At 53.9% G+C, this 140,459-nt stretch overlaps 1 protein-coding gene across 3 annotated transcripts; it reads left to right on the top strand.

Moving 5' to 3' along the window:
- The first annotated feature begins 29,430 nt into the window (after window positions 1–29,430).
- Window positions 29,431–133,303, top strand: GRM4 (glutamate metabotropic receptor 4). Of its 3 annotated transcripts, XM_031434907.2 has the most exons (12): window positions 29,431–29,538; window positions 40,070–40,962; window positions 79,463–79,679; window positions 101,156–101,291; window positions 104,278–104,432; window positions 106,442–106,582; window positions 116,388–116,588; window positions 116,793–116,929; window positions 119,878–120,813; window positions 126,014–126,046; window positions 126,125–126,260; window positions 132,390–133,303. In XM_031434907.2, exons 2-12 carry the CDS (start codon window positions 40,444–40,446, stop codon window positions 132,437–132,439), a joined length of 2,661 nt encoding a protein of 886 aa, XP_031290767.1. In that variant the 5' UTR covers window positions 29,431–29,538; window positions 40,070–40,443; the 3' UTR covers window positions 132,440–133,303. The 3 variants fall into 3 exon arrangements, with proteins under 3 accessions (XP_031290767.1, XP_031290769.1, XP_031290766.1); XM_031434909.2 differs by lacking the exon at window positions 126,014–126,046; XM_031434906.2 differs by having other exon boundaries at window positions 126,014–126,260.
- Window positions 133,304–140,459: the final 7,156 nt, after the last annotated feature.

The following is a 140,459-nucleotide window of genomic DNA, read 5'->3' as shown; positions in this document are numbered from 1 at the left end:
AGATTGGAGAGGGACTGAGGCTCAGGGTCACTTCTGGCACAGCCACTCACTCCCTGTTACTCCTCTCTGGGCCTTGGCTTTCTATGCTATATTATTTTTATAATGAAAAACAAATAAAAGTAATAATAAAACCCTGTTAACTAGGCAGCAGCGTGGAGAGTGTTGCAAAGACTTCTGGTTATCCCACATGCCTGATCTCTCCTTCTTCCTGAGGACTAGGAACTTCTATATTTTTAGTAGAGTATGTGATGACCCTCAAAATAGACTGTTTCCTTGCCGCTCTTGCTAGATGTGGTCAATGGAAAATAAGCAAAAGGTTTTTAAAGGGAAGGGATGTTTTCTTTTTCTCTACTTTCTAATGGCTAGACTGTGGACATGATGGCTGGAGCACAAGCAGCTATTTTAGACCATGAGGAAAACTTGGAGAATGAAAGCCACACACTGCAGAGCAACCAAACAGAAAGAGACAGGGTTCCTGACACAGTGGTCTGCCATGCTAACTCTCGACTACCTGCCTCTGGACTTCTTAAATGTGAGAGAGAAATACACTTCTGGCTAGTATAACCCATTGGTATCTTTTTAAATTGAATTATAATTGATATACAATATTAGTTTCTGGTGTACAACATAGTGATTTGATATTTTTGTATATTACAAAATGGTCACCACGAGAAGTCTAGTTACCATCTGTCATCATACAGTGTTGTTACAATATTATTGACTATACTCCCTATGCTGTACATTACATCTCAGTGATTTATTTATTTTATAGCTGGAAATTTGTACCTTTTAATCCCCTTCACCTATTTCACCTGTCCCATTGGTAGTTTGGAATTTTGTTATATGCAGCCTTATACAGGACAGGAGAATCAGTGAGGAGACTGTTTTAGTAACTGAAGGGAGAGATGACGAAGGCCTGAACCATGGTGGGAAGTGATGTAAGAGACATTTGTCTAGGACATGCCGAGTTCCCATGCCTGAGGGAGGGACCATTTAAAGGGGGCTACTGATTGCATTGATCAGGAGTTGAGCAGAAGGTCTGAGCAGGAGAAAACATATGGTTAGCAAGGTAAAAATGCCCACAGTCACATGGCTAGGAGGGCCTGGCCCCTGAATGGAGTCTGCATGAGTTATCTATTGATGAGTAAAAAGTCACTCCAAAACTTATCAAGAAGGAGTTAGGGGTCTGAGAGCTGCCTAGGTGGGTTGTTCTAGCTTGCGGTTTGTCATGAGACTGCAGTTAAGATGCTGATCAGGGCTGGGGTCGCCTGAAGGCTTGATGGAGCAGAAGGAGCCATTTCCAAAGTGGCTCGCTCACAGGGCTGTTGACCCATGCTCGGGGCGGGGGCTGCCCTGTGCCTGCCTGGTGTTGAAAGCTTTACCTGAGTAAAGATTGACTCCACTTCTCAGGGTGAAGGGGGAAGAGAGTGTAGCATAGTGGTGGCCTCTAATAAGTTCCAGGAAGGGCGGTTGGGATGATTAAGAGATGTGCCATCTACACATGGCCTCAGCAGGTGCTCGCTAAATGTTAACTCCTGGCGGGTCCAGCGCTAGAAGAGACGGAGATTGAAGTCCCAGCTTTGCCACGTAGTTGTGGCTACTCAGTGTCCTCTGCCATTAAATGGGATGCTAATATCCATCTTATAGCATTGTTGTGAGGATTGAAAAAGGAAATACGTGTAAAACACTGAACCTAGTCCCTGGCACATTGTGATTGTTCAAATCAAGATTTGTGAGAATTAATCTCTCTGCTCAGAATTCTCCAGGGGCTTCCCCCTGCTGCAGCACTGAAGCCATTCAAAGCCTCCTCCATCTAGCCTGGCCAGCTGAATTTTAGCCCAGCCCCCAGGGCCTGGTCTCTGTCTCCTTGCACCCTTGTTCCCTCCACCTGACATGCCACCTCCCAGCCCCTTCCTTCTGTTCCTCTTTTCCCCAAGCCTTTCCTGGTGGGAGCTCCCACACCGGCCTCGCCCTCCTCAGTGCTTTTCAGGACACACCCCCTGCTCTGTTCCTTCTGCCTGGCATCGTGCTGGGCACAGCCTGGGTAGTGGGGGGAGATCCACACAGGAACTGTTTCGATGGTGGGGTGGCTAACTCCACTGAGACAGAGGGACTCTGGGGGCTGGCTGACAGGGAGCAGAAGGGTGCAAGGGATGGCAGGGTGGGGAGGGGGTGCTGTGGAAAGGCTGATGCAGGGAGTGAGCCTGAGCCAAGAGGACAGTTGTGTCCCCTGCCCCCTCCAGGATGTCAAGCAAGTGGTGGGTAGCAGTTGTAGCTTTTTCATCCACACACTCTAGGTGCGCAGTAGTTACTTTAAAATTGAATTGGAAGAAGGGTCATTTGAGGATTTGAAGGGTAATACGATCCCTGCCTTTCCCCCAAATACCCTCCACCAGCTTGTTCAAGGTACCTGAAATTTCCCCGTTAGAATCATATTTGGCTTGAAAACCAGTGTCTTCAGAAAGCTCCCGTTCGGATCTGCACCGGCATTTTCCGTGGGCGGGTAACAGAGCAGCCCATTAGTCCTGATGAACTGATCTGACAAACCATCTGTCACCCACAGCCCTGAGCTACACTGTGAAACCACTGAGTGTGTCACCTGGCTTTGCTCCTCCTCAGGATCCCTCCCAGCCCCCAAGCCACCCTAGGTGGTCCAGATTCACTCCCCTCTGAGTAACCCTTCCCCCCAAGGTTGTACAGCCTCCCTTTGTCAGAACTTCTCCTGAGGGCTGTCCTCAGGGCCCTGCTGGGGCTTCCCTGGGTGAGGAGTGTGAGGCAGAATAAGCTCCCATGGGCATTTTGAGGAGAAATGGCTCCTGCCTCCAGCGCTCTCCCCCATGTACCTCCCCAGCAGAAATACAGGGGTCCCTCCCTCATGCCTACTCCCATGGAATGTAGTAGCAGCTGTGCTGTGGGGGGTGAGATGGCATCACACAGCCATAGAGCTCAGAGCTGGAAGGGACCCCACTAAGCTAACTGGTCCAGTCCTCTGCTGTTAGGGAGGCAAGGGACTCTTCTCCATGCTTTTAGATAAGGCAACTCCTAACTGAGCTGTATCACCCCATCCCCTGGATCAGGTCAGCTCTGTCTCTCGCACTTGGGCTTTTGCACTGGATGGTTTCACAACACTTCTAAGAGGGAGAGAGGTGTGCTGCACTGCAGCAAGATTCAAGATACCTCAACCTGACATCTTATTCAAATGGCTTCAGCAAGGAGGAAATTTCTGTTTTCTTGTAACAAGGTGACCAGAGGTGAAGTGGTTCCAGTGCTGGTTTTTGAATGGTTCAACAGCATTATCAATGACTGAGATTGTTTTTAACCTTCATCTCTCTGCCATTGTCAGGGGGTCAATCATGTTTTTCCTCATGGTCACAAGATGGCTGCCTGTCACCAAGCATCACATCTAGATATAACAAACATACAATGAAAGAAGAGAACTTTCTGGGAAGCCACGAACAATTCATCTTCATGTCTCAGTGGCCATAATTACACCGTTACTCATTCAAAATCCAATATTAGTGCAATGTTGGGAGACAGTTCTCCATGGGCCTCTTGTGTTTCTCCATGTCTCTCAAGGAGGTTTGTGTAGTGAACAACCTTAAGAAATAGTGTTTTCCTTCAGATAAAAGGGCGGGTTTGTTTAGTTCCTATTTTAAAGGATTCCTAAGCTCAGGGTTCTCCTGTAACACAACTCATGCAGTCAATGACCATACCTCACTGCAAAGGAGGCTGGGAAGTGTAGTCTTTAGCCAGACAGTCGTGTGCTCAGCTGAAATTTCCATTTCTACAGAGAAGGGAGAATGGATATTGGGGCAATTGGCAACCTCTGCCATAGTTACTCCAGTAAAACCGGGCTTCTGTTAGGGAGTCAGGAGGAAAGGTGCTGGAGAAGCAACAATGGTGCCTACACAGTAGGGTTGGTGCCTTGGCCCCATTTTACAGATGAGGAATTGAGTTCCAGAGAGGGAATGTCAAGGCCAGGTCTAGACCCCAGGTCTCCTGGACTCCTGACTTCAGGTTTTCCCATCATTTTCCTGCCTCTGCATCAGTACAGGTCAGGTTTGGCCAGAAGGCTTCTTTCTTCTCACTTAGTCCCCGTGACTTCCTTGAATCCTCTCCCTCTTATTGTTCATTTGATCCCTGGTCTCTCTTTCTGTCTCCTTCTCTGCCTTCTCTTCCCAGCCTATCACTGCCAGAGTCCCAGGCCGAGCCTTCTCACTTGTACATGTGTGTGTCCATCTGGCCCATGGCGTCAAATAGCATCTCCTTACCATGAACCCCTCACTCCTGTCTGCCTTTGGGACCACTCTTTGTGCTTTGGACTTGTATATCCATCTGCCTGCCAACACCCCCATTTGGGTGTCTTACAGGCACTTCCAACATCATGAGTTCAAAATTGAATTCATGATGTCACCCACGAACTTGCTTCTCTTGCATTCTGGCCAATCTCAGTAACTGTCCCACCTGCCGGCTAGTGGTCTTGACCTCTTTGGTACCTTCCTCTACTTTATTCACATTTACTCCACCTCTGTAACCCCATACTTGAATCATTGCTGGAGCCTCCTCCTCCTCAGGCCACCTCAGCTTGCCCCAGCCATTCCTTACCATCTTAAAGTGGAGGTATGATCACATCATTCTTGTTCTTAAAACCTTCAATGGCTTGCCATTATTTTTAGGATACAGACCAAATTCTTGTCTAGTGTGGCAGAGGCTCTAGCCCCTCACCCACTATTATTTTCTTCTTTAGAAAGACAACCCCTATTTGTACCTGGGCACAAGAGCATTTAAATAAAGACTGCGTATCCCAGCCTCCCTTCTAGCTAGTTGGGGCCGTGAGATTAAATCCGGCCAATTGGATGCAAGCAGGTGTTCTGTTCTTACTCGTGGCTGGGTGGGGCTTCCTTCCTCTTTCCTCTTGATATGAATGCAGACATGATGGCTGACATTCAGGCAGCCATCTTGGGCCATGAGGAGAAAGCCACTGCTGAGGCTGGTAGAGCAACAAGACAGAATGAGTCTGGTCCCTGACACTTATGCACACACCTGCCTACGTTTGGGCCTTTCTTATGGGAAACAGAAATAAACTCTGATCAAGTGTTAGTCACTACTGGGTTTTCTCACAGTTGAACGAAATCCCACCCCAATCACATTGCTCCTGCTGCCTTCTGGAGTCTCAGCTTGTGGCCCTTCCCCTTTCCCACCCCACTCTAGCCATAATGCTGCTGTTGAGTTTCTCATGCTCTGCCCTGACTCAGGGCCTTTGCATGTGCTCTCCTCTCTGCCTGGATAACAGTTTCCTGGCCATCTCCATCTCATCCTTCAAATCTCAGCTGGGATGTCACTCATGGAAGCCTTCCCTGACTGCAGTGGCATAACTAGGTATTCAATTCCCAGATCAGATAGTTGTTGTTTTTTAAAAATATAATCATCATGGTAAAAAATAAAATAAAACAAATAGTACCAAAAAAAAGTAATAGATTAATACTTTTTAATTACATTAATACATATTTTTGACAAAAGAGAAAATTGTATACCTACATTCATTGCAGTAATGAGTAATACTATTTTGTTTTGCAGACTTTTGTAAATTTGTCAATGACTTTGTCAAAATTATCTTTGCATATTTGTGTTCAAGAAATAGCTTAGGCATATTTGTCAATTTATCTTCGATCATAATTGACCAAGGAATATTTTTTACTAATTTTTATTTGGGAATTTTTTTTTCTCACATGAAGCAATAGATAAACAGATAGTTAGGGAAAGACTTACATATAAGGATAAGTTTGGCAAAACTTCAGAAAAAATCCTTCACAATAAGTTCCAGAAACTGCAGTTTCTTCGGGATTGATTCTAGCAGCTTTCAAATACCTTTTTCTCAGTTGAAAAATTTTAAATAAATAAAAACTCCAAATGATCACATAGAACTCTGCTACCAATGTTTATTTCAAACTTACTGTTTAAATGAAGGACAGTGCAACAGGGATTCCAAACACAACTTTCCCCTGAAGTGAACATGAACAATTCTGCATCCACATGACCATGGGTAGCTGGGTTCCTGAGCATCGGGTGTGGCTAAATGACTGGGAATTCTCCCAAGTAACTTCCAAACAGAATACAATGCTCCTTAAAGGATAAGTAATAAAAATGTGCTAATTTGAAACTTACATATATATTATTAAAAGTCAACAGTAACTGAAACAACGGTTGAGATTTTAAACCATTTTGCGGGGAGGACTTTGTTTAGAATTGCTGGTACGTAGTGATAATAAAAAGCAGACTGACTTTTAGTGGTTTCTTATTGTTTTAGTTTGTTACTGACAACACCCCCTCTTGCCTGCATCAGGGCGCATGCTCCCACCACCACCCTCAGAACACGCCCCCTGCTCTGTACATGTCCCTCTGAGACTTGTGCCTCAATTATGAGTGTATCTGTGTCATGACTTTTTGTCATCTGTGCCCCACTAGACTGTCACTGCCTTGCCCAGCTCGTGGCGGAGTACCTGGCACCCACTACGGAGGCCCGCAGTTGAATAAATACAGGTGAAGAACCTGGCACACAGTGTGTACTGAATAAAGGGTGGGTGTAATCCCTATTATCTGTAGCGCATCTATACTCTGAAATATGTAAACACTTGAATGCCTCCACATTTAACATCAGCAAAATGCTGCCTGAATTTTGAAGCATGGATTTTATTTTTATTTTTTTAACATTTTTTTAATTGATTTTATAATCATTTTACAATGTTGTGTCAAATTCCAGTGTAGAGCACAATTTTTCAGTTACACATGAACATATATATGTTCATTGTCACTTTTTTTTCTCTGTGAGCTATCATAAGATCTTGTATATATTTCCCTGTGCTATACAGTATAATATTGTTTATCTATGAAGCATGAATTTTATTTACCCCAGTCAGCAGTCACATCTCGTTCATCTCTGGGGTCCCTTGAGCCCCAGCAGAGGACCTGGCACAAAACGGGGGTCAGTAAATATTCAATAACCAGAGTTTATTGATCATCCACTTACTACCCACCAGGAATTTTCTTTCAAGTATATGGTTTCTCCAGGGTAGGAGTGAACACGCTCATTTTACAGATGAGGAAAGTGAGACCCAGAAATGTTGGATGACTTGCCCAAGATCACAGAGCCAGTAAGTGCAGAAGCAGTTTTAATCTAGGTTTGCAGGGGTTCCAAAGCCCCAGATCGATCCAGAACAGGGGGTATGGCGTAGGAGGGGAAGTGGCTCCAGTTCACAGGCAGGGTTGGGTGAGGGTGGGGAGCTTGTCCTTAGGACCCAGCTTGCTCAGGCACGTCCCAGGTGCCTGGGTTGACTCCTAATCAAGCTCTGCACCTGTGCCCTTCCGTGGGTGTTGAGGTGCCCAGGTGTGGACAGGGAGGCCTGGGAGGGTGGGGGTGGCAGACATGAGTTCCAATGACAGCAAGCTCCCACCACCCTCCTACCACCATGAGCTGTGAAGCTTGGGCAAGGCACGGAACAGGACCATCCCCATATGGGTTAGAAATACTGACTAAGGCTGGCCTAGGGCTGGACACAGGCAGAGCTGGGCACGGGAGGTGCTCTGCCAGAGGCAATATCTTCTATTTCTCCTCCATGTTCTCTTCCCGGCCCCTCCCTTTTACAGTTTAGGGGAGCAAGGTTGACCCCAGTGGGCCTTGAAGGGAGGGAGCGCCTCATACCTGATGGGGGTCACCGCCAGGACCCCCGATAATGCTGGTCCCGCCTCCTGGTTGCCCTGGATCGAAGCTGTCCCGAGGCTCCTTCCACGAGGATGTCCTGGCGGCCGCACAGCTTTCCCCACTCCTTTCTGGCCAGCTGCCCACCAGCCCACTCCCTTATGAACTAGGGCTCTGGGGCGGGAGGGGGACTGAATGGGGATTGGCTTGCTGCATAGGCGACTCGGAGAGAGAAAGAAAAATGTAGCCCGCACGGGTCTCGGTTTGGGCGTCTCGGGCTGTTTCCTAGCGCCACCTCGTGGTTGTGTTCGGTGTTGCCACGCCTTCCTGAAAAGGGATGCCGGGGCGGCTGCGGCGGCGGCGGTGGCGGCTGGCACCTCGGCTGGGGTTGGGCCAGTTTGGGCTCTTGCGCTGTGACACTGTGATGAGTCCCCAAGCCTTGTTCCTGTCTTTTGAGGGAAAACCAAGTCTCTGAGGGCCCCTGAGGCCTGTGGCAAGCAGGAAAGGTGGGAAAGGAAGCACCGAGGGGTAAACTGGTCTAGGGAGGCCGGGGTGCAAGCTCAGGAGAAAAAAACACTCCACTATCCACATTATGGCTCAGTTTACCACGGTTGAATCCCACAACTTTTCCAGTTGTTCATCTGTGGCCCGGTGAGGTAATCTCGCGTGGCAATGGCATTGTCCACTCTCTCCTGATTACTGAGGACAGATAGAGCTGGGGCCACAGCCCAGACTCTGTCACATGTCCAGGACTGGGAACCCCGAGTGTGATGGTGGAACAGAGACAAGCTTCCTTGGCCAGCCCTGGTCACCCGTGGACCCTCTGGCTTTAAGGTAGCTTAGGCGTCAGCAATGTAGTGGCTGGTCATTGCCCTGAGACACCTCCAGGCCAGGCAGCCAAGGGCAGCGGGACAGCAGTTGCCTTGGGGCTCTCACCAGCAATGTCCAGGGTTGCTCTGGTCCCCACTGGAGGGTCTGGGAATGAACTTCAGGAGAGGGTGTGGGCATCTATTGGTTTGCTGGCTAAAGTCCCAGCCCTCAGCCTGCTCTTCAGGCTCCCATGGTCCAGGGGCCTCTAGCCCACCTCGCTGGAGTGACTTCTTGCAACTTCTTGCCTTCTTTCCACTTTAGTAGCATTCACCTGTATTCACTGCACACTGGCTTCTGTGACTTCATAGCTTTTGGGCACACTCTTCTCTCCACTCTATTTTCTCCTCAACCCAAAGAAAAACTTAAAAAATTTTATCAGGCTGGATTTGCATATAAATGAATGAAAAAAGGTGGTCTAAGAGCAAACTGAGTGGAAGCCCAAGCTCAGCTGTGAAGGAGAGCAGATGAAGGCCCCAGGAGGGTCAAACGAGCAGAGCGTCTGGCCACAGTCGTCCTGCAGCTTTCCTGAGAGGACAAGAGCCCCTTCTGAAGGTTGGTGAGTAAGGTCATGAATGAGTCCTGAAAACTTGGGGCTCCCTGCAGGTCCATGGGGAGGCCTGCATCTGGGTGTCCAGCAGGAATGGGGAGGGCAGCAGGCTTCCCTGAATCTCTGACTTGCAGGAGGTCAAAGCATAAGGGTCCCAGATGACCCGGGTAGCTGGGCTCAAGGGCCGAGAGGAACCTCACCAGCAGGTGATGGAGAGCAGGCGGGAGTTGTGCCAGGCTGCCTTTTTGAGCACAGCATCTCTTCTACATAGAATCAGCATTTGTTCTCTTATCTAGGAACATATAGACTCTATTTTATTTATTTTAAAAGACAGCAGAGGCATCTCACTGTGGTCTGGCTGTCCTTTGCCCAGCGCCCCACTGTGACCCTGGACTCTCTTTACTCCACCTTTCCCGGAGTCCCTTCCCCTCTGCTTGGGGGACCCTCTTTACTGTACCCCAGGTCGTCCTACTGATGGAACACATCCCCCGCTTTCTGAGAAGGGCTGTGATGGGGGAAACCTTTCAAGACAAGGCAGGGCCGCAGAAGCCTGGATCCTCACACTTGCTTGCTAGTTTGGCTCGCTATGGAATTCTGGGCTGGGAATCACTTTCTTTCAGAATGCTGAAGCCGGGATGCACTGTCTTCTTGCTTTCAATGTTGCTGTTGAGCGGCTGGAAGCCATTCTAGTTTCTGACCCTTTTTAGGAAAAAATGTGGCCTATTTTTTCTTCTTTGGAAGCTGGTAGAATATCTGTGTCTGAAATTTCATGATGTTGGGCTCTGGTGAGGGTTTATTTTTATCTGTTGTATTGGCACCTGTTGGGCCCTTATAGCTTGGAAACGCACATTCTTCAGATCAGAGAGATGTTCTTAATGCTTGTTTAAAAAAAAAAAACAAACAGCTTTATTGAAATACACAATTCACCCACTTAAAGCGTATAATTCGATGACTTTTAGATATTCACAGAGTTGTGCAACAATCACCACAATCAATTTTAGAACATTTTCATTACTCTGAAAAAGAAGCCCTACACCTTTTACCCCTCCTTTATCTCTCCATTTCCCTCACCCCTAGGCAATCACTAATCTACTTTCTGTATTTCTATGGATTTGCTTATTCTGGACATTTCAAGTAAATGGGACCATATGATATGTGATCTTTGTGTCTGGACTCTTTCACATAGTATAATGTTTTCAAGGTTGTGGTATTGTGATTTATACTAAGAAACATATATTTGGTCTCCCATCTGTGGCACAGATCTCTGAAAACTCTTGGAAGTTCCTAAGTGGTGAGAGCGATAAAGGTGTCTTTTGCTGTTAATGAGGTGACTTTTGGACCCCACCTAAGAATGGGGGCTGGTTGTAAGGAGAACCACCATGTGATTGGAGGGTTAGAACATTCAGTCCTCCTTCCCCACCTTGGGGAGGAGAGAGGGGCTGGAGATTGAGTTCAGTCACCAATGGCCAATGATTTAGGGACTCATGCCTCTGTAATAAAGTCTTAAAAACCCTAAAGGACAGGGTTCGAAGAGCTTCCAGGTTGGAGAACGTGTGGAGATTTGGGGAGAGGGGTGAGGACATGAGGGCTTCGCTTCTCTTCCCAAGTCCCCTGCTCTATGTATTTCCTCATCTGCCTGTGGATTCGTATCCTTTAATATCCTTTGCAATAAACTGGTAATCTAGTGAGTAAATGGGTTTCCTGAATTTTTTGAACTGCTCTAGAAAATTTTTTTGGGTGAGGGGAGGTAATTAGGTTTATTTATTTATTTTAATGGTGGTAGTACTGGGGACTGAACGCAGGACCTCATGCATGCTAGGCATGCACTCTACTACTCCCTCCCTGTTCTAGCAAATTAATCAAACCCAAGGAGAGGGTTGTGGGAACCTCTGATTTACAGCGGGTGGGTCTGAAGCTGGGAGTGGGGGAAATTTTGAGGATGAGCCCTCGACCTGGTGAATCTGATGCTGTCTCCAGGTACATGATGTCAGAATTGAGTTATAATAGGACACCCAGCTGCTGTTGGAGAAATGTCCTTGATGATTTGGGGGACTTCCCACCCAACACATTGGAAATTATACTCAGAACCCTTTTAAAGATTCACTCATATTGTAGAGTGTATCAATATTTCATTTCGTCTTATGGCTGAATAATATTCCATTATATGGATATACCATACTTTATTTGTCCCTTTATCAGTTGATGGACATATGAATTGTTTCCACTTTTTGGCTACTGTGATTGAATAATTTCCATCCTCCTGTTTTCTGGTTTCTTCTGCTCTGTCCTTTACACTTCCTATAATTTGGATGTTGACTTTCCTGATTAATTTGTGTAGGAAGAGAAAAAGTTGAAGGACAGCAAGTAGAGAGAAGAGGCAGCCTGCCCTCCGCCATTTGGCAAAGATGTGTGTTTACCTAAAGTGGACACAGGGCCCCCCAGAGCCCTCCACAGGCAAAGGGACCCTGGCAGCACGAGGACCTGGCGTTGGAAGGAGTCATACAGGAAGGCATTCCTTCTGTCAGGTGCCTGGCAGGGGGGAGACCCACCCCTAAGGAAAGCTCACACATGCCCCAGGACAGAGTCACGTCCCCTGGGACATCACAGTCTTGGTGCAACAAAATAGCACCCCTTAGGGGAAAAGACTTGTCCCATTTCCTTCATTCTTCCTCCCCTGATGCACACCTGAAACTCATGCTGCTTGCCGTGCTTTGAGCAATAAAGTCCTTTGTCTCTGACTCAGGGTCCCTACTAACACCATCTGCAGCGGCCCTTTGCCATGCCTTGTGGCTGCTCCAGTGTTTAAAATTTTTTTAAATTGTGGTAAAAAAAAATCCATATAACATAAAAATTATCATCTGAACCATTTCCAGCATCTTTTGACACACCCCCTAAGTTTGGAGAGGGCTGTCTGTCCAAGGAAGAAGGCAGACCCGTGCTTCCCTAGTCTCCTAACTAGAGCACGGGCTGTGACGGGGCTCTGCAGGTCAGACACTAGTGCAGGGAGACAGTGGGCGTGGGGAAGGTGTGCTCGGGCAGACCCGTCCTGGTGAGCGCAGTGGTGAGCCTGGCAGTGGTGAGCCCGGCACTGGCGAGCCCGGCACTGGCTCTCAGGGCTGTGGATGTAAGGGGCTGAGGTTCTGATGCTCAAGCCCCGGGCCAGTGGAGTGATCATGGGCAGCTGAGCTGACCTGGGCTCTCCAGCCCGCAGAGGTTTCACAGGGGCCTGCACTTCGTCCTTTGTTTTCCACTGCATCAGCCGTAAGACTTCCTAATTGTTTACTTGGAACTTTACTTGTGACTTCAGTGTCTTTTATTCTTGGCCAAATTAATTGGTCTTTTCACAGAACCAACTCTTTAAGAAAATTTTATTTATTTATTGAAGTATTTTGTTTGTTTGTTTGTTTTTAATGGAGGTACTGGGGCTTGAACCCAGGACCTTGTATATGTTAAGCATGTGCTCTACCACTAAGCTGTTACACCCTCCATTTATTGGAGTATAGTTGATAGACAATATTATATAAGTTACATGTGTACAGTATAGTGATTCACAGTTTTTGAAGGTTATACTCCATTTATAGTTATTATAGTTATTATTATAAATATATTGGCTATATTCCCTGGGTTGTACAATATACCCTTGTAGCTTGTTTTATACCTAATAATTTGTACCTCTTAATTTCCTCCTTTCTACATTGCCCCTCCCCACTGGTAGCCACTAGTTTGTTCTCTATATCGTCATAGAACCAACTTTTGACCTTGTCCTCTCCCTTGTATGCTGTTTCCTATCTCTTAATTTCTGCTCCTCTCTGTCATGTCCTGAGTGCCTCTTCCCTTGGATTTTTGCGGCTGTTCTTTTTCTAAGTTGGACAGTTAGTGTGTTAATTTTCAGCCCTTCTTTAAGAGCTTAATGCCATGTATTTCTACTCAATGCTTTTACTGTATCCCCCCAAGTTTTGATGTATTTCCACTAATATTTATTTTTAAATATTCAAAAATTACCTTCAATTGTTCGACACGAGCTATTTCGGAGTATTTAAAAAAAACTTTTTGTTATGAAAAAATATCTAAAAGAGGAGAACATATAATGAACTCCTAGGTTACTATCAGCAGAGTCCAGCAGCAATTAGGAACATATGGCCAATCTTTTTTTCATCTAAATTCCCACACGCTCTCCCAACTCCCAAACCTGATTTATTTTCAGAGTATGTTTTAAATTCTCAAAGGTATGGACATTATATATTTATTTATTTTGTTAATGACTAATGATGTAATTCCATTGTGCTCAGAGACTATGTTCTGCATGATACTGAATTAGGATTCCTTTTTTTTTAGTCATTTGTTCCATGATTAGCATGTGATCATTTTTGTGAATATTCCATGTGTGCTTTAGGGTAATACCTATTTGCTAATTTTGCAGGTTTCTATATGTGATTATAGGATCAAGTTATTAATTTCATCATCTAAATATTCTATATCTTTCCTGAATTTGTAAAATCATTTTTTTCTTTCTCTGTATTTTCTCTTTCTGAGATTCTGATAAATGTATATTGATCTTCTTATTCTCTCCACATCTCTTAAAGTCTCTTTCAAACTCTACATTTCCTTGCCTCCCTGAATTGTTTGCCAGGTGATTTTTTTGAATATAGCTTCAGCTCACTAATTCTCTCTGCAGCTGTATCTAATATACCTTTAATAAGGTTTATAATTTCATCCATATTTTTCATTTCTTGAAGTTCCATTTTGAAATCTATCTAATTATGATGTCCTAATTCCCAAAGCAGAAGACCATTTATCTTCTCTAATAATTTCCTTTCTACTTAAACCATCCTGCATGGGTGTGGTTGTTTGCACTAAATATCAAATATGAAGAGCAGTTTTCCCCTGGTGGTGTCTATCCTTTTGTCTGCAAGAAGAGCAGCCCCTTCTTTTGGAGAACTACTTGTTTCTTTCCCAGCCTGATCACATGACTGGTAATCATGGAATTCTGCCTCTCTTCCCTGGGAATTTCTGAATTTGAGTGGGAAGAGAAGCTTCTTCCTCTTCAGGGCAACACCAGAGGATGTGAGCTCAGTGAAGCTGAGGTCATGCTTCCCCCGCACGGGGAGAAAGCTTGCAGAGAATGAAAGCCTGCTGAGAGATCAAAGAAGGTTCAAGAGAGGGTGGAGATTACGTCATTCCTCTATTATCTGTGGTCTGCTGGTGTGAGCCAATACATCCTCCCCGTGCTGCTCAGGTTTTCTGTCTTTTGCAGTCTTGCCCCTTACATGGTGAGATGATGGGTGGTTATTATTTTGTTTTCTGCCTTTCTGTATTTTAAAAGTTTTTTTTTCATCTATATACTTAAAAAAATTTTGAAAAAATCTATTATGAAAAAATACTGCATTCATTTCTTTGGTAAAGCAAATAACTTCGCCTTAATGTTTTTGTAAAATGAGATCTCCATATGTTGGATTTGGCTAAAGCAGGGACCCATGGAGTGGGTGAGGAATCGTGTGTCCATTCTGTTGATGGTTAGTGAGACATACGTTGCCCATGAAAAGCAGCGTGGCCTTTGTTGTGCCACATGTCTGGTGGCCCTGACAGCAGGGGTGGTGGCTTCAGGGCTCCTTGCACCAGTGCCAACCTCTTCCTCTGCCTCACTGGGCAGTAATGTTTTTGAGGGGCTGCCTCAGTCAACTGGTGTCCTCAGCACCCAGCCCTGAACTTGCAAGAAACATCTTGATTAAGTGACTTTGCTGGACCTCAGATTCTGAGTCAGGCATCCCATATGCTGCTTTGACTGGTTCTGATACAAACAAGCTGTGTGGTCTTGAGTAAATCATTTAGCTTCTTTGAGTCTCAGTTTTCTCTTTTGTAAAATGGGCTTAATAATTGGTCCTCCAAGGGGTTGTAAGGATTAGCCACAACATACAGAGTCGACACTCAGTGAGTTACTATTACGGGGGAGAAGGAGGGGGAAATGGCAGGAGCTGACAATCTCGGATTGCGGGAAAGGATGCTGACAGACACCCCTGTTGTCACTTAGGAATCAAAGCTGGGACAAGTAAGTGTTTGGATTCACATTCTAGGGAAAGGAGACACTACTGGGTGGCAGACTGCCCTCCAGCGTCTGTTTAAAAGCCGCTGAACCAGTTTGGCTTCTCTGGACTGCTAACTTCTGCCAGTCACCAGTAGGGATGGTGCATTACTGAACTAAGTAACGGGGGGGAGGGGGGGAGTTACTTCATTTCCCTGTGCCGCAGGTCCCCCGCATGTAAAATGGTGCCCACCTCCCAGGATTGCTGTGAGGATTGAATGAGCTAGTGCATGTAAGAGACAACAGTGAGCAGGACCTAGGTAGCAATATATGTGTCTGCTATTATTATTCTTGTTGTTGTTACCCCAACTCCTACCTACCCCTTAGTTCCCACCTGGGTCTGTATGAACAGGAGCTTAGGAAATCCACAGAAATCAAGGGCCTGGGAGAGGGCCAGCTATGGGGGGAACACTAGGGACTCCTCTCTGAGATGCCTTTGGAAAGGCGAGCCAGGCATCTCATTCCCTGGCTGGACATCTGCTTCCTTGGGTTCAGGCGGATCTTCACCCATGAGCACCTGAGCATGAGAAAGAGGAGTAGACAGGGTGGGGGGCGGAAAAGGCAGGGCCAGGATGAATGAGTCTCCCATGGCCAAGTGGACCCTGAGGGACGGTTAAGGGCCATTTTGCTTGTCTCCCTGGGGGAGTGCTAGCCTCTGGGCAAGGGAACCTTAGCAACAGCAAAGGTGTGGTGGACCCTGGGGTGGGTGCTGAGGGGGTGGAGCGAGCACAGGGCACTGAACAGGCAGGGGACCCTGCCAGCCTACTGTCCCACCCATGAGATGTCAGCCACACAGCAGGGTGACATTGACACATCCAGGGACATGATTCCAGCAGGGGACAGTGAAACTGAGCTCCTCACCTCTCCCCTTCCCTGCAGGCCCATTGTCAGGGGCTGTAACTGGAAGGAGGAGGCAGGGTCCACTGTGAGGTGGAGTTTATGTTGGCAGTGGATGTGACTAAACATTTTTGCATCTGAAAATTACAAGAGCCCTGGGACATGGTGGGAAGGGTTGGAAAAGAGGCCAAAAGCTGGATTTGAGGGCGAAAATCAAAGTGTTTTGTGACAGAGCCCCACTGAGCTGAGCCACTGGGGGACCTGGTGACCCACACAGCCTCCCGGAGGGCAGCCACTCCTTGCTAGGTGGCTGGCTCAGCAAGGGCCCTCGTTGGGGAGCAGCACAAGGAGCCAGGGGTGGGTGGTCCCTGGGGTGGGTGGCCCTGCTCTTACTGGGCACAGCGGGGTGACTGCTGATGTCGAGGGAGCTCTCCTGGGCCGGCAACCCCAGCCAGGAAGTCCTGTCCCAGGACAACCCGCTGGGCCTGGGGCCAGGGCCTCCCTCCCTCCGTAGGGGTCAGGCTCAGGTCAGGCTTGGCTGACAGCAAAGGGTCCTTGGAGACCCAGAGGAGCAAAGCCCCTGGACTTGGAGCGCAGGCAGGAGGCCCCGGCCAGGGCAGAGAGACTAGATGGCGGGTCCCCTGGTGGCCCCGAGCCCAGGCCTGGCTGAGGGCACTGGTCAAGAGGCAGCAGCATGGCCGCCTCAGGCCCCAGGGCTCCAGAGAGAACAAAGCTGGAAGGACCATGGACAACACCTGTGCCTGAGACCGGCTGAGGAGAGCAGGCCAGAGTGAAGGGGCCGGGCTCCCAGAGGGCTCTGGCCGAGCCTGGTCTGTATCCAGGTGCTGCCTGGCTGGCCTGCGGTTTACGGCCTCTTGCTGCATTTCCCTTATCTTTGCTTTTGTAAGTCAGGCCTTTTAGTTTGAACCTCCAGTTTGCTGAGTGAATGAAGGTGGGCTCTTCTCAGGAGCTGTGTACACCTGGTAGAAAAATGTTTCCAAAGACTACCTTCCTGAGCCTCAGTTTCCTCACATGTAAATGGGGTAATAATATTTACCTGAAAGGGTTCTTTGAGGGATAAATGAACTTGTGTAGAGGGTCTAGCACAGTGCCTGGGACACAGCAGGTGCCCAATAAATGGTTGGTGATTATTCTACTTTCCTTCACACCTGCCAGTGTTCCTAGCACCTTTATAAAGAAGGAATGGGTGGAAAGGAGAAATGACCAAAAGGGGTGTTGGAGTGCCCTCTGCTGGCCAAGAGTGTAGTCAGTGGCCAAGTTGGAAACAATTCCAAGGCTTGAAGAGGGCCTGCACCCACCTGTGGAGAAGCTGATCACAGTCCTCCAGGGCCTAGAGTAGGGGCCAGTGGAGGACAGAGCTGTTTCATCCACCATCCTGAGATCCCTCATGGGGAGGAGGGAGCAGCTTCCATCCCTGTAGGGAGGGGTACCCGTGGCTGCCCATGCACATCTGCTTGGGCAGGGACACCCAGCCCCCAGACCTGACACTTGCACTGTGAGGGTCTCCTGGCCGCCAACACTTGCTGAAGTGTGGCTGGAGGAAGAGGACACAGGAGGTGAGGTGGGAGGCTCCACGCAGGCCTATAGCTGCCCCTCTCAGGTTGTCCTTTATAACGATTTAAAAAAATCCGGGACCAACTCAAGGTTATGCACTGCATTTCTGCATTTAGATGTCATCATCTAGGAACACTTTCCATGTATTTTGTCTTTCACAACATTGCCATCCTTGAAGAGTCCAGTTGTCTTGCAGAATATCCTACAATTTGTATTTGTCTGATGGTTTCCTTATGATTTGATTCAGGTTAAAACATTTTTGGTAAGAATACTACCCAGATGGCACTGTAGACTTTGTGCAGCACATCTGGGGCACGTGATGTCAGTGTGTACCTTTATTAGCGATGCTGAGCTGGGTCACCTGGTTAAGGTGCCCTCCCCGTTTTCTCCCTCTCTTAATCTTCACTTGTGAGATGATTTTGAATTTTTCTACAATTTCTTTCCTGATTTTTATTAACTCTCATTTCCTACTTCTCATTTTGGGGTCCATTTCTGTATCATGTTTTAAAATTTCTGATTTAAAGTGTTTTTCTATCTGCGAAAGCTTGTTTAAGGATGTTTAGTGCAGGTTAGAGTCTTGTGTTAGAGTTTTCCTCTTCCTGATGGTGCTTTTCTGGAGGAGAATTTTCATTAGCTGATGTTTTGATTCTCATTTTCTATTTTTTAATTTGTGTGGACATTTTCTGCTTTTTTTCTGTTCATGTTGAAATATCTTCTGTTTCCCTTGACTAGCTATAACAGGCATTTGCAGACAGGATGAGAGGTTTGAGTGACCTACTAGGTTTCTTAGTTCAAGAGCACCCCATTCTATTGGTAGAGTGAAGTGAGGTTTTTAATAAATCAATGATACGATTTTTAAATTTAGCGATTCTTTGTACTCCCTTCTCTCCATTCACATGGAAGCCTCCAAAAGACATCTTCCCCTTCCAAATCACCTTTTCAAGTCAGCCACTCTGGTCGTGCACACTCTCAAACATCTTGCTTTCCGTTCCTGCAGAAGCCAGTGCCCCGCTCCACTGGGAATCAGACCTGTTCTCAGTATTTTCTCACCAGGGTAGGGCTCTCTCCTCTTCCATTCTCTTCTCTTTTTTCTTTTCTCCCTCCTCCACCTCATCCTCTTCCTCTCCTCATCACCTGATAATTTTGTGTCCCCATCCAGACTCTTGCTGTCCTCTACTCTTTTGCATGGAGTCTCCACCCGACCCTCTACTCTGTGGGATCCGGACCTTGTTCTGCCACTTTCAAATGTTTATTCCTCTCCTTGGTTGTAGGTTGAGGTTTGCAGTATTCTGTTTCCTGCTCATGCTGAAGACGGGGAGGGGGCATAGTAGTGTTATTTACACTTCCTTTTGTTCTGAATGCCTTTGGGAGGGTATGTGGAGACATCTAGATTTTGGCAGCTGCCATTATCCTAAAAGAACTTGGGACACAGCTCAGGTCCTCTTGGTAAATGGGCAGTGACCACTGGCAAGTTACCCATGAGTTGTCAAGTCAGTTCCTGTTACTTTATTTTAGTTTTGCTTAAGTTGGCCAGAGTCATCTTGTTGCTTGCAATCAAAGATTCTGAGCTGTAACATCATGTTTTCTGCCACCTGGCTGGAGCTGGGTTGCAGACAGAAGCAGATGTGAGCTGGAGAGAGAAGTGAAGGAGCTTTGGAGCCCTCGTTTCAACCCATTTAGAATTCTGTGTACTTACTGAAATTTTTGCTGAAGTCAAACACACTTTCACAGAGTGGACACACCCATGCTATTAGCATCCAGATGAAGGAAGGAACATAAACCCTGAGAGGACCCCACACATCCCTTTGGGTCACTACTCCCCTCAAGGGTAACCAATGTTCTGACGTCTCTCACTATAGGTTATTGTGATTTGTTTTTATACTTTGTGTGAATGGAATCACATGGAATCACGCAATATGTATACTTGGGTTTGTCTTCTTTTGCTCAATATTATGTCTGTGAGTTTTGCCCACATTGTAGAGATTTAGGATATATTTTGGAGATGGAACAGATAGGACTTGGAGATTCATCATTTGTCCAGTGCCCTTGGGCAAAGCACTTCACTTCTCTGAACTCAGTCCTCTCATCCATAAAATGGGACTGATGATGCTAATACCTAGCTGGTAGTGCTGCAATTTCCTCACTGAACTCCTTCAAAGGGCCTGGACTAGGACAGAGGGAGCTCTTTCCCTCCTCTTGTCTGAAAGAGTTCAGCCATGACTTGGAGCCCTTGGGCTTGGTCGGCCCCAATGTATGAAACACAGGCACCTCTCTCTACTCACACGCCTTCTTCCCCATTGCACTTCCAAATTTGGAAACAGCTCTTTTCCTAGGATACCCCTTACTCCTGCTCTCCACTCTGTCGCCTCGGTCCCCAGTCCTTGGCAGGTGGGAGGAGGTAGCTGTGCTATCAGTAACAATATTATGCGAATGCTGCTGCCTGTTAGAGATAATTTTTCAGGTGTATAAGCTTCCATTCACACAGGCACGCGCAGGGTGTTGAATCCCAGCCCTTGTTAAGCTCTCTGAGCCTCTGTGAAAAGCAGACCATCTCTGTACCTCTCAGGGCTGTGGCGAGAATGACGGGGGTTGCCCAGTGACGAGCCTGCCAACCTTGTGTCCATAATGGCAGCACCGTGGTCTCAGATGCAGCTGCGCTTTGCGTCACAAGATGACCAAGCCTGGGCGCTCCCACGGGTTCTGACTTAATTGGTTTAGGGTGCGTCCAGCCATCGGGAGTTTTAAAGGCTCCCCAGATGACGCTAATGTGTTGTAAATTTGGCAACCAAGGGCCAGGCACAGTGGAAGCACAGTGAATGTAGACATGGGGAGACAGAGGCCTGAGCGAGCTTGGCAGGCGGGAGACCGCAACTTCTTGCATCTGCCGCGCCCCTCTCGTTCCACCTACAGGTCTCCTCACTGCACTCCCAACCCCCTTACTTTGCCTTCCTCCCACCGAGGAGTCCAGGACACCCCTCACCTGCCGCCTCCTGTTCGTCCGGGGTCAACCTAGGTCCCCCTGGACTTGGGGGGTGTCCTCTACTCCCTACCTTTCATCGGCGCAGGTGAACCCTGCTGCGCACGAATCGGAGGGGGCGGTGGCCCAGCTGGGAAACAGCCCTAAAATAGACCCCCCGCCACCCCCGCTGCCTCCTCCCAGAATCTGCTCAGGTGAAAAACAACTGCCTCGATCCGAGTGTCTCTCCGGCTGTTGGAGGAGGGAGGCGCTGAGTCCTGCGGGCCGTGTAGACCCTGGCCTGGGTCTGGCTCAGATGTGCGCGCGGATCCGCCCGGGGACGGGCCAGCGCGTGCAGTAAGGGCACTCGACCACCGAGCGGCGCTGCTGGTCCGCGATGGGGAGCCCTCGCGGCTGCTGGGACTCCGGCCCGGGCTGGCTGGGGAGGGAGGGTCCGCGCTCCCCAGTAGGGAGACTCCTCACGCCCCTTCTCGACCTAGGGCGTCCCGAGAGATAGTCTCACCGCATTTTGGGGCTGGAACGGGGCCGAATGAGCTCTTTATCCTGAGGAGGCCGGGGCAGGGGGCCTGCCCAGCCCGGTGCTACGCACTTCAGCAGGCGCTGGCGGAGAGAGAAGTGGGGCCCTCATCGCCACTCTTCTGATTGTTTTTGTCCCGGATTTCCCACGTGCTTCCTGAGTTCTGAACTTTGGTGGGGGGCGGGGGCGGGGGGAGGGAGGTCAGGACCACGCGTTCATCTAACTTTTCATTTGTGTCCATCCACTCGCCTACCCAGAAAACATTAGTTCCCCACAGGCTCTAAACCAGCTGGACTGAAGAAATGGGAAGTGGGTAACAGATTATCCCTTCCAGTCTAGGGAAGCCAGACCAGTGAACTGGGTGCCCTGGAATTCTGGACCCAGGGTGATGGTTAAGCTGGGCCTGGAAGGATCGGGAAGGGTTTTCTGGGTGAGAAGAGCAGGTGATTCAGCCACAGAAATGAGAGGGAGGATGGAGGGCCCAGGGCCTCCAGCTGGAGGGAGGCAGGAGCTGCATACACAGTCTTATCCGGCTGTCCATCCAGAGGATCCTGGGGAGGGGGGTCCCCTCCTTCGCAATGAGGTTGGAGAGATCAAGTGACCGGGTGTGGCTCCCCAGTGGTGAGTGTTCAGCTGGGGCTGAATGCAGGTATATTAGGCTCAGGTGAAGGAAGCTGGCCTTTAACCACAGAGCACATTAACTAGGAGTATGGGGCCAGGTCAGCCCATGTCAGCTTGCAGTCCTGAGCTGACACTGGCCTCCCAGGAACATGTGGGGTCTTTCATGCCCCTCATTTCTACTTCTGTGCCCCCGAGGTTTCTCCTGCTCTTGGGAGGGGTCTGCCATCAGCTACCCCTTCTGCAGTGTGTAGAAAAAGCCTTTGCCCCCAGGAAGGCAATTCAGGCTCTGCCAGCAGGCAGGGAACACTTGGGACCTAGCCAACGTTTCAGGGCCCAACAGGGCCTGTGACCAACAGGGGTTGGGGTCAGAGAAGCCATGGGCCAAGGGGATAGGGGCTCAGAGCTGGGGCTGTGCAGAATCGGGGCCAGGAACAGAGGTTAGACTAAAATCTGCAGTGAATGTGCTGCGTGGCCCCAGCCTGGTGGCTCCCCCTTTCTGGGCCTCAGTTGCTTATCTGTACCTTGAAGGGGTGGTGCAGATCCCTGAGGTAGGGAGGGCTGAGGGGAGGCTCAGGTATAGGGATGTGGAGGTGGAGCTGGGTGTGTGGGGCGAGTGGGGTGGGATGGGAAGCCCTGGGTCCTCTCGGTAGGGTGTGGCTGCCTGTTAGCACACCCTGATGAGAGACCCCGTCTCCCTACCCAGACCCTCTCTCACCTTGCTCCTGCCTGTCCCCCGTGTCTTCAGTTGTGGGGGCCTCATACCCAACTCCAGCTGGTTGGAGTTCTATTAATATTTCAGTTTGATGAATTAAAGATTCTTTCTACCCTCCTCCTTCTGATGTCCCAGGAGGGAATTAAAAGCACATCTGATCCAATCAAATGCTATTAAAATGCAGCCCACGAGGGTAGGAGCTGGCGGGTGTGGGCTTTTCTTTCCCAGCACCAGTTTGTCCTCTTTGTGGGGTCTGGGTGATGGGCTGGTCTTTGTGGGCACAGGAGGCAGGAGAAAGCTGAGGTGGAGGAGGACAAGTGGTGTTTACATAACTGCTGCTGCCTTAGAGAGGAGCAGACCCCTGAGAATGTGGCTCAGGTCTCCTGGATAACAGGATGGGGAGGCAATGCCACTGTGACCGCAGCCCCGTGACCTGACCGTGACTCCCGCATCAGATGTCTTCCGGGTCAGTCCAGCCGCCCTGGCTCTGCGTGGGGGCTGCTGCAGATAGCTCAGCAGCGGTGAAGATGAAAGCTTTGGAGACAGCACGGGAGGGGTCGATGCTCCTTGAGGCTCCACTAGCAAGAGGTCCTGGGGTCTTCCCCACTTTCTGGCCTGTCATCTGTCTGGGTCCACCTTAGGAGGGAACAGTAACTGGGGCTTCCTTCCAGTGCTGTCCAGGAGGTTCCTAAGGAGGACAAAGGCTGGAGTGTGTGGGGGATTGACCGAAGGGCCAGCCAGGCTGTATGGCCTTTGCCCCAACCCAAGAGCCTGGGGCCCATTTGGAGGACAATCCAAGGCTCCAATCCCAGAGATTTTGCTTATACATGAAAAGCGTTTCTCAGCCCCGTACTTTCCCTTCATCCCTGAAGAGCCCCGAGTGGCAGCAGCATCATGGTCCACATTGGCTGGCTGAGGACACTAAGGCTCCAAGTCGGGGGCGTCATGGGACACATGCCTGCTAGAACAGTGGGTGCTGTGGACAGTGTCTGAGGCCAGGTGCTCTGTGGAGTGTGTGACCAGGGAGGAGTGTGGTGGGGTGCAAGAGAAAGGATCAGAAGGATCTGAAGAGCCTGGAGAAGGCACTGCAGGTGGGGCTCAGTGAAGCAAAGGCATTCCCCTTCCAGGTTGCCACCCCCACACTCCCCGGCCTCCTGCAGGCCTCCTCCTCCTCTCTGTCTCTCTGTTTCTCTGTGTGTGTGGGTCTCTCTCTGTGTCTCTTGGCCAGCTGGACTGTATCCCCTCCTAAGCCTGTCACCTGGCTGCTCCCCTGAAGCCCAGCAGGAGCGGGCTGGCCAGGAGGCCCAGGGCAGTGTGGGAGGGGCTTTAAAATGTTAATTGTATTTTGACATCCTGATTGTGACATCCATCCTAATGACACTTGGCTCATGGCTGGCAGCCCCTGGACACGTGCAGTAAGAGGGATGGTAAGTAGTTTTAAATTGCAGCTGCGGTGACCAGGCTGGAAAATCCTGAGTCTTAAGAAGAAAGAGGGAGGGAGAGGAGAGGAGGAGGAGAGAGTGGAAATCAAGGAGGAGGAGGAGGAAGCCTCCTTCTCTCTGGCAGGTCTCTCATTCATTTGTTTAACAAGCGAACATTTATTGGGCACCTACTGCATGCTTGGTGCACTCTCAGCCCATAGAGGGTCAGATGCTGTGGGCCCCGCTCCCACACCTGGGCTCCCAGCTCTTCCAGATCCTACTCCTCTTTCAGGGTCTAAGGGACACATCCTCTGGGGGCCCTGACATCAGCCGCCCCTCCCTTCCTGGCCATCCATGAGCTTGAGGTCGTTCTGGTGCCTCCCCTGTGCTTCCTTCCTCACATCCCCTCCCTCTAGCAATTTGGTGTTGACTGTCCCCTAAATCCTTACATATCTCATCCCACTCCTGTATCTGTTCCCACACACTTGGGTTTAACAGAGCTGTGTCCAGAATCTGCTCTTTCTTCTCCATCCAGTCTCACTCCTCTTTTCACGTGCCAGGGCAGGTGGGAGGGTGTAGACACAACTGTACTGTGTGTCCTGGAAAGTCTTTGGTTCAAATGGGATGATTAGAGGTGTGTAGGTCCCTGGCCAGATTGTTCATGAATTTAGAAAGATAATACGGTGCAAGTATGATGTACTGTGCAACACTCCTAGGAGGCCTCGGGAAGTATCCCCACAACAAGTACGATGGCTCAGATCCCTGCAGTGAAACAGCATCTCCCATGAGGGAGCTAGGCAGTGACAATGACTCGCTTTCACATCAGGTTTTGCAGCCAAATGAGTTTGCCGAAAATTTGTGGACAAACTGGTTTTCAGAGCCTTTTGGATTTTGGAATTGTGGAAAGGGGATTGCGGCTCTAGCCAACTCATAATTCCAAGCCAGAAGCCCAAGAAAGTTCCAAGGGGTGTAGGAGGATTCCTTGAGGTTGGACCCATACCGGCCTCAAGGGAGGGGGTCACTCACACCTTATCCAGTCTGTAGCAGAGCCCAGCCTGTCCCACAGCCTGGCCAGGAGAATTTCACAGTACCCATGCCCTTGAGATGCAGTATCTCTGTGGGGCAAAGAAGAGGGGCTGGGGTGACCCTGGGAGGCAGACTGGGAATGACTTACCCCAGGATCCTTAACCCACGGCCTCAGCTTCTGACCCCAGCTGTCCTCAACTCCTCTAAGCCTGCAGGGTGACTTATGACTCTCTGGAGAGCCTCGGCCATGCCTTCTCTTGTAGTCAGCTCTTCATCCTAGAAATGTCCTGCCAGGGACAGATACTGTTTAAACAAACTTCCCCATCAGAGACCTTTCCATCTAATGGCCTGGTTTAGGGGAAACCAAAATTGAAACCCATCAGACACCAAGGCTGAGGTGGTGGCTGGGTCAGCTCGATGTGGGGACCATTTATCAGGTGTTTCAGGTGTGCCAGGCTCTCCCCAGGCCCTTGCACCTTCAAGCTCACTCTGACATATTTCAGCAAATTCTAAACTTCAGGATTTTCAAAGACAATTGCCCTCTCCTATTAGGATTCTTTTGAAATGGAGAAGTCATAGAACTCAGCTTGGTGAGTTTGACTTGCCAACCCAGTGGGTTGGAAGGGGCAGGCAGGCCAGCTATTTTCCCTTGCCAGGGAGGCCAGAATAGGAGGAGGAAGAATCTGCTGCAGCAGGAGGGAGTTAGATCCGACCTCAGGAAGAACTTCCAGGTCCAAAAGCTATAAATTATGGATGCAGGACTTTGCATTACTATTTTCTCTAGGATTACTTGCCTCTTTTTCTCCTCCCCTCAAGCCCCCTGTCCCTCAATGCTGAGATAGTATCTCCTTTACTCTGGGTAAGCCCGTGGACATGGGACTGGTGGATTAGAATGTCTACCCCGCTTACCCCACCAGTGTCAGTCAGGTCAGCCTCCTTTAAAGCTTTCAAAATGAGACGCAACCCCAAATCCGAGTATCTTTAGAGAGATCTCAGCCCAGCCCCTTATTTCACTGATGGGGAAACCAGTGCTCAGAGAGTCTCTCCCAGGTCACACAGCCTTAGCACCAAGGACCTGGACTCCTCCTTCCAGCCCTGTGACCCCCAGGAGTCTGAGGAGTGGGATGGCTTTCTGGGGAGCAATTTGGAATTCAGGCCATTGCACCAGCTGGCCTAGGCTGGGGCATCTGCTGTGTGACTCCTTGAGGTCACCTCTGATCACTCTTCTCCCACAGAGGTGGCTCTGTAGCTCCCTTGTTTCCACATGATGCTCCCAGCTCCCCCAGGGTAGGGGACACCAACTGAAGTTCCTGGAGGTGTGTGTGTGTATATGTACATGTGCCTCTATAAATATGTATCTGAATGTGTTGCTATGTCTTTGTGTGTGTGTCTGTATGTGTCTCTGTCTGTTTTTATGATAAGTCAGGTCAGCCACAAGTCAGGAGAAGAAATGTCCCAGCTGGACCAAGGTGGGATTCACAGGTGAGGGCTGGATGGCTGACCACTCTGGGCTGGAGGCCTAGAGACCCGGGATAGCCCAGGATGGCTGCCCAGAAGAGCTAGGCCTCAGGCTGGGAACCTTCAACTGGACGAGTCCACAAATGCAGCCATCTGCCAGCCAACAGTGTTTCTTTTTTTAACCCCTGAAAAATATAGCCTGCCCAGCCTTCTGCCACACAGCTGGTGGGGGCGGGGTATAATTATGGTCAGAGTGAAGGCAACACTGAGGGGCAGGGGGTTGGGAGAGGGGCTGGGTTACTTTTGGCTCTCAATAAGCCATGGCCCACTTATTATCAGTTTCATTCATTCATTCAAGCAAAGGATATTCAACAAAAGGATATTGAGGACTATATTCTGTATTAAAAATCGCAGTGGGTTCCCAAACACAGGACTAGGTGTTGTGCACTCATTATTTCATTCCCTCTTCATGACAGCCTGGCCAGTAGGACCCAGGCATTAGCCCTTGTGGTCCCTTTGAAGGAATCAAAGGCCTCTCATGTTTTAGGCAGACCCAGCCTCAAGACAGGATGTGTCATGTGTCAAGCCTAATGCAGGCTGAACTTGAACATTCCAGCACCCCTCAACTGGGTGGCTTCTTGCACACCATCCTGGCAGCCCTGCTCTGAGCTCAGCATCATGGTCCTCGTTCTATAGGTAGGAAACTGAGAGACCCTGGGCGGGAGGACCCAGGCATGCTCGGGGTTCAGTTTGAACCCAGGCAGGCTGTTCTCAAGGACATCGCCTCTTCGGAGTGACTTGAGTTTCCTGCAAGCCCAGAGCAGTGCACACTTGACTGGGCAGAGGCACCAGACAGCAGGAGCTTTGGTGGCCTTAGCTCATTCATACCTCTATAAAATGTGTTGGGCCGAGGTGTGCATGGCCACGGGTGCACTCTTCAAGGGCAGGGTGATGTGCTGTTCTTTGTGCATTTCTGGGGCTGGGAATGGAGCAGGAACTCAGTCAGTGCTGGCTGCATTAAAAAAAGGCATGAATGAATGCATGATCTAGGCCCTTCCATCAGAGACTTCAGTCTGACTGGGTAAATAAGACATGTATTTGGGGTGATTACACAGGAGAGTTACAAAGAATTAGTGCTTTGCCAACATGTATTCATTCATCAAGCATTCATTGAGCTCACACTCTGGGCCAGGCATGGTGCCAGGCCCTGGATGAACCATGGGGAACAAGATGTGTCCCGGCCTGGCATAATCTGACATTCTGGAGGAGAGGGTGCCTGAGTGTGTCTTTGGGAAGGTACAGGGGCATTGGATAAGGGGCACAGAGGGAGAAAGTGCAGTCCAGTAAGGGGCGGGTCAGACCCTGCTATTCCCAGGCCCCCACAGACATTTCCCTGACCTATAAGAAGGAAAATAGGGGTTGGGCTGGGAGTGGGGGATGCTGAGTACCCCCTAGGCTTGAGCACAGTGGAGCACAGGGTGTCACTCTGCAGGTCAGCCAGGATGACTGAGGTATGATATGGGGTAGGGAGGCCATTGGCCAGCCACACTCCCCTCAGCTCCCTGGCACTGTGCTGAGCACCCTCCCCTGGACAAGGACAATCACACGTCACAGCTCTAATTGAAGACGCTTCTGCAGTCTGGGATGAGATGCTCTTGCAATCCTAAGAGGGCTGCAAGTCTCCCTCCCTCTCTTCCTCCCCAGCCTGTCTCTAAGGCCAGCCCATCTCCCAGGATTCTTCACAGCTCCCCTCTGGGAAGGAGAAGCGCTGGGGCTCCAGCTTCTCCTTGCAGAGGGAGTCTTCCCCAGGCTCCCTCCAGCCTGCTAGCCAGGCCACCTGTTACACTTTGCAAACCAGTGCTGGAGGGAGACCAGTGGGCTGTTGGCCATGGGCTGGGGGTTCCTCTAGCCTGGTGGAGTTCTGGGGTGGAGGGGGTCTCATTGGAAACGGACCCCTTGACAGGCTGTGTGACCAGGGGCAAGTCCAATCCCCTCATTGGACCTCTCCCCACCATTCCTCACGCGCCCCCCCCCCCCCCCCCCGCTCGACCCCCGTATGCTCAAACCAGGAACAGTGGGGTATGCAAATGAACATGCCACATGAGGGCACACGCCCCTTGTGCTGTGCGGCTGTGTGAGAAGCAGGTCTACGGATAGGGGTCCTAGTGACGCACTGGGGGTGGGGGGAGTGATGGGGAGGCGTGCGACCCCTTGGCATCACGTGTTTCGCTGTACTTCTCAGGGTATGTGTCGGGAGGCTGTGTTCCTTGACCCTCGACCTTTGGGGTCAGGAGGGGTGCACGGCCCTGTCCTGGAGCCGAGCAGCAGACATCCGCCCATGGGGAGGGGTAGAAGGGGGCTTCCAGGAGAGGGCGCCGGTGGGGCGTGGCGGGAGGGGGAGCAGAAGGTGGGTCGGGACGGGTGCGGAGGGGTGGCGGGGCGCTTGGGCGAGCGCCAGTCTTCCGGCAGTGGAGGTGCGGGGTCGGGGGTGGGCTCCCAGGTGCTCTCTTTTTAAACGGCCGGCGGAAGCCGCGCACTCGGCGGCACTTGCCGCACAAACTTGGCGGCCCGGCTCCCGCCTTCCCGAGTGCGGCAGCGGCAGTGGGCGCTGGGGCTGAGCGGCTGCGGTCCCCTCGCCCCCTCGTGCTCCTGGCTCCCGCCCCCTCCCGCAGCCTCCCCTCTCCGCGTCTTCCTCGCTCTCCTTGTCTCTCGCTCCCTCTCTCGCTCGCTCTCTTGCTCGCTCTCATTTTTTCCTGCTGCCGTGCGGCTGCCGCGGCGCCTCCGGGCGCCCGCATCTCGGCCGGCTGCGCTCCCTGCTCGGCTCCCGCTCCACTCCCTTCCCAGCCCGGAGCCCTCGGCGGGATTCCGTGCCCCGGAGCCGCCTCCTCGCTCCTTCCGGCTCGGACGCCGGACTCCGCGGCTGTCGGAGCAGGACTGGCCGCTGCTCCATAGCTCGCTGGCTCGCTCTTGCCGGAGCAGCAGCCGACCGCCGCGCGCTTGGCGGCGGCTCCGGCCGGGCGGCAGTCAGCTCATCTCCGCTGCGTCCCGGACTCCGGGCGGCTCCGCGCCCTGCTCGGTCCGCAGCGTCAGCGCCGCCCGCCGCGGCCCGGGTTCCAGGCACCGCGAGAAGCAAGCCGCCGGCCGCCGCCTCCCCGCGCCCCCAGGGCGGGCGGGAGCGCCACCGACCCCTCTCCGGCGCGCGGTGAGTTGTGGCCCGGGGGGAACGGGCAGAGGGGACCGTGCCCTTCGGCCTCTGGGGCTCGGGCTGTGGCGGGGACTCCGGGGCTCGGGGAGGTGGTCTCTTACGAGCCCCCTCGCTCAGGGCTGCCCAGAAGAAGGCCGGCGGACCGGAGCCCTCGGGGCTGGAGGGCGCAGGACTCGGACTAGAGGGTCTCCCCTCGGGGCTGGGGCCGGGTCTCCCAACGCCCCGCTGGAGGGAGTAGGGCAGCGGCTCTTTTGCGGGCCTGGGGGAAATTGTCTCTGTGCTAGGGGTTATGTCGGGTTCCACTGGATTGAGGGGTTGTGCCCGAGATCAGGTGGGGGCGGCCGTATCAGTGCGCCCCTTCTGCGGAAAGCAGGGCGGGCGGGGGCGCAGGGCGTTATTTGCACCCCTTCCCTGTCGTCTCCCGGCGGGAGGGCAGCGTCAGCCTAGCGCGCCTCAGCTCCTTTCCCCCGCACCGACACAGCGTCCCGTTCCCGTGGCCGCCCCAGCGGCGCCTTCGCCACCGGCCGGATCTCGGCTCCTGCTTGCTCTTGGCCAAGGCAGGTTGGGATGGGGCTCCAGGGTCTGGGGTCTCCCCATATATCCGGGACTTAAGGGTCAGGTGCTCCTTGGACACTCGGGACCAACCCTCTCCGGAACCCTGATGAACCTGTGTTTCTACTGGCGATCGGCTGGGCTGTGTGTGTGTGTGTGTGTGTGTGTGTGTGTGTGTGTGTGTGTTGGGGGTTCCTTCTGGGGTCGGGTTTCCTCGGCGCCCGGGAGCTGGAAGCGCCCCCTCCCCACGCGGGGGTGGGGCTGGGAGGTGGAGGCCCCTACTGCGAGAGGCGCCCCCGCACCGGGGTGGTAGGAGGCTGTTTGTGCTGAAATGGGGTAGCAGTGGCAGCGGCGGCGGGGAGTCCTGAGGCCCAAACGTAAGAGCGCCCCTTCCTCCAGGCCATGAGTGACACCCCCACCTTCAGACTTTCGATCCTTTTTGGAGGAGGCTCCTTGCTTCTTTCCCTACTCTAGTCACCATCCCTGCCCCTGGTGCGGGAGAAAGCTGCTTTACAGGACTGAGCTGGGTTTGCTTAATGGGATGCCCAAAGCCACGTGTCTGTGGAAGCGTGGTTAGTCTGTCTGCCCCTCTGTCAGTCTGGCAGAAAGCCCTGGGTGGTGGTGGAGGGAGGAGTGTGTGTGTTTGTGTTCCATCCTAGTCCCTCCCCTCCTCCATTATGGGGTGACAGTAGAGACTCAGGGCAGGCAGGGTGGCCAGTGCTGTAAGAGTCTCCATACTGTGCACCCCATTTCTACAGCCTGCTACTCAGCTCACATCCCTGGGGCAGCTCATGGTGGAAGTGAAGAATGTTTCAACTCCCATCTCCCCATTCCCAGGATATGCCCTGGGTCTGCCCCACTTTCTCACTGGATCCACATGGGATGCTGGGCCTCAGGCTCTGGGTATGTACCCTCAGCTCCTCAGAGGTCTCAGAGCCTAGGTGATGGGAGAACTTCCATGAAAAAGTGAGGACCTGCAGGAGCTTTTCCTGAGGACCTACCCGATGTGACAGAGAGAATTTCCACAGAGGCATCTGGAGGCTCCTGGGTGTGGTCACCTACCAGGCAAGGGGCTTATCTCCTCTCCTGGGCAGGCCCAGGGGGCTAGTGACAAGGTACCCTGAAGAAGGTGTGGCTACAATGGAGAGAGCCCTTGCTCCTCTCCCTGGCCCATCCAAACACCACTTCTTGGAGTGCCTCTCCAGCCCCTAGAGTCCTGTCCTTAGGATGGGGTGGGGGGCCTATGGGGATGGTGCTTCTGTATGCCCTGGATGGGCATGCCTGCCCACTTGTGACCACTGTCTTCATCTCCCCACAACTTTTGTCATTATATCCATCAACTTTCCCCCATCTGTAAACTTATCCTGTCCTGAGGTCTTAGTTACTTCCAGGGCTACCCCTCCCAGGGGCGTTTGCATTTAAGAGAGACTTGGAGAGGAGGAAGGCAAGGCTTAGTGGGTTTTCTGGAGAGAGATGTATAGGATGTTGGGGGGGGGGCATGCATCATGTCACACAGCAAGGCCTGAGCTGGCAGAGAGGGAGGAGGGGGAGGCGGGAGCCTGTCAGGAGTTGAGCTGCTTTTTCGGCCTCAGTGGCCTAGCAGAGGCTTCTCCTCCCTTCCTCCCTCCTCCCTCTTCTCCCAACCTGCGTCTGGGTGGCTTCATTCTGTTGGAGGCATGACGTTTCCAGGAGGGAGCGCCTTCCACAGCGGCAGGGAGGCAGGCAGGCAGCCGAGGTAGGTTCGAGAGCAGGCTTGTGAGTGAGCGGTGTGCTGGCCAGAGGGCCAGGTGGTGGGCCCAGACCAGAAGGGCTCTGCAGTCCCCATCTGCCTCCTGAGGGGTCCCCAACCCAGCCTTCAAGATGTTTGGCCACACCCGAATCTACCCTGCTGCAGGGGGACAGCTGGCAGGAAAAGATCTGACCAGGATCCATGGGCCTCTGAGCTTTACAATTACAGCCAATAGGTACATCCTCTCCCCTAGTCAAGTGTGGAGCCGGCAGCCCCTAATTACCACCCTCCCCAAGACATCTGCCCACCACTGCTGTCCTCCTCTGCTCAGCCTAGCACCCAACTTTCCAGTGGGCAGGCCCCGCTGGCAGCCTGGGCAGCTGGGCCCAGTGGCTGCTGGCTGGAAGGTTATCTCATTTCTGCAGAGTGATAGCCGCCTTTTCCACCCGAAGAAGGCAATGGGGAGCTGGCATCTGGGCTCTGGCCCTGCTCACGGGCTGGCAGGAAAGCTGCGGGCAGTCCAGGCCGACCTGAGGGAGAAGGCTGAGGGGCTTCCCCTGGTGGGCAGCGGCCCAAGCAGAGGGCACCAGCTTTCTGTTTGTCCCACCCAGCCTGGTGCTGGCTCTTAGAAAGAGCAGGGAGGGCTTGTTTCCCTGTCAACTCTGCTCTAGTTAGGGGGGAACTATCAAAAATTAATTTGTAGATTTCACTGCCTTTGGCCCTTGCCAGAGTGCAGGCTGCCATTTCTCTTGCTCCTGTAAACTCTGTTTCTTTCCTCGTGCAGTTTCTGGCCTCCCTCTGTCCTCTCCCACAGCATTTCTCCCACTGTCTCCCTGCTGCCTCCCAGCCCAACCCTAAGCTCATAGCTCTGTGTTCCCAACAAGCATCCTTCCCCCCCACCAGTCCTGGAGTCAAGCTCTGGGGGCTTCTGCCTTGGTCCCCCTGCTCCTCCTACCTCTTGCCCTGCAGGGAAGCTTATAAATGAAACTTGCTTAGGAAAGATGAAGCCTTTCCTGCAGCCCTGCCCATCAGCCTCCCAGGCCACAGGCCAGAGAGAGCCTCTCACTGCCTTGTTCAAGTTCCTCTTGGCTCCTTGGGAAAATAAGCACCACAAGGATAGTAAAAATCACCCCTTAAATTAAAGCTGATAACTCGTGTTGAAATGTTTTATTGTTAACCTCACTGTTTAGCAATCTTGTGGCAGCAGTGAGGCATAAATATATGTGTGCACGCGTATATTAAATAAATTGGGGAACACAGTACATAATGACATTATCTGGACCCCATTCAATTAAGGCAGATACTATCTGTGGTAATTGGGAAATGCCAGCCCATAATGACATCTGTGCCATTTCAGGCCGAGCCATGCTGATGAGCAGGCTGTGATGTCTCAGTTAAGCCTCCCTCTTCTCTTGGAGAAAACACTGCTGCTGTTGGTTGTGATGGCGGCCCCAGGAGAGCTCAGCTAGCTGCTCGTCCACCCGCTGGGCCACCCGCATCAGGACCAGGAGGTTTGGGTCCTACCTCTTCCCCCACGTTCAGTCCTCCCAGCCACCCCTGTGCTCCTCAGGGGGACAGACAGTAGCCTCCTGCCCTGTTTTCTGGTTGGGGCCATGACTTCTAGTAAAAACACTTCATTGCTACAGGGTTATTTTTAGATTTGAATATAGAAATAAAGACTGGGGACTTGACCTGGATTCTTAAGTTTCTGGCGGGTGATCGCTTCTCAGATGTCACTGCCCCTTCTTTGTGTCTGGCCTCAGGGTGGTTTAGGGGTGGAAGTCTCACCTACAATCGTGGTTATGTTCAAGGCTGTGCAGGACAGTAGAGTTTGGACACTGATTCACTAAGCCAGTGGGCCCCAGTTTTCCAGGGCAGTGCCGGGGTTGAGGGGGAGACAGGAAGGAGAGAGGAAGAAACAGCATTAGCGCGAAGCCCACAATAGCAACAGCTGCAAACAAAGAAAATTGCCCACTGGGGTGTTGTGTTGGAAAATGGGATGGGGGTGGTGAGTAGGGGAGGTGAATTGGGGTGGGAAGGAGAGGCCTGAAGTTCTGCCTGGAAGTGGGGGCTGGTGGCTGGAGGAGACCCAAGCAAGCTTGGGCTTGGTGGCTGGCCCTTGCCTCTTGGAGAGAAGGAAGGTCAAGGCTGGATATTTTCTGGGCTGAATTGGTGGGCTCCAGTGCCAATGAGATGTGCTTGCTTTGCCCTTCAACTGTTGCCAGCTGCTGTGGCCTTAGCAGGTGGCTGCCCTGTAAGCCTCAGGTTTTTCTCATTTTGAGACCCTGCCTGCTGCTATGCTCAAAGTGGATCCTCTTTTCTCTGTCCACACCATGACCTCCAAGGTCCTGCTTGATCTTGTGCTTGGAGCCCTCTCTGATGTCCTCTCCTGCCTCTCCCCTTCTCACTGCCCTTCAGTCACACCGGCCTCCTTGCTGTTCCTTGAACAATGAATGCTAAGTGCATGCCCACCTCAGGGCCTTTGCACGTGCTGTTCTCGCTACCTGCGATGCTTTTCTCCCACCTCAAGATACATGGCTCATGCCTTTACTGTTTTTAATCTGCTTAAATGCCCCCTACTTTGAAAAGTCTTCCCTGACGATCTTTTTTTCCGAAAAAGACCCTATGGATCATTCCCTATCTTCTTACCTGCTTTATTTATCTTCATAGCCCCTTGATTCTCTGAATTGCCACACATCTCTGTGTAGATGTATTTATTGTCCCTCCTGTGCCACCTGCCGCTGAGATGTTGGCTTCACAGGGCAAGTGTTTGGGCCTGTTTGACTCCCCACATTTCCCCAGTGCCCAGAGCAGAGTCTGACACACAGCAGGTGCTAAGCCCATATTCGAGTGGTGCATTGACTAACTGAACAGTCATGAATTGTATTCCATGTCTGACCACACAAAAACTCAGTGCAAGGTCTGAGTCCCACTCTGTGGACCTGGAACGCTGCTGCAGACTACCCCTTGCCCCCACCCACCTGCCCTGGGCCTTTGTGGGAGTGGCTGCCGTTCTGACTCTGGCCAGGAACCCAGCTTTATCTGGTTGTTTATTGAGAATTTCCTGTGTTCTGAGTCTTGGGCTAGGCACGGGGATACAGAGATGAAGGTGGTGCTGTCCATGCCGGCGCTTAACGTGCTCCCAGGCTCATCAGTGCCAAATAACACCACAGAGAGAGAGAGAACGCGGTAAGAGGAACCAGAATAATCAGGCCGGGCTTCCTGGATGAGGAAGGCTCTCATTTGCTTACTTGAAGGGTGAGCCTCACAGGGAGGAGGCTGGAGGGAATCGAAGTGTGGAGGAAGCATGGGCAATTGATTTTAAGTTTTTTCTTCCATAGTTTCCACCAGCATTAAGCTAAGGATCTACTTCCACCATCCCTTCTACACATACTTCTCAGAGCCCACGACATGCCCAGCACAGACCCAGGCACTTCTGTGTCAGGTCCATGTTGTTTCGGTGGAACAGAAAGAGGATGCCTTTTGAAGTGAGGTCTGGGGTTTCCGAACTTGGGAGGGTTCCTGAACAGGCTGGTAGGCTGGAGCAGCTCAGGAAATTGAAGGAAAGGGGGCATGGGGCCCAGACCCCCACGATGCCCTCTTTGCTTAGAACATGGCTTGGGCTGGATGGGTGTCTGGGAGCAGGACTGTCCTTTCTATTAACACAGAAATAGACTACCTGGGAGAGAAGGGTAGGAAGAGCCCAGGTATCATTCATTCACTTCTGCAAACCCTGATGGGGGATGCCAGGCACTATGCAGGCTGGGATACAGAGATATCAAGATGCATGTGATGTGATCCCCTCAAGTTGTGGTCCAGCTGGGAAGATGGTTGGGCTGCTAGGACTTGAGGTAGCTAATTGGTCATCTCCCTTTCCCTGCAGACTCACCATACAGTTGGAGATCAAACTATGGGCTTTGTGGCTGGTGCGGCTGGAGTAGAGTAGGCTTCTGATTACCTGTTCGCTGGGTCTAGGCTTTGTCCATTTGGGAGGAGGATGTCCAGCAAACCCCACTGCTGCCCAGACAGTGCACATCCCCGGGGGGACAGTAGAAAGGGGGCCTCAGAGGTGGCCTGCAGCCCAGCATCTTGGGCCTCGAGCGGGTAGGGGTGGTATAGAAAGGAAGGGAGAGGCTTCAGTTTCTCCCTCACTTTCCGCCTTGGGGAGCTGAGCTGCCAGCCCTCCTTCGATGGAAACGTGAGATGTGGGTGATGAGGCATCTAAACAGCTAAGGGGATTCAAACCTGACTCTACTCGTCCATTCATAATTCCTGAGCTTCTCGAAGCACCTGGGCTGGGCTGGGCACAACAGAGGCAAAGGTGACTAGAGATGAAATACATGTTGGAGGGACGTGGAAAAGCGAGGGGACGGGCCACCACAGGCGTGTGTGGGGGCCTGAGTCAAGGAAGGCAGAGGACAGGGGTGCTGGGTCACCCTGCCTGGGCCTGGAGCCCTTTCCTTGCTCAGTCTGCAGAGGAGTGGGGAGCCTGGGTGTCCCCTCAGAGGGCTGGAGGCACAACTGAGCCTCTGGTTACAGCCCCCACCCCTGACCCACTATTGCCCTTTATTTTGTATTTTGGAGAATTCTATTTCTTTAGCTTTGGGAGAATAAAAGACAGCTCAGTGAAAACTAAATTGGAGTTTAGTATATCAGAGTAGCTCTATCCTGGTTGTTATTTTGTGGTTTGTGGTTCTTTCTGGCCCAGGCCCTGGTTGCAGAGGGAAGAGTTGAGGTTAGCAGGAGAAAAGCCTGGTGTCCTGCTTGTTAAGACTTGGAAGGGGTCGTTGGGGCAGTTTTGGTGACTCCCTCAGATGTTTGAGAGGCCCTCAGATGGTGAAGGTGGGGTGGGAGTAGACTGCAACCTTCCCCCTACCCGCCCTCACATCCTATTTCACTGAAGATAATATTCTGGAAAATGCCATTGGCCAGGGAACTACTGCTCTTCTTTTTGCTCCTTATCCCTCCCTACCTACTTCTGTCCTCCCCTGGAGCTAAGGAATCTAGCAAGGGACACAGAGGGAAGTGGTTAGAGGGCAAAGGAGGGAGGAGGGAGGTGGGGAAGGCAGAGGGAAGGATGGGAGAGGAGGCCCACCTGCGGGTAGGCAGGCACACTGGCTCGGACCTACAGCCATCCTGGTGATTTAACCTTTCCCCAACTGTCCCAGGATTGAGCCTTCCTGGCTGTTTTGGACCTGTGCAGGGAGCGGAGGGGGTGGTTGTGGGTGGGTGGGTGGTCCGAGGGCTCCAAGCTCTACCCCAGCTTGCCGCTCCCCATGGAGGGGCCTGTCGTCCGTCGTTGGGGAGGGAGGATTCACCTGGCTCCCCACCTGCCCCACCCCAGCCTGTGCTCTCTGTGGCTCCTTTCAGTCCTGGGTATTTTTACTTTTCCCTTGTGCCTGTTGTGCAGGATCAAAGGGAGGAGGGGAGGCTAAAAGAGGCAGTGGTTTGCCCAGCTCTTTGAGAAGCTCAGACAAGGCAGGCCTGGTAGGAATGAGGGTTGGAGTGGGGCCTGCTGTAGGCAGGCTGGGACCCAGTCTGGTGGAGGGGGGCCTAGTAGGGCTCTCACCAGCTTGGGGCAGGGTCTGGGTCCTTGGGGGTCTAGATTCTAATTTTGTAGGTATCTGCTCTCCTCACTGAGGCCTCCTTCCCCATGTGGCCCCTGTCCTTTCATGTGTATGGTGTGTGTGTGTGTGTATGTGTGTGTGTGTCTACGCGTGTACTGCTCAGCCCAGAGATGCTCAAGCTTCAAGGAGAAACCAGGTTGTGCCCTCACGAAGGATCTGGAAGCCTGAGCAGGGCCTGACTGTCTCAGAAGCTGCTGTGCATTGGTCTCCCAGCCTGAATCTGCCCTGCTGCAGCCTCGGCACACTGCCTGTCATGATGCCAAAAATTCCTCCATTTGAAATTTAGGAAAGCCAAGCCTGAGCTCCCAGGATGTTGGAACAGGGTGGGGCCTGAGAGACCCTCTGGGCCAGCGCGGTGGAGCATTCAGGGCCTGGGCAGCCTGCACAAGCTCTGTGTCCCTGGGCCTTGTCACTGTATGAGGTTTGGTGCCTCAGCTTCCTCATCTGTGTGACGGGGATAAAAATACCACCTAGCTTGTCGGCATGTGTTACCTGAGAAATGTAAGCAAAGCACTTCGGACCATGCCTGGCACACAACAGTATGCTGTCATTTGCTGTGATTTCTCCATGGGGCACTTACTGGTATTGGGACAAGACAGTGTTTCATTGTGCAGGGTGTCCCACCCACGCCATCTCTGACCCCTGCCTGGATGCAGGCCAGTAGGTGACTCCCTCTTATCACTGTGACAACTGAAATGCCCCACAGGGACAGTATGGCCTCCAGACTGGATCTTACTCCAGCTCATCCACTTTACAGATTTTGAAACTGAGGACTCCCTTGGGGACAAGCCTTGCCTTCAGCCGGGCAGGACTGGGGTTGTCTAAGGCTTCTCCTGTTTCTCTTCTGAATTGCCTGGTGCTGGCATTAGCAGCTAGTACCCCACATCTTCTCACTCCCCACAGCCACCTGGGGAAGGGAGCTGATAAACTCACTCACACAAAGGTGTAAGCGCTGATGATTGTTCCATGCAGGTGCAGCCTCTCTCCTGCATTTTAACAGCTCCTTAGCCTTCCCCAAAGCACTGACCCCCAGCCCCAGGTCACTAGGTCCTGGCTTCCCCAGGCTCCCTCAGACTGGTTCTGGCTTTGAGTCCTCACCCATCTTGACTTGCTGTGTGACTTCGGGAGAGTTACATGATGCCTCTGGTCTACTGGTTCACCAGCAGAGGAGGGCTAAGGAGAATTAAGAGCCATACTCTTGGCCCCTAAGGAGCTAATGGGGGAGGGAGCATTTTGACGAGAGGTGAGACGTGAGGTGAGGGTTCAGAATGAGCTTGCCAGAGAAGCCCAGGAGCTGAGGCTGGACCCTGAGATGCTGCACCCTCTCCTCCCCTCCTCTTCCCACAGAACTGGAGCAGTCAGGGCCTCTGTAGGGGGAATTACAGATGGGGGAATGGGTGGCTCTGAGACCACCACTTGGTGCTGATGGAGAACTTTTCCAGGGAAACCTCCCAATCCAAACACAGGCTGTTCCAAATGGCTGGGGAAACTGAGGCACAGAACGGGCAAGTGGCTTGCTGGTCTCCATTTGACAAACCCAAGGGGAAGGGAGCCTGGGGTCAGCCCCCAAGCCGAGCCCTGACTCAGCTTTTAGCCCTTCTCCCCATGGCCTCTTAGATTGAGGGGAGGGAGGTTGCTGGCTTTGCGGGAAGGAATCCCCTGGGGAAATTTGCCCAAATTAGCAGTGAGAATGAGGAAGAGCTGGTGTTCTCTCCTCTACCCTTGCAAATAAATATTTAATCACAACAACAATAATAATGACGATCATCGAAATAATTTACAGTAGCTCAGGCTGTAAACCTGAGCCCCTCTCAGAGGGAGGAAGTGGGGGAGAGAGAAGGAGCAATGAGAAAATTGAGAGTTAAAGACCCTTGGAAAAAGGGAGTGAGAGGGAGGCCAAGCTAGTGAAAAGGAGCCTCAACTGAGTTTACCCTCTGCTTGGGGTAAGCTGGGCAGCTGGGGTGGGAATGTGAACGGGAGGGTCCACCTAGCACACCCCGATTCAGGAGGAGCACCCCAAACTCCGAGAGCCCCAGCTTATCCCTAGCCTCCAGACTGAGCAGCTCCCAGTCCGGATTTCTTCTCCTGAGACCTTTTTGGCTTTCCCTGACTCTGAGTCCTCAAGGAGCCTAAGTGTGCCCGGTTCCAGAGCTGGGAGCCGGGAAGTTGAGTTCCAGGCGGCATCCTGCTGCTCACTAGCTGTGTGATCTGGGACAAGCAATCTCTTGCTCTGGGCCTCAGTTTCCTCATCTCTGAGATGAGTCAGGCCCATGGGACTGGTTTCTGCCTGCTCCTTCCTGTGGGTATGTGTTGAGAGGGGCCCCTTTCTTCCCAAGCCTCCCAGGCTTTTCCCTGGGGAGTGTGCTCTCTGATGCCTGGGATTCTGATGGCAGTGGGCACAGGCCTTAAGAAGTCTTCAAACGTGACCTAATTTCTACCTTAAGTTCTCCCTTTTGAACTGAGGTCAAGCAGCAGCCAGAGGAAACCAAGTTCAGGAGATTTGTGGAGTCTTTGGAGATAACCTCTGGCATCTCCTTCTCTCAGGCTCCTGATGAGAGATGAGAATAGCTAATGTCTTCTTTGGCCTTCTGTTTGATTCTCTCTCTCTCTCTCTCCTAAGGTTGGTAGGAGGAGAACACTGGAGCTATATTCTCTTTGATGCCAAGATACGCCAAGCTAGGAGCACTCTCCTCCTTTCTCATCCACCAAGAACAGGCCTGCAGGACTTGGGGACCAAGACCAGAGCTTTGCTGCACCCCGGCCACTCCCTGCCATCTGTGAGCGTGGCCTGTGCCGGCAACTGAGCATTGCCTGAGGGGCGGGAGCACCAATATGGTTCAGCCCATTGGCCGCCCTCAGCCACCCTGCTGCTGAAGCTTCCCTGGAGAGACTTGTGGGGGCTGCTCTGCACATGCTTCCCCAGGCTGTGGGGCCAGGGGCCCGCCAAGGCTAGGAGTGGGGCCTGCCATTCATGGGTCTCTAGGGATTTCCGAGATGCCTGGGAAGAGGGGCCGGGGCTGGTGGTGGGCCCGGCTGCCCCTCTGCCTGCTCCTCAGCCTTTATGGGTCCTGGGTGCCTTCCTCCTTGGGGAAGCCCAAAGGCCACCCCCACATGAATTCTATCCGCATAGATGGTGACATCACTCTGGGAGGCCTGTTCCCCGTGCATGGCCGGGGCTCTGAGGGCAAGGCCTGTGGAGAACTCAAGAAGGAAAAGGGCATCCACCGGTTGGAGGCCATGCTCTTTGCCCTGGATCGCATCAACAATGACCCGGACCTGCTGCCCAACATCACGCTGGGCGCCCGCATTCTGGACACCTGCTCCAGGGACACCCATGCCCTTGAGCAGTCACTGACCTTTGTGCAGGCGCTCATCGAGAAGGACGGCACGGAGGTCCGCTGTGGCAGTGGCGGCCCACCCATCATCACCAAACCTGAGCGCGTGGTGGGTGTCATTGGTGCTTCAGGGAGTTCGGTCTCCATCATGGTGGCCAACATCCTTCGTCTCTTCAAGGTTAGTACCTGATTGGTTGACCTGGAGGTGTTCTTTCACCAACAACCCCAGCCCTCCACACCCAGGGGTCTGGGCCTGCCCAGCTCGTTTCTCCTCTTCTCTCCCCGAGTCCGAGGGAGAGTGTTTTCCACCCACCCCTCCAGCCCCTTCCAGCCATATCTGAGAATTTGGGGGCCACCTATAGTCAGAGTGAAGGGGTTTGGAGGGACCCAGCTCTGTGGTGCTGACCGTGGTGCTGAAACAGCACCTGCAGCGGGCAGCTCCTTGATCAACTCAGCTCCTCTGCAGGGAATTCTGAACCAAGAGGGGAAAAAGAAGTGTTGGTGAACAACAGAAGGGAGGAGATGGGCAGATAGATGTATTAAAAAACCAGACAGATGGGTAGATAGAAATATAAGTAGCTAGAAAAGTAGACAGGTTAAAAGATAAACATAGAATTCATAAAACATGTGAATGTTGGAGATTGCAAGGAAAATAAAGCAAGACTTTTGTTTTGACATTGTTTTCAAATAGTTGCAATTCCCAAGAAAGCTATGGTTTTTTTTTTTTTCTTCTGTGTAGTTGAGAAAGCCCTGCGTGGCCCTCCTGCTCCACCTCAAGATTATAGTTAGAAAATGTGTCCTGATTTTTTAGACGAGGCGTTGGCTACTGAGCCCTCAGGGAATGGAGATGAGGACGGGAAAAGGCCTGCAGGGAGCACGTGGTCCCTGTTTCTGGTGCCCTCGGCCCTAACCTGGCTTCCCTCGCTCACTTTTCTGCTCTTTTTCCTTGCACACCTTTCTCCCTTTCCTTCTAGAATCCCTCCCTGCCCCCTCTTTGCTTCCTCCCTTCTTCTCTTCCTGGGGCAAGAGCTGCTGATTTGCAATTCAATTGGAGCCAAGTGCTTCGCTAAGCTGCTAAAACAACTGAAAGCTACCGGGTAGAGAGAAAAACATTACAAGCATTTTACCAATAATTATGTGCCTGCTCCTCTCTCCGGAGCCTTCTTGTTTGCGCTCTCTCTCTCTCTTTCTCTCTCTCTCTCTCTCTGTGTGTGTGTGTGTGTGTGTGTGTGTGAGAGAGAGAGAGAGCAAGAGCGAGAGAGAGCGAGAGAGAGCGAGAGAGAGCGAGAGAGAGAGAGAGAGAGATGGGGGTGGGGGGTGGGAGGGGAGAGGGAGAGAGAATAGGGTGAGGGAGGCAGAAGGGACACACAGAGGGAGCCCTGGTGTCAGATTTCTTGGCCTCTGGAGTTAGCCCTTGTCTCCTCAAAGTTTTCAAGGTTAAGGAGTGGACAGAGAAATGCTGTTTGTCCTGTTACAGGGTGGGAAGCTCTGAGGCTGGAGCCCTCACTCCTGGACCCTTTCTGGAACCCATTTGCCCAGTCCCATGAATCGTCAGTACTTGGGGGCATATTGGGGAGCCAGGGTGGAAGTGGGGATGAATGGTCTTGGGGATGAATACCCCTGTGTTGGATGGGAAAGAAAGGCATTTAGAGTTGTCCTGTCATAGTAGGGGCCAGGTTGGAACTTTCCTGTGAGCTGGTTTGGGTCATGTGTGCTGTGTGGTCCTTCCCTTTGGGACTTCTTCCTGGAGTGTTGTTTTTGCTTGATGATCTGGATGAAAGCACTATTTTAATTTTAAAACAAGTGGATGCATTATGAAGGATGCAAAATCACAATGAAGCAGGAGACTTGAGGGAAACTGCCTTAGCAGTGGACAATCTCAACAATCCCTGAGGAGCTGTGTTGCTCTCGGTCCTTCCTTGATGGGATGGTTGGGGAGTGGGTAGCCTGGTCTAGCCCCTCCACCTGACCAATTTTGCAGTGAGGAGTAGGGACACAGAGGGGAGGGAGAGCAGGGCCTAGTGATGTCCCAGGCTGTCCTGGGCTAGGGCCTAGTGTTGGCTTGGGCTGAGTCATCACTTCAGCCTGCCTGCCCCAGGCTTAGGAGATGAGGTGACCTGGGCCATCCAGTAGAGGGGACAAGCACCAGACTCCTTGCCAGTGTATCTGGGTAGGGCACAGACCCCCAGCCTCTGAGAAGGCCAGACCACAGGTGGGGCTACTGCAGTGTCCTTATATGAGCTTTCTATTAAGTACCTTTGTGACACTGGGTGTTTTATAAAGATGATAAAACAACCTGATTGGGTCCTTGGGGCTATGATGTTGGTGAGGGTCCTTCCCCCCATCTAGAATTGAGCCAGTACCCACTTTATAGGGAGGTGAAAAAGATCAAAGGGGCTGAGAGCTGTCACTGGACGCCTGACAAAGGCTCTAAGAAAGGTCACTGTCAGCGTTAGGCCTTGAAGTGTGTTCTTGGAAACACCGTTGAGGTGCCCAGTACTCCCACTCTGTGGGAGTGGGCTGTGACTTCTGTGCTAACCTCTTCCAGAGTGGGGAGGGTCTCGTGTTGGGTGAGGGGGCCTGGGGCCAAAGTGCTTCACCAGCCTAGGGGCTCACAGGTGTTCCTTTTCCTCCACCCATCTGGTCACACATGAATGTGGCTGTGGCCTCGGTTTTGTGTGTGCTGCCTCAGATTACAGTGAGATGAGTGGGTGGGGCAGGGGGTTAGGAGTCCCCCAGGTCGCACAGAGAGAGATGGGACTGGGAGGTAGAGGCCTAGGGAAGGGATAAGGAAGAGAGGACTGAGGGGGGCATGTTGGGAAAGGAAAGATGGGCAGGAGGTGGGGAGATGAGGAGAGAGCCAGAAAGAGACAGCTGGCCATGGCCTGCAGTCCCTAGGTCCCTTTTAACAGCGTTAATGTTCCAGACTGGCGACAAGAGGGCTCCTCAATAATTAAACTGATAGAAATGAGAGGCTGGGTGAGAAACTTAAAAGCCATTGACAGAGGCAAAAAGGTTGAACTTTGGGGAGGGAGGTCAGGAGCAGGAGCCTCAGGCAGGAGAGGATGAGGGAGGGGCACCTTGGGGAGGCCAGGGGAGCAGGGATGTCAAGTATTTCAAAGGGCACCCCTGTGCCCCAGCTCCGCTCCCCGCCAAGGCTATTAGTGGGGCCTGCTGGGAACTTCCCCCAGATGCTGTGATTACAGCTCTCCATCCTCCGAGAGGTGGATTTCCTGTGCACAGCTCAGGAAGAAGCTCTAGGTTTGGGGCACTAGAGGTGATTTCCTGCCTGGAGAATGCTAATTGGGTTCCGTCAAGGCCAGGGTATGAGCAAAACTCAGAACTGCCAGAGCTGGGAGGGGCCAACTCCCTGTCCTACAGATGTGGAAACTGAGCCCTGATTAAGTGATGGGACAGGGCTCGAAGTCAGGTCCCAGGTCTCAGCTCCTAGACCTGACTCCTTCCAGACTACCTGCCCAAATAAACTGGGCTGGAAGTGGAACTCAAACCTGGGCCTACATTAGGAATCAGCCCTGACTTTGGGAAGTCATGGATCTCTCAGGTTTTATCCATCACTTTCCTGATCCCACCCCCTTCCTTCATCTTCATTTTGGCTCCGTTCTCCTAGGACAGGCAATATTGATGAAGGTAAAGAATACCTTTTGGAGGAGATCCTAAACCCAGAGGATGTGGCCTGAATAGTACTATGTTGTGGGGACAGCCTAGGTTCTGAAGCTAGTCAGGTCTGGGTTTGAACCTCTGCTCCACCAGAGTTACTGCACCATATCCACAGTGTCTGTTCACCATCCCAGTCATTTACACCATGGGATGAATGAACCAAAGAGATCTTTTCTAGAAAGCAGCCATTATTGGAGGGAAAAAAACATACTAAATGTCCTGGAAAGAAGCAGTTTTCAAATCCTCGACCTGTAAGAGTTAAGAAGGATCCAGACATCATTCTGCTGAATCTCTCATTCATTTTGCAGTGGAGGGAAAAAAACAAAACAAAAGTGAGGCTTGAAGAGGGGGAGACTGCATAGCATGGTGGTTAAAAATTTGGACTCTGGAGCCAGATAGCTTTTGCCACGTCGGCAAATTGTTTAGCCTGTTTGTACCTCAGTCTCATTTGTAAAATGGGAATGATAGTGGTCTCAGAGGCCAGGTGTGGGAGTTCAGGGCTGATGTCCAGCAAAGGCCTAGCACGGTGCCTGGCGCACAGTCAGCCCACAGGAAATGTCATTGCACAGCTTGTAACTGGGCCTTAAGTCAGCATGCAGGACTCCGTCGATGCGGAAGAGGCTGGAACGGGTGGGCAGTGACAGACGGTGACCTTTGAGGCTGGTCCTGGAGGGGCCCCACCATCTGCTGGGCTCCGTGTGTCTTTCTGCAGTGTTGAGACTGAGGAGCCAACGTAACTTGTGGATAGAGTTTTCTCGCTGTCACAACAGTGGGGCTTCAGAAGGAGCGGGGTGGAGTGGAAGGATGGCAGGAAGGGGCAGGCAGGAGAGAGGGTGGAAGGGATGCCAGCCAGCAGGTGGGTGGGCAGGTGCCCCAGTTTCCTAGGAGAGGCTGGGCCAGGGATGCTGGTGAGTGACGTTGGCCCTCTGTGGCCCCCCCCTCCTCCCCCCAGCCTGCCCTTGTGAGTTCTTGTCCCATGTGGGGCTGTAAATGCTGTTAGGGTTTGGGTCTGCTTCTAGAGAAAGCTGCCTACCTGATGCTTCGCCCCTCAGCACCTAGCCCAGGGCCCCTGGGGAAGCTTTGTGGCTCAGCTGATACCAGATCTTCTGTTGAGGATGTGGCTTTTGTATCTTCAGAGTGTTTTCACTGTACAACTGAGAAGAACTTTTAAGAGGATCCACCCACTCTCCTACACCTGCTTGTCTTCCTTGGAGACAGTTCTGTCCAGGGCCCAGGCCAAAAAACTTGGTGGCATTTTTGACCTCCCTGTTACTACTGTCAGCAAACCCTGCAGGCTTGCCTTAAGAATGCATCCCGGAGACTCCTACCTGCTTCCGCCCCAACCCATGCTCTCTTACCCAGATGGTGCAGAAACCTCTCTTCCCCTCTCCCTGCTTCCAAAGGGGTCTCTTCACAGTCAAACCTTTGCTCAGCAGCCAGGGCAATCTTTCTAAAAGCCAAATCAAATCTGCTCACCCCTCTGCTTAAACTTTTTATTGACTGTTGGTTGCTCTTAGATTAAAATGCAAACTTTCAAACTCCTGCCAGTCTGAGAGGCCCTGTGCTATCATCCTTTTGTCTCCCTTGGTTCACTCCACACCAGTCATACTGTTTTCTTTATATTCTTTGAAGACATCATGCCATTTCCCCACCACAGGGCCTTTGCACCTGCTGTCCCCTCTATCTGGAATGTTATCTCCTACTCTCTGAGGCTGGATCTTTCTTATTCAACCTACAGCTTAAATGGGCTCTCTTCAGAGAAACACCCTCCCTCCCCCAGTTATTCTGTCTTATTTCCCATATTTCCCTTCTTGGTTGTCATCACAGTTTGTAGTCATGTTGATATTTGTTTGTTTGTTTTCCTGTTTCTGTTGGCTTCCACTCCGACCTGCTGCCCATTTTTGTATGGTCCGTGAACTAAGAATGGTCTTTGTGTTTTAAATGGTTGAAAAAAAATTAAAAGAATAGCAATATGTCATGACACAGGAAAATTATGTGAAATTCAAATTTCAGCCTCCATAAAGTTTTATGGGAACACAGCCATGTCTGATCATTTATGTATTTTCTGGGGCTGCTCTCGAGCTATGCCCTTGGAAGAAGTCCATCAGCTGCGCTCTCAGCTGCACCTATAAGACCTCAGTGGATGCCAGGTCCATGAGAGGCCCTCAGGAAATCTTGGTTGAATGGACTCATGGAGAGTGGGGCTGCCCCCAGGTCCCTCTAAACTCTGTGGTAACAGTGGGTATCCCCAGTCTGCAGAGCCTGCATAAACTCCTGGCTATGGGGATGAGAGTAGCTGAGCTTACCTTACCATGGGGTCCAGCCACTGCCCACCAGTGCCCACTGGTGCCCACCAGTTTGGTGACCCCTGGGCCACCTGGATGTGTTTCCTCCACCCAAACACCTCCAGCTCCTCACTGGCTTATGGAATCCTTTCCACTTAAAGCTTTGTTCCCTGTTAGAGGGTATCCCCATGTCCCACTGTAGGCTGTTATTAGAGCTTTCTCCCAAGAAGCAGTAAATGCTTGGAGGTGAATGAGGGACCCTCTTGAAGAGGTGGTTGAGGTGAAATAATCCCAACATTTACATGGCGTGTATCCTGTGCCAGAGTCTGCCCTAATTGTCACAGCAAACCCAGGGATAAGTGTACAGTGGTTATTCCCATTTTACAGATGAAGAACGAGGCCAAGAGAAGCTAAGCAACTTGCCCAGGGTCACACAGTCAGTATATAAATACAGGCTATTGGGCCCTGAATCTGCTCTTTTTACTGCTCTGCTCTCCTGCCTCTTGGCCATCAGATGGGCTTGGGTTTGAGACTTGACCTAATACTCACTGTGTGGTCTTTCTGAGCCTGTTTGTGCATCTGTAAAAGGAGTGTGTTGATACTCATCTGGCAGAAATGATGTGTGTAAAGCCTGTAGCAGGTGCTTAGGGGATGCTGGTGTTAGCAGAACAGGTTGGATAGACCCTTACAGTGTGCAGTGCTGGGCAACCGATGGAGCAGGGGAGGAGCGGGAGAGGTCTTAGAAGTGATCTTGCTGAGGGTGACCGTTGGGGCTGTTCTCCTGAGGTGAGGACCACACAGCTCTCCCTCTGCTTTCACAGCATCTCTCTTTCCCCCAAGCCCCAGGCGTCCCTTTGTGGTGGGAGCCTGGGAAGGGGGACTGGCGGCTTATCACAGTCACCTGGGGAGCATTAGATTCCTGAACCTGCGGTAGGCTGAGGAGACCTGGGGCCCGGTATGTATTTGGACACCTGCTGGGACGCTCAGTTGGCTGCTGGACAGATGCTCTGAGTCCCAGTCAGTATCCCGGTATTCCCGTCCCAGTCTGGCTTCTCCAGGGAGCACCCCTGTCCACCCTGCAGCCCTCTTAAGCCCACTTCCTCTGAGGTGCATCTAGGATTGCAGGGGAAGTTTGGGTGTGGAAACAAGAGAGTTTCAGCTCTGGTCACTGGACTGGTAAACAGGCTCATTATTGTGGAATTAAAAGGAGGGAGTGGAGGCCTATGAGGGCCTCTGGGTAGGCTTCCAGGAGATGCCCTGGAGGAAGCCTGGTGGGCTCCTGGAACCGCGGGTAGGAGCTGACAGGGCCCCTGGGTGAGGCATGGAGAGGCTGAGGAGGGGCTCATGTTTATGACTGCTGGTTTCTGGCTCACTGTTCCCCATCTGGACCTTGGTTTGCCCAGCTGTAAGAATCCATTCATTCATTCTCTCACTCATGTGTTCATTGATTCATTCACTGAAGCTCTATTGCACATCTCCTCTGTGCCTCCATCTGGCTGCACATTGGAATCAGTCGGGGAGTTAAAAAAAATCCTGGTGTCCGAGCCCCACCCCAGAAATTCAGATGATACTCACATGCAATCCAGGTGGAGAACCACCACTCTAAGCAACTTTATGAGGCAGGAAACAAAGCAGATGGAGGCCTTGTGGGCTTCTCTGTTTGAAGGGAAGGCAGGCAGTGAACAGGTAAAACACATAAACGTATAATGTCAAGGGGGAGCAGTTCCCTGTAGGAAAATGGCTTGAGAGCCATGGGAAGTTAGGGTGCCAATTTAGATGGGATGGTTGGAAGTGGACTTTTTGAAGAGGGGACATTTGTGCATAAACTTGAGTTGAGTGAAGTGGGTCACTCTATGGATATCTGGAGGGAGAGTATTCCAGGTAGAGGGAACAGCAAGTGCAAAAGTCCTGGGGCAGGACTGTGCTTGGTTGTTGACTTGACCCAGGAGCTCAAGAAGGAAGACCCAGACAGCCCTGGGGGCAGGGAGAGGAGGACAAAAGGGGCTCCAAACCCCACATCCTGTCCTAGCTGCAAAGGATGTTGTGGGAGGAGGGTCACCAGGATTCTTATGACCTTGGACAAGTCACTAGGTCTCTCAGGAATTCAGTTTCCTCACCTGTAAAATAGGTAGGTGGTCCCTGACCAGTCCCTGTGAAGCTACAGAGGCGATGGGGAGGACACTAAAGGGCAGACTGGAGCCTGAGGAGCATTAGCATTTGGTGGTTAAAGTATGGATCCTGGGCCAGATGGCCTGGGTTCATGCCCCTGCTCTGCCATTTATTACCTGGAGGCACCGCTCTGTGCCTCAGTTTCCTTGTCTGTAAAATGGGGACCCTTGTAGCACCCACCTCACAGGGCGATGTGAGGATTAAATGAGGAATACACGGAAAGTGCACAGGGCGGTGCCTGGCACGTAGACTGTGGTTATCGACTGAGTGCCTGGTGGTAGCGGGCAGCCCGGAACAATGGCCTTGGAGGCAGCCATGCTGTAGGTGGCTCAGATTCCAGCCCCAGATCACTCAGCCTCTCTGGACCTCACTCATTTCACCTGCAAAATGAACAGAATCCCATGGACCTTTCTGGGTACGGATTGTAAAATGATGAGTGGGGAGCTGGCATGTGGTGGGTGCAGAGTAGGGCTCAATAATGTTAGTCCTCATTTCCTGCTGAGCATCCAACAGGGCTTCGGAGGGGTGTTGTCTGAGCCATGGAGGGTGGGGAGCTCTGTGAGGTGGAGGGACAGGTTGCTGGCTTTGGCAGAGGGATGACTGGTGCACGTACCTGAGTCCCACTGTGTGATGGTCCTGGTGTCCTCCCCACCCCCACGCTATTAGGTGTGGGGGTCTGTTGAGTGGTCTCCGAGTCCCACCAACAACCAGGGCAGGGCTAAGGTTCCCCTTACCAGAAGCCTCCCATAGCTCAGAGACCTGCGTTCTGGGCCTGGCTCTGCTGCTGGCTCACTGTGTGACCTTGGGTGGGTTGCTGCCCTCTCTGTGAGATGAGGGCATTAGATTAGGTAGGCTCTGACCCCACTCCCCTACCTGTGGCCTTTCCTGCAGAAGGAGCGCTGAGCTTACCCCGCAGTGTTCAGGCTGGCTAAGGTCTTGCTGCAGCCTCTGTGGCCTTGATCACGTGCCGTGCTTTCCAAAACTTGCCTCTGCGCCTTTGCCCTCCTCCTGGAACGCCCTTCTTGATGTCTAGTGGGCGGAATCAGACTCCTCCTCCAAGCTCTGACTCAAAATCTAAGAGTTTCCTGACCTTCCAACGGCTGAAACCCTGGTGTAATAGAGTCTCCTGTGTGGCGTTTGTGTCTCCCCAAAGTCCACAAGCATGCTGAGGGCAGAACTGGGCTGGTCCTCTCTTGGCCATCCCCTCATGCCCAGTGCCTGGACTGGAGCAGACAGGCAGGCAGACAAACCAGGGAGCCTGCCAGCCTTGGGACCACATGTGGGACTGCACAAGGGAGCTGTGCCAGCTGCAGGTTGGGGCTCACACAGCTGAAGGGTTAAGCCCATCATACCTCCCCCTGCCTAGCCCTGAATGAATGGTGTGCTTTTCAGTTTCCCCCCAATTTATTAAAGTAGCATTTTTATGACCCAGGCATGTTGGAAATGAAAAGAAGGCAAATTCTATTTTATATTCCAATTGACCTTTCCACTTGCCACTTGATTGGCTGGCCTGGGCCGGGGCAAGGCAATGAGATGCAGACCCTGGCCTCGCTCCCTGGTTCCGCTCCCTGGTTCCGGGGCTGCTGTGGAGAGCTGGCCGGAAGCTGTGTTGGGGGAGGGGAGCAGGGACACCCTTAATCTGAGGCCCTCTTCCTCTGTATGTCGGCCCCCAGCCCTCTGACTCATTCTGTCTGACTCTGTGGCTTTCTCTGTTGCCCTCTCATGTCCTCTGCCAGCTCTCGCTCCCTCCTGGTCCCTTTCAGACTTTCTCTGGCTCTGTTTGGGTGACCTGGGAGAGCCTCATCCTAGGGCCCTGTGGGTAAGGCCAGGAGGTCGAAGCGGCTGACAAACCCACCCAACCCTGGCCAGGCGCTCTTCACCCTGGCACCCACCCTGGTGCCCATGGGCCTCACACCTTGATTCTTGCCTTTGGCATCTCAGTGCTGAGTACCTCCTAGTGGGCACCCACCTACCCAGGTCCCTTTCCTCTGACTCAGGGTGCCCACCACAGCTCCAGAAATTTCCCCTTGAAAATGTGGACTGGCACAGTCACATCTCGAGGCTGCTCTGGGCTCTGCTTTGCTCACCTGTGGGATGACAAGGGCTGGCTCTGCATCTTGCCCAGGGCTTTGGGGAGACCAGGCCAGGCACAGGGGCATGGACCCACTTTGAAAAGGGAAAATCTCAGCTCTGCCATCTATAGGCTCTGTGACCTTGGGCAGGTTGCGTAACCTCTCTGAGCCCAGTTTCTGGTGTGTCAAATGGATAGGGCGGTTGTCAGTATTAAATGAGATGGTGTAAAGCGGCCGGCCCAGTGCCTGGTGCCCAGAGGTGCTCAAGAACAGTAGCTACTGTGATGTGTGCTCAGGTGTGAGGAGGAGGCTGGCTGTGTCTCCTTGTCCTTCCTTCCTTCCCTCATTCTGGGACTTCAGTCCTCCCCCAGCCTTTCTGGGCTCTGCTGAGAGGTGCCCCAAGGTGACCAGGTGGCCTGAAGCTCTGCTCAGCCCTGCCCCTGGCCCAGCGCAGGGACAGTGAGGGTGGAAAGATGTCAGTGGCCAGGGGGGATTGAAAATGCATTGCAGCTGAAATATCTGGAGGGCGGGAGGGAGCCCACTGAGCCCCATCCCTGGCCCTGGGCAGAGTGGAGAGGGGCCCTAATGGTCCTCGGTGGTGTCTCATGTCAGGGCTGCAGAGCGAAGAGAGGCAGCACTTACCTCATTCTCTGCCCCCCTGGGGCTGTGGCTTAGGGGACAGTTCGGGGCGACATTAACCTCTGTCAGGGCTGCTGCCAGGGGCAGAGGGGTGTTTGTGTTCAGTGCAGCTTCCCCCATGCTGAGCAGCCTCCCTCCTTCCAAGCTCAGGTTCTGGAAGCTGCCAGGGCATCCAGTGTGGCCCGTACCCCAGAGGGGTGGGAAGAGGGCAAAACTTAACTTTTAGGAATGAATTGGGGTGGGGACATGGGGGGCTTGTCTTCCAGGGTGGGCTCTGCTCTGAGAGGACCTGCCTGCAGGAACTGGGGTGCACACAGCTCTCAAGAAGAGCCTTCTATTTTTATTAAAGATGAATGATATATTCCATGTGGGTCTGACGGGAAGGGTTTCTCTCTTTCACCAGGCATCATATATTTTAATAATGAACTCCTTCAAGCATATGGAAAATTATAAAGGATAATCTAATCAACTGCCCTGTACCACCTCCTGGCTTGGTCAAATATTGATATTTTGCTCTAACAGTGTCAAAATTTGTTTTCCTTTTAAGAAAGAAAACATTGCAAATATAATCAGAGGCCCTGTCATGCGTCTACCTTGTCCCACTCCTTTTCTTCCCCACCAGAGGCAGTCACAGTCCTGTCCTGTGTGGGTTGTTTTTAATTCCTGTGTACTAGGAAAAATATATATACATATATAGATTCGTAAATAAAACTTTAGTTCTGTGTTGCATGTTTTAAGCTTGATAGAAACGAGATAATACTGTATATTCTGTGGCTGGCTCGTTGTCACTTGCCTACGTGTCTAATGTCACGTCTATGTGGTTTGCTTTGTTCCTCTCCCTTGCCGGGTAGGTCGCCACTGCGACAGCGCCCTGTGCGATTACTGTCCATTCTGCGTGGTCACCTGGGCAGTTCCCTGATGATCTTTCTGCCTGACCATCCTTGCCAACGTCTCCTTGTGCTCTTAGAGAGTTTCTCGTGGGTCACACCCAGGAGCAGACTTGCAGACTCGTGGGGGAATAAGCCTCCTGAACTTTCGCAGAGCCTTCCCAAACTCTGTGCCAGGGCGCGGGTTTCCAAACCTGCCTCCCTGCTGGGATCCCTGGGGGCTTGTTAACAGAAGTGTTCCTGGGGTGCCTGGGCCTAAGCCACCCTGCTAAGGAGACTCTCAGGGTATCGAGTCTTGTTTCATCAAGCCCCGGGGGTTTCTTGGACCTGCATTTGGAGGTGCCCCTCTTGGCTGTGCCATCTGCTCACTGTGTGATTTTCGGCCAGTTGCTGGGCCTCTCTGAGCTGGGGTGTCCTCATCTATAAACTAGGGATAATGATGAGTACAGGCTCAGTCAGGGCTGGCCCTTACCTTCCCAGGGTGTAGCCTGTGGTGTGCCCAGGGTGACTGCAGCTTGGCTGGGCTCTGGTGTCATCTAGAGAAGGGATGTCCTTGACGCCATCTGTGAAGTCATGCTTGGATGCATTGTTTTGCTCAACAAACATCATGGACCCTTGTTTGTGGAGACTGTGTTACGCTTTAGAAACGCAGAGTATGGGTCAAGGATCCTGAGCTGTGGAGCTAAACGGGTAGTAATTTCTTGAAAGTGAAACAGGTGCTCCAGTGGGAGTGGACAGGGTACCCTGGGGATGTGTGAGAGGGGCCCTTAACCAGCCTGGGGCGGGGTATCAGGGAAGGCTTCATGTAGGAGGACAGTTAACTGAGACTCAACGGCCAGGACACAGTTAGCTAGGCTGAGGGGCGCACCGGCTGGCAGGGGAGGGCGTTTCAGGCCAAGCAATATAGCGTCCACAGGCCGTGGTGAGAGAGTGCGGGAGCCTGGTGTGCTCATGCTGGGGGGTTGGCTCTCCCCCCCAACCAGGGGCTGCTGGCGTGACCTGCAGGAGCTGGAGCCTGACACAGGCGGCTACTTTCCCCGCGGTGGCCGCTCTTGACTGTAAGGCAGCCTCGGGTTGCAGTTGGAAGGGGTTTATGGGAAGCCTGAAGTGTGAGGAAATGTTAAGTGCCTTATAAGTACTTTGATTATTTTAAATTGCTTAAGTGGTTTCTAAGACGGTCCTAAGTGTCCCGGTGACACAGACACAAAATCAATTAGGAAAGTACAACAAACTCAATAAGAGGAAAGTATCTCCCTCACCTGCCTTCCCGCCCCCGACACCCACACGGGCCTGGCCGGTCAGCCTGGACACCAGACCTGGGATCCCCCAACCCCTGCGCTGGGCTCTCCCTGCCTTGAGCCCTGGCCTCTCTCTCAAGCATTTCCGGTAGAGGTGGGAGTTGGATGGGAGGAGAGAGGGTATGTATGTGGGGGTACCTGAGAAGGTCTCCTTTAAAGATGCTTCGCTCTGCTGAAGGAGCCTTTTGTCTGACAGATGGGGGACCTGGAGCACCTTGGGATGAAAAGCATCCTTTTCAATTACAGCATTACTGTGTGAATGCATCAGACATTCTGCTGGGTGTTCAGAGGAACTGGAGGACATACCCCAGCCCCTGCCTCCCTGGAGGCAGCCACTGTGTGCCCTTCCAGAGAATTCTCAGGCCTGGGCCTGGCCGCCGTGTCACACACTCTGGGGCACCAGCGGTGGGGATGTGTGCACACGTGTGTTATCCCCCACCGTTTTCACACAACCACAGCTGCTGCTTGGTGACCTCACGGCACTCTCTGGGCTTGCCTCTACCAGGGCCGAAGGCCTTTGTGTAGCCCCCAGTCTGCCCACTTCTGGTCTCCTCAGGACAGACGCTTAGTAGTTTCTCATCTTGTGCTTTTACAAATGGATGGGTGACTTTGTGATTGGCCACTTCTCACTTCTCCATAGGGCGAATTCCTACAAACAAGTGCTGGGTCAGAGGGCAAGTGTGTTTGTAACTTCTTTCTCTCCTGCCAGCTAGTGACTAATCCTATCAAAACCACTTTTGTGCCTATACTCTGCTGCCCTCTGGACCCCACGGCTGCCTTGTGTGTCCATTTCATAGAAGGAGCTTCCCCACTTCTTCCTGGAGGGCCTTAAAACTCTTCTTTTGAGGGGCTTGAAACTATTTTTTTCCTATGCAAACATAGTCTTAAGTATCAGAGTATGCACTGTCTCATTTCTCCTATGCCTCAAGGTACACAGTGAAATGAGAGAAAAGCCTTGTCACCTAGAGCACTTTATACTTATTTACTGTATTACTTTTGCATAATTTACTGAACTCCCTTTGAAAGAGACATGACTCCCCATATTGAAATCCTACTCATTCTTCCTAATTCTTCATCTTGAGCTTCCAGCCTCCACCTTGTCTGGGACCATCCCTGCCCACACCAGCCCTCACCTGCCTCTGTCTCCAACTCCCCATGGTTAGTGCTTTCACCTCCTCTAGTCTCCCTGTTGAGAGAGTGAGCTGGACCCTGAGGTTAGGGTCTATGTCGTCTGTTTCTTTTGTGGGTCCCCACAGAATTGAGACAGATGAGTTAAAATTTTTTTTAACAGAAAGATATCAATGTGAAAAAAAGTCTCTCTGTGCCTAAAAGAAATCAGGCACAGAACTTACTGGAAAATAGGCAGCAGGTACCTGATTCAACATGAGAGATCAAATGAGTGGGTTTTGTTTCAGTTCATACAGTTGTATTTGTTTGCCGATGCTGGTCAAGGATCTACTACAGGCCCCATATTTTGCTGTTGAATGAGACCTTTTTTTCCTGTTAGCTTTTGTTTGGTTTCCAGTTCAATCAAAAATATGTATATTTTATGTACAGCTTGAGGTTCAGCATATGAATATGGCACACGGTTTTCAGAACTTCCACGTGCCTGCTCTAGGCAGCTTCGGAGCATTTCTAGCAACTGAGACAGGACCAGAGGGCCTGGTGGAGAATGGGAGAAGGGAACTCAGGGATGAGTCACAACAGCTCACTGTATACCATCTTTCATAGTCGCTACTTGATCATTCCACCAACAATCCTTCAGAGTTGTCAGGGCAGATGTCCTATTTTATAGAGGAAGAAACTGAGGTCCAGAGAAGTGAATGTGTGGGAGGCCACCTAGCTAGTCAGAATCAGAGCTGGGCTTAGAATCAGGGTCCCAGATGCCCAGCACAGTGTGGGGCCCCCTACTCACACCTGAATGTCACAGGCAGGTCCTTTTAGTCCAGCAGCTCTCAGTGCAGGAGCCTGGAGGTGGTGTCAAATGTGGTTTGCAGGCTGGCTTCATGTTGGTTTTCCCTCTGCCCCATGGAGCAGGGGATAGTCAGCCTTGTGTCCTGCGTGAGTGGGGCCTGATGTCCCCTGACTCCTTCCTGGTGGTGCTGTTATAAGCCAACGTGTCCATTGCAGATTTGCATGTGAACAGAAGAACATAGGGAGCAGTGAAAATTACCCATTCATCCCACTATCCAGAGTGACAACCTTGATGTGCTTGTGTATTTCCTTCTAGCCCTTCTTCTGTGTAATTTGCGAAGTCGAGAGCATAACATCTCTGTAGTTCTGTAGCCAGCTCTTGTCCACCAAACTACAGTTCGGAGCATTTCCCGATATCCTTCAATAGTCTTTGGAATATGGTGTTTAATGGCTATGTAATCACCCACCGGGGGCGCTATCATCTTTTATGTGTCATGTCTCACTGGTGGCTGGTGGGGTGTGAGGTTTCTGAGCTGCTTCCTCGGCCGTGTCTGTGTATGTCCATGAGGCGACGTGACAGGGAAGGCTCGGGTGCTGGATAGTAGGAAGCAGGAGGTGGGATAGGCCCTACCTAATTGGAGTGGTTATCCTAGGAGTGATAGGTGCTCAGGTGCTCCCTGTGAGGGTGGGTGGGAAGGTGGACGTGACAGATGGATTGTAGGAAGCAGAACCAGATGTCCTCTGTGATGCCGTGCACATAGGCTGGGGTGGGGAGAGGTGCCCAGCTGGACTGCAGGCCTGAGTCTGGGGGATTGTGGCTTCACTTGATTCCTGCTCAGGATGAAAGCCCCCAGAGCCAAATTCAGCCCGGGAATTGCAATCCAGTGTGGCAGCTGAATGGGGGTGGGCAGGGGGCCAGGCGGGCAGGGAGGAGAAATGACCTCACTCGTACCATTTGCTGTGGACAGGTAGGGTGTGTAGCCAGAGGGGCCTGGGAGAAGGAAGCAGGTGCCCCAGGGCTCCCAAGGTGGCATTGCCTTGGAGCCCATCTTGCCCACCTTGACTCCAGACCTCCCTCACTCCCTGGGTCACTCCCTAAGCCCTGCTAATGTCCGATCTGCTAGCCTCTGCTTCTGATGTTCCCTCAGCCCCTGAAGAATGCTCTGTCCACCTTTTCTCTGCTTTATGTTAAAAAAAAATTGAAGTATAACTTAAATAGTAAAGTACACAAATTTCAGGGGCACTACTTGATGAGATTTATAAATGCACGTACCTGCATAAGCACCAAGATACAGTACATTTTTCAGCACCCTAGAATGTTCCATAATCCCTCCCTCCCCAAGGCTAATCAGTAACCTGACATCTAACAGCATAATTAATTTTGCCTGATTTTGAGCTTCATATAAGTGGAATCATACAGTAAGATTTTTTGTGTGTGGCTTCTTTCAGTCACATTGTCTGTGAGATTCATCCATGTGGTTGAGTATTTTGGCAATTTACTCTTTTTCATTGCTCTATACTGTTCCACTGTCATTGTTTGTATAGTTCAGCATTTATTTACTCATTCTGTTGCTGCTGGACATCTGGGTTGAATCCAGTATTTGGCTATTATGAATAAAGATCTTCTGAACATTTGTGTACATGTCTTTTAGGGACATGAGTGCTTATTTGTATTGTACACACAGACACACACACGTACACACAGACACAGACACACACACACACACACTTGCTGGCTCTTTGGCTGCAATGAATGATTAGATTTAGGAGGAACTGCCAAATATTTCCCCAAAGGGATTATAGCTTCTTGCCACCTTTTTTTTTTTTTTGTTTGCTTTGGAAATTCTACCTGTGCTTCAAAGACCCATCTCGAGCACCACCTCTCCTGACATCCTGATGGATAATGACACTGGTCACTTGGGTGTCAGCTCTGCAAGGCAGGGTTGTGTCCCTCTTCTCTGCTCTATCTCCAGGGCCTGGAACAGCTAGGTTCTTCATAAAATGAATAGTTGAATATATGTGCCTGGCACCATGTCAGGGCATTCACATAGGTTATCTAATGTAAATCACGAGCTAGGAAGTCAGTATCCCTGGCCTTAATCTACAGGTGAGGAAACAGGCTTGTCCAGAGAGCAGTGGAGGCCTGCAGCACTGCCTATCCCTGAAGCCTGTGCTCATTCCACAGCTCTCAGCGGCATGTGTTTGGAATTTCTTGCTCTTTTTCAGTTCGCCCACTTTGATTTAACTCGGCCTCATATTCTAGTCCGGGGGTTGTTGAATTAAATCTCGTGGGTGACCCAGTTAGCTTGTGACCCAGCCAGCTCCTGAAGGATCTGTCAGCTTTTTCTTCATCCTGAGTCTGTGCCCTAGAATCAGGGATTTCCAGGTTGGGGTAGGGGTGGGAAGGCCAAAGAAACCCATTTGTATGAAATTAAAACCCTCTTTTGGCATGGCCAGCATTTATACCTTTTCAAAATCCCTTTCCATTGGTTGTGACAATCCCTAGAGGTCACAGCCTAGCCACTGTCATTTGAATTTTCTAAGTGAAAAAATCGGAGCTCAGAGAGGTGGTGTGACATGCCCAGAGTTGTCACGGAGCCTGGAGAAGAGCTGGGGTGGGGGCTTTGGATGCTTCTTTCCAGCCATGTGCTGACCTGATGGAGAATTGGAGTTAGGCTAAAAACCCAGCAAGGCTTGCTCCACGGCCCCTTTGGGAAGCTGGAAAGGCTCTTTCAGGTCATCGATTTACTAAGTGGTCTTTTAGAGCCCTGAAAGTTTTGCTGGGTGTCTCAGGGGCAGACCTGAGGAGCCTGGTTGCCAGGAGGCCACTGTCCATGGTGCTGAAACAGGGCTTTGCTGTTGGGAAGTGGAAGAGGGGCAGCAGAGCTGGCCTTGGGGGCTCTATGGCTTCCCAGGAGGTGCTATCCTGCCGGTTTTGGTGGGAGCTGGGCATGTGGCCGGGCAGACAGTGTGGGCGCCTTGATATTTTAATTGAAGCCTGGAGATATATGGTTGCTCTCTCTGCTGTGCTAACAATGTACGGAATAAATAATTCAGCAGCTGCTGTGTTGTGCCTGCTGTTCTCACCCACGGGGGTGGCCACATGTGTGCTCAACATGCAAGCTGCCAGTGGGCCAGGAACTGCTATTATGGGTTGGTGGCTGGACCAGAGGCAGCGCATTGCCATTTTAACAGGGCCCTTGGTCACCTCTCAATCCTGGTGAGTCGGTTTCCTCCCAGGCTACCCCCGAGGAGAGGTTAGTGGAATGCGGGGCCAGCTGCTCAGTGTGCTGCAATTAACTGGCACTTAAAGGTCCGTTTGTCCTCAGCCCAGCCTGAAATGCCAGCAACCTGGAGAAAAGGCCCCTCTTAATGGTCGCTCTCCCTGGGCTGTGTTTGAACTGGTTCCATTGAATTCAGCAAATATTTATAGAGCTCCAAGTTTCTGCAGGATACTGGAGCAGGTGGTGGGGATGGGAGAGGTTGCCAGTGAATAAATCTGAGTCCTTCCTGGATGAGGAGGTATGACATACATATGATTTGTCACAGCTCAATGTGGGAATGTAGGGGGGCTGTGGTGGAGGTGCAGGTGAGGGTCTATGGGGGCTCAGAGGAGGGAGAGGTTGGTTCTGACAGGGCATACATGGGGTGGCTGCCTGGAGGAGGTGTCCTGCAGGCAGAGAGGGAGCCATGATAATGCATTAATGGAAATGACACATATGGTTGGAACTATAGGTATGTCTGGTATGTGGCATGAGAGAGGGTCAGCAGATGGGGAGTTGGGATGGATTAGGGGCCTAGACCAAGACTGTGGACTTGAGCCTGCAGTTTGGTGCCTTGGTCCTATTTGAGGGTTAAAATATTCCTTTGGATGTTGAGTGGAGGGTTGGTTGCAGGCCAAGGCCTGAGACCAAGAGTGGTTAGGAGTCTGATGGAACAGTTCAGGCTAGAGGTTATGGTGGCCTGAATAATGGCCTTAAACATGGGGTCATTTATTCATTCACTAATCAAATAGTGACATTTCGGGCAAACTTAGGAATATAGCAGTGAACAAAAACACATGCAGTCCTTGCCCACATGGAGCTGACCTTCTAGAGGGGGAGCAAGACAGTAAACAAGCAATAATTCAAGTGGTGACAGGTGCTGTGGAGGAAAATGACAGAGGGTCAGGGGTTTTGAGAGTGATGGAGGAGGCAAAGGGCTCTTTTAAACAAGGTGGTCAGGGAATGGGCATTTGAATATAGACCCAGGCAGGTAAGGAAGAGATGGGTGAAGAGCACAGCCAGTGCAAAGGCCCTGAGGCAGGAACACTCTTGATCCCTCTGAGGAACAAGGAGGCTGTTCAGAGAGGAGGAGAGGTGGCACAGCTAAATCAGCAGGAACTCCCGGTTCCCAAGATAGAGTTTGACTGTTCACTCCAGATGCAAGGAGCAGCCTTTGGAGAATTTAAGCAAAAAATGATGGGATCAGATTTGTGGTTTAAAAGGCATTCTCTGGCTGCCCTGTGTAGACTGAACTTGTGGCCTTGTCAGAAGCAGACACGGAGGAGTTTATTTGTAATAACCCTCCCTCCCTCCCTTTCTCCTTCCCCTCCATTCCGCCCTCCTCCCAGGAGACAGTCAACCCCCAACCTCCCCCACAGAAAGCCCCTGAGGAGGCCTCTAGGAGGCCTGGCAATTCTGCAGAGCCCTGTTCTTCCTTGTCCCCTGCCCCACACCCCATCCTCAAACCACGACCCACCATGGCTGGGACCCTCAGCCACTGCTAGATGGGCCTTGTCCAGGGCCTCTCTGAGCCTTGGTTTTCCTAACCCATAAGGTGAATGAGCATCGTGGCAAATGTCTCCCTCACTGAGTTAATGTGAGGTTTAAATGGGAGAACATATGTGAAAGGTGTAGATGGAAGGCCATTATTATTACAATTTTCAGCACCAGAGGGAAGACCAAAAGGAATGGTTGAGGGGGCCCCTGAGAGTAGTCATTTAGGAATCTGTGACTCCAAATGGTGGCCCTGGCTGAAACATAAATGGATTCAAAAGCTGCAGGGAAAGAACTTTGGGGAGGCAGGTGCCCAACAGACTGCCAGAGGAAGTTGAGGGTGTGGGGTGTCTCCTTGCTCTGAGGGCGATGCAGTGACCCATGGTGCTTGTGCCCTGGGCTGGGGAGACTGAATCCTGTCCTCACTGGAGGTCTGTCCTCAGCTTCCCTTGCACCTTGTGCCCCCTCCAGGCCCCTCCCACCAAGAGGGTTTCCAGCTGGAACCCACTGTGGGCACAGAAGTGTCTTCACCTGGGGGGATGCTCATGCTCCCCACCTTCCACACCCCAGCCCTTCTCTTACCCGCAAAGAAACTGGTGAGTCCTCAGCCCCTAATCAGATAGGGCCCAACCACAGGAACCTCCCTCTCTCCCTCCTCAGGAGGGTGGTTGAGTTAACTGCTGCTCATATTTTTGGCAGAGAGCTGGCAGTGAGACCCAGACTGTGAGAGCGTTAATTGTGGGGCTCCTTGTGGGGAAACCCCTCTGAGTGCCATCAGGGAATTGTGGCTCTGCTGAGGGGCCCCATGTCCTTTGGGAGCAGCTTATAGAGCTGTAAGCAGGGAGACACAGCCTCCCTGGGGTGGGATTGGGGGAGAAGACTGAAGGAAAGGGCCTGTTTAATGTAATTCTGTGTTTTATTGCTCATTGGATAAATAACCTTCATTAAGATGGAAGGTGGGGGGATGGACAGGGAAGTTTGATTAATTTTGAGCTGGTTTCTCATTTGTTAATTTTCTCCCAGTTCAGCAGGATTATTAAAACAAATTACAGACACTGTTCTCTCCTCCCTGGGCTGGAGCGAGGCTTGGCTCACAGGAGTGATCCTGTCCCTCTCCCCTTTCTGCTACAGTTACTTATGTGTAGCTTGGGGTGAGGGATGAAGCCTTTCCTTCCTTAGGGTCTCTGGGCAGCACCCCTATTTCTTGTGGGGTTTTCATGTCCCTGCAGCCTCAGGGAAAAGCTGGATAACCAGGAAATGGAGGTAGGGAGTGCTGGCCAGCCAAGGCACCCTCCCTCCAGCAGAGCCAGTTACCTGAGTGAACTGGTGCCTGGGGCAAAGGACAGGCCTGCCAATTCCAGCCCCCACCCATGGTATCCAAGGGAGCAGGACAGGCGGGTGAGCATGGCAGGTGGGCAGACAGCCTCTGGGCTGCCCTATGCTGGTGCCCAGTTCCTCTGTCGTCCTCCACTCTCACTGACCCTGTCTAGGCCCATTGGCCTTCGTCCACCTTGAGCTCTGCCCCTGCCAGGCTGTATCGCCCATTGGCTGGATCAGCCCTGCAGAAAAACTGCCCCCTGCCGGGTGTTAATGGGGGATAGTGGTCAGCACTTTCCTGCTCACTGTTGGCAGTTAGGAGTTCCAGCTGCTTGATGGGCAACTAGGCAGGGTGGTGACATTTCGGGGGGACTATGAACATTCTTTTGTGCTCCCCTAAATGCACAGTAAATGCTGCCTCTGCCAGTTCTGTTTATACCGGCACGTGTGTGTATGTGTGTGTAAGCGTGTGTGTACACACACACAGTTGGGTGTATTTATCACTGTGAGCCACCATGAGCATATGTGTGCTTGTGTGTCCAGAAATGTGTGTGGACCCAGTGTGAGTCTGAATGTGTCTCAGGTATACTCAGGTGTACCTGAGTGTGCATGACTGTTTCAGAGCACACTGTGTCTCTAAGTGTGAGAGACTGAGATGTACTTCTGTGTGTGTGCGAGTGTCTGTGTACCTGGGTGTATGTGGAGTGGGCAGGGGTGAGCACTTGGGGGTGTGTGTGTGTGAGCATATCTGGGACACCCCTGTGGCACACGCACGTGGGTGGACTGAGTCTGCTGGCTCCTGGCAGGGCTGCCATGTGTGTCCGTGTGTGTGTGTTTCCTTCTCCGTGGCCCTGCCACCATCAGCTGATACTTTGGAGCATGAGGTTGGATTATGTGGAGCTGGGCAGTCCTGACCTGGGGAGACTTGTCTCTGCTTGGCTTCTTGTAGCCTGTGGGACACAGGGGTCCCCTGGAGAGATACCACTCCCTGTGGGCTCCTGACCCTCCCCAACCAGCCCACCCTGGAGGATCTTCCTGCTGCCTTCATCTCCAGGCCTGAGCTGGAGGAAGGGGCTTGGTGAAGGAGAGCTGCCAAGTTGGACAGATGCAGCCTGGGTCAGGGGAGGGCTACTATCTTGACCTCTTAAGCCCGCAGATGGGGAGTGGGTGCGAGGTGCCTCAGTCCCTGTGGCTCACAGGCTATTGGGGCTGCCAGTCCCGTGAGGCACAGCTGACTCCAGACACTTACTCCAAGAGAGACATTTTCGATAAAGTCAGGCGAGAAGGGCCATGAGTCAGGGGACGGGGTAGGGGGGCTGCTTTGGATGAGCTGTTCAGTGACAGTCTCTCTGAGAAGGTGACGTTTGACCAGAGATGTGAATGAGTGAAAGAGGATGCTCTGTGGCTCTGTGGTGAAAGGCCAGCTAGGCAGGAGGCACAGCACGTGCCAAGGCTGAGTCTAGACCACACCTGGGAGGCCAGTGTGGGGGGAAGTGAGTGGGGGGAGGAGGTTGGTAAGAGCTGAGGCCAGCAGGGCAGCAGGTGTTGAGGAGATGCTTGGGGGACTTTGGGCCCTTCTGAATTGACCCTGCAGGTGTCTACTGTCTGCTGGCTCCTAGGGACGGCCTCACTGTGCTGGGAGGCAGGACCCCTCTCCAGGCTCTGCCGCCAGCGGCTGCTCCCAGAGGGACCTGCTGAGGCCTGGGTTAGGGGTAGAGCTTGGTCAACCCTCTGGCTTTTATGGTGATTCTAGGGCAGGGTCTGAGTGGGTGGGTCAGAGTGGGAGGAGCTTCCCTCTCAGAGAGAAGTGTCAGCTCAGATCACCAGTTGCTGGAAACTGAACACATTGGGCCTGGACAGGAAAAGCCTGTGGGCATGTCCTGCCTGTCTCCTCATTGTCTGGACAGGCTCCAGACGTGCTGGTGGCTCTTGCCTTGGGCTCGGAGGGAAGCCAGGCAGCAGGATGGAAGGATTCCTGCCTCTGGCATTGGAGGGCCTGTGTTTTACAGTGGCTGAGCAATTGAGGGCCAATGACTTCTTTCCCCAGTTTCCAAATCCTTGCCTACAAAATGCAGATAATCATGTCTACCTTGAAGGGTTGTTGCTAGGGGATTAAGTGAGGTTAGAAGGCACAGTCACAGGCCAGTCCCCCGACTGGACTGAGATGAGGGTGGCAGGCAGTTTTCCTGGGAGGTCACCTCAGGTTGGAGGAGTTCTGGTGCAGGTGACTTAATGAGCAGGTTAGCTTGGAGGGTGACCGGGGCCCGTCCCACTGGGACTGCTGGGAGACAGCATAGAGCAGGTCCTTAATACCGGGCAGGGACCGGCTGTTCCCCACCACATCCCAATACCTGGCACGCTGTGGGCAGGTGGAATGTAGTTGCTAAACTAAATCAGACATTTAGTTTCTGCACAATTTGGAGGGATGTAGGAGGGTCTGGGGAGAGATCCACTCCAAATCATACCTGCTATCCTTTGGGAGAAGCTGGGCCCTTCCAGGCTGGAGGCCGAATTTCTGGGCTGAGAATCACAGGAGGCAGCACAGCAGAGCTGGAGGGTCTCAGAAGTGATTCAGTTCAATCCTCATTTCCACGGGAGGTGGCGTAGCATGATGGCAGGCAGAGCCCAGAGGCAAGGGTTCAGATGCATCTCTTTGGACAAGTAATTTAACTTTTCTGGGCTTCAGTTCTCTCATCTGTAAAATGAGATGAATGCTAGTACCTCTGTGACAGGTCTCTGGTGAGGATTAAATAAGTTAGTGCTGAGAACAGAGCCTGGCACACAGTAAGCACTCAATAAATATCAGCTATTATTGCAACTGTTACTTTTATGATTAAATGAGAAACCTGGGGCACAGGATGGAAGAGGGTCTAGTTTGAGGTCACACAGTGAGTTAGTGACAGATAGAATTCAGGTCCTTTCCATTGTGAAAAGCTCACAGAGCAGCAGAGGGTGCTGGCAGTAGAAATGGGCAGGACTGGCCTTCTGCTCCACTCTGGGCTTAGTGCCGGCCCCGTCCTCACCCTACTGTGTCGCTGGGGCAGCTAGAGAACCCCCATGAGCCTGGTTGTCTTGAAGGAATGGGCTTGGCCCAGAGGAGAAGCAGGCAGCTGGCCCTGGAGAACTTGTTTGACTGTCTCCTGGCTCCAGAACCTTCATTTGGTTTTTGGTGGGCTCAGAGTTTAGGGAGGGGCTCACCAAAAGTTGTTTTTTTTTATTGAATTCTAGTCATTTTACAATGTTGTGTCAAATTCCAGTGTAGAGCACAATTTTTCAGTTATACATGAACATACATACATTCACTGTCACATTCTCTTTCGCTGTGAGCCATCACAAGATCCTGTATATATTTCCCTGTGCTACACAGTACAATCTTGTTTATCTATTCTACATTTTGAAATCCCAGTCCCTTCCCACCCCCGCCCCCCTGGCAACCACAAGTTTGGGCTCACCAAAAGTTGATCAAAGGAGGGAGATGCTTGGAGCTGGAGGGCTGGTGGGGGAAGTCATACTTTGTTGTATTTCCACAGACACCCCCGGCCCGGGCTGCCCTCACCTCTCAATTGGACTAGCGCTGCAGTCTTCCCACTGCACATGGCGATTCCTGTCTTGCCCCCGGTTCTGTTTTCTGTATAGCCACGTCTCATGCTGTGTTCTCCCATCCTCACTGGGTTTTTGTCTTTCCTTGAACCCGCCATGGGCCCTTGGCCACAGGGCCTTTGCACCTGCTTCCCTTCTGTTCAGATGTTCTTCCTTTCCCTCTTTGCCTGGATATTGCCCACTCATCCCTTCAGTGTCAGCTCATTGCCCCTCCTCAGGGAGCCCTCCTTGGGTGCCCTGACCAGATCGAAGTCCTTATTCCAAGCTTTTACAGGCCCCCGGCCTCTTCTTCCCAGTACGCCTCAGAGGTTGTGGTTATGTACGTACTGGTGCGCATAGCCGGTTAGAAATCCACTCTCCCATTGGACTTGGTTCCATGAGGACAGGGATTTGTCTGCTTTTATTCACTGTGGCATCCTCGGTGCCTCCCATGGTGCTGGGCACATACTGAGTGCTCAGTAAATATACTTTCAATGAATAAATGACGGGGTGGGAAGCCCATATCACCTCCCCTCTTGCCAGGGGCCAGAAAGCCTCATTTTGCAGGTGAAGATGGGGCTTCTACAGCAAATGTCCCTTAAGAGGGAACCCTTGAGTACACCCACATGTGGGTCCCTTTCTGAGGGTGCTGATGACAGATGGGTCAGTGCAAGGGGCAGGCAGTGCCTGAGGACAGCAGTGGGGGCAGCCAGGAATCAGTAAAGCTCTTGTAGGGTGGCGGTGCCCCCTGCAGGCTGGGTTCTCTGGAGCTGGCTCTGCCCCAGGGCCCCATGGAGGCAGTGCTGGGTCAATAGGGTGGTCAGGGGATAGATGAGTTCTGTAAGTGGCTAGCTGCTAGTCTGCCTTGTGGTCTTGGCTAAATTGCTGTCACTTGGCCTGTCCGTTCCTCAGTTTCCTCATCTGGACCAGGCCAGCATTTCATACTGTTTCTTAAGCAGATATATTTCCCCAACAGAATCTTGTAGAGGAACCCATTATGAAAATCAGCTAAAAGGAAACAGTTGCTCTGGTTTGTCCATCCATTCATTGATCACTCATATTTATTTGCAGAGCCTGCAAAATGAGGGCTTTTGTGCCAGACACTGTCCTAAGTCTAGGGGCTAATGGCAGTGAATAAGGCAGACAAAACCCCTCTGTCCCTGAGGGACTGACACTGGGGAGGCAGACAGGAAGAGGACACATGAATGAAATGTATAGTACCATCAGCGGTGATAAATGGAAACAGCCAGTGCAGAGATCCTGAGGTGGGCTCCTGTCTGGTGTGTGGGGAGAAACAGCACAAGGCGGGGGTGGCTGGAGCAGAACGAGCAAGGAGTAGGGGGCGGAGTAGAGGGTGGTGAGGCCAGGAGGCTAAGGGGGCCGATTGTGAAGGGCCTAGTGAGCCATTGAAAGATGTTGGCTTTCACTCTGGCTGAGGTGGGAGCCTCTTGAAGAGAGGAGGGACAAGATCTAACTCAGGTTTTAAATGCACCCCTCTGGCTGCCAGGTGGGGAATGAGCAGTGTCTGTGTGTGGGGATGGTAGTGAGTGTGGGGTGTGGGGGAAGCGAGGAGGCTGCTATAATTGTCCAGACCAGGGATACTGGAGCCGTGGCCCAGGTGGTAGTGGTAGAGGAGGTGAGCCGTGGTTGGATTCTGGATCTGTTTTCAAGGTAGAGTCAACAATATTTGCTGATAAATCAGGTTTGGGGCATGAGAGAAAAGGAGTCAAAAACACATCTGATGCTTTGGGCTGAGCAGTAGTTACCTGGCTGGGAAGGACTTCAAGAGGATCTGAGGGTCCCATTAGATGGCTAAGGGGCACAGGCAGTGGGTGGGAGCCTGGAGTTTAGGGTGCATTATCAGGCTGTGTAGGTGGCCTGGGAGTGAGGGGTTGGAGGACTGAGCCCTGGGGTTGCCCCAACTCAGGACCAGCCAAGGAGGCTGAGCAGGGGCTGCCTGAGAGGAAGGAGGGCACTAGGGGAGCAGGGAGCCAGGCAGCTCTGTGGAGGGACAGTGTGGTCAGATGCCGCTGTGGGGTCAAGTGTGGTGAGGACTGGCTCAAGGGCTTGGGACCAAGAGCCCCCCAGCACAGCCTGGCACTCTGGCCCTTGGAGGGGGTCACCCTTGCCTGCTTGGCTGTACCTTCCTTCTCATCTGGTTTGGGCTCCCCTGCCCAGCTCAGAACTCAGGCCTCATCTCCTCAGCAGAAGCCTCTGAGCTCCAGTGGGGCCTCCTCCCTGCCAGCCAGGCTGTGGCTGGGCTGTGATATAAATTCTCCAGAGTGATAGTGATGTGACTTTTATCGGCTCATGTGTTCAATAGTGTTAATACATCCCATTATATTATGTATATTAATACAGAGCCGTATATTCCATGCAGTGCAGCACATTAACTTGGCTTGGGAGAACGCTGGGCGGACGCTGTGGTTAATCTTGTTCAGCCTGGCCATGCCCCCATCACTGGCCTGCTGGACAGCGTAATGACAGATGCCTTGGGCACCCTAGTCACTGAGGTTTTCCTGGCCCTGCCCCTGACTGCCGCAGCTCGGAGGTGGATCAACAGTTTCTGTAGAAGAGGCTTTTGGATGTCTCTCCCACATTATGGAGGCCCCACCCTCTGTCCTCACCTTACAAGTCCAGAGGTCATTCAACTCCCATTGAATGGATGTGGAAACTGAGGCTCAGAGATGGAAAGTGCTGTGTTTAAGAGATGTGATGAGGAAGGGCCTGGAGCAAGGACTCTTGGCTCCCCGTCCTGACTGCTCCCCAGGGGCAAGGGTGGTGTGGGCAGAGGGCAGGAGGCTGGCAATGAGAATGGAGTGTGCCAGGCAGGACACAGGGGTGATAGTGCCCAGTCTGTCTGGAACCAGACAGACCTGGGTTTCAATCCTGCTTTGCCACTTGCTGTGTGATTTTGTTTCCATGTTTTCTGAGGCCTCAGTTTTCTCATCTGAAAAATGAAGGTAATAATAGCATTCACTTCATGGGGTTATTGTGTGAAGATGAAGTGAGAGAATCCCTGCGGAGTGCTTGGCATGGAGTAGGCGCTCCTTAAACGAGAGCTCCTGGGCCTGTTCCGATTACTGCTGACACCTGCGCAGCCTGCTGCCGCCTGGCTCCTGCCTCGCCCGCTTCGTGTGCTCAGTCCCTACTCAGCTGCACCCTCAGCTTGCCCCCCTGGGGTACTGCAGCACCCTGGGCTGGTCCTGAGCCCCTGCCCCTTGGACACCTGGGCATGGCCTGGTGCCCAGGGCTGCCCAGCTCGCTGGCTCACAGAGAAAGCCCAGCTTTGCCATCGGGTGGGCCTGGGTGTGACTTCTGGCCCCGGCGCTGGGTGACCCCAGACCTGTGCCTCAGCTCCAAGCCACAGCCTCTCATGTAAATCAGGGCTAAGGCTTCCCCTCTCAGGGCCTGGTGAGAATGAACAGGAGAGTCTGTGTTAGTAGCTGCCGCACCTGGTACATGTAAGAGGCATAATAATGACTCCTGGCATCTTGGATGTTTGCTTCTCTTTCCAGGCTTTAATGTCCCTTCTCCATGTGAGCCTCACAGTGAGGTTGACAAAGGCCAGATTCTCAGCCCTGTGCCCACTTGACAGACGAGGAGATCGAGGCTCACAGGGACAGTGACTTGCCTACAGTCACACAGTGAGGTAGTGGGCAGAGGGTGTGGCGGCCGGCTTCTTACCTCTGGAAACCTGGGCTTTGGGCCCTTCTTGGTGTAGGAGGCACAGGCGCTGTGGCCCCACGGGGCTCCCCTGGGCTCTGGCCCTTCCTCCCCAGCCTCTGGGCTCCTCTGTCCCCCGGCCTCCCCCCACGTATCACTCTTGACAAGGTTACGGAGTCAGCATGTAAAACCTGCAAAAGTGAGTGTAATTTATTGATCTACATTTCGCTTATGAAATAGGACAAGTGCTGATTTGAGGATCTTGTTTGCTCTCGCCCTCGCGCTGCCCGCTCCCCTGCCTGCTCTCCTGGGTGCTCTTATCTGCGGTAATTCCTCCAAGCCTGCATCAGAACCCGCTCCTTTGTCAGCCCTGTGAGACTCTCCGCTCCGCGCCCTCTATTCTTCTCCAACCTCCGTGCCTTATCGCCCACCCCCTTTTTCCTGGGCTCCTAAGAAAACATATAATGTTTAAAAGGGTGAGACAAGGGACTGAATAAAGCGTTTTCCGGGGAAATATTTGTTCAAAACCCTGTTGCCTGCATCTGTCTGGTTCTCTCCTGGAAAACATAATTCAGAGCAGGCCTGGAAATTAATCTAAGTGTCCGCTTGCTTTCCTGATAAGAGGCTGGGCGGGCCCCAGGGAAGGAGACAGAGGCCGGTGTGGGATGACCCCCCAATGATTGCCTTCTGGGATGTCACTGTGAAATCAGGGGACAGAGCGCAGCAGGCCCCAGGAGGAGCAGGAGCCAGAGGGAGGGTCCTACTGGGCCCCTAGGTGGGAGGAGAGAGACCTGAGAGCATCTTCTGGGAGCAGGGCGCTGTGGTGGAGTGGCCCACTTGGCTCTGAGCAACGTCATATGCTTGCCCGGTGAAGCATCAGACCACATGAGGATCAGATCTTGGCCCCTGAGCAGCTCCGTGACCTGGGCAAGGCCCCGAGGCTCTGAACCTTGGTTTCCTCAACCACTGAAGTGCTTACGGTACTGCGGAGCTTGCCCTCAGGCTGGCTGTGTGGAGGGGACGAAGCGTCCCCTTTGTTCATTGAGTACCTACCCTGTGCCAAGTGCTGTGACAGATGTCTGAGGACACAGTGGGAAATTAAAAAGGTTCCTGGATTCATGGAGCTGATGTTTTGGAGGGGAATAATAAATGAAATAAGTAAGTAAATATAGAAGGGGTGTTGGGGAGAGAGGTAGGATTGGTATTAAATAGGGTAGTCTGAGAAGGTGATGTTTGAATGGTCTTGAAGGGAAGGATGCCAGGGAACCAGCCACATGCATACCTAGGGGAAGAACATTCAGGCAGTGGAACAGTTGGTGCAAAGGCCCTGAGGCTGAGCATGCCTGGCATGTCCAAGGGATAGCAAGGAGGCTGGTGTGGCTGGAGCCACGTGAGCGAGGCCAAGATGGGAGGCTAAGATGTTAGCTGGAGATGAGGTCAGAGGTAATGTGTTGAAAATGCTTTGTGAAAATGCCAAGATGATAAATGTGACAGATGGCCCTAATCTGAGCTGTAAAGGGCCTTTTATTTGTACCCAGCAAGGGCTCCCCAAAGAAGGCTTGTGTGTGAGTTTTGCAGGAAGAGGAGAGGCCTGTTATCTCCTGCCTTCTGCCCACCTTAAAGATTTCAGTCCTTCTGGCTGCAAGATGACATGAATTCCTCCCGAGCTATTTCCCCATGATGACGCCAGGAGGAAAAAGAGGCCCATTGTGACTGTGGGGCCATGCTGTGGGGGTGGGAGATGGGTAAGAATCCTGGTGAGCAACCCTGACCTGGCCACCAACTGGGGCACTGGTGGCGGTGGAGGTGCCTACCCCTCCTGGCTGTGCCTGGGGCCTCAGGGAGAGAAGTCAGGGGCTACGAGCCCACTCTCTGGCAGCCTTGGGTGGGGTTGGTGATCCTAATTAAAAGCTTGGATCCAAAAGACTTGATGATGGAATTTCTAATTAAATCAATTTCATCTTGTCTGGGAGACAGAGGTTTGCATACGATAAGCATGAAATTAATAATTATGTTTAGAAATTAGCTGTTGCTCAAAGCAGAGCCATTTACACAACCCTCTGGGGCCCCAGGCCCCCACCCCTGCCTGATCCTTTGTGTTGGAGGCAGATGGGCCACTTCAGCCCATAGTGACAGCCAGGAGTGGAGGTAGTGGCTGAGCATGGAGAGGAAGTAGGACTGACTCCCTGCTGTTGCCACGGGCGATGTGGGCAGCGGCCCTCCTTGTCTCTGGAGGCTACCACCTCCCTCAGATTCTGCGTGTGTGTGTGTGTGTATGTGTGTGTGTGTGTGTGTGTGTGTGTGTGTGTGTGTGTAGAACCACTTGTGAAAGGGGGAGGCTGAGTTTTTTTACATGGTAGTTAGCATGGGCTCTGGAGCTGGTCCCTCTAGCTTCAAATTATAGCTCAGCCACTAGCTGTGTCACCTTGGGCAAGTAACTTAACCTCTCTGCACCTCAGTTTCTGGAAAATGGGGAGAATAAGACAGCCTACTTCGTATGGTTATTGTAAGGTTCAAGATGCTAGTCATATAAAACCATTTTGGACAGTTCTTGGCACATAGTAAGCACTGAATAAATGCTAGTTCTCATGATGATGATGATGATTGTGTGTGAGTGAGTGAATTTAATTCAATTCAGTCCACGCCCAGACTGTGATGGGTGTGAACTTGACACATCTAGACTCTTGAGGTGGAGATAAACAAGACTCATTGCTGGCTGTCCTGCAGCTAGAGGCTGTGCCACCTGTATTTGTCAGCATTGATGAGGAGACGCTGCAAGAACAAATAGCCCCTGCATCTCTGTGGCTTAAAATACATAAACTGAATACTTGCTCTGTTACGTGTCCATATATGTTGGCCTAGTGCTTTGCTCCACCTCCTCAGGGACCGAGGCAGGCCTGGAACATTGCTGGTCATGGTAGCAGAGGGAATGTGTACCCTGTAGGGTCTCACAACCACAATGAAATACTCTGGCCCTGAAATGGTAGCATTTTCTGCTCCCAGCTCATTGGCCAGAGCATGTCACGTGGCCCCAGCTGAGCTTGAGGGGCAAGTTGTTGAATTTTGCCAGCTGCCAGGAAGACAGAGATGGAAATGTCTCTAAGGTCCAGCAACCCATGTTAATCATGTGGGGGTTCATTTATCAATTTTCCCTCCCACTGGAATGTCAGTCAAGGAGAAGAAACACTGCTGGCATGAGGGGCCCGTGTGACTGGGCAGAAGAAGGCCAGGGTGGCCAGTTTCCCGGCCTGGGGATGGAGCAGAGCTGGGAGGTTGAGTGCCCCAGGCGGCAAGTGCGGGAGAAGGCTGAGTCAGGGGTCACCCAGGGTGGGCCAAGCAGACTGATCGATTGCACTGGGCACAGGTTGGTTGGCCAAGAGCCAGGCAGGGGCACATGGCCAGGCCCCAGAGTGACCTGATGCTTGGGGTACAGGGTTGGTAGCTGGTCTGCGTCTGCAGGGTAGTGGGATCTGATTAATGAGGGCATCTTGAAGTGAGCTGCCCAGGCCATCCTGGCCTGAATTCCCGCAGGGTCTGTGGGGAAATGGCCGGGGGCCCCCAAATGGCCCAGCAGGTGTGAGGGAAGGCGGTTGTTGAGGGGGAAGGCCCCAGCGTGTGGCCTGGGATGAGGCCCAGGGAAGGTGGCAGGTTGTACTCCAATCTGGAGCCTATCCCTGTTCTCCCAAAGACCATCCAGATGCCAGCCCAGCACTTTCCCAGGGCATCCCTCTATTTCCAGGCTTTGGAAGTCTGCTTCTCTGCTCTTGAGCCCTGAAGGCTGTCTCTGAGGCAGGCCTGTCAGGGCTGAGGGCAGAAAGCCATCAGTGCTGGGTCCCACTTGCCGCACCCCCTCTGCTGTACCCCAATATCTCATGTGACTGTCCTTCCCAGCCACCTTGAACTCCCTGACTCCCCTCTTTGCACCATCCCATTTCTCATCTTCAATTTGTCTACCCCTTTGACCCCCCGCCTGCCGCCAGCCTCTACTCTCCTCAGGGCCCATAGTCAGACCCCCAGCAGCTCCCCTGCGAGGCCCCCAGTGAATCCCTGTTGCCCCAAACCCGGCACTTCAGCCTGGAGGCATTTCCCTGTGAGGACCTCCTTTGTGGCACCTCCCCCCTCACCAGGCTGGTTCTCTGAAGGTGGGTTATTTAAATCTGTGGCCTCAGTGCCTGGCTGAGAGGAGGTGGTTGGTGTTTCATGAAGGTGTGTGCCCGGCTCTCAGTGAGGCACTGTCCTGCCCACCCCTCTGAGGCTGCGGGGAGCAGACCCCCCGGGTAGAACCTCTGCCCCTTCTGCAGCAAAGGCCTTGGGAGAGGTGCATGGCTCAGGCCGTGAGCACTGTGGGGTCAGGGATGGTGCCTCTGAGCCTGTGGAGGCTGGCCTTCTCTCCTCTCTGAACCGCATATTTCTGCCTGAGTAGCTTTCATGTACCTGAAAGCCAGGCTGCCTTTTATCTGTGAAGAAAACAGCTGATTCCAAGAGCCAGGCAGTCAAGGCTTCATGCAGCCAAGATCAGAGGGGCAGGGAAGCAGGCAGCCAACCCCATGGTCTGACTGGCCGCATACAGGGTCCCCTGCTCCCCAAGTGAGAGGGGCTGCAGCCAAGAGGGTGGGGGTCCTGAGGTCGGTCTGGGCCCTGGCCTAGGCTGGGCTGCTGGCCAGAGGGGGCTATAGGATCCCAGCCTCATTCTGTAGCTGCCTGGCCTGGCTTGTGGATGGAATAGAAAATGCAGAGTCAGCTGGGAGGGTGGGCAGGGCCCGAGGCCAGGACTGGGGGATGGGAGCAGGGAGGCAGAGCAGCTGGGTCTACGCCTTATTTCTGCTATCTTCTGGCTCTGATGCTCAGAGGGCACTTTCAACTCTCTGAGCCTCAGTTTCCTCATCTGAACAATGGGCACAATGGTCCCAGTCTTGCCTCCCTCTCTAATAATAATATCTAGCATTTGCTGCGGGCCCCCATGTGCCAGACACTGTTTTAAGCACTTTGGCAGTCCTGTGTTGTTACTGTGACTGCTTTATAGGGCTGGAAACTGAGGCCCAGAGAGGCTGCTTGCTTGCCTAAGGTCACACAGCTGGATGGCAAAGCTGGGTTGTAAAGCCCTGGGCAGATTGGCTCCAGAGAGTGCCTGGCCAAGCATTAAGAAAGAGGAGTGAGGGAGAGGTGCCTTAAACACTAATGCTGACAGGAAGAGGGTTGGGGCTTCTGTCAGGTGACCCCAGGTGTCCGTGGTGATGGCCCTGGGCATCCAGCTGCTTGAGTCGGGTAACCCGGCCTTGTGGAGGGCAGGTGGAGGTTTTACCTCCGACGGCTTTGAACAAAGCCTGAGCCTTCAGAGGTGCTGGGACTGTGCCCTTGGTGGGCCCTGAGATGCCAGGCAGGTCGCTCACCCTACAACCCTCCTCTGGATGGTGTGGAACAGGGACTGGCCACTCTCAGGGGCGTCCTCAGATTCTGCTGGTTTGGGAGCCAGTGTCCCAGAGCCTGAGCTGTTGGCACCCTGGGGCACCAACTGCACCCCAGCCAGGCCTGGGTGGGTGTGTGGGGCTGCTGGCCAGGCTTGAGACAGCTCCAGGACAGATGTAGGTTCTAACACATGTGTGTGCATGCACACACATGCACATACAGGCTTGCACACACATGCACATACAGGCTTACACACATGCACACATGTACATATGTGTGCAGGCCTTGGCACGGGCTGTTTCATCTGCCGGAAAAGATCTCCTTCAAATACCTACATGGCTCCCTCCTTCACCTCCTTGGGATCTTGACTCAAATGTCATCCTGTCAGAGGGTTTACCCCCGGCCCCTCTCCCCAGTAGTCCCCTAAACCTCCCTTTCTTTTTCCTCCTAGTCCTCTGTCCCCATTTGTCAGCTCTGCATCGCCTATCCCTGGCTAGATTGGGAGCCCCCCGGGGCAGTGTCCCTGCTCTCAGAACTGTGCCTGGCAGGCTGTTGGCGCTCAGTGACTGTTGGTAAGAGGAAGAAATCAATGGGTGTGCTGTGCACTCTTGGGCTCAGGGTGTATGTTCCGGAACGTGCTCACAGACGCGCACGTCACATACCCGCACATGTGCATCACACACTTGACATTTATCTTCATTGTTGCTCAAGCCCGGAAGCAGCTTTTGTCTTTCCCACGTGTCGTGGACCTCCTTGTCACTCCAGAAGCCAGCGAGAGGGAGAGAGAGAGTTTATTCATGAACTCCCTCCCCCTTCAGTCACTCACCCCTTTTGTACTTTGGGACGTGTGAGGCTCTACTGGGTGCCAGCTGCAGACATACTGTGTGCCACTCATGGGCATCTCACCTGCCTCCTCTCCAGGGCATCCCCGAGGATGCAGTGAGTGTTGACTTGGGTTTGAGGGTGAGATGTGTCCAGTTCCTCTTGGTGTCTTCCCAGTGACCTTGCCCAGCACAATGGAGTGCCTCAGATACGTTTTGAATTGATAAGTAGCCCAAGCGTCCAAACATCCAGGAGGACATGCCTGGTACTGGAGCAGACTGACTTGGTGCTGTGGGAGGTCTGAGCAGGCTCTCTGGAAAATGAGGGCTCCTGGGGGTCTACCTGGAGGAGGTGACTTTTGAGCTGGTCCTTGATGCACGAGGAAGATTTGGATGTGGGGAGATGAGGTCGTGGGCTTTGTGGGCAGAGGAAGGCAGGCAGAGAGGAAAGAGAAGCCCGCGGACAGATGGACCTAGACTAGGACAGCTGTGGTTGGTCAGGTGCTGCTGGAATCTGGCTTCTTGCTGACTCTTGCCCCATGAAGCAGGCGACAGGAAGATATGGCATCCCCAGCACCTAGAACAGTGCCTGGCACACAGTAGGTTCTCAAAGTTTTAGGTGGCGGTAGGAGGGAGGCAGGCAGGGAGATGGAGGAGCTGGCAGCGGGGTGGCATGGCGGCCTCCCACTCTCGTGCTGATGTGAAAGGAGAGGTATGTTCTGTAAGGGGAATGTTAATCCAGCGCCTCTCCTCCTGCTCAGCTGGGCTGCGGAGACCATGAGAGCTACAGGAACAGCCCTGCTTGGGCCAGGCTGTCACAGTCCCCCTTGCCTGTGGGGTCCCCAGGGCGGTCCCCACCTCTGCCCCTTCCACTCCAGCCTGGGGTGGGGACAGGAGGGATTAGAGCTTGGAGGGCCTGCCAGCACCAAGAGGTGTCCCCACTAAGCACAGTAGAAACTGTGTGACTACAGAGAGGTGAGGGTGGGAGGGGACAGTCCTAGGAGGTAAAAAAAGTCAGATGGCCAAGAGGAGGGAGCTGCCAGGAGGAAGTGCAGAGGGAGGGATAATAACTCACATCGGAGCTGACCGGTGAGGGTTTACTGCCTGCCAGGCACTGCCCTGAGCATGTCTTGTGAATTCCCACATGTGACTCTCACAACCTTATGAGAAAGGGATTGCAATTATTCCCATTTTGCAGCTGAGGAAACTGAGGCCCAGAGAGGTGAAGTAACCTGCCCCAGGTTTCCCAGCCAATGGGCGGCAGACCTGGGATTTGAACCTGAGCAGTTTAGTTCCCAAATCTCTGCTAGAACTCATCTTCCTAGGAACCTTGGGAGGGCCTGGAGCTGAGGAGGGAGACTGCAGGGGGCGAGGTGGGAGGAGTTGGCAGAGGGGACATATAAGAGGATGCTGGCTTAGCCCCTGGACTCTATCACTCCTCCACCCCATCATTTCAGGACAGAGTCTCTGTTCCAGGGTCTCAGGAATTGTTGGGGGCAGAACAAGGGCTCATCTTGGGCTCCTGAAATCAGGGCCCAGGGTACTTCTGCAGCCTGACACACACCCTGCAGGAACCCCATGCTTGCTCTCCTACCCTTTACAGAAATGGGGGTCTTCAGGGGGCAGGGGTGGGGCCTGGGTCTGAAGACTGCTGACAGGGACTGGGCTCACTGGGGGAGGCTCTGAGTCCTGGCATCCGGACATCCACCTGTCCGCCTGCTGTCCCTGCCCAGGCTGAGTGCCCGAACGGGAGGAGACGGGGGAGGTGGCTTGGGAGGAGGACTGAGGGGTGAGAAGTCACCTTGTGTGAGTGGCTCTGGCCCTTTCTGCTGCCCGCCCTGAACCTGTCTGGACTTCCCACCTCTCCTCTGAGCTGACACATTTGACTCTGGGCCCTTGGGCCTGTGCTGGGAGAAAACATCAGAAGTGGGAGACGAACTGCTTCTAATTAGGAGGAGAGTAGGTTTCCAGGTGTGTGATTACTACCAGCAGAGGTGAGCTAGCAAACAAACACGCTAGCTTCTCCTGGGGACCTGCTGTGAAGGAAGATTGAGTTGGGTGTGTCCTGGTCCCGCAGTCTCCACCGCCTGCTCCAGCTCCAGATTCAGGGTGCTTCTGTTCGGAGGGATGACGCAGGGGCGCTGTTTATTTTGTTCTGTTTTATCATCAAAATTTAAAAAATGTGGCCATTTCAGACATGTACAAAAGTACACCGAATAGGGCAGTGAGCCCTCACGGCCACACCACTCAACAGGTGTCAGCTCTTGGCCAGTGTGTTATTACTTCTGCATGTTCCCAGGAAATCCCAGGCCTCATCATATCACTTTGTCCCTAACTAGTTCAATTCGTAGCTTTGCCCCCCAAGGGACACTTGGCAACATCTAGAGACATTTTTGATTGTCATGACTGGGGGAGGGGTGCGCTACTGGCATCTCGTAGGTGTGGGGCAGGGATGCTGCTAGAGGTCTTACAGCGCGCAGAACAGCCCCCCGACAAAGAATCACACCTCACTCCCACGCCACGTGCTCAGAGTGCCGAGCCTGGGAAGCCCTGCTCTGAGACAGGGACTCTTAAAAACCAACCAGCCAACCAACTGCAACTGTAATACCATCATCAGACCTTAAAAATAACGATACTTTTAAAATTGCTCATCAAATATCCAACCAGAGTCCACATTTTAAGGGTTGCTGCTTTCATGCTAAGTGCTCTCCAGGGAGAGAGGGCTGGGCTGGTGTTCAGACACTGCTGACTCAGGCAGACAAAGGGACGTGAACATTACAGTGGGGTTTGCTTTCTAAACAGGTGCTGTATTTGCGTGGTTCTACATGGAAAACGTACAGAGGGTATAAGGTGGAAGGTCCCACTCAACCCTGCCTCCTGCCACGTGGTTCGCTCCCTGGAGGGACTTTGCCCCTGATTTGTTTCAGAGCCAGCTGCCCCTTGTACAGTAAGCCGGGCGCTGTTGGCACAGGGAGCTGCACCTTGCTTCTTTGTTGATGCTGTTTCTACCCTTCAGCTTCCTTCTTTGTTGCTATTATTTTTACCCTGTATTCAGAGAGCCATCCGGAGCAGGGCGTGGAAGGCTGCCTTGTTCTTTTTTGCAGCTGCCTGGTATTCCTTGTGTGGCTGTAGCTTCTTTCTCCAGTCCCCTTCTGACGGACACGTAGCTTGTTTCCCAATAGTGACATAGTGAATAGCATAGTATGTACCATTTTATAAAGACCACAAGAATGACAATGAGAGGGCTTGGGAGTTAACCCTTAGTCAGAAAATCTAGGAAGCCAGTCACCTGTTTCCCCCATTCCCATCCTCATTTCTGTGGGTACCAGGGACTTGGGCCTTGAGGGCCCACCTTAGGGGAAATCATGGGGCTAAGCTGGACCAGGCCCTTTTCCTAATGGGTGTCCCCACTGGAAGGTAGGCCCCCAGTGTCCCTGGGGATAGGCATATCCTAGGCATAGGCCAGGTGGGCAAACACACATACAGGAGCTCCCCCAATCCGCTTGCTCCTGGAATATTTTCCCACCCTCAGTTGCCATGGGGACTAAAGTTCTGGCAGGGGGTGGATCAGATAAGCCCTCATCCCTGGGCCAACCGTCTCACTCACCTGGGGATTTTCCCCCGGCTAGGGTCTTCCAGCTCTTTATATATATTGAGGCATCCAGAGGCTCCCGGGGTGTGTGTATATATGTGTGTGCAAAAGTGTGTTATCCCTTATGATTCTGTGGTGTATATGTGTGTGTTATTGAGGGACCACCAGCCACAAAACCCAGATGAGGCAGGCTGGGAGACTTTCTGGAGGAGGAGGACTTGATGCCTACTTGCCACTTACTTCTCACCCTGATTCCAGCCGCATTCCTGTTGGAAGTGAGGAGAGGCGTGGGAAGGGTCAGGATCAGCAGAGAGCTGAGTGTAGGGTGTTGGGACCCTGGGCTGAATCCAGGATCAGGGCTAACTACCATTTGGCCACTCTCTCTGGGCCTCAGTTTCCTTCTCTGTCAAGTGGGGCTGGGACCTATTCAGCCCAGGTCAAGGAGTCTCCTCCAGGATGGGAGGAGGTGGTGCCTGTGGGAAGGGCTGGGATGGTACCCAGGTTCTGGGACAGGAGGAAGGTTGGTGTGTAGGGGCTGGTGCTGGTTGGGCAGGGTGGGGTGCCAGCTGCCCCCATCAGCAGCCCCTCTCGCCCCCAGATCCCCCAGATCAGCTACGCCTCCACAGCCCCCGACCTGAGTGACAACAGCCGGTACGACTTCTTCTCCCGCGTGGTGCCCTCGGACACATACCAGGCCCAGGCCATGGTGGACATCGTCCGTGCCCTCAAGTGGAACTACGTGTCCACGCTGGCCTCGGAGGGCAGCTACGGTGAGAGCGGTGTGGAAGCCTTCATCCAGAAGTCCCGAGAGGACGGTGAGTCAGGTGCCCGCCTGCAGGGTCATGCGCTTGGGGATGGGGGATGTCATGGCACACTGGCTGAGCACCACCCGAGAGCCACTCTCCGGGTCCTTCTGTGGGCTGTCCTGCCCGGGCCATCCCCTCATAGGCCTTAGTCTCTCCTCTGAGCCTGTGGCCTCCAGGCGGCTGGGTGACTCCTGGGGGTAGGGGTAGATGTGAATGACTTTTGCAGATGTGGCCAGGCAGATGGAGGGACTGTCAGTATTCCTGTCATGGGAGCTGGTGGAACAGCCACTGTTCCCAGGCAGAGAGGAGGGGAAGGAGGTGGGGATGGAAGTGGCCTTGTTCAAGGGGGTCTCAGGGACCCAGGAGCCAGGGGACCAACCAGCAGGTTCTTGGAGCCAGGATTTGTCTGAGGGACTGGGAATTCAAAGTCTTTAAAATTGAGCACTCTGGCGGGGGTGAGGGGCAGGCGGTGGGTGGGGCTGTGCTGGCTTCAGTGGAGTGGGTGCTCCATGGGTGGGGTTTGGGGAAGTGTGGGAAGATGACTTGCTCTCCTCGGGTCTGCCACACTTAGCGCATGCCACCTTTCCCCTACGAAGCTCCCTGCATTCCTCCACCATCCTTAGGCACTCTAGTGATAAATCTTTTAAGTATCTTTTAAGTAGTAAGAAGCTAACACAAGGATTAACACCATTGCAGGCCAAACCTGGGCCTCTGAGTGGGACAGTTCAGATGGCCGTGCCGAGAGAAGACAGGCCGCATGGGACCATTGTGGTGGACGTCGAGGGCTGCAGACAGGCCTGGGATGGGGGCTTCACCTGGGTTGGGTGAGCCCAGCCAGGAGGAATGGCCGATTCAGAGCTGCAAGGCAGAGGGATGGCTCCTGTCGTGTGTGGGGTGTGGAAGCCCTTCCCTTTTCTGGCAGACCTACCTCCTTGCAGAGAGGGCCCCTCTGCCTCCCCTCCTGGCCTCTCCCAAGGCCCTGTCTTTAAATAGCTCACTGTGATACCCTTGACCTTGGGGGATGGCGTCTGTATATTTATACCTGTATAACCCTGGGACTCTAATTGCTTTTCCTAAGGACCACAGAGTGTCCAGAGGCCGGCGTTGGTAACACCCTGCAGGCATAATCCTGCTATAAATCTCAGATAAGCCCCTTTAATTGTACAGCCGAAGCAGCCCTGGTGCTTGTAACCTGGTGGAGAGGGCAGCAGGGTGGTGGAAGTGGGGCAGCGCTGACTGATGGCTGTGACTCCAGGCCATTCCCCACTCCAGCAGCTGAGCCCCTGAAGAAGGAAGCAGGGGATGGACAGACAGCTGGGTAGTGTCAGACCCCTGGTACCCCAACCCCTCCCTCTGGCTTCTAGCATGTCCTTTCTTCCTTTGCTTGGACTTGGGCACCTCTTTGGGCTCCACCCATCCTGCTTTGCAGTTTCCTCTCCTCCTTGATGGCTTGGGTCCTTCTGCAAGCAAGCCCACTGCCCTCCTGTTTCAGGTGCAACCTCTGTAGGATTTGGCAACAAAGGTGCTATAGGGGCAGGGACAGTGGTCCAGAATCTTAGTGTTCAGTCCCTCTGTAGGGACTTGAGAAGCACTCCCAGTACTCACATAGCCTCCCTATGTGCCCAGCACATGCTGATCCCCTGTTTACACCTGTAGTCTGGGGTAATCTACCCTATGCTAGGAAGTAGGTGCCCCTGTTTTACAGGGAAGGAAGCGAGATACTGAGAGACCACATAATAACTGGCACCAGGTCACACAGAAAGTTAGAGGTAGAGAAGGGACTTGAACCCAGGCAGTCTGGCTCCAGGACTAGAGGTCTTAACTGCTTTGTATTTTGTCACTCTGTCTTCTGCCCATTTCCCACTGCATTAACTGAGACACACAGGGACCAGCCCTGTGCAAGGGATGGGGGTATGACAGCCACACACACACACACACACACACGCACACACACACATGCGCGCGCGCACACACGCACACAGCCTGGAAGGACTGAGAGAGAGGCATGGAATTGGGGTGAGGTCTGGGCATTGCATTTCAGCTGAAGCTAAGACTATTGTTTAAATTTTGTGCAAGCATCTAATTGGGCATTGAGTAGTCGGAAAATATAAAGTCCACTCAAGCTTTTTAAAAGGACTCCTAGAAAAATAAGAGAACTAGCTTTTCTTCCTGGGCCTCCAGCTCAGGGCATGCCTGCCCTGGCACAGGTATCCCCTCATGGTGCCCCTGCCCCCTGCGCTCCATCCCATCGCTGAGGGCCTGGCCTCCCACCCGGCCGGACCTCCCACATCCATAGCCCTCCTCACAGGGTGTGCAGCCCCAGGGCCCTGACTGGGCAGCTGGGTCTCCCCACCTTGCCCACTGAATGAAATATGATTTGGATAACCATCTTTAGGGGAGTGAAAAGAAAAGGAGAAAGCTGCGCTCTAGCTGCCCAAATTGAAATCAGAATCGAGCGGCCAGTAGAAAGGGGCCGCTGTACCTTGTAGCCTAATCCCTGCGAAAGATTAAAGACGTCTTTGGCTGTATATTGTATTGATTTGTCCTCTGAAGTATAAATCATCTGTGAGTTGCTCAGAGGAGTGCCAGGGAGCAGGGCGGAGGGGAGGGCACACTCACCAGGCTAAGGATGCACGTCAGAGCCCTGGTGAGAGCTCGGCCAGCAAGGCCTGGGTGCCTCTTGTGTGCTGGACTCTGGGTCCTGCAGGGAGCATAATTATGCCCATTTTTCTAGATAAGGAAACTGAGGCCAGAGAGGATAGGTCACTTCCCCAAGGCCACACAGCCAGAACATGGAGGATCTGGGATTGGAACCCAGCTCTATCCTCTGGGTGGGGAGCTTAAGGAAAGTCCTGGCGTCACATTTCCCAGTCCCCATCAGCACCATGCCCTCCCACCCTGGTCACTCAGTCATGTGGATTATGTCTTGAGCCATCCTGTGAACTCTGCCCCATGCCAAGACCCTCACTGCATATCATGAATCCTGGTGACAACCTTGTGGCCTGTTGTTTTGTCCGCCTTTTATAGATGGGGAAACTGAGGCTCAGAGGGGTAGAGTGGCTTGCTCAGGCTCACACAGCAAGGTGTGAGGGCAGGACTTGGAGCGAGGCAGTCAGACCCAGGCCCTTCTACCCCACACTCTCTGTCTCCCCCAGCTCACATCACCGGGACAGCAGCGCAAGGATAAGGGACAGGCCTGGCAGACAGACCTGGGCTCCACCTCAGCCGCTTGTTGGCTGCATGATCCTGGGAAAGTCACTCAGCCTCTCTTGGTTTTGGTTTTGTCCTCTGTGAAACGGGGATAAAACTGGGTGTTATCAGAACAAAACGTGCTCCTGGCCCGTGGAGGTGGGTTCTTGGGATACACGTGGGAGGGTTATTATTAGGGGTCTGGCTGCCTGGACTGGCCGGTGTCAGCCACTGCTGGGGACACTTGGAGAGTGCTGGAAGGCCTGAGGGGAACGCATCCAGGGGCAGGACTAGGAACAAAACCACAGGAGCCCAGGCCAGCCTGGTTCTTACAGGACAGCTGATCTGATGGTGAGAGAGCAGTGAGGTGAGCCCCAGAGGCAGCCAAGACAGGACGTATGTGTGTGTGTGTGTGGTGGGGAGAGGGGCACTATGTAATTTTCCAGACGTGTGCCTGGTGGGCCTGCCCCAGTAGGAGTGTGGCAGGTCGTGTGCACGTGTGTGCTTATGTGAGGTATCGGGTGCATCTCCCGATCTATGGGGTGTGCACAGCCTTCTGGCTGCAGGACTCCCTCCTCCCTGCTAGGTATAGGCTGCTGGAGGGAAAGGCGAGGGGCACCACCAGGGCTGGGATTAGGTATGTGGAGCAGGCCCCGCCTGGGCTCCAGAGATGATGTGAGTGAGTCACCCTGGAGGGAGGGACAGGCTAGAGGGGGTGGCACAGATGGGGCCCTGCCTTCAGTGCCTCTCGCCACTGTCCTGGGTGCTCTCAGGGGTTGGGGTCTGGAGTATAAACTTTTATACCCTCACAGTCTTTCCATATCCATGGGACCCTGTGTGAGCCTCAGTTTACTTGTACTGGTTCTCCATTTCACAGATGAGGACAGCCAAGGCTCAGGGAAGTCAAGGGGCCTGCCTAAGGTCACAGGGAAGTGTCAGGTGTCAGAGCCCAGGGCTCCTATGTGGGTATGGGAGAATGGATGATATTGGTAGGTACCATTTATGGAGCCTTCCTGTAGATCAGACCCAGTTTTATGTGCTTCATATATGTTAATTTACTTATCTTTCAAGATAGCTCCGTTATACTAATGGCAATACTGAGACTCAGAGAGGTTAAGTAACTCCCCTGAGGCCACACAGCTGGAAAGTAGCAGTAGTGGAATTTGAATCCAGCACAGCTTCCCCATCTCTGGCACATGTGGCAGGAAGGACACAGGTCAGCTCTTGGCAGGGGCCTCTCCATGGGGTCACCTTGGGGGTCTGGTTCTGGTCCCCTCCAGTGAGTGATTCCAGCACCTCAGTCACATCCAGTCCTGTGCTTCTAGGGTGGAATAAGATGGCCTCTCTGGGTGTAGCAGGAAGGGGTGTAGGGGGCTCAGGCCTGCTCCTTGGAGGACATCCTGTCCCTCGCACAGTGGAAAATTCTAAAGCCTCATCTCCCTGCTGTGTCCCTGCGTCCCCCATTGATATTCCAGAGACGCTGATGAGTCAGGCTGTTGCTGGTCTGACCTCCAGCTCCAGCTCCCAGGGCTGAGCGTCAGACTTGCATTTAGATGGCCCCCGTCCATGCAGCAGACTGGCAGAGCTGGCAGCTGGAGGCCAGAGGCTGGGGCACCTCATCCCTCTGGCTGTGCGACATTTCTTGACTCAGCTTCTCTGGCTATAACCAGAGGCTCTAAGGGGAGGGAGAAGAGCTGGGCCAGTTGGAAAGAGCTGTGCCACCTGGAGGGGCTGGCACTGCTCATCTTTTGGGGAGACTAGAGAGGAGAGGTTTTCCCCAGGCCAGGATCCAGAAACCCCTAAGGGGGGACACAGAGTGCCCACTCCCTTGTCTGCTGCTTCTTTTCACCTCCACGACCTCATTTCCTTCTATTCCCCTCAGTCTCTCTGCTGTAGTCATGTCAGCTTCCTCACTTTACTAACACTCCAGGCACAAGCCCACCTCAGGGCATTTGCACTGGCCTTGCCTGCTTCCTAGAAAGCTCTGTCCCTGGATATCCATGCAGCTATATCCTCAGGGCGTTCAGGTGCCTTCCCAGGTGCCCCTCTTCAGAGAGGCCTCTCTGACCACCGTGTCTATAACAACCCCTTCCCCAGCTCACTACTCTGCATTCCCTCTTCCCTGCTATGTTTTTCTTTGTCGCGCTTGACAAGTACACTTTTGTTTATGGCCCATGAGGACAGAGACTTTTTGCCCATTTTCTCCTTTGGTGCCTCCCCAGCTTGCAGCTCAGTCCTTAGCACATAGTAGTTGCTCCGTAAATGTTTGTGGAATGGGTGGTTGATCATGAAATCCAGCCAACTACTCACTTCTTTAGCCCTTCTTCCCTCATGGGCATGAGGGGTTGCACTCCCAGTCTACAGAAGGGCAAGCTGAGGCTGACAGAGCACAGGCATCAGGTTGCCCTGGGATGCTGCCCACCCATCCTGAGCTCCTGGCTGTCCCCAACTCTCTCTTGACTCACTGAGGACAGAAATCCTTTCTCACCACAGCACTGGGTTTGGGATCTGAGGTGCTGCCTGCTCCAGAGGGCAGGAACGGGAGGAGGCTTAGCCTTCCGGACCCCGCTTGAGTCTCCCAGCTGGCCTGGGCTTCATGGATTTGTTTCACATCCACTGGGTACCCAGCTGCCGAGTGAGGAGAGGAGACAGGCCGTGGGCCCTGCCAGTTCCCAGCGGGCATGGGAAGAGCAGTGCACCGCCAGACCTAGCACCCTGCCCTTGTGCCGGAGGTGCTCAGAGTTTGCCTGAATAAGTGAACGAAGGCTTGTGATGACACATCCGTTGAAGTGAAGAGATACAGTCCAGGCTGCAGGGGGCCCCATCCCAGCAAGGCGGGCAGTCCAGCAGGGCTTGGAGGAGGAGTACTTGGACAAATGGAGAGGTAGGAAAGGGCCTGCCAGGTGGGGAACAGCATGAGCAGGAGCCTGGAGGAAGGAGCAAGCAGGCAGATGGGACCCCAGTGAGGGGCCTGGCCTGGTCCTAGCGGCCATGGAGTGGGGACAAATGTGAGATGGAGCTGAGCAGTTTCTTTCAGTCCAGTCCTGCATTAAAACATCTTTTGGCACTTAAGATCTTGCCCAATTGCCATGCCCAAGTTACTTAGGGTCCTGGCAGATCTTCTCTGCCTCTTATGGTTCAGGGCCAAGAGCCCTCCTCTCTGCAGTGTTGCTTACCAGGGGGGCATGTGATCTTCCCCAGGGCTGGCCTCCTGGGAAGCCCCAATCATACCTGCCCTGGTGCCTGTTAAACTTTCTCTCTTCCTCTTCCCTCCTTGTCTCTGTGCCCCCCAACCCTCCCTTGCACACAGTGGGGCCTCAATAGATGCCCATAGAATGAACAGATGACCAGCCCTGCACCCTTGGGCACATCACTGACCTTCTGGGGCCTCCATCTTCCACCTGTGGCTGGTATGGGTGCATCAGCTCATCTCTTAAGATCCAGCTCTGACATCTGGCAGGCTGTGTCCTCCCAGTCCGAGGCCTCTGACTCTGGGCATCCTTGTAAGCAAAGGCTAATCATGGTTCATTCACCATAGCTCTGGCCCATTCTGAAAACACCCTCAGACATTCACTGACAACTTATTTAGGATGCTTCTCAGAGGAGTGCTGGAGAACAAAACATTCCTCAAGGCCTAAAGAAGTGGGCATCTGATAGGAGCATTTCAGGCTGGGCCTTTTGGTTCAGGGATGATTGGGGCCAACTGCATGAGGACAGAGCCTGAAGCATGCGACCTTCTCACCCCCGGCAGATGAAAGGTGGTTGAGAGTAGCTGTTGGGTGGGCAGCATGCAGAAGCAGGGAAGGGTCCTGTCACTGGCTTTGCTTGGTGTATGTGAGAGTGGGATGGCTTGTAGCATCTTCTCAGGGAGGGGGGATCTCTGGACCTCACAGTCCAGGAACCTGCAGCCAGGTCCCAGCATGCCCTGTCCACTGACCATACATTTTCCAAGGATGCGGGAGGGAAGTGGGCCCTGCCCTGAAGCCAGTCCCCACCATTCTAGCTTATCAACCAGGCTGTCCTGAACTTGAGACCAGTTGCATCTTCTGCTCCCCTGGTCTGCAGCTTGCCCCTGTACTGTGGGTGGAAATTAAGTAGATCCAGCATAGATGTCCCCTGCTGAGCCATGAGGCCCACCACGTGCCAGCTAGGTCTCCTGGATGGACGGCGCTTGGAAATTGGCAAGGTGCTGGCATCAGTGTGACTGCTTGATGATTGCCAGGTCAGTCTCTGTCCTGCTGTGAAGATGAGCCCTGAGCTGCCTGGCCCGCCCCAGGGACTTCGCCTGTTCACTCTGATTTCTCTGCCCCTCTGCTCTTTGCTGTGGTGCTGGCACCTTGTGATTTTGTGAGTCCCGTGGGTTGGGTGTCATTGGGCCACTGTTCTCTCTCTCTGACTCATCTCTGAGGTGTTTGCCCCAACCTATCACGTTCCTCTCTGCATTTGCCTCTAAGCTTGATGGGGCTGACAGGAGAAAGACAATGTTAGATGCTGAGCTCTTTTTGCTCTGAGTTTGCATCCTTTCCCTTTTGGACAGGAAGCAACATTTTCTTTCACCGGCCTCCTTTGTGGAACATGTTTGTAGATTTCTTCAGAGTTTAGAAAAGTTTCCCTTTGCTGATTGCAGCCCCTTTGTGGCTTTGGCCTTCTGAATCCTGTGCTCCCCTGGGTGATGCAGTAGAGTGGAGGGTTAAAAGCCCAGATACTGGCTCGGCCACCATGAGCTGTGCTACCTTGAGCAGTCACTTAGGGTCTCTGTGGCTCAGTTTCTACCTCATGAAATGGGAATATTAATAACACTTCTCTTTTAGGTTCCCATGAGCATTAAATGAGTTAATATATGTAAAGCACTAGCACAGTCTGGGCCCTGCATCTGCTGTGTGCCAGGCATCGAACCAGAGCTGTGGACTAAACAGATGAAGATCCCTGGCCTTGTGGACTCATCTTTGGGGAGAGGGATAGAAGCAGCTTATAGTAAGCAAGTAAATACATTTTCATATAATATAATTTCAGCTGATAGGTATTGCTATGAAGAATAAAGCAGCATAAATGGGCAGAGAGGGGCAGAGAGTGGAGACTACTTCATACATGTGGTCAAGGAAGGCTTTTCTGGAGAGGTGGCATTCAGGCAGAGGGAGTGAGCCATGTAGAGATCTGTGGGAAGAGTGCCCCAGGCAGAAGAAAGGCAGGTACAAAGGCCCTGAGGTGGGAGCCTGCCTGGCATTTGGGGAATAGCCAAGAGGCAGGAGCAGAGTGAGTGAGGGGGAGAGAAGTAGAAGAGGAGGGGCAGATCCCAGGAAGCCTTCTGGGCCACTGTGAAGATTTTGGCTTTTGCTTTGAAAGAGATGGGAGCCATGGGAGGGTTGTGAACAGAGGAGGGGCATGAATGGACTCGGATTTATGAGGATCTCTCTGGCTGTTGTGTGGGGAAGAGACTGTGGGCCTAAGGCAGAAAGGCCAGTGAGGAGGCTATTGCTGTCATTTAGGCAAGAAGGGATGATGACTGGGACCAGGGAGTGGGGGTGATGAGAAGGGACAGATTTGGGATGTATTTTGAAGCCCACAGGACTTGCTCCCAAGTTGTGTTTTGGCAGAGGGCAGCGGCATTGCCTAGGCACTCCTGGCTTCAGCACCACGGATAGCGGTGCCCACCCCAGGGCCAGACTCTGGGGAAGCTCTGGTTGGTGTAGGTCCCCAACAAACAAATGGCCAGTTCTTGGGTAGTCCCTGTATGCCTGTATGCTGATCAGAGTCTTATCTATAAAGTGCTGGCCCCTTCCCCTCAGTTTTGTTATCATTTTCTCCTTTAGTCAAATGTATTTATTTCTGGGCACTGCCATGAATCCTTCCTGGGATGAGGAAGGTCTGAATGCAATTATATAGCTGAGATGAGAGGTTTGGAAGTGTTGTCTCCAAATTCTCTGCATCTGGCTAAATTGTTGTTGTATGGAAGGGGAGGCCAGGGCAGGAATTGAGGGAAGGGGAGCTTCCTTGAGGAGGGGGTGATGAGAGGAGAGCCTTGAAGAATGGGTGGGGCTGTCCCAGAGATGCCAAACGGTGCTCTGGGTAGGGGAGTGAGTGACTGAATTTGGTTCTTGATGATGCTTTCCTTCTGAGAGTGAGAAGGGGGTGGCATTCCTGAGAGGAGCAGGCTGACATGGCGGGGGGTCGGGGGCAGGCGGCCCCTGGCAGACAGAGCTGACCCTCAGGCCTGCCTTGGACTTGCTGTGTGTCTTTGGAGAAGCCACTTTTCTTTGGCTCTCAGTTTCTCCATCTGTAAAATGGGAATAACTGTAGTTGCTACTGTGCTGGTCATTGTAAGAATGACAAAAATTGATGAATTAGCCACCTGAAAGGCCAGGAAAGGGCTGGAGCAGGTGAGGGGCTGCCTCTGAGACCTCAGGCCCTAAGGGTAAGCACTTGGCCTCTTCCTGGTCGGGGATCTCCCCCCTCCCTTTGTGACTGTCCTCCTTGTTCTCCCTGACTTGTGTGGTACATTATATCCATGCCCCATTTTGCTGTAGACAGAATGATCATATGGATATTCTATGCAAATTCTCATTTTTAATGAGCCAGAAGGAAAGCTAACGACCATTTTGCAGATGTTTTGGGGCCCGAGGGAGGCCTTGGGATGGGAGGAGGAAGCAGGACAAAGTGACAAGCTGGAGGAGAGAGGAGAGAGGGAGGGAGGAGAAAGGGAATGGAGGGGCGGACACAGTAGGGGCTGCAGAGGGGTGCAGGGGAGGGGGAAGCGCGGGCCCACTTTACCATCTCCTAGAACCTGCCTGCCCCATTTAAGACAGGGAAACCAGCTCAGACAGAGGCGGCAACTTACCAGTCACCCCAGAGGCTGGGAGAGAGAGATAGAAAGGCAGAAGAGAAGATGGGCTGGAGAAAGAGAAGGTGGAGGCAGCCCAGACTAGGCTCTGGCCTGTGGGGCTGGGTTTCCTTTTCTGTGTAATGGTCATAGCATCTAAGATCTGGGCTGGTTTAATGTGTGTGTGAGGGAGAGAGGGAGACAGAGAGGAAGAGGATGGGGCAGGGGAGTGAGGGGGCAGACAGGAAGAGGAGGGTGGAGGGACAGGAGCTGAAGGTGGGGCCAAGAAACCTTCTGGACGATAGGCCAGCCCTTAATTAGCTAGTTTGTTCATTGATTCATTCTTTCATTTCTCAGCATCTGTAGTCTACTTCATAGATGGATGTCAGCTTCATGAGGGTTGGATTCTTGTCTGTCTTATTCATGGCTGTCCCCTGATGCATCTAGGACAACATCTGGCACTGAGGGGAGCTTAGTAAATCATTGCTGAATCAGTGAATGCTCTGTGTCCAGCAGTGGGCCTGGCGGTGGCCATCTCCCTGGAGCTCAGAAGCATCTAGTCCAATAATTTCCCTTCCCTGTGCTAAGTGCAGTGATGAGACATTGGGATCATTGTGGGCACCCAGAGGAGAAGGAGCCTGGGGATACCTCTGAAGGCTTCCTGGAGGAGGAGGCCCCAGCTGAATCCTCAAGAACTGATGGGAGCTGACTTGAAGAAGGAGTCTGGAAAGGGGAATTGGGCATAAAAGCTGAGGGGACAGTTTGGTGTGTTGGGGACTGCAGTGCTGTTGGAGGTGGGGTACAATGAGGGATGAGGCTGCAGGGCCTCAGGACTGAGCTGAGGAATTTGGACTTTGCCTTGAGGGAGGTGAGAGCCAGTGAAGGTACGATGGAGGCTGGTGCTGGGGTGGGATCAGTCTTGGTGGAAAGGTGGGGCAGCCAGGCTGGGCAAGCAGAGGTTTACAGGCAGGCCTGGGGCTCTGGTCTGGTCAGATGGTGTTGATGGGAGGGGGGCTGCACAAGGGGCTAGGGCCTGAGGGATCAGCTGGCACAGACACAGCCTGGAGAGGGGCCAGGTGGCATTTGTGGAAGTGGCACATGCATACTGCCTTGGGCAGATCATGAACGTCTCTGGGCTCTGGTTTAAGTTAGAAAGGATCTCTCAACTCTGGGCATTCCCACCCAGGCCAGACTGCCTGGGGTGCATTTAAATGTCAGTATAAATATCACAATGACTCAGGTCCCTACTGATATTTAGTGCCCATCCCAGGTTGTCCCTTGTATTGCAACTCGGAACAGTCCATCACTATGAAAAACATCTGACCCCGAACACCTAATAAGAGAATAGCTATCAAATGGTAGCATCCCCTGCCCAGCCCTGGCATGCAGGGAGGGCAAGGTCAGCTGAACACCCCTCCACCCCCTCCCCTCTCCTGGATGCCCTTCTGAGGCCCACTCAAATCTGCTCCCAGGATCCAGACCTGGAGTCCCCTTTCCATCCCTCCCTGGTGCCTGTCTCCCCACTCCTAGATCTGGCCAAGCAGGCTCTCAGGTTGTGGGGCCCCAAGCTTTTCCCCAACAGCATAGGGAGAGCCTAGGACAGATTTTTTTGGGGGTAGGGTGAACACTTCTCTTCAGGGCCACTTCTGGGCTTCAGTCCCTGACCTTTCTCCATCAGCTCTTACTAACCTGAATCCCAGGCAGCCCGGCGATCAAGAAAGCCTCCGATGTTCTGCAGGGTCAGGCTGGTATCTGCGCTGTCCTCGTTGCAAGAGGCTGCTGCCGCCACCACCGTCCTCCACCATGGCAGAGCAGGCTCACATCCACCACCTTGGTCCTGCTTCCCAGGCAGGGTCAGCAGCCCTGTTTTTTAGCTGAGGAAGCTGAGGCCTCACCCCAGGTATACCTGGTGCCAGGGCTGGGCCCAGGCCCCCTATTTCCTGCACATCCTGTTGTCCTGCCATCAAAAGGATTGGTTTGGAGGAACCAGAACCAAGCCCCTTGCTACCCCTCCCCTGGCCTGGCCTGAAGAGGAGGGGGGTGAGGGTCAGCACAGGAGAGTGTGCAGGAGGACTTCATTACCCAGGGCCTGCTTGTGGCACGTTGTAGGGGTCTGAGCCCGCCGCTGTTAGTGGAGAGACATGCTTGGCCTGCCTGGGTAATTACATCTCAACATTTCATTTTGCTTGTCAGTTTCCACTTCCTGGGGATGTGGGCTCCTAAATATTTTATCCCAGCCTGCAGCCGCCTATTCCTCTCCGGCCAAATCTCAGGCCTGGCTGCCGGTCCCTAACCATGGCCCCTCCCTGCCCAATTGAGCCTCAGTTACTGCTGTGGGGTGGAGCAGACCAGAGGTCATCATCTCTGCACGCCTACTCCGCACAGTGGTCTCCACCACCTGCCTGCATTGGCTCCTCTTCCCAAGGGATCGGGGGTGAAGAGGCCGGCAGATGACATTACTGGAAATTAGGCTCAGGTCAAGCAACACTGACTGAGCGCCTACTGTGTGCCTGGTACTCTTCTGGAAACAGGGAAGTTAGAAAAGAGAAAGATGCAGTCTCCCTTTGAAGGGGCTTATGGGCTGATGGAGGAAACTGACATTATTATAATGCAGCAAACACTTACTGAATATTTATGTTGCATGTACTAACTCACTTATTTTTCATGCTTTATTATGAGGAGACAAGGCCCAGAGAGGTGAGTAACTTGTTCAAAGTCACACAACTAAGAAGTGACAGAGCTGGGATCTGAACCCAGGCGACCTGGCTCCAGCCCTCGTGCCTTGAAGCACGAGAGTTATAAAACCAGCCACAGCAGAGACAGAGGGTGGTGGTACCAGCAGAGAGCGGTGTGATGAGAGCCTGGGTGAGCAGTGATGAGTTCCCAGTGGGGAAGGATCTGGGGTGTTTCGTCGGGGAAGAGGTGGGAAAATCGAGGTTGGGGTTAGGCAGGTGGAGAAGCAGGGGGTATATTTCTGGCACAGCGACCAGCAAAGCCTCCAGGGTGGGAAAGTTTGGGTTGTGTTAGAGAAAGTGGTCTTGTGATAGGGCGAGGAATGATGAGGCTGAGGAGGGGGCTGAAAATCTGCTGTGTGACCTTGCCCCCAAGGCGTGTCACTGGAGCTAGGGTCTTGTTTTGAAAGGGGCTTTTCAGCAGAGAACTCTGAACACTTAGCAGTCCTGGGTCTGGCTGCCAGCTGGCTTGACTTGCTGTGTGAGCCTTGGGCAGACTCTCTTCCCTCTCTGAACCAAATCTGTGTGGCATTCCCTTAGTTGAGGCATGTCCAGCATGGCCACTGAGAGTGGGGTGAGGGGGCCTGGGGGGGCTGGGCTGGGGGAGGGGACTCCAGGGGGCCTGGGGTGGGGGCTGGCCAGGAACCACCAGTCTCCTTGTGCCCTCCCCGCCACCTGCCTCCAAACACCTTTGCTTCCTTCTCTCTCTCTCTTTTTTTTCCGCCTTTCTCGCTTCAAAGGTGTTTTGCCTAAATGGGTTTGTGTTAAGATATTAGGTCGATCACTCAGCAAATTTCCCTCTGCTCAGAGCTGAGCGCCATGAATAATGCAGCTCAGAACATCCTGCGCTGCCCAGCAGCCTCCCGGGGAGGGGACAGCAGCCCTCAGCTCAGGTGCTCTGAGCCCCACGGCTGCCCTGGCTGGTCCCCCACAACCTGCCGCCTCTCCCTCCCCAAAATATCCCCGCTGGGGCCGGGCCTGTCCATAGGTGACCACTTTCCTCCTCACGACACCCCTGCCCTGTCTGGGATGGGGGGACAATGCTGTCTCACTTTACAGATGTGAGATGGGGGTTCAGAGAGGTTGGGTGACTTGGCTTTTATCATGTAGGTGATTAGATGGGATGTGGGCCCCATCTGTGCCCAGACTCAGCCTCCTGTGTCACAGCAGGCCAGCCTCTGATGCCTGTGTCCCTAGTACCTGCAGGTCCAGTCTGGTTCTCCACAGGTGCAGGGTGGGTGAGTGGATGGCCTGTTTTCTGAGGGAAGATGAGGGCTTTGCCCAGTGGGACCACTGAGGCAGCTTGGTAAATAGTTGTTGGATGACAGAGGTGTGGTCCCCCTCTGTCCAGTCACTACCCCACCCCTGTTAGCACTCCCTAGCCAGGGCCCCCCACCCCACACAGGTAGCAAAGGCCAAAGGTGAGGTGTTGATGGTGCTAAGGTGTGGCCCGGGCTGGCTGGCGGCTCCAAGGAGGTAGGGACACCTAACTTGGGTGCCTGGCTCTGTGGCTATGTGTAGGGTGACTGTGGGAGGTGGTATGTGGTGAGTGTGACTGTGTGAAGCTGTGTTGTTACTGCATGAGCTTGTGCGGCTGTGGGATTGTGGGAGGTGTGACTGTGTGGCCATGTGCATGTCCTTGTGGCTGTGAGTCTGAGTATGAGGTTGTCGCCAGATTCCGTCCCCACGATGGGGTAGGGCTGTGTGTCTCTGAGGGCTTGGGACTATGAGATTATGTGAGGTTGTAGTGATGTGTGGTATGTGATTTTGTGAGGGTGTGTGTGTTGGGGGCACTGGGAGTGATGCTAGGGCGGGGTGTGCTGAGAATGTTCAGGAAAGAAAGTATGTGTGTCCTGCCTTGGACAGTCCCTGGGCCTCTAGGCTAAGGCCCCAGGTTCTGCCCAGTACCCTGTCCCTGGGGACAGTTCCTGGTTTCTCCTGTTGTCCCTGGTCCCTTGAGCATGTCTCACCAGCCCTGGGTCCTGACCTGAGCTGGGTGATAAGGTCTCTGTCCTCCCAGCTCCTGCCCCACCCCCTCTACTTCAGCAGCCCCCACCCCAACTAGGACTTGCTTACTGCCCAGAGACCTTGCTCTGGGAGGCAGACTCAGGCCTTCACAGACACCATCGCATGTGACCCTCATTCCAACCCCACCAGGTAGTTTCTTTAAGTCCATCCCCATTTTTCAAATGGGAAACCTGATGCTCAGAGAGGCTAAGTAACTTGTCCAAAGTCACTCAGCCAGGAAGCAGTGGAGTGAGCATCCTCCCCTCTTGTCTCAAACTGGAGGGGAGGAGGAAGCTGAAAGCAGGTGCATGCTTTGCACAAACCTTTGATGGGAGATATTTATAGGTGGGAAACGGGGTGACTGTCTTCCCCTCATTGTCCCTTAGTACCTGGGTCTTTCTGGCTCCAGTCAAATCTCTTGTAGTGGGCCCACTGCCTCCTGAGGGCTGGAGTCACCCTGCTCTCATGCCCTTCTCTGCTGGCCCAGCTGTCTTTGGCCAGGCCCTTGGGGCCCTGCCGATTTGCACAGCTATCTTATACTTTTCCACTGGTTCTTCTGCATGCATGTTTCCTGAGCACTTACAGCAGGGAATTTGCATCTAGGTGGAGAAGTAAGCTCCCAACAGAAGGCAGGGCTGACAGAGAGGTCCTAAAGTGCAGGTGTCCAGCCCAATGTGTGCTCAGACCCTGCAAGCCAGTCCTACAGGGCAGGTACTGTGCATAGATTTTGCAGCCCACAGCCTGGCACAAAGTGGTTGCCCACTGTCTGTGTATACAGACTTCTGGACACTCAGTGTGACCAGGTGGTGGCTCAGAAGGGAAGTCACAGTGGGCTGAGGGGGTCTGGTAGGTCCCCAGAGGAGATGGGAAGCTTTGAGTATTTGGTCACCTTGGATTCCTACAGAGCCTCTGACCCCGTGCTCATGCCAGCAGCTCCTGCCTTGCTGGTCCTCCCAACCCTGTCAGTCGGGCACTCAGTGGCTCATTCATCCAGCAAGTGTGGGTCATGGCCTGTTCTGAGCTGGTGAGCCTGTGTGCTGGGCCCCTTGAGGCCCAGAGTGGAGAGACAGACACCGAGGAGATAAGCGGGCCTCCGTGAGGGAAGGACTGCGATGGGGGGCCAGAGGGTCACTCTTGGCGGAGGGAGCAGCCTCTGAGAAGGCCTGCTGGGGCAGCAGATGTGGTCAGATGGTGGGTTTTTGTAGGGACCAGAGTGAGGCTGGACGTTGCAGACCTGAGGGAGAGATGTGGGCCTTGGGTGTTTCACACACACATACACACACACACAGAGGTGGGGAGCCACCAAGGGTGGCAGGCAGGGAGTCATATGTCAGATGATCTGTGCTTTAGAAATAGGCTGCAGTGGACACTGGATGGTGGGGAGAAGAACCAGCAGTGGGAGCAGGAAGGGGGATGGTGGCCGTGAACCAGGCCTGAGCCGACCCCTGGAGAGCCCTGAGCCCTCCGTGGAGTCCCAGACCCAGCTGAATCCAGAGCTGGCTGGAGTGGGGCCCCCCTCACTGTCCCCTCATCCCCGCTCACCCTGAACAGCCGCAGGTTAGGGGATGTTCACTCAGGGCCTGGACGTCTTCCCGACCTCAGACACCCTTCCAGCCACAGCTTGGCTGCCTGGAATCCACCACACAGCTCCGTTTATTTAGACAAGGACCTCGTTCCTGGCTGAAAACAAAGGTAGCACCGTGTTCATCCCTTACCCCTCTGAGTAGCTCCCTTTCCTGAGAGCCTGGTTTTCAGAGTGGGAAGGAAAGAAGGAGGGACAGGGAGAGAAAGAACAGTGTGTGTGTGTGTGTGTCTGTGTGTGTGTGTGTGTTTGTCTTCGTGTGACCACAGGGGGCCAACTCATGCCTTCCCCAACCCCTCTCTCTGCCGGGAGCCTGGGGGATGCTCTCAGGTTGTGTAACAACCCCCACTTTCTCTTCTGTTTTGCAGTTTGCTGCCTTCATATTTTGCGATAATGTAGATTTTTCCACTTGATTTCCTGGATTTGTCTTTCATTGTTTTTCTCTCTTTTTAGAGTTAAAAGGACCAAAAAAAAAAAAAAGAAAAAGAAAGAAAGAAGAGGGGAAGAGGAGCCAGGTCTTGCTGGACCCCCTGCAGCTGCTGCTGGGCTGGGGGAGGGCAGGCCTCGCGGCGCCCCCTGCACTGTGCAGCTGCAGGGAAATTGCTCCACGCTCTGGAGGAGGAGTTTTCTCCTTCCAAGTCTGGAGCCCAGAGCCCGGGGTGCTTCTTGGGCAGAGGTAGCAGCCTGGGTTGCAGAATGCGATCCCAGGGCCCTGGGTACTGGAGCAAGAGGGGGTTGGCGCTGAGTCCCCAGGAGCTGTGGATGTGGTGCCCTATCTGGTCACCTCTCTGCCCCACTGCCTGGGGGCTGGCTGCTTAGCTGCTTCCTGGGAGGGGCCTAAGCCTTGCCCCAGGGGCTGGCGAGAGTGGATGTCCTGGTGAGGGAGAGAATGAAGGAACAGGGGGTGAGAGGATTCCTGAGCCTGGAGGATGTGGCTGAGGGCTTTGGGGAGGAACAGGAGAGCCTGGGTCCCCCGACTGTCCCCACCTGGGGTCTGCCTGGGTGAAAGCAGGCTGCCCTGGGGTGGGGGTGGGGCTTTTCTTTCAGCCTTCCCTGAACCACCAGGGTAGGCACAGCCCATGAGTTGGGGTGTCATGAAGGCAGGGGATCCGGGGGCTGCTTGGAGCGAGGGGAGAGGATTTATTTAGATCGATGGAATGGAGAGAGCCATCCCGTGGGGTTTAAGGAGGTGCCAGGGGGAAGAAGAAGCTGAGCACAGGTGTAGTGATTGCACTGTGTGTAAACCCAAGTCCCCCGGGGCATCAGGGAGACACCTCAGGCGGAAAACCGGGCTGACCGACTCCCTGGCCTGTCCCTTAGTGCCTGTAGGTCTCCGTGGCCCAGCCTCAAACAAGCTCCCTGGATTGTCTGTGCTGATGGAGGGAGCTGGAAGTGGACAATCCCAGGCAGTGGAGGACAGAAAAACGAGGTCATTTTGGCAGTGATCTGTCATTTGAGGGTGGGATTTATAAGTCCAAAGTATTTTCAATTCCTGGCTTTCAGGCAAGGCAGCAGCCCCCAGAGCAAAGTCAGAACAGAGTTCAAATCTGCCTCTGTGCTTCAGCTGTATGGCCAGGCTGCAGCCTCCCTGTCCCCTAGGATGAAGCTGGGTGGAGTGCGGGGCTGCAGTCCCCAGCCTCCCTCCATCGCATCGCTCTGCTCGCTTCCTCCTCTGCCCTGCCTCCCAGGTGTTTTCAGACCTCCACCCTGCAGTGTAAGCTGTATGGTCAGAGGCTCTGCCCTCCTCACAGCTGCATCCCAGCATCTAAACGGTGCCAGGCACATAGTAGGTGCTCAGCAAACATTTGTTGACTCAGTGAAGGAAAGGCAGTTGGTAGCATGTTGGGCAGGGAGTGTCATGGGACGCGTGGTGTCTGGGGAAGCATGCAGTGGGCCTGGCACCCAGCAGGCCTTCCCTGCCACCCGTGTGGCCAGCAGTGCTGTCTCCTTGTGCCCCTCCTGGGCTGGTCGCTCTCTCTTCCGATCTTGCTTCCCAACTAGACTGAGCTCCCAAGGAAGGGGTTTTATTTGCTATTGTTTCTTAAGGACTGAATATGCCAGAAACTGAGCAGGGCACTTCTCGAATGAGTGAATGAATGAATGAACACTCAGAGCTGGCCCTGCCCTTGGGGAGTGCAGCTGGAGGCAGACACGGGCACTAACACATCGGCTGGACCTGGAGAACAATGGGAAAGGTCACAAGACCACACAGGGAAAGGGCGCAAAGACCACAAAATACAACAGGAAACCCATATCAAGTTTCGCTAGTGGAGTCTCCTTATCACGTTCAAGTCAGGGCAGCTGCCTGGAGCCTGGGGGCGGTGCAGAGTTCCAGCGGTCAGGGGAGGCCTGGCCAGGAAAGAGCCTGTCCTCAGGCGAAGGTAAGATTTCAGGAGCCAGGTTGGGGAGGGGGTGGGCAGCCCCATGTGGGGCTGGGCACTCACTGCAGGGTCCCAGTGAGGGTGGGGGTGGGAATTAGGGAGCTGGGAGAGGTGGGTGGGCTGGTGGGGCCCAGGGGGGTACAGGGATGTTCCAGCACTCACTGCAGGGGTTAGACTTGGGGTCTTCCCAGAGGTGGCGGGGAGCTGCAGGAGATGGGGGTTAACGGAGACCCAGTGACTGGGGTCTCCCCTTTCTCTGCCTGAGAGAGGCTGTGGACACAGACTTGGTTACAGCCCCACTTACTGCCTGTGTGACCTCTGTCAGGCTACTTAGCACCTCTGAGCCTGTTTCCTCATCTGTGAAATGCCTGCCCCAGGGCATGTGAGGATTTATTGAGTGCCCGGCATGCAATGGGTGCTCAGTGAATGCTGGTCCCTCTTCAGTCCTCCCCAGTCCTCTCTAGCTGCGCCAAGGGGCGAGGAGGGCTGTTGAGGCAGATACTGTGCCACTTACTACTGGAAGCTGGTGTCACCCCAGGAGAGCCAGCCCCTTAGTCCCTGGGCTGAGGCCCCCTGAGCAGCCAAGCTGACAATTGGGCAGTGATGCCAGGGGGCCCCATGGGCACTTGGTTTCTCTCTGTGGGGCCCGTGACACCGGCGGGTACTTACTCCGGGGCAGATCCTGTGCCCAGACAAGCTCATGGGCCCCATGTGTTCCCTGACTCCACTTCCCAACCTGTTCCCATTCCCCACGTGGCCTGTCATGACACATTGGGCTGGCTGGTAGGTAGCCACAAGGAGCCGGATGGCCTGCATTCGAACCCCTGCTCTGTCCCCGACTATCTGTGTGACCTTGGGGAAGCCACTTAACTTCTTTGTGCCTCAGCATCCTTTTTTTAAATTTAATTTTATTTTTTGTAGGGGAGATAATTAGGTATGTATGTATGTATGTATGTATGTATGTATTTATATGGAGGTACTAGGGACTGAACCCAGGACCTCATGCATGTTAAGTATGTGCTTTGCCACTGAGCTATACCCTGCCGCTACTTCCACCACAGCATCTCCATCAATGGAATTGTCAGCTTGGCTGCTCAGGGGGCCTCAGCCCAGGGACTAAGGGGCTGGCTCTCCTGGGGTGACACTGTGCTGATAATACTAACCTCAGATGAGTGAATCCATGTAAAATGTTCAGAATAATATGCAATCTGCATTAGACACTCTATGAACGTTCACTAGTAATTGAGCTTGGCAAAAGCCCCCAAACTCCCCTCCAGTCCCCTGACCCTTGTGGTTGTAAGAATATCCCACCCTGCTTAGACCAGCGCTCATTTCTGAGGATCTTGTGACTCACTCACATTCTAGCTGACAGAGCTGTGGTCACCTAACTCTCCTTTCACCAGCAAAACGAAGCATTTAAGATGTACCCTGGGGTGTCAGGTAGGACCATACCGTGCAACTTCTTCAGGGAGCATCAGCCAGAAATATGACTTAACCTAAGCGTTTCTCCCTATTCAGAGCAATTAACTCCCATCCCCTGCCTCCCTCTTCTCTGGCCCCCTGGTCCCCTCCTCCCTTCTGGAGCCAGGTGGCTCATCCTTATCCTGTCCAGCCTTCTCCTTTTGTCCATCTGTTTCCCCAGATTGCGAGAGAAACGTCACAATTGGCCCACTTTCTAACTGGAAAGAAACCATATGGAGGGTTTAGCTGGGAGCTGAGCGTCTGCCCGGCCACTGTTAGGGCCGGGCCAGCGCTGTGGGCAGCAGACTGGCTCCCTCTGGCTCTCTATGTGATCCGGGACTGGAGGTGCCCAGTCCTGCCCCCATGCTCTCTCTTATTTTCTCCTTCTCTCCCTTCTCCAGGAGCTCCTGGTAGCCATGCTCTCCTCTGGGGCTTGGGACGTCTTTGGGTGTCTTAGGAGGACTTGAGGGGCTTGGCTTACCTGAAAGTAGCAGAAAGTAAGGGAGGTGCTGGTCAGGGTGGGTCAGAGGCCTGTGGATGTTACAGAGAACCAGGGGTTCTACTTCCTGGTGGTGTGAGATTGTGTGTGTCATGTGGCCCCACGCCTGGCAGGCGCCTGGCATGGAGCAGCCCTCTTTCTAGTGCGAGAAACTTGCCGTGCGTGCTGCTGTTACCAAGAACCTGTTAATGAGCACAGGGCCTGGGGACTAGAGCCCTCAGAGGTGTGTGTGGATGTGGGGGTTGGAGGCACTAATGACCCAGGGTGGACAATTTGCTGTCATTCTCAGATTTACTCCTCCAAAAACCATATGAAGTGGTTACATTGAAAATAAACAGTGTTTACTAAGCACTTGCTATGTGCCAGATATTATTGTATTTATATGCATGAAGTCACTTAGCTTTATAACAACCCTATGAAATAGGTAGTATTGTTATCTTCACTTTATAGATGTTGTACCTGAGGCAGAGAGAGGTTCAGTAATCAGCCTGAGATCACATAGCATTAAGTAGCATGGCTGAAATTTGAACCCAGACAGTCTAGCTCCTAGCTATGATGCTCTGTTGCCTCTTGCTAGCAACCTGTTTGTACATATGGGGAGACTGAGGCACAGAGAACTTAAGTGGCATGTCCAGGGTCATATAGCTCATGACTAGCAAAGCTAAAATTTGCACTGTGGCTGTTCTGACTTCACAGTTCATGTTCAGAGATCAGCACCTGGGAGCTAAGCATCAGGCTAGGGGAACGTGGGACCCCCCCGGAGTGTGGTTGGGGGAGAGACCCTGTCTGCCCCAGGCTGACTGGTACCCTTCTGCAGGGGGTGTGTGCATCGCCCAGTCAGTCAAGATACCACGGGAACCGAAGCCTGGGGAGTTTGACAAGATCATCCGGCGCCTCCTGGAGACCTCGAATGCCAGGGCGATCATCATCTTTGCCAATGAGGACGACATCAGGTGAGGGCAGAAGGCAGTGGGGTGGGGGCTGGGAGCTAGGGATCCCTGCGGGAGACCTTCCTAGACAAGCCTGACCCACCTTGGAGTCCAGAGAGATGGGGTGGGCCAGTGAGTGTGTGGGCTGGAGACCCCTCAGGCTGGGACACAGGCTACTGTTAATGGGGCCCCCTTTCTTTCCCCCTCCCTGTTTCCTGCATCCATTCTACCAACTGGGGGTGGTAAACAGGTACTTTAATGGGGGGACTAAGGCTGTGGGCTTGGGGCACCTAGGTTCTACTCCTCCTGTTAGCTGTGTGACCTCAGGCAAGTTTCTCAACCTCTCTGGGCCTTTTGTCTGTTTTTAAAAAAAACGAGTTAAGGATGCCTGCTACATAGTGTTGTTTGAGTCCTGAATGCAGGAGTGTGCATAAGGGGCTTAGAGCAGAGGCTGACATGGGGTGGTCTGGCTATCCCTCAGCCACTCCTTCCTTTCTTTGGTGAGCTCAGAGTAGTGGGAAGAGGCCTGGGCTGTGGTTATAGTTCTAGTCTGGCTTGGGGCCACACTCACTGTTGGCAGTATCGCTCCTCCCTGGGCCTCAGTCTTCGCATCTGCAGAATTGGGGCAGGTGGCCTCTGGGTGCCAGAACCATGCAGAGCAGAAACCCTGGACCAGCCCACCTCTCAGCACATCTGCCCCTGGGTCGTGAGTTGCAGGTCAGACACTCACATACCCTTAAAAGGTGGCCTCTGAACACCCCTCCTAACCCACTTGCCTTCTTTCTGCCTTTTCTCTGCTACCACCTCTCTGGGACTGAAAATGGACCTGCCTCTCATTCCCCAATCTGAGAGGAGACACAGGCCCTGCTTAGAGTCTGGTAGGGGAGGCACACCCTGCATTTGCAGAGGAGGGTGAGATAGTAGATATGGTCCTCCCCAGCCTCCTCCCTCCCATAGCTGGCCTGGGCTGTCAGAGCCCGCTGTGCCCTCCGGCCTCCCCTGCCTACCTGCCCATCCCAGCCTGGCCAGTCTGCCCTGCCCCTACTCGGCTCCCGCCCCACTGCTAACCAGCATCCACTCTGGGTCCCTTTCTTTCCAACACTATTTCCCACTTGTAAAGACCCCATCCTAGACTCCTGAGTTGCAGCAAAACAGATGTCCCCCCAGGAGACATTGTCAGGTCCCTACAGGGATGGAGGGCAAGGTTCCGGAAGATCACTAAGGCCTCAAAAGCTAAAAGGACCAGCTCTAATAAGTATTTCTCAGGCAGCAAAAGACCAGGCAGTGGGAGTCCTCAGGGTCCATCTGATACCTCCAAGCTGAAAACAGAGGCTGCTCCCAACCCCCTCAAAGCTTTCAGGTCCTCTAAATTCTGGCTCTGGATGGTCCTGTGGCCACAGGTCAGCCAGCCACTTGGGGGTGGAGGGACTCCTCTGAGTTTTTTTTTCCCTCCAATCACCAGTCCCTGTACTCCTGCCCCCACTCCCACCCCAAAGGCCAGCCCTCCTCAGGTCCCACCCCACCCACTCCAGCCCCCTGCGCAGCTCAGGTGGACCCACATACTGGGAGGGAAGGCGGAAGGCTCTGGGCCACAAATCCCAGAGAAGAGGCATCTTGGGGGGGAAGGGGGAAAGGCCTTAGACTGGCTCTCTGAGCAGCTTTCGGGTATGTGTGTTGGTGGAGGGGGTGGGGCGCATTTCTGGAAATCCACATGCATTTTCAGAAGCAAACAGAAGTAAAAATAAACCCAGGTGACTTTGCAGAGATGGAGGCTTGGGATCTCTGGTCATCTCTGGCTGGCCGGATGCAGGCGGGTATTAATAGGGCTGTGGTGTGGGTTCTGAGAGCATCCTCACCTCCAATTAATGTGCCCTGCGGGGGCTGCAGCAGGTTTGGGGGCCTGGCAATGTCGTGAATCAGGAGATGATGGAGGAGGGGAGGTGTGGGCTCTTGGGCCTGGAAACCTGTTTTTCCCTGGCAGCCGCAGGCTGTCCTGCCCTAGCTGGCCACCTCCTGCACAGGCCCAGCATCCTCCACCCAACCCCTGGAGTCTGTGTCCTGGCCTTGTCCACGGGAGGGGCCTGGCCAGTTTCTAGTCTCCTGGCCTCTTAGGTGCTGTGGGATCTTGAGCAAGTTGTTTGCTTCCTCTCGGCTCCAGTCTCTCCCCGTGGAGGGAGCTGCGCTGGGAGAAGTCTGCCCAGTCCTTCCTGTCTTTCTCCTCCTAGAAGATGTGTTTGAGGGGCCACTTAGCTCATGCATCCTGTAAGCACTGACTGAGTGCTGCATGTGGGCTCAGCCCTGTGCTGGGCTCCAGGACCCCTGACTTGATTAGGACCACTGTCACTATAGGCCTGGGAAAGGGGGAGCACCTGGCTGCCCGCTCCTTTTCATCCATCCAGGATGATGTGGGGAGCAGGTCTTTGAAGGACCTGGACTTTTGGCACAGAAGGAGGTGGGATGAAGAGGTGGAGGGTGTAGAGGTGTGTGTGTGTGTGTGTGTGTGTGTTGTGTATGTGAGACAGTGGATATAAATATGGATATAAAAATAAAAACTAGGGACCAAGGTGGCATGAACCTTAGAGGACAGGACCTGGGCAGATGTAGTTCCAGGGGTCTGAGTCAGACACAGGGCAGATCCAAACCTAGGGAAACAGGTGTGGTGTTTGCAGGGACAGATTTGGTCCTAGGGGACAGGAGTGGGTCTGGGGAGCACACTGCTCCTGTAGGCAGGGGTGGGCCCAGGGGACAGGCAGGGGATAGGGGTGCAGGGAGGGGTGAGAGGGGTGCAGGGAGGGGTGAGAGGGGTAGCTGTGGGCCTATGGGCCAGGGCACCAGGGGACCATGGGCCTGGGGTACTGGCATGGGTGCTGGGGCAACTCTGAGCCCGGGACTCACATGGATGAGGAGTGAGGGGTCCAGGTGTGGGCTGTAAGGGAGACAGGTGTGACTGGTGGTGGGGGCAGTTTTGTGGGCGGACACGGCTGGGCTGGGCTGGTGTGTGTTCCCACAGGCGTGTGCTGGAGGCTGCACGGAAGGCCAACCAGACAGGCCACTTCTTCTGGATGGGCTCGGACAGCTGGGGCTCCAAGATCGCACCTGTGCTGCACCTGGAGGAGGTGGCTGAGGGGGCTGTGACCATCCTCCCCAAGAGGATGTCCGTGCGAGGTAGGCCCAGCAGCTTGGGTGGTGCGCCCGCTGCTCTTACCTGACACCATCCACCACCGCTGTCAGTGTCACCCCCGACTGTCCCCCGACTCCCTGCCTCTCCTGCTCCTCATCTTCCTGCATCCTGTCTTTCCTCTTCCTTGGCTCATAGCTTCTTTGTGCTCAGGTTCTGGGCTGGGAGGCCTTTCTGGCCACATTCTACCCAGCAGGATTCCAATCGAGATTTAGGACCTTTCTTCCTCCCTTTCCAGATATTTCTGCCCTGTGCTGGGGGACAGGGGCCTCCCTGCAGAGCCTGCCTGGGTCTGGCGAGTCCTAGATGTTGAGGAGTCGGCCCTGCCCTGCCTGGCATCCTTTCCTCCTGGGGCTGAACCCACAGTCACCCTGGGCAGGAACAGATTGCTCTGGCTGGAACCTCTCTGTGAGTGAGGCATGAAGTTCCCATTAACGGCCCGATTTGGCAGGGACCTCACTGTCCTCACCATGGGGGAGGCAGGTTCCCAGGGCCTTCTCCTCCACTCTTGCTTCAGTACAGTCCAGCATTGGTGGAGCTGGAAAGGCCTGCAGGCGTCTGCCTCCACCAAACTTTCCAGGATACCGAGTTCTGGGCAGGAGAGGGACATGCGTAAGGTCACACAGCAGTGTCCTCTGTTTACCCGAGGCAGAGGGAACATAGGCAGCAGAAGTTTCCACACTACCCACTCAGCCTTAAGCCATAATAAACATAAAGTAACAATAACTATGGCTATTGGTACCCAGAAATGCCAGGCCCCTTGCAGACATCTCATTTAGTCTTCCCCGCAACCCCACAAGAAGCTTCCATCCACATGCAGCAGATGAACACACTAAGGCTCAGAGAGATGATGTGGCATATAGTGGCAGAAAGTGACACAAAGTGGCTATTATGTGGCCGGGCGCCGAGACTTGCCTGGCAAGTCTCTTTTCTCTCTGGGACATTAGAGCAGCCTTTAGAGCCATAGTTCTCATCTGTGGGTGCTTTTGACCCTCAAGGATCAAGTGGCAATGTCTGGAGACATTTTGGTTGTCATAGTTGGGGAATGATGCTTCTGGTATCTCGTGGGTAGAGGCCAGGGGTGCTGCTGAACATCCTGTGATGCATAGGATGCCCCTTGCCCCAGCAAAGAATGATCAGGCCCAGTGTCAGCAGTGTCAAGGTTGACACTCGACTTTAGGCCAGTCCCCCACCAGTGCCAGCACCTCCCTTACAGCTCCGACAGGTGGTCACTGAGCCTCCACTGGACCCTGCCGTAGACAGGAAGCTCACTGATTGGTGTGGCCCCATTGAACTTTCAGGCCGTCAGGCCCATCCCCAGCAGCTCAGTCAACTGTGCACCTTTCACAGAACAGTCAAGATGCAGAGGGGCCCTGAGAGGAGACAGAAGGCGTGATTCACCACCAGCCTGCCCACCTAGGGCAGGTGTTTCTGGGCTTAGAGCAGAGTTGCTTAGTTCCTTGGAGCATTTGAAGGAGGAGGCTGCCTCTGTCAGTGATGGGGAGGTTCTGGACTTGAACGGAGAAGATCCGGGTCCCCATCTTGTTGTGTGACCTGGATCACTCCCTGCACTCTCTGGTCCGATCTCTTCAGAACCAGAGAGCTCAGGTGCTCCCAGGCTTGGGCGCCCCTGCCCCCGACTAGCCTCTCTGCTCTACTCTCAGGACGCCCAGGTGGCTCCTCAAAGAGGCCCCATATTATCATTTTGGTGGTTAAAAAGCAGGAGAAATATCCTTTTCCTGTGCTTCACTTCCATAAAGGCAGCAGTTGTGAGATTACACATGTTCCCCCTGGAACTTAATACAGGTCTTTTCTCTATGAAGGAAATGAAATGCTCCACGTTTAATTTTGTCCAGCTGGTCCCGGGATCAGAGAATGCCTTCTTCCCTCAGCCCTGCCTCTGCCTGGGCCCTGTAAGGCTGCGGGAAGCAGAGGGAAGGGCTGGGAGTGGGCGGGGAAGGGAGGCCGAGGTCCTGACATCCTGGTTCCCTATCAGGCTTCGACCGCTACTTCTCCAGCCGCACGCTGGATAACAACCGGCGCAACATCTGGTTTGCTGAGTTCTGGGAGGACAACTTTCATTGCAAGCTGAGCCGCCACGCACTCAAGAAGGGCAGCCACGTCAAAAAGTGCACCAGTGAGCATGAGCACGGGGCGGGGCCTGGGGCTGAGCCTCAGGGGGCGGGGCCAGGATGGGCCCTGAAGGGGTGGGACTGTGTGTGTGGGGGGAGTCTGAGAACCCTGGGTAGAGGGGGTCTATGGGACATTATTGCAGGAGCCGGACTGTCCAGGGGCCTAGGCGGTGGCACCTGGGTGTGGAATTGGGGGCCCAAAGGGGCAGGGCCAGGGCTGAATCGTGGTCTGACACCAGGGCCTTGCCTGTGGGTGGGCTTAGGGTGATGCTGCTGAGTGGGGGAAGGGGCTCCTGGGTCTGGCAGAGGCTTCCTTCTGCCTGTGGCCGCCTTGGGCTTCATCTGGATGTCCCTCAGGGAAGTGACCCCAGCCGCTCTGTGGTTTATGATGTTCACCAGTCTGAGCACTTTACAGACACCATTTCTAACCACTTGGGATTCCCTCAGTCACTCAACAGACACCAGTTTGATTCTCAGTGCCTGGCCCTTGTTCTAAGCACCGTGGATATAGCAATGAATGAAAGAATCAAAAATCTCTTGGAGTTTTTATCCTAATAGGGGGGACAGACAATAAACAAGATAAATAAGTAAACTATGGATTATATCAGAAGGAAAATGTGCAGTCAAAACAAACAAAATCTATAAGAGAGGATGGCCTCTAGGAAAGGTGACATTTGAGCAGAGTCCTGAAAAGAACAGGGAATGAGCCACGGGAAGATGGGACAATGGGTCTGTTTTACAGGCTGGAAAACGGAGGCTCAGGGAAGGTAAGAAAAAGGACCTGAGTTCCCACAGATGGAAGGTGGTAGAGCAGGATTTGGACCCAGCTCTGAGCTCTAGGCCCTCAGCCCCCCATAGTAGCCATCTTGGTGTGTTCACCTTTGATACATGTGGGTGTGAGTCCTTGTGTGCTCGTGGTGTGGTGGCTCTGCAGCAGGACCTGGCCTCAGGGACATTGAGAGGGCCCTGGGTACCCCTCAGCCTGAGCGGTGCCCATGCAAGGATGGTGCATTCCCTCTTATATCCTCCTGGACTGGTTGGTGCAGCTTGGGCAGAGGCCTTGATGAGCAAGGGGTCACTGAACTGGCTGCAGGGACGTGTTGCAGGGAAGATGCTGGCCTCCCATTCTTCCAGACTTGGGCTGCTAAATTGCCCAACTGCATGTCTCAGGAGAGCGGCAGATACTGGCAGTGGGAGATTGGGCTGGTGTGTCTTGAGGTGGCAAGAAGTGGGTGGGTACCCAAATGGTTACTTCCTAACTGTGTGACCTCGGGCAGATCATTTCACCTCTGGAGGCCTCAGTTTCCTCATCTGTAAAATAGGAATCATACTGCCCACTCCCATTCCCCCAGGGCCCCATCCCCAGCAGAGCTACCTCTCTCACGGTTTCCCAGAGGAGGCGTGGAGGTGTTCTGCAGGAAGCACTCGTAGATGGCCCATGCATTGCCCCACACCTGAGCGAGACAGGAGTCACTGAGCTGGATGTCTCTGCAGCTGTCAAGGCCTGTGGGAGGGAACGCCCTCCTCCCTCCTCCTCTCCTGGCCCCCTCCCTGGGAGCCCGCGGAGCAGGGCTTGGGAATTAAAGCTGTAAACAAGGCAGATGTCGCATCCGTCTTTCTGACAGCACTGCCAGCCAGGTGACGGCTGAGCGGAGGAAGGCCTGGTTTACGAGGAGGTAGGAGAAATTTACTGCCTGCTGCTCCCGGGGCTGGGAGCTCTGAGAGTGAGGATAGCAGCATGGCAGCTGGGGATGTGTAGGGAGATGCCGATCACCCAGCCTGTGCTAACAGTAATAACAACAATAATAATAACAGCTGATATTTATATAGCATTTATTACTTGTCAAGCTCTGTTCTAGTGCTTTGCATTTAATCTTCATAGCAACTCATTTTATAGATGAGGAAACTGAGGCACAGAGAGGTTAAAGACTTGCCTAAGGTCATACAGGTAGTACATAGCAGAGTTGGGATTTGAACTCTGGCCATCTGGCTCCAGGGATGTCTTAATCCTGGGGCCCTCCTGCTATTCCTGCTTGGCTTAGAAGGCTCTTCCCACCTCCACATTCCTAAAGGAATATAAGGAGTTCCCCTAGGGAAAGGAAGGAAGACCAACATTTGAGATTACCTATGTGCCAGGCCATGCCACTCATTAGAGGATCTCACATTTGCTTAAACCACAAGCCATATGGTGGCCAGAGGGATCCTGAGCCTTTCCCCTCAATGCTGGTTCTTACTTATTCAACTGCATTTACTAAGAAGCTGTCTGTGTGCCCAGCCCTGTGCTATGCTCTGTGAGGGGGATAGACCTGCCCTGGGAAGCTTCTCCTGCAGGTGGGAGACAATATGGCCTCACAGACGAGGCGGTATATGATGGCGTGGTCTCAGCAGTCAGAGCCGTGGGCCTCCAGAGAGCACCTGATTGTGAGACAGATCCAGGAGGCCTCTTGGAGAGAAACTGAGAGTGCTGGGAGACTATGGATGGTGCACTTTTAATTCAGGAGGTCAGAAGTCCTTACTGGGAAGGTGACTGGGAAAGAGTGTGCCAGGCAGAGGGCACAGCATGTGCAAAGGCCCTGAGGTCGGCTCAGGCCTGGCAGGTTTGGAGAGCAGTGAGGAGGCCCATGCAGTTGAAGCAGATAGAGCAACAGGTAGAAGCTAAGGTCAGTGAGTTGGGGTGGAGTGGCACAGATCGTGTGGGCCTTGCAGGCAGTTTGTAAGGATTTAGTCTTTTAATGCAGAATGAGACAAAGCTATTGCAGGGTTTAGAAAAGATTAATGTGATCAGATTTATGTTGTAATGGACTCACTCTGGCTGCTTCCTGAAGCGGAGATGGGGGCAAGGACAGAGCAGAAGACCAGTTAGGAGGCAGTGCTGTAGTCCAGGTGGGAAGTGATGGGACCCCGCAGCAGGTGGTGGCCATGGAGATGGTGAGAAATGTATACCTTCTGCAGAATTTGCTGATGGATTTGAGGTGAAACAAAGATGGCAGAAAATCAAGGATGAATCCAAGGTTCTTGGCTGTGCACTGAGATGGGAGGGTGGGAGGGTCAGGCCTAGCCATATGGAGAATCCTGGGAGAGGTGGGTGCAAAACCCAGGCTGGAGTTGGGCAGGAGGAAGATGTTGGAGAGAAATTGATGATGGTGAGTAGGGACAACTCTTCTGAGGTTTGCTCAGAAACGGAGAAAGAGGGATGCTAGCTAGAGGAGAAGTGGGGTCAATAGAAGGTTTTTATTTGTTTAAATGGGAGAAATTGGAGCATATTTCTCTGTTGACAGCAAAGATTCAGCAGAGGGAAAACCAGATGCTGCTGGAAGGGGAGGGAGCCTGGTTGGGTGATGGGGGAGAGGAGACATCCACGTGGCGGGCCAGCTGTGACTTCAGCCCCCAGAGCTGCCTCCCCTTCACCCCTGGCCGCAGTCTGACCCGGTCTGGGAGGGCTATGCCCAGGCTCCAGGGCTGAGGGGTGTAGGCCTCAGAACCAGTGCGGGGCAAGCTGTCCTGTGCAGGTGCCAAGCATGGCCTCTGCTACAGCGATCAACCTTCTCTAGTGGTCCCAGGAGCCCACCTCATTTCACAGACGAGGGGATGGGAGCTCAGAGATGCTAAGTAACTCAGCAGGCCAGTGAGAGGCTGAGCGGGGGCTTTCAAGCTGCTCCCATCTGACCCTGACACCCATGTCGTGTTTCTCAAACTGGGGTCTGTGGACATCTGGAGACACATTCTTGTGGTCAGTCTCTTAGAGATCCAGGAGTTCCATGACAATTCTTGAACTTTGCATTTTCATCAGCAAGTGGTCTTTACCAATTGCAAAGACAACTTCTCTGCTACTGTGATCATTTGCAGTTGGAAGTCACTGTCACCATCAGGACTTCAGCTTCTGATGATTGTATTTTCATCCTGGGGTCATATTCATCCTGGGGTCATCCTGGGACAGAGTTGTTTTCCTTCAAAAGGGGCCTGAGGCTGGCTCAGGTTTGGGGAACCCTGGGCTGTACCACTGCAGAGCTCCTGGAGCCAGAAAGACAGGAGCCCACCCTGCTGGGTGAGTCACTTCACCTTCTTGCCCCTGAGGTGGTGATCCCTTATCAGCCCCAGCCAGTAACCCACCAAGACCCCAGGGCTGGCAGCGTTCCCAGAGACGGGAGTTGGCAGAGAGCTGAGACCAAGTTTGGGGAAACAGACTTAGAGATGGCAGAGACCAGGCTGAGTTGTTTAGAGGTTCCCCAATTGAAAAGCAGATGACTTGATGGGTTGAAAATTCAAGGGGAAGGGCCGGCAGAAATGATGGTGGGGGGCTGAAGAAGGAGGGTGCGATTCTAGATGAGGAAGGGGAGACTGCCATGTGACTCTGAGGGATGCCAGCAGGTCCTGGGGCAGCAGAGCCTGACCTCAGGAGCAGGACCTGTGTGTTCCAGGGAGGTGACGGGGAGAAGTTCTCAACCACAGGCAGAGTCAGGAAAGAGGGGGCATGGCCAGCAGGCGCAGGTGGCAGCTCCTCCCCCCATCTGTATATCAGGCCCCTTTCTGTGGGGTGGGCACCCCACTCATCTTGTGGGGGGCAAGGCTAACCAGCACGTGCCAGGCTGCAGACAGGATGGAGCAGTGGCCCAAGGCTGGATTGGAGGTCTCTGGGGGTGGGGCATTATGCCACGGAGGAGTGTTAGGGAGGAGAGGAAAGCTGAGGCTTATAGAGCGCTATGTACAAGGTATGATGCCGTGTGTTCTACGTCTGTGCCTCCTCGAATCGTCTCAGTGGCCTCTCAGTGGATACTATTTCCCTGGGTTTCCATCTGAGGGATATAGATTTTACTTCACCTGGGTCCTATAGCTGGTCTGTGGCAGAGCTGTGTACCAGACGGCTCTCCCTGCGGGGATCCAGGGACCCTCTTATACTACTCCCTGGGAGTTTGCCCAAGGGATGAAAATCAGTGTGTATGTTTGCATATTTGTATGTAAATGCAAGTTTAGATGTGTGTAGATGTGTGTTGTGCACAGACACCTGTGCCAGATTCCTTGTGTGGACCTGAACCTGCGAGCGCAGACCCCACGAGGGCCTCACCAGCCCTGTCTCAGCCAGTGGAGTTAATTCCCGCCGGGGGGCAGCCTTCAGCCTAAGACTGGCAGGAGTTGGGGTATTTGTCCCCTCGGATGGGATGACCCTGAGTCGTACGCTATACAGTTTTCTGGAGTCCCCCACGAGCTTGGGCCCCACACCTGGCGTTACTGCTCTCCCTTCCCCATCTCACCTCCTTACCCCCTCCTAGTGTTTCCAGCCATCACTTCCCAGGTCAAACACTTGCACCCAAATCCTTGTCAGGACCTGCTCGTGGGGCTTCTCGGCCTGACAGTAAATCTGAGTGACCACATGCTTGTATGAGTGTCATGATGACTGTGTAGCTGTGTACATAGTGTGTGTTTATGTATGCACCTGTGTTCAGATATGTTGGAACATGCATACAGGTAGAGAGCTGTGTATACATGCACGCAGGCTTGTGGGTTGCTACTCTATATGGTAGATGTGAAAATACATGTGTCTAAGTGGTTGACTTTGTGCACCTTGATGTCGGGGAGTGTATGTGTGCCTGTGTACGTGAGCACAGAACTCCAGAGGATGGTGGTGGGGCCGGGTGGGCTGTGGAGAGGTGAGGGGGGAGAGGAGGAGGAACTCTGATTATTTCAACCTTGAAAACTCATTTCAATTACAATTTACAACCTGCAGACAAAGGCTGCAGTCACCGTAGTAACCACAGCTACGGGGTTTTGATGGAGAAAATCCTCTCCCGGGTGGTTCCTCGCTCGGCTAGCTGTCACCCGTGGCAGAGCCAAGCGCATCTCGGGCTCGGTGTGCCCCGGGACACAATTAGGACATCCTCAAACTGTTGCTGCTGTCATCGCTGCCATAAGTCTGGAATTTATCTCCTCCAGGAGCTCTCAGAAGTGTGTCTCCTATCCTCCCAGAACTGCAGTTCCCCTGCCTGGGCCTGGGGGTCCCGCCCACTCATAGAGGGGATTTTTCTGACCCCCGCTTTCCTCCATGGTCACCTCTCTCCTGTAGCCCTGCAGACAGGCATCCTTAGCTCCTGGTTAGGCCTGGCCAGACAACTGGGGCAGGACCTGAGCCCCAGAGAAGGGGGAAGGAGGCAGGTCAGGGGCTGGATGGAGGGAGAAGAAGGGGAGGGACAGTTCAGGGTGGTAGAAACTCTTTTGGAACCAGAGAGATCCAGGTTCAAATCCTAGCTTTGGTGCTTACCAGGCAGGCCATTCCCCAGGTGTGTGTGAGTGCCTGCCAGGCGCCAGGACTCCTGCAAGACTGCATACATCACTCGACCACGGGCAGCTCTCAGTTACCTCCTCTGTGAGGGGGCCAGTCCAGCCTACCTCTCCGATGCTTGGAGAGGAGGAAATGCCAGCCATGCCGCAGGGTTATTTGCTGAAGGATATGCAGCAAATGGTGCATATCCTTCAGCAAATGGTTATGGGCACATCTTCTGACCTTCAGGACCTTCTTCAGTTTGTGTTTGTGATTCCTGCCCCTCTCCCCTAAAGTGAGTACACTTAGGCTCTGTCCTTTGTTGCTTCCTGTGGGGCTCAGGGGAAGGGCCCTTGGAGTTTGAGGGGTGTGTGTGTGTGTAGGGGGCATGCTCAGGCCTGCCACTCACTCGCAAACAAAGGCCCTTTGCCCATCACCTCACTGCTCCCATTTTCTCATTTGTAATTGGGGCCAGATTTGAGACAAAAGTCAAGGCCGTGAAAATGCGTTGGGAAGCCTCTGGAAGTCCATGGCTGGCACCTTAACAACTCTAGGTGGGAGGTCCTGGAGGGGCAGCACTGAAGGGCCACTGACAATCCACAGGACCCCAGAGCCCTTCCCATGGGAGCCTCCCCAGGCAGAGGTGGAGGTGGACTTGGTCCTGGACCTGAGTAGTCCAGGAATGGATGCTTCAGCCTGACTCACTGAGGAGGGACCCCTGAGAAGACAGGGAAAGGAGGGGCCAAGGGCAGCTCAGCTGGGGTGGTGTGGCCAAGGTCCCTTGGCCCAGTGTGTCCTTGGCCTTGAGAGAGAACTGCCTCCTCTCTGCAGTGACTGCAGCCTCCCCCTTCATCCTGGTTAATAATTCAGCCTCTCATCCATATGAAATGAGGGTGTGATGGGAGCTGCAGGGGAGTGGAGCGGTGTTTTATGGTCTTCGGGATGCAGAGGGTAGGACCCAGGGGCTGGGGGTGGGGGTGGGGTCCAGGGCTGGGGCTTTCCAGACGATGCTGCCCCAGCCAACACTGTCACCTTGCAAGATTATCCCTTGTGCTTCTCTCCTAGCTCTCACAACCTGTGATCAGAAGCCTTGGACAAGAGGGCGGGCTGCTACAGCTGGAGAACTTGCATCTCCTGTTGGCCTATCTCTGTGCCGTAGTCTAGAGATAGCTTTGCCCATGAACAGAGCTCTGCCCTCCCAGAGCTCCCACCTCTTTGTGCCCTTGTGTTTAACAAACTTCTGTAGCACCTGGCCAGCACAAGCCCTTTCTTTATGACCCATTGTGAATATTAACCCATTAATCCTCCTAGGGACAGTATCCTGACCCTGTGAGGTAAGTACCATTATCACCCTCATTTTGTAGATGAGGAAGCTGAAGCCTGAGAGCTGAGGTGGCAGGTCCAAGGTCACAGCTAGAGTACGTGGTGGAGCTGGGGTTCCAGCTCAGACTGTCTTGTGCGAATGCAACGCAATGATAGTAGTGGGTAGCCAGGGGCTGAGCTGACTGCCGAGAGAGCTGGGTGGGCAGCCTTGAAGACCACCCTGTCTCCAGCCCTGAGACTGCACCATAGAAGCTGTGGGTTCTTTCTGGACTCAACAGTGCCCCCAGAGCCACCTGGACATCTGCCCCTAAACCATCCAGTCTGAGTACTGGGACCTTTGATCTCTGACCCTGAGGTTGGGATACTGGAGCCAGGTTCTGACCTTAGTCATGGAGTCTTGGTGGCCAAGGGATATGAGATGTGCCACCAGCTTTGTGAGAGCCCTGGGCAGCAGGGACAGTGACCATTCACTGCTAAAAATGCAGGAACCTAGGAGTGATCTGTGGATCCCTGGAGCCTCAACCTGGCCCCACATGAGACACCGGAGGCCCAGGCCAGTGGCCTATGGGGCTGGACGTGGGTGCAGCCACTCACCCTGCTGGCCGCTGGGGAATTACCTCTGTAAGGTGTAGAACTGGCCTTCTAGCAGGGAGGCACCAGTGTGTGTGTGTGTGTGTGTGTGTGTGTGTGTGTGTGTGTGTGTGTGTGTGTGTGTGTGTGTGTGTGTATTTCATTGCCCTGGCCTTGAGGGAGGAGGCTGCATGCTGTGTGCCCTTGGGAGGGGAAGCTGGACTTCCCTAGCACTCTGCCCATCCTCTCCCTTCCTCACCTCTGCCATCCTCCTGCCCCCATGTCCTCACCTCAGAGCCCCTGCCCCTTCCTGACCTCTCCTCCCACTTTTCTGCCCTCCCCCTGCAATCCGGCTCTTACAATCTCTCAGGCGTGGTGTAGTGCACAGACTGGGAGCTGAAGCATCTGGTCCAATCCAGCTCTGCATGGTCCTAGAATGCCAGTGAGCTTTTCTGTGCCTCATCCTTTTTCATCTCTGTAATGGGGATAATTACTCACCTCACAGCATTGTTGTGAGAATTCAATGAGTTAATACCCTTAAAGAGCTTAGAACAGTGCTTGGCACAGAGTAGATGTTCTACATACGTTAGCAATCCTTCTTCATTATCATGATTACCCAGGGCCCAGGCCAGGAGCTCCTCCTCCGGAAAGACTTCCTGACCTGCTCCGGCCCAGGGACCTCTTTAGCCCACCTTTGAAACCATCTGTCTGGTCTGACCACTTAAGCACAGTAGTAATGTGGCTTAGTCACCCACTCTGTGCCAAGTGTTTCCTGCACCTCATTTCACTTAAGCCTCATGGCACTTCTTTTGAGGCAGGGTTATGACCTCCTTTTTCCCCAGAGGACATCGAGGCTTCAGGCAGCCAATGAGTTTGCACAGGGCCCAGAGCCCAAGGGGTGAGGATGGGAAGCCAGAGCTCCAAGGCCATGGCGCCCTGGGGAGCCACTGCTGTTTACAGTGAGAAGGCGGTGGAGTGTGTGGGGTGGGTTCCCCATTTTGCAAAGCTCACCATCCCTGGCTAGTGGGGGATCACTGACATGGGGAAGAGTGGTTGAGGATGACGGTGAGTTCTGGTGTCTGGGGCATCTGGAAGCCACTGAGGTCATCAGGTGGCCTAGGACCTGAATCCCAAGAGAACTGCAGCCAATCTCTCACCCTCTCTGGGCCTCGTTTTCTCCACCTGTACCCTGTGGTGGGGCAGCGTCCCCTGGTTGGAGTGGCTCCCCATGCATGAGCTGCTGTAGGGCCCCGCTGTCTTATCGACAAACACAGTTCCTGCCCTGGGGATATCCCAGCCTGTGTGAGGGCCAGCTGCTCCCGTATTAGTCCAGGCCAGGCTCGGGGGTGGGGGGGGCACCACAGCCAAAAGGAGACCCCTGACTCACTGCCTTCCAAGGGTGACAGTGACAAGGGGGCCTGCCCTGGTTGTTCTGGAGCCTTGGGGTGCAGGGTCTAGTGGTGCAGTGGTGAGGGCAGTGGACCTTTCAGAACCATCCCCCTCTGGTGCCTCCCCAAGACCATACCCTGGGGTGATGGAGTCCAGAGATCTGTGGTGTGCACAGATGGGCTTGCTGGGCCTCAGGGGGATGCTGGGGTTCCTATCACTTGTCTGTGAGGATGGCAGGCCTCACGGGTGCCCCCACTCTGAGTCTTTGGTTGCAGACCGAGAGCGCATTGGGCAGGACTCTGCATACGAGCAGGAGGGGAAGGTGCAGTTTGTGATTGACGCGGTGTACGCCATGGGCCATGCCCTGCACGCCATGCACCGGGACCTGTGTCCAGGCCGTGTGGGGCTCTGCCCACGCATGGACCCCGTGGACGGCACCCAGCTGCTCAAGTACATCCGCAGCGTCAACTTCTCAGGTGGGGGCACAGTGCAGGGCACCACCCAACCCTGGGGACTCCATAGGGTGGGAGTTGGAGGTGTCTCTTCAGATGCTTCCGAGGGGTGAAACCACCTAAGATATTCCATGCGGAGGTGTCTCTGCCCCGGGCTCCTGGTCCTCCCTGCCTCTGTGCGAAGGCTCAACAAAGAAACTGAGTGTGTCACCCCCACTGGCCCCACAGGCATCGCGGGGAACCCAGTGACCTTCAATGAGAATGGAGACGCACCAGGGCGCTATGACATCTACCAGTACCAGCTGCGCAATGGCTCTGCCGAGTACAAGGTCATTGGCTCCTGGACTGACCACCTGCACCTCAGAGTAAGCGCCTGGCAGCAGGGCAGGGAGGGGCCCTGGGGGGATGGGGGTGGAGAGAGGTCCTCCCCTTCCTTCCATGCCCTACCCCAGACCTCAGAGGGCCCTCAAGCCTCCCCAACCCTAAAATGGAGGAACAGGGCAGCTGGGTTTCTGCTGCCCTTCCTGCCCCTGCCCTTACCCTTGGCCTGTGGCCTCCCTGCCTGCTGCCCTTTTGTGGGGCAAGAACTGTGGACAGATGAGTTCACACCGGAGTGTAGGGGCTCGAGGTCTTGGAGGGTGTAGGGAAGAAAAGTGAGGAGGCGCAGGGGTGCGTCTGGACAAAGAAGGATGATCTCTTAAGGCAAAGAGCACAGTCAAATCGTGAGATTTCTGGTGGTAGGTAGGGGGCTGTTTGAGAGTTACATCCCCAGTGCCATCAAACCACACTGGAAGGCCATCATTTTTTGGGTGTCATGAGGGGACTTCCCCTGGGTCCACCTGGCCACACTTTCCCAGCTCATGGCTGTCTCAGGGACTTGGTGGCTCCCCCCACTCCAGGTCCTCATTGCCACCAGCTGTGAATAAAGCCATGTTTTTGGAGAGAAAGGACCTGTAGTTCATCCCCTGAGGAGGGGCCTGTGGACTGGTCTCTACCTCACCAGGAGAAGGGTGAGCCATGCTTGGGGTGGGCACAGTGTGATCTAGGTGGACCAAACAGGCTCAGGAGGCCCAGATTCTGGGGGAGTTGTGTCACGTCCCTGCTGTCCCCTCTTGTAATGATCTCTTCCAGCAGCAAGCCCCTGGAGCTCTTCAAAGCACTTTCTGCCTATGATCTCATTTATCCCTGACAATATTCTAAGTCAGAGAAAATATCTCAGAAAACCCAGCCCGAGGGACGTTCCAAAGGCCACACAACACGGCAGGGACAGAGCCCGTTCCCATAGTGATGCTCGTCGGGTTGCTGAGCGGAGACAGACAGACAGAACAGGGCAGGCGGGAGCTGTGTGGGACAGAACCCAAAAAGAGGCACATCTCATTCTGGTGCAGTGGGTGGAAGGTGGGACAGGGCAGGCAGTGACTCGATTTACCAGCAGCAGCAGCTAATCCTTACTGAGCACCTGCTGTGGAGAGCTACTGTTCTAAGTGTGTGACCTTACTGTGAGGATGACAGCCCTCTGGGGCAGACACTGTTATTAACCCATTCTACAGGTGTGATAAGTGAAGGCAAGACTCAGGGAGTGTGGGGGTGGCAGTAGTCCCCTCCCCAGTAATACAAGATCCCTCCCCTACCATGGAGCTGAGGGGCAGGAGGAGGTGAGGTGGGGCTGGTCCTGGACCACCACACCTTCCCCACTCTATCCTGAGCTCTCAGTTTATGCTGTGCTGGGGGCCCTCCCCTGCCTGCACTGTCTTCCTCCAGGGTGTGAAACTGAGGCGGCCTCATGCTGGTGCCTGGACCTCATAGCTTCTTACTACATTCTACAGAGGTTCACCAGCCTCACTGTGGGCCAGCCCTGAGCTGGAGGCTGAAGATGCAGCAGGGAAGTGATTCAAAGCCCCTGCCCTCCTGGGGCTGTTTCAGTGAAATATAGAGGGCTTCCAAGTGGAAGCCACAATAAGTCACAGAGGGCACAGTGGCCTCTTATCTGCTGTCTTTGGATCAGGTGGGAAAACAAAGGCCCAGAGAGGTTGTGGTGTCTGCTCAAGGGCACACAGCCAGCTAGCAACAGAGCTGTGATCCCAGGATTGGACTTCATTTACTGCTTTTTCTACTGGAGCCACAGATTTTTCCAGAACACCGACTGTCACCCTCTGTCTCCCTTTCTCCTCTTCCAGTGTCACAGCTCTGGTGCCAGGGATTGTCCCGCCCTGTTGTTCCTGCAGGACGGTGGGTGGCCCTGGTCACTGCAGTGCTCCTTGGCCTCTAGGGGACCACACAACCCTGACGTGCCCAGAGCCACAGGACACACCTGCTCCTTAAGGTTTTCTCTCCACCTACTGTGAGGCCTTCTTTGGGTTCCCCACCCTGTCCACCTCATCCCACCTCACTCAGCCTTTTCCTCAGCTCCAAAACCCTCCCCTCGGCCCCGAACCAACTGGTTATTCCTTCTCCAGGAGTGAGCTCCCGGCACAAAGGGCGTACCAGTCTAAGCATAATCTCTTATTACAAGAGCCACTTTATTTAGAACAGCGCGGCTCTAGAGTGTAGTCAGATTCCCTTTGCCCAATGCCTGGAACTCTTTGGGGCTCTCACTCACTTTCCAGAACTTTGTGACCCACGTTCAGTAGGGTGTGCCAGCTTCCGGGGCTCCTTTGCTCGCAGTGATTGTGTCTTCAGAGACATACAGCAGTGACTAGCACTCATTTAGAGCAATATGTAAAGAAACGCTAACCCCTGGGCACATGTTAAGTGTCCTCTAAACCATTGTTCATTGTTCCCTGCTGAATCCAACTCCCTGTGCCACCCAGAGGAGGCCCGGTGGGTGGCACGTCTCCCACTCGAGCATGCATGTGAATCACCCACAGGGTCTTGTGCAAACCCAGATTCTGAGTCAGTGGGTCTGGGGTGGGCCAAAAATGTACATTTCCAAGAAACTCCTGTGTGATGCTGATGCTGCCGGTCTGGGGACCACTGTGAGTAGCAAGGCCTTAGGGGCTGGGAGTCAGGACTCCCGGGTTCTCCCTGCTCTGCCATGTGACTCTAGGTTGTCACTGCTGGTCTCTGGGCTCAGTTTCTCCATCTGACCCTTGAGCAGGATTCCCGATTGGTCAGCTGGGTCTGAATCATGCCAGGGAGCCTTATTGAAATGCAGCTGTTGGATTCAGCTGATCCAGGTGGGGCCCGGGGAACTGGGTCTTAGCCGTCCAACTGGGTGATCCAGGTGTGAGACTCCAGGGTGCCAGCCAGTAGGGCGGTCCAGGGCACTAAGCAGCCTGACCTGAGGCCTGCTCCTCTGCACTGTCGTTGCCAGATAGAGCGGATGCGCTGGCCGGGGAGCGGGCAGCAGCTGCCCCGCTCCATCTGCAGCCTGCCCTGCCAGCCAGGCGAGCGGAAGAAGACAGTGAAGGGCATGCCCTGCTGCTGGCACTGCGAGCCCTGCACGGGGTACCAGTACCAGGTGGACCGCTACACCTGCAAGACGTGTCCCTACGACATGCGGCCCACAGAGAACCGCACAGGCTGCCAGCCCATCCCCATCATCAAGCTTGAGTGGGACTCGCCTTGGGCCGTGCTGCCCCTCTTCCTGGCCGTGGTGGGCATCGCCGCCACGCTCTTCGTAGTGATCACCTTCGTGCGCTACAACGACACGCCCATTGTCAAGGCCTCGGGCCGCGAGCTGAGCTATGTGCTGCTGGCAGGCATCTTCCTGTGCTACGCCACCACTTTCCTCATGATCGCTGAGCCTGACCTGGGTACCTGCTCCCTGCGCCGGATCTTCCTGGGGCTTGGCATGAGCATCAGCTATGCAGCCCTGCTCACCAAGACCAACCGCATCTACCGCATCTTCGAGCAGGGCAAGCGGTCGGTCAGCGCCCCTCGCTTCATCAGCCCCGCCTCGCAGCTAGCCATCACCTTCAGCCTCATCTCCCTGCAGCTGCTGGGAATCTGTGTGTGGTTTGTGGTGGACCCCTCCCACTCGGTGGTGGACTTCCAGGACCAGCGGACGCTCGACCCCCGCTTCGCCAGGGGCGTGCTCAAGTGCGACATCTCGGACCTGTCGCTCATCTGCCTGCTGGGCTACAGCATGCTGCTTATGGTCACGTGCACCGTGTATGCCATCAAGACGCGCGGCGTGCCCGAGACCTTCAACGAGGCCAAGCCCATTGGCTTCACCATGTACACCACCTGTATTGTCTGGCTCGCTTTCATCCCCATCTTCTTTGGCACCTCGCAGTCAGCTGACAAGGTGAGTGGCCGGGGCCGGGGGCGGGGCGGGGTGGGGTGGGGTGAGGGCAGTGGGCAAGAGACAGCCTCCTGGGGCTGGCTGGCTCTCACGTGGCTCCAGAAATGCCTTCTTTCATGCCTCATTCTGCCTTCCCTCCCTGTCTCTGTGTTTTTCCAGGTTCTGGGTTTCTCTCCTCTCTCCCTCCCTTTCTCTTCTGCTGCCCTGTCTCCCTTTTCTCTCTCTGCCCCCGTCTCTCTCCTTTCGGCTCCCTTCCCGCCTCTCTCTCTCTCTCCCTCTCCTCTCTCTTTCCCGTCTCTCCATCCCTGCCTTCCTCACCCCATCTTTTTCTCCTTGCTTTCTCCTTCCCAACTTCCTCGCTCCTCCCTGTCAGCCTGGGGCGCTGCCCCTTCTTTCGTCCTTCATTCTCTTCTAGACTCTCCCTGACCTCTCTCCCTACTCAGTCCCTCTTCCTTTCTGTCTACTCCTCTCTTCTTCCTCCTCTGTCTGCCCTCCTCTCTGCCCTCACACAGGATCCCCATGGGTCCCTGAGGTGGGTGGTATATCGGGTACTCACTTCCTCTCTCCCCAGCCCCAAGCTGCCCTGAAGCCCATGAGCCAGGGGCCTGGTGATGTCAACTGAGGGCCCTCCCTCCACTGGCTGGAGCTGCCAAGGGGCTGCCTCCTGCTGGCTCTCTTGGGCCATCCTGTCGGCCTGACCTAAGGGTCTAGGCTCACCCCAAGGGCCTCTACCCACATTACAGCCCCAGCACTGCCTGGGTTCTGGGCGGTAGGGCAGAGGTTATCTTGAAGGATTGCGAGTCACTGAAGTCAGAGGCCAGAGACAGGGAGAATCGGGGCTCCAAGGACCCCATCTCTGTGTCTAACTGTAGGATCCTGGACAGGCTAGCTGGCCTCTCTGCCTCAGTTTCTTCATCAGTAGTTTGGGGCCATGATCCTTCCCCTACGGTTCTTACATGTGTTGCAACAATCACACAGTGTGAGGGGTATAAAAGCAGTTTACCCACTGTAAGGAGGTGGGAGCTGAGGAGTCTCGGGGTAAGTGGTAGGGACGAGGCCAGAAGAGACCCAGAGCAGAGCAGATGGCATAGGATCCAGAGGCTGTGGGAAGGATGTTGGCTTTTACTGCGAGTGAGAAGGGAGCCCTGGAGGGGTTCTGAGCAGTGAGGGATGTGTTGTGATGTGGGTTTAAAGGATCCCTCTGGCTGCCGAGTAGAGCCCTGAGGAGGGGGAGATCTTGGAGTGGGATGGCCAGGGCGGAGGTTACTCTAAGTGATCCTGACAGGAGGTCACCAGCAGCAGCAGTGGTGAGCAGCAGGGGATTCGGCTGTGTCTGGAGGTGGGGCTGGCTGGATTTCTGATGGAGTGCTTGTAGGGTAAGAGGTGCAGAGGAGAGTCAAGGATGACTCCACGGTTGTTGGTGTGAGTGACGGGAAGGAAGGAGGGTCTGTGCATTCAGCGGGGGAGATGACAGAGGAGCCTACGGGAGGCGGAGATCAGGAAGTCCTTTGGATGTGCTGAGTTTGGGATGCCTATGAGACGTCCAAGTGCAGCTGTTGAGTCAATGGTTGATTATACGAGTCTGAGGTTCAGGGGTGAGGTCCGGGCTGTAGATGTAGTTGGGGGAGTCGCCATCCTATGGGCAGCATTTAAAACCTGAGCCTGGGGGTGAGCTCCTATGGATGGCTGGCATCAGTGAGGCTGCGGTCAAAGCTATCCTGGATGGGTGCACTTCGCCTGGTGGTCATCAGGTACCAAAACAATGGGCTAGGGTAGATATCACCATTTCAGTTTACAGATGGAGACATGGAGGCACAGAGAGGTGAAATGACTTGTCTAAGGTCACACAGCCAGTAGGAGGTGCAGCTGGACTTGACCCTGCTCTTTCTAACTTGAGAGCCACACCCGAGCCCACCCCACCCCCTACAGCTCTGGGGCATCTCCCCAACTCTGGGGCCTCCTTGGGAGGTGCCCACCTCTTCTCCAAAAGCTCCTCCAGGGCAGGAGCTGTGCCTTCTGCCCTGAATCCCTTGGGCCTGGCACACAGAGGCGTGTGGCCTGTCTTCCAATGGTGGCCCTGAAAGCTGGGGGTTTTCTATAAGCAGACCTTGAGGCTGGCAGTGAGGTTCCAGGCCGCCCCGCACACCTGAGCCAAAGCCACCGGCCTGTGCAGCTCGCACTGTGCGCCAGGTCTCCACCCGCGCAGGCCTGCGGGAGGCCCTCCCTGCTGAGGGCAGGTGCAGGCAGAGGCCCCCACGCCTCGCAGTGCCCTAGGGCCCATGGATCTAGTTGGGGAGGCCACCCAACACCCCAGGGAGCTGGCAGCTTGAGAAATTACCCTCAACAATCCCAGGAGGTCCCTTCCCTCGCCGCCTCAGGGAGTAAAGGTACGCAGCTGGGAGGCCGACAGAGTGGTAGTTCAGCCCGTTGCTCCGCCTCCCCACAATTTCCCTGGCTGCCTGCCAGCACATCGCTTCCCAGCATGGTCCCTGTCATCCTGGGTGTCAGACCCTCCCACCTCCACGTGCTGGGGGGCACAGCCCTCCTCAGAGCACCCTTCCCCCATCTCTCCAGGCAACTCTGCCTGCCTCTGATTTCTCCCCCTTTAAGGGCTCCCCTCAGCGCTGATTATGAAAAGGAGCCTCTGAGATGATCTCCTCTGAGGCCCAGAGAGGGGCAGGGAATTGCCCAGAGTTACACAGCAGGCTGGCCTACACCAGCGTGTGTTCATGAGACCCAGCTCTGCCCTTGATGGCGTCGACATGGGGTATGCCCCCCCTTCTCTGAGCTTCTGAATGAAGCAAGGTTGGAGGAGGTGAGTTCTGAAGTCCCTCTGGTTCAGCCCACCAGGCTTCTTAGAAGCTCGGGCAACCCTGGGGTTGTGTCTGTTTTGTGTGATCTCAGCTGTAAGTGGCCCCAGTGAAAGGCCCCTAGACTGAAAAACAGAACAGAACAGAATACTGTGCTCAGGGCTGGCTTTCAGGGCCGGTGCAAAATGAAAATGAAGGCCCTTTGTTCAAAAATTATTTAGGATTCAAGATGGCGGTGGCAAGGCATTAAACCCAGCGTGCATGCCCATGGAAGGAACTCTGTGTTAGTGGAAGGGGCCCAGCATCCCTCAGTGGGTCGGGGCAGAGTGGAATCTGGAACCCATGCCGCTGGCCCTCACACAGGGTTGTGTCCCCAGCAGGGCTCACTCTGCTCAGAGAGGGGGCCTCTACCCGATCCCACCAACACCGTATTGGCCCAGCCGTACCTACCCCTAGCAACAAGTTGGGGGTAAAGGGCCTAAGATGGATATCTGTCCTGGAAATATGCCCTTATACCCAAGAATCCCCGGTGTGAAAGGAGAGACACTCCTGCCCTCAGGGAAACCCCAATCTAATGGAGGAGACACTGTCCCCAGGGGACTCCCAGTCCAATGGTGAAGATCCAGATAACAAGCCTATTGCTTAGCCCAGATCTCCCAGATCTCCCTTGTTTTCCCCAAGGGTCTGTGGTGATACTCTGGAGGCTGTCCCCTTCCACCCCTTCTGCCCTGGCCACTGGCGCCATCTCAGAAGGTAGGAGTGGTGGCCAGCACCCTCCCATGGGTTTGTCATGACCTTTCCCAGTCTGCACACTGGGAGGCAGCGCTGTGCCCGTGGGAGAGAGTGTGGGTTGCGTGTGAGGACTGGGAATGACTGTCTGTGTTTTCAGAGGGCTGTGTGTGCTACTCACTAGGGAACTGGTTCTCATTTTCCTGGGCCTGGGACGTTTTCTGAATGGTGGCAAATGAAGCGGCCTCTGCACGCTCCCAGCCTCCTTCTCCCCGGTGCTGTGTAAGTTTCACGTGGCTTCGCAGCCTGCGCTTGGGTAGCCTTGTGGTTTGGGTGAGGTAGGTGCTATCATCTCACCACACTGATGAGAAAACTGAGGGCCAGAGATGGGATGAGACTTTCTCAGGGTCACATACCTCTTTCCCCTCGGACCCTAGGGCTTCTCCAGCCCCTCTCCCAAAGGTAGGAAAGCCGGGGAAGGGTGGCTGGGATGGAGGCCCTCAGATCCAGGTCGTGAGGTATTTATGGAGAGGAGCAGGGGATGGAGGGGAATATGAGGACGGGAAGACGTGGCTCCTACCTTCAGAAGGCTACCAGATGAGGCTAGGGCCCCTGTGACCCCCAGAGGCAAGTCCAGACCCAGGTCCCCCACTGCTGGGCTGAGTGCAAGGAATGAATGGTGTTGTGGGGGACTGGCTAGAACTGGGGGTTAGGGAGAGCTTCCTGGAGGAGGTGGTACATCAGCTAGGCCCTGGGGGAGGCCGCCCAGGCCTGGAAATGGCAGATTGAGGGAGCAGAGCATTTCCTGTTTTCCCCATGCCCAAACCTGGGGGCCCCCACCCTGGCTGAGGTGGGCAGAGGGGGCAGCTGAGTCCTGGAGGACCAGGAGGGAGGGAGGAGGCAGGGAGGGGATCCCAGGCTGGGGCAGTAGGAATTGTCGGACCCTGCCTGGAAGGACCCATGATTGAAGAATGGATTACCCGACACCCAGATTAATGGACTTTCATTTTGCTAAACATCTGTCACCGTTAGTGCTGGTGAGTGAGCGTGAAATGAGCTTTGACTGCACTGCCATCACTGGCTCATGACAGGCGCTGTGGCTCCTGTGCCAACTGCCTGCTCTCACAGGGTGGCGCGGAGGGCCTGGGCGAGGGGCCATGCCATGGCCAGTAGGAGCTACTACAAGGCACACACAGATATTCCTTTCCCTCCCAGCCCTGGGCAGGGGCTGCTCCCGAGGAGGGTCAGCTGTCCCCTGAGGGTCCCTCTTCTGGGGGCCTCCACCAAACAGCACATACTAGTGGCAAACACTTCTGTGCACTCACCATGTGCCAGATATTATTTTACAAGCGTTTACCATTTATTAAGTCATTTCAAACTCATTACAGCCCTATGCAGTAAGTATATGCCCATACTGCACCTTAGGAAACTGAGGCACAAGGATGTGACCTGTCCAGGATCACACAGAGCGATGGAGCCAGACTGAATCCAGAGATTCTGGTCCAAAGTCCCAGCTCTATATCACGCACCACTCCCTTCTGCCCAAGCCAGCGGAACACAGGGCGGGGTCCCCGGCTCTGTCTGTTTCTGGGGTGGGCCTCAGACAGGGCCCCCATGAGGCCAGGGCAGTGCCCACCCTGACGCAGTCCCCGGCCCGCCCCCAGCTGTACATCCAGACGACGACGCTGACGGTCTCGGTGAGTCTGAGCGCCTCGGTGTCCCTGGGGATGCTCTACATGCCCAAGGTCTACATCATCCTCTTCCACCCGGAGCAGAACGTGCCCAAGCGCAAGCGCAGCCTCAAAGCTGTCGTCACCGCCGCCACCATGTCCAACAAGTTCACGCAGAAGGGCAGCTTCCGGCCCAACGGGGAGGCCAAGTCCGAGCTCTGCGAGAACCTGGAAACCCCAGGTGAGTGCTTGGCCCCACCCCTCTCCCTCCCTGGGTGGGCCCCAGCCCCTTTCCCTCCCTGGGTGGGCCCCACCCCTTCCTGGAGAAGGCCAACCCCCTACCCGACCCCACCCTAAGCCTGGTCCTATGGGGGCATTGGGAGAGCCCTGAGGCTGCAGGTGAGCGACTTCCCACCCAGAGGAGCTCCAGAGAAACTTGAGGCACCAGTTTAGCCCCCTTTGCCCCATCCCATCCTGGTAGCCCGGCTCTCAGGGTCCCGCCCCACACACCCCCTCCCCCACCGTAGCCTGCTTCTTCCTAGGATCTCTGCCCACCTAGGGGGAGGCCATGGGGAGCCTCCTTCAGGCAGGGTGACGTGAGACCCTGGGATTTCTCTGCCTTGGCGTCCACACCTGGGCCTGTGCCCTTTCAGTCCCCTGGGGAAGGGGTTGTCCAGAGGGCCCCTGCTCTCTGACCCTTCGGTAGCCCGGGAGTGGTGGCCCTGGTACTAGAACAGCTGAAGCCCCTCGGCTTGGCTTTGCCCAGCACCCTCTGGCAGGGCCCTGAGAGGTGGGGACTCAGAAAACGGGCCCTGGTATGCGTATGTGAGGGGTATGGTGGGGAGGGCAGCCTGCAGAGTGGTGGTTCTCTGGGGTGTGTCCAAGGAGACCTCAGCTGTAGAGGGTTGTGCTTTGAGAGGGATGAGGGAGGGGAAGATGCAGGACCCTCAACATCCGAGGGGCAGGCCCAGGGTCTAGGCCTGGACCGGACTGGTCCTTCAGAGGTTAAGAGATGTGCACAGGACGGAGCAAGGCCAGCACCTTTGCCAACCTCCCTATCCTCCCTGGAGCCAGCCCTAGGCGTGATAAGAAGGGACGGAGAGGAGAGAGGGGCAGGGCATGTAAGGGGCATGTTAGGTGTCAGGGGACCAGTAATAGCGGTGACTGTTTCTTGAACCCTGACTATTGGCCACACCTACCACATACCAGTTTTCATCTTCACAGCAACCTGGAAAGGCAGGTATTTTTAATCATTTGTAGGATACAGATGAAAAAAAGGGATGCTCAGAAAAGTGAGGGATTTAACCAGGCCACACAGCAGCAAGGCTGGACCTGACCACCGTCCCCTGTCTCCTTGGACAGACTGAGGCCTCTGGTCTGGGACAAGCCACAGCCTCCAGCCTGTGGGGTGGGCCTCCGTGGACCTCACACCCCATCGCTCCTGGGTAGGCAGGCATCGAGGGGTTGCTGTGGTCACCCCTGCCCCACAGCAGACCTTGGCTTCTTCCCTGGACACCCTGTAAGTGCCCCAGTGGTATAAATGGCAGTTCCTCCTGCCTCCCCACTCTCTGAGAGTCTTAGGGGGCTCCCATCGGTGGGGGAGGAGGAGAAGAGCCCCTCTCTCCAGGAGAGGTTCAGATCCTGGTGGTACCTGCGGGTAGCACTCTGCTTCCTCCCTCTAGCACTGGGGGAAGGGCTGGAAGTGGGCTTTGTTGATGGCACCAGAGGGACATAGGCTAGCACAGGCTCCAGAGAGAGCCCCTTTGTCACCTACCAAGAGGTCAGGAGAAACAGGAGACCTCGCCTCACAGGTGTTTGGGCTGGGGTGGCATCTCTTATGGGCTCCCCACCCAGGGACTCTAGGGGATCTTCCCTTCTCAGCATCATTCCCACCTGTAGAGAATATCAACCGTGGAAAGGAGGAAAGTCCCTTCCCAGATCCAAACAGGATTTTCCACTTCCCAGAGCTCTCTCCCCTTTGAGTGATCTTCACAGCAGTCCTGTGAGGCCTGGATTGGGCTGTCTCCCCAGCTGAAGCCCAGAGAGGGTGAGTGACTCTCCTGAGGTCACATAGCAAGGTGGTGACTGGCTGGTCCCTCCCAAAGTCTTTCCCCTGACCCTGACTTCATATGGCCTCCCTATCTCTGGGGTCCCCATTCTCTGTGCTGAGCAGCTGACCTGGCTTCTGACATGCCCTTCCTTTGATTGATACCGCTGATGAGTCTCTGTTGGCTAAATCCTCCACCGATTGACGTCTGGTTCTCTCCAGTCCTGCTCCTCCTCCCACAGTGCTGGCTTTCCTTTTCCTACAGCCTTCAGTTGCCCCGTGAGCCCTCCTCTCTGTGATGAGAAGGGCCAGTGTCCTCATGGGCCTCCCTACCTCTGACCTTTCATGTCCACCCAGATGTGCAGAAACCCCAAATGCAGCCCCTCACCAGGCCCTTCCATCCTGAGCAGGGACCCCTTGCTGCTCCCTGCCCCACACTCCTGACTTCCATTTTCCTCCTTCCCACGGAGACCCACCCTTCCTGGGTCCTATCCCATAAGGCCCTACTCTGCTGGTGCAGAGCCCTGCTCCAGGGCTCATGAGAGTCAGCTCTGGAGACCACGAGGGTCTTATTGGAGATAGCACCCTGACCCCAGAGGGGGGGCGATCATGGTGCTGTGACTGGCCAGAGGGGACCACAAGGTGGGGCTGTCACAGAGAGTGCTGATGGCACCTCATTGACATTGTTGCCTCCACCTCTGCTCAGGCTCGTCACCTGGGGGCAGGGGACAATTACTCACCCCTGCCAGATGAGGAGGGTTGTGGCCCCTGCATCCTGCAAGGGAATGGTGAGAGCTTCCTCCACACCCTCAGGAAGGACCGGAGGCCAGTGCCTCTCACCCTGACTGTCAGCGCAGTGACAACAGGGGCCATGGAGGCGCCGGGAGGGAGTGGGGTGATTAATTCTGGGAACAGCCAGATCGAGGGGGTATGAGCAGGGGGAGTGGGGAGGTGTCACTCCTGTGGAGCAGGGACATTTTTCTCTGTCACTGGCAGGCCACATATCTTTAAACAAACAACAGAATAAATAATTCAAGGGCCCGATTGCAGGCAGATTAGGCAGAAACACGGGGCCGACAAATGGGGGCTGACAGCTCGTGCCTGCTGCTGCCCAGCTAATTGTTATCTGAGGCAGCGGAGACTGAAAGCCAGCAGCAAGGGCCTGTCATCAGCAGGGGATGGATGGGGGCCCTCTGCCCACACCCTTTCCCGCCATGCTGTGGATACCCCTGGAGTGTCGCTATCCCCATCCTGTCCTCATCGTTTTGTCCTCAGACTTGCTCCCTTGCCCACCATTTTGCAGGGTTTAAAGAGTATTTCTATCTACTCCATGGCCGAGAGCAGCCAAGGGTTTATTATCACCCCATTTTACAGATGAGGGAGTTGAAGCTCTGAGAGGTTCAATTTGTTAGAAAGGCCACCTGGCAGGTGCTGAGATCCCCTAAACTGGTGAGGGCAGGACCGGACTGCAAGTGTCCAGAGTCTTGGCCAGAACTCACAGTTAACTCCTGGGGTCAGCCTCACTGCTCCCATTTTCCAGATGGTCAGACTGAGGCGCCACTAAAGGACTCTGGGGCCCCTGGCTTACAGCTGAGGGCCGAATGTGATTCCAGGTTCTGAAACCCACAGACTGGATTTTCTAGAGGAGGCAGCTCTGGTCTTAGAGGGAGAATAGGGACCCAGCTGTCCCTCACCTCCCTGCCACTCTCTCATCCCCCACCCGCTCTCGGTGCCCCCACTGCTGCCCTCAGGCACCCATTTCCTGCAGTCAGTGGAGATTTTGCTGCTGCTGCCCCTGTAGAGGTTTTCCTTCACCTCTGAGCCGGGAGCTGCTGACGGGTTTACAGCTTTGGAAACTCAATTTTATCAGTTCACCCAAGGGGTGATGGAGCCCTGGGGAACTGATTCTCACCAGCCTGGCCTGCAGGTGTGTGATTCACAGAGCCAGCTGCTGGCTCTTTTGCTGATGGTGGGGGAGAGTGTGGGGTAGAGATGTAGGGGTGGCGGAAGCCCCTCAGGGAAAGAAGTCTAAGCAAAAAGGACCACTCCTGTCGTGTCACAGGCAGGGCAGGGAAGGAGCTGCCTGAGGTCATGGGCGGGGGTGGGGTGGGGTGGGGTGCAGGTAGAGGCCCCTGTCAGCAGAGCTGTCCTCCCTCACACCATCCACCTCCCTTTCAGCACCTTCTGCCATCCCCGGGCCCAGCCTCCAGTTGCTCAGCTTCCTTCCCAAGTGCGCCCGAGCCCAGGCCCCTCCTGGATGCTGTCCCATCAAAACCACCCCATGGATGGTCCTTCTCCCCTCTTGGTCAACCAACATCCTGGAGGGACATGGGCCATTTTAGAAATGAAGTGGGAGTTCTTTACATAAGGTGTGTGCTCTTCTTAATATTGTCCTGGATGTCATGGGCACAATTTCCTTCCAGTAGCATCCATCTGAGTGGCACCTGAACCTTGAAACTTCCCTGCCACTGCCCAGCCCAGTGATTGTTCATCCTCTGCTTGAACATTTCTGCTGACGGGGACTATTTCAGCTCACCTACTGCATAAGGCCACCCACTCCGCCCTCAGCTCAGGCCTGGAGAAGGTTCTTCCTTGAGCTCAGCTGCACTCTGATTCTCCTGCCTCCCCCATGGTCCCATGGTGTCCCCTTTGCTCACCCTACATCCCAGCAACTTTGCTTCTTCCCACACTCAAGGGACCCCACGTCCCCCCCACTTCCCGAGAGTGGGACACAGTAGTCCTGCCTGTATTCGTGGGCTTCTGGTTCTGCTGCTGTGACAAAGAAGCCCCAGGACAGAGCGGCTCGCATCAGACAAATGTTTGTTCCTCTCTGATATTGTAGTACACGGTGGGTAGGTGGGAGCGGGGACCCTAGTTCCTTCCATTTTATCATTCCATCATCTCCTGGAGGGTTGTCCTGTCCTCGTGGCTGAGGCTGGTTGACTTTAGTGTCTTTTCTGCCCACAGAGGGGAGAAGAGGAAGTACAGGGGAAACAATATCTTGTAAACAAATAACATGGGAGCCGCACACAGCCCTTGACACACGTCATCAGCAGGAACGTTGTCATGCAGGGCCACGCGGGGCTGCAAGGGAGTCAGGGAAATGTGGTCCTTAACCTTGGTGATCACGAGCCCAGGGGAAACCGGGGAAGGAGGGTTAGGGGTGGTCAGCATGCAGCCCACTGCGCTGCTCCCCTCAATGTCCTTCTCCAGTCACATGCCCCTGGCGGTGCCTGGCAGGTGCACCTCCTTTTCTGAGCTGTCAGGATCCCGACGGAGTCAAGACAGTTTTAGGACAAAAGATGCTGTGATTTTCTCCCATCTGGTCTTCTCTCTTGACACCAGCAGAGCAGCCCCACCCCAGGGAGCAGTTCCACCCTTGATTACTCTCATGGGGTGGTGCTCCAGGCCACCAAGGGAGACCCTCTGCCTCGTCAGGACAGGACAAAACCAGGACCTGGCTGGTGCCTCACCCCTCTGGCCTCAGTTCCTCATTTTTCAAACAGGGGTGATGCTTCTTTGGCCCCTCCCTAGGCTGCTGTGCGGTGCAGACCCCAGTGGGTTGGAGGTGGGGGGCACCCCTGCTGCTCAGGAAAGCTCATGTTGTTACCTGGCTGCGGGTGGGGGAAGGAGGCTGGGGTCAGGAAACAGGAGACACCCAGACATGCAGCCACTGGTGAGCATGGGCCAGAGGGACAGGCGCAGGTAAGGGAGGCTCAAGGCTGAGGCAAGACAGGACACCCAGAAATGGGAAGGGTGGCTGCACAGAGGGCTGGGGGGGCCTGGATGACTTCTGTTTCCCTTGGACCTGGGGAGAAGGTGGAGGCAGTCAGACACAGCAGTTCCTAGCCTCTCCGGTCCCCTCTCTGGTTCCACTATTCATCTCCTCTGTCTCCATTCCCCATGCACCTCCCCTAGGCTGCTGGTCTTGTCTGTTCTTCGAGTCTTCTCTTCCAGAGTGTGTGTGTTGAACTTCTGAAAAACTCTCCCTTGATACTTTCAGGCTATGTAATTATATCCCAAATAAAAATGATTCTCTTAAAGTGGGGTGGAGTCAGGAGGCAGCAGGGACTCTGGTGGGGGGAGGTGCTCACAGAGGGGTCTACCTGGAGGACAAAGTGAAGAGGGAAGGGCCCTCCAGGCACGCACGGGTGGGAGCGGGCGGGGTATGCTGGGAGACTGGGTTGGGCTGGCGCACGGTCTAGGGGATGCTCAGTTCAGGAGTCTGGACTTGATGCTGTGGGCAGGGCCATCCCTGTGCGGAAGAGGGTTGGAAGAAGCCAGGGCCTGACTCCTTGGTACCCCTGGTCTCTCTCGTTCCAGCTCTGGCCACTAAACAGACCTACGTCACCTACACCAACCATGCAATCTAGCTAGGCCACTGGAGCCGCACAGGAGGAGGAGGACGGAGACCCTCGTGGATGGTGCATTGGGCTAGGGCCATGCCCAGGGGCCCCACTGATGTCCTCCCTGCCCGTGGGCGCCCATGGATGTGGCTTGGTGCTGAGGACAGCAGAGCCCCCGGCGGTCACTGCTGGGCAGCCTGGGCAAGCCGGGTGGGTGACAGGAGGTGGATGAGGGGCCGAGGCCACTTCAGGCCACCCCAAGAGCCTGTGTCTTGGACCAAGGCCCCTCTCAGCCCCAAACCACAGGGGCTCAGGTTGTGGGGGCCCCAGTGCTGTCCCGTGTCCCTGCCTGTCCTATTGGTGACCTCTGTCTGTCTCGATCCCTGTCTTAATTTTCTCTTCTCTCCTCGAAGCACCTTTTCTCTCTCTGTGTCTCTATCTTCTTTCTGCCTCTGCCTTTTCTTCCTCACGCGGTCTCCATCTCCAGCGCTCCGTTGTCTTTCCACTGGTCCTCCACCCGGTCTCTCCTCTTGTGCACTTTTATTTCCCATCCTCAGCCCTCTGCTCGCTTTCATTTAGGTCCACCGTTGCTCTCTCTCCCTGCTGTCTTTTCCTGATTCACCAAATCTTCCATGCCACAAAAGAGAAAAAAGGAAAAAAAAAATCAAACCCCCTAAAAGCCAAAACAAAAACAGATCTCGAGTGTGTTGCCAAGTGCTGCGTCCTCCTGGTGGCCTCTGTGTGTCCCCGCGGCCCGCAGCTTGCCCGCCTGCCCCCTCCCGTCTGCCGTGTGTCCTGCCCGCCTGCCCGCCTGCCCCTCCTGCCGATGACACGGAGTTCAGTGCCTGGGTGTTTGGTGATGATTATTGATGACAATGTGTAGCGCATGATTGTTTTTATACCAAGAACATTTCTAATTAAAATAAACACATGGTTTTGCACCCTGGCTCCATATCCACTGAGGGTCCTGCAGTGGACCATGGGCTCAACCTACAGCTGGAGGGCCTGGTGTTAGAGGGAATGAGGAACTGGGTGATAGAGATCTAGGGCTGGGGGGCGGTGAGGGCTGCTCCCTGGGCCAGCATCGAGTGGGGTCTTAGACAGGCCTTGGGCAGGGAGGGGCCAGGGCACTGTGGGAGATTCCAGAAATCAACCCCTGGGGGTCCCCTAAGTAAGGGGGATGCTCTGTCCCTGTCCTCTGTCCTGCAGCCCCTAAGGAAGATACCACTTCTGCCCTGCCTCTCCTCTGGCTCACATCTGTCACATCTGGGACCCCACCCTGCCATCCCATAACCTGGGCCCCTCCTCTCCTTCCAGCCAGGACACTTGCCTCTTGAGAAATTGCCTTCCAGGGCTCCCAGCACCCACAGGCCTCACCCCTGCCTTTCCTGTCTCCAGGTCACAGGTGCTGAGATGACGAGTGACTCCTGGAGATCAGTGTGTGGTGTGTGCCCAGGTGGGCCAGGTGCACAGCATGGGTGTGTGTGTCCCCAGCCCTGTGCGTGGACTGGGCTGTGTGTGTGTGTGTGCTCCTGCACCTCTGTATACATACTTGTTTGTCTTATGTGAGCGTTTGTCCATTTATGCCCAAGTGGGTGTGAGTCCACATGGCACCCATGTCATGATGCCCGTCCTGGGCTGGTGGCAAGTGTGTGAGTGTGTTCACGGCAGCTGTGTGCTTCTGTGGCAGGTTGAGAGGCAGGGAGCGTGACAGCTTAGGGGCTGGGCCCTGCCAGGGGTAAATTATAGAGCCGGCGACACAATGAGGCCACAGGCAGCAGCTGGAGCCCAGGCTGCCCGTGCTGCCCCTCCTGCCCCTTCCTGCCCACCCCCAGGACCCGCACCCCCTTCCACCTCCTCTGCTGCCTGACTAGGGTGTGGGGTGCGGAGGGCAAGGGCCTGGGAGGACCTGGGTGGGGGGCAGGCAGGGAGTAGGTGTGGAAGTGTGCGTAGAGGTGAGGCTGGGGCAGTAAATCACGCCACGTGTTAGTGCTCCTCTGCTAAGTGGAGTTAAGCCCATCTACTCCTGGGGGGAGGGCTGGCCTCGCACACACCCGTGCTCAGGAGTCTGCTCTCCCCAAGGCTCGTGTGTGCCTGCGTGTGCAGCACCTACTACAGGCTCAGTAAATATTTGTGTAAGGGAAGGAGAGGGGATCATCTTGCTCTTGCAGGATAGTCCCTTAGACTGCCACCTGGAATAGATCCTCCCCAGTGCCCCAGTGTAATCAGGCAAATCTAGGGTGTCAGACCAAGAGCATTTTCCACAGGCATCTGCTGTGCAGCCCAGTGGGCCAGATGAGTCAGTGTTCCAGTGGCAGAACCTTCAGATCAGCATCAGCATCACTGGGGACTTGTTAGAAAATCAAGTTATGGGCCCGTCAGGCCTGCTGGACTGGAAGCTCTGGGGGTGGGGTCCCAAAGTCCCTTTTACAGGTCCTGCAGGGCACTTCAGTGTAAGGCCAAGTTTGAGAACCAGTGCTTAAAACTAACTGTGTGTTGAAAGGCCAATACGTGGGGTTGAAATATGTTTGGGGGAACAGGGGAAGGGTAGAGTTCAGGCCTAGGGTTACCAGGGACTGGGGGAGTTCCTGGGACGCAGGACTTTCAGTGGTAAAACCAGGAAAGTCCCGGAAAAACTAAACAAATCTGATAAGGCCCCTTTCCTTATTCAAAAGATATTAAGTACCTAACTACAGGCCAGGTCCTGGGTGTGCAGTGATGAACCAGCCAGGTGTGGTAAAAGACCTTGGGGTTTTTGTAGCCAGGAGGGAACAGTGCCACTCAGGAGCTTTTTGGGGATCAAAACCCAGACTGGGTTGCTACCAGCCCTGAGCAGAAGCCCACTCAGCTGCCAGGCTGGCTGGGCACACAGGACACCTTTGTGGAACCCCCAGGACCCTGGGGACTCAGCATCAGAAGCAGTACACAAACATGGAGCTCTTCCAGCTCAGATGGGCTGGTTCTGCGTTCCCAAGTCCCACAGTCGGTTTCTCACATCCTGTCTTCTCAGACCCTGGAGGCAGAGGCAAGGGGGCCAGAGAGTGGCCTGTTAGCTCACGCCAGGTGCCCCGCATTACTTCAGCCTCCAGGCCCAACGAGGGTTCCTCGGGGGCCCATGTGAGGACGCTGAGCCTCCAGGAGGCTGTGGGACCCCTCCCCAGCCAGAAGTCAGAGTATGGACCCTTTTTTTTTTTTTGAATGTTCCCGCTGAGGACTGCTGCTCCCTCCCCTGAGCCTGGGGTTTCCATGCACCCACTGAACATCCAGGGAGGCTGAGGGGCTCTCCCTGGCACAAGAGCTCCCCTCTGCCCCTGGGCCTGCCCTGCTCTGCCCTGCAGGCCTTGGCCCTGGCACTCTGAGCTTCCCAGGGCTTGGACTTCCCTGCAGACATCCCGGCACCAAATGGTACAGGGTGCCAAAATCTCACTTCAGTTGGCAAAAGCAGCAATTAGCGTGTAATGAGGCTTCTTGCTTTATTTTTAGGTAACCTCCAAGGCCCTGCCTGTGTAATTCAGCCCGCCATTGCTCGGCAGATAATTAAAGCATGTCACCATAATTTGCCTTTTTTTTTCTCTTATAAAGCCCGTAATTATATTTTTATTGTGAGTGAGTGGGGGAAAAGAGGAGGGAAAGAAAACAAAGAGAGATGGAGCTGGGGCAGAAAATGGGGCTTGGCTCCCCCGGCCAGGATCCTCCGCCCCATTGGCACAACCAGGAGCCCCGCTCTGGGCGCATGGCCCCGGGGGCCCCCTCAGCTCAGGTCTGCCCAGCGCGCTTCCTGCCCAAGACTCCATCCTTGCTGGCTTTCCTTGCCCGCCCTTCTGGAGTCCTCCTCTTCCAGGTTTGGTTTGGGGGGGGGGGTGGCTTCCAGTTCTTTCCCCCTTTCCTTATAAAACCAGCCCCAGTATTCCAGAAAACCAGAGGATTCCAGTGGGCAGGAAGAGGGTGGGGCTGAAACCTGAGTGGCCATAAGGTGATCCTCGAGCTGCGCACAGGCACCTGGGAGTTCTTGCTACAGGTGTTTGACATTTTCCATAATCAATCAGTAAAACTCCCTCTAGCAGGAAGGGCCTGCTAACTGAGCCTGGCACCTGGTATCTGCTCTCAGGAGAGCTTGTGACTTGCTGTTCTTTCTGACTGAGTTCTTTATGCACCCGGAATTGCATTTCAGTCATTATTTTGGTGCTGGTGAGTGGTGGTGGGAGAGCCTTTCTGGGCATCTGAAATCAGACTCTTTAAGCCTGCAGGGCATGCTGGGAACAGGCAGGACAGCTGCCCACACCGTTTCAGGGAGGCCACTGCCCCCAAACATCTTCCTACCTGCCACCTATGCCTCCGAAAATTCTATCGCTGAAGCCCCAGGCTTCTGGGTCAAGGCATATTCTCCCAAAACATGTCAATGGTTGGCAACTGAACTGTACTGGAGTCAGGTTTCAAGACACCAGCTGCCCTGAAGGTTTTGGAACGGGGAAGAGGTAAGTTTTAAAAGAACTGGTTTTGAAAGAACTTCCAGATTACATTAACACAAGTAGCACACAGTCTCCCCTCAACTTTCAGGAGACCACCTCACCCCATATTCTGTTCATATGGTTTACCTTCAACCACCCACCAGTATGTCAGCCCCACCAGGGCAGGGGTTTTTGTCAGTTTGATCACAGCTGAATGTAGGACAGTATCTGGCACACTGGAGGCATACAATAATTATTTGTTGAATGAATGAATTAGGGGAAAGGGGTTGACTGGAGACCTTGGGGGCCCTAGTTAGCTGTATCCCTACCTCCACAACACCACTCCCACCCCCCAGAGCTCAGCTCCATTGCTGAGCCTCTGCCCAAAGTCCGATGGGTCATTTCTTCATTGTAGCTTCCCAAAGTTTTTCTAGAGGCCCAAGGGGAGCACAGGTGTTGCATTCTGGTCACTGGATAGAGAACTGACCCCCACCTGCCCCCTCACCCCCACGCCAGGATGACAGGCAGGCTGAAGTTGGTATCGGGAGATCTGGATTCTAGGTAAGTGTCTGCTGCTAACTTGATGTGTGTCATCGGGCAAGTTGCCTGCCCTCTCTGGGCCTCAGTTTCTTCATCCATGAGATGAGCTATGAACTCTGAGCCCTCAGAGCCTGGATGAGCAGCCAGCAGCAGCAGTACAGAAAGGGGAGGTGACTGCAAAGAAGAGTCTTTGGGGGCCAGTTGCTATGGCAACTGCACACACTAAGGGGTGGGGGAGGGGCTGGAGTATGCAAATCAGGCCCTTCCTTCTGCTTCCTCAGCGCCAGTTCTCTGTGATGAGAGGAAGGGGCTTTGTTAATGTTGTGGGGCAACGGAAGAGGATGGAGAAATGGCGGGGGCTGCCTTACCTTTCAGGACAATATTCCCTCTTCTCCTCTGCCCTCCCCGCCTCCCCTCCTCTGGGGTTTTGGGCTTCTTTTCTTCCACCCACTCCTCAAACGCAAGGGCTGCCTCTGGGGCTCCAGGCCTGTGTCCATTCTCCCTTTTCTTTTTCCAACTCAGTACTTTCCCGATATTTCCTGTCCCCCGCTACATGTCCAGAGAGTCTTGGGGCTGGTGCCGGCCTGCTGGTCGGTGGGTAAGCTCCTGGCACCAATAGTCTAGAGGGAGGACTCTAAAATTGTACTGGCTGGCATCAGTGTTCTTGTGGTAGGGTGGGCCCCCCAAAATGGCTCTCATCAGTCTCTAAGTCCTGGGGAAAGTCCTACATGCCATGCCTCCTGCCTCCAGGAGGCTCTCCAAGATCACTACTTTCAAAGTACTGCCTCTGTGCTGGGACTCAGAGCACATGGGATTTTGTGTGTGCCTTTTAAGAGTCAAGTCTCTATTTTCTGCAGCCTTCAAACTTTCCCATATGCAAGCTCTGTTGGCCTTCAAAGCCAGACATTCTAGGGACTCATCTTCCTGATGCAGGACCCCCCAGGCTGGGGACCCCAGTGTGGGCTCAGACCCTTCACTCCTTGGGGAGAACCCCTAAGATTTTAATTACCCTCCTGTTTACCTGAGTGTGGAGGTCTTGGCTATATCACATTTTTGACCCTCCCACCCGTCTTGCTGTGGCTCTCTTTGTGTTGTTCGTTGTGGGAAATTCTTCCTGCTAGACTTCAGGTTGTTCTCATGGATAGCTGCTCTGTAAATAGCTGTAATTTTGGTGTGCCTGTGTGAGGAGGTGAGCTCGGGCTCATCCTACTCTGCCGTCTTGACCACACTCTCTCATTTTATAGTTTCTACTGCTATGTTTTCAAGTTCACTAACTTTTTCTTCTGCGGCATCCAGTCTGCTGTTAATTGTGTCCAGTGCATTTTTAATCCCAGCATTGCATCTTTCATCTCCAGAAGCTTGATTGGGTCTTTTTTCTTTTTTTTAATATCTTTCATGTCTCTAGTTAAATGTTCAAATTTTCCTCTACTTCTAGAACAAAGGGAATATAGTTAGGATAACTATTTTGAATATCTTTGTCTACTAATTCTGTCATCATGTCATTTATGGGTTGGTTTCAATTGATTGATTTCTTTTCTCATTATGGGCTGCATTTTCCTCCTCCTTTGTATACCTGGTAATTTCTTATTGGATTCCAGATATTGGGAATTTTTACCTCATAGGGTTCTCATTATTTTTGTATACATATAAATATTCTTGAGGTCTGTCCAGAATGTGATTAAGCTACTTGGAAATGGTCAAATCCTTTCAGGTCTTGCTTTTAAGATTTGTTAGATGGGACCAGAGCAGCACTGAGTCACAGGCCCCAAGGGGAGATCACCCAGGACCTGGCAGCATGTAGCCAGAGGGCCACTGGAAGCTTTAAGTGGGGTGAGGTATGACATGCACCTTTAATGACCTTAGGATGTTTGTGTGTCCAGGGCTCAGGCCACTGACTTCTCCCGCTGTGCCTGCTCCCTAGGGGCTTGTCCTGTGGCTTTGACTCCCAAACGTGCATCTCCAGCTCTCTGTTCTTGCACCTGAACTTGACTTGTGTGGCCCTTCCTCCACTCCCCAGTTCTACCAGCATTGGAGAAGGCAAAGTTTTCCTTGACCCTCTGAGGGTCCTTAGATGGGTCTGAAATTTCAACTGACAAAGACAGATTCACAGGAGACAAGCATACGAATGTATTTAATGCAAGTTTTACATGACATGGGAGCCTTTGTAAGGAAAGAAGAACCAAATGAACAGACCTGAGTGTTTCTATGCAAGGTTTGATGAAGAGTGGCCAGTGGCCTGGAAATAGGACAGAGAGTAAGAGGGGCGTGCAGCACTGGGGGAGCTCAGCAAGTCCTGTTTGTTAGGATTCTTGTCATCACTTTTTCTTTGGAAATGAGGAGGCTCCTTTCCTCCGGGGCTAGGGAGGGCACCTCTCACATGAAGGTTTTATGACCGTTTCAAGAGAAAAGGACAGGTGAAAGGTCAAGGTAACACACTTTTTAAACACACTTGGTGTAAAATATTCAATATGCGAAGGTGCCGTGTTTTGGTGTGGCGTGTCCTGGACCCCATCACCAGGCACCTCCACCTTGGTGTGCAGATCCAGACTTTCCACCACCTCTTAGGCCTGCTCCTCCCTCCTTTCCCCTCTCAATAAAAGGCCCCACTATCCTTGTGGTCAGAATCCATGGGATCAACCTTGACCCCTACCCCCACCCCTTGTCCAAGGTGTCAGAGAGTCCCCATGGCTCGCCTCTAGAATTCTCCAAATCCAGCTGCTTTTCCCCAGCTGGTGAAAACCACCATTGTCCTTAGCCTGGGTTATTTGATGCCCTCCTCAGTGGCCCTTTGCCTTCAGCTCCTGCCCCTTCACTCAGGTCCTGCTGCGTCAGCCAGTGGGACCTTGGGAAAAAGTAAATAGGATTCTTTCACGCCCCTGCTTTAAACCCTCCGGGTTTCCCATCACAGTGAAAATCAACTTCAGATCTCTGGTCGAGGCCAGTGAGACGCGGTGGGGTGGGCTCTTGGTGTTTCTTCAGCCTCCTTTCCTCCCTTTCCTCCCCGGTCTCTTCCCTTTCTTCCTCTTCACCATGGACCCTTCTCCCCTACCTGCTGCGCC

Source organism: Camelus dromedarius, chromosome 19 (assembly GCF_036321535.1).
Source record: "Camelus dromedarius isolate mCamDro1 chromosome 19, mCamDro1.pat, whole genome shotgun sequence".
Lineage (NCBI taxonomy): Eukaryota > Metazoa > Chordata > Mammalia > Artiodactyla > Camelidae > Camelus > Camelus dromedarius.
This window is presented reverse-complemented; position numbering and strand designations above follow the sequence as displayed.

Coding starts and splice junctions, on each gene's coding strand:
- GRM4 (XM_031434906.2), top strand. CDS start 40,444: ATGCCTGGGAAGAGGGGCCGGGGCTGGTGGTGGGCCCGGCTGCCCCTC. Junction 79,680..101,155: donor CCAGAAGTCCCGAGAGGACG/GTGAGTCAGGTG, acceptor ACCCTTCTGCAG/GGGGTGTGTGCATCGCCCAG. Junction 126,261..132,389: donor CGAGAACCTGGAAACCCCAG/GTGAGTGCTTGG, acceptor CTCTCGTTCCAG/CTCTGGCCACTAAACAGACC.